At 42.5% G+C, this 144,179-nt stretch overlaps 4 protein-coding genes across 11 annotated transcripts; 1 reads left to right on the top strand and 3 right to left on the bottom strand.

Moving 5' to 3' along the window:
• Positions 1 to 34,291: 34,291 nt before the first annotated feature.
• On the top strand, positions 34,292 to 39,385 carry LOC134505407 (olfactory receptor 10W1-like). The gene is made up of 2 exons (XM_063315126.1): positions 34,292 to 35,209; positions 39,320 to 39,385. Exons 1-2 carry the CDS (start codon positions 34,292 to 34,294, stop codon positions 39,383 to 39,385), a joined length of 984 nt encoding a protein of 327 aa, XP_063171196.1.
• Positions 39,386 to 39,964: 579 nt separating this feature from the next.
• LOC134505318 (olfactory receptor 6Q1-like) lies at positions 39,965 to 40,921 on the bottom strand. The gene has a single exon (XM_063315014.1). It carries the CDS (start codon positions 40,919 to 40,921, stop codon positions 39,965 to 39,967), a length of 957 nt encoding a protein of 318 aa, XP_063171084.1.
• Positions 40,922 to 53,016: 12,095 nt separating this feature from the next.
• On the bottom strand, positions 53,017 to 53,976 carry LOC134505238 (olfactory receptor 11L1-like). The gene has a single exon (XM_063314893.1). It carries the CDS (start codon positions 53,974 to 53,976, stop codon positions 53,017 to 53,019), a length of 960 nt encoding a protein of 319 aa, XP_063170963.1.
• Positions 53,977 to 74,343: 20,367 nt separating this feature from the next.
• CTNND1 (catenin delta 1) lies at positions 74,344 to 136,793 on the bottom strand. 8 transcript variants are annotated; one of them, XM_063289123.1, is made up of 21 exons: positions 129,146 to 129,356; positions 114,607 to 114,720; positions 112,221 to 112,529; positions 110,542 to 110,613; positions 109,533 to 109,691; positions 108,169 to 108,701; positions 94,667 to 95,130; positions 94,383 to 94,566; positions 93,411 to 93,528; positions 91,906 to 92,059; positions 91,516 to 91,533; positions 89,921 to 89,989; positions 84,678 to 84,805; positions 82,205 to 82,355; positions 80,889 to 81,081; positions 80,651 to 80,765; positions 80,001 to 80,088; positions 78,279 to 78,326; positions 77,251 to 77,342; positions 76,587 to 76,643; positions 74,344 to 76,321 (listed from the first exon to the last, which is right to left on the bottom strand). In XM_063289123.1, exons 3-21 carry the CDS (start codon positions 112,413 to 112,415, stop codon positions 76,310 to 76,312), a joined length of 2,850 nt encoding a protein of 949 aa, XP_063145193.1. In that variant the 5' UTR covers positions 112,416 to 112,529; positions 114,607 to 114,720; positions 129,146 to 129,356; the 3' UTR covers positions 74,344 to 76,309. The 8 variants fall into 8 exon arrangements, with proteins under 8 accessions (XP_063145193.1, XP_063145194.1, XP_063145195.1 ...); XM_063289124.1 differs by lacking the exon at positions 114,607 to 114,720; XM_063289125.1 differs by lacking the exon at positions 129,146 to 129,356 and having other exon boundaries at positions 74,344 to 76,318.
• Between the last annotated feature and the right edge of the window lie 7,386 nt (positions 136,794 to 144,179).

Here is a 144,179-nt window from a genome sequence, read left to right as displayed (position 1 = left end):
AAGGCAAGGACTTTGTCTCAAGGAGACTCTGTGCTTCCCCATCCACCACAGAAAAGGTTCCTGCTGTCCTCTTCCATTTTTTTCTCACCTCATTTTAGCTGATGCCACTGATTCCCAACCACTTGCAGATGCCCTCTAGGCCCAGTGCCACAATCTGAGAAAGAACTGTTCAGGATGAGGCACAGGCAAATGCTCCAGAGAACCATCCTGACTGTTTTCCAACTGTATCAAATGCCAAAGCAGGAAAGCAGCTGGGTCTGCTCTTCAGAATACCTGGTATACCTAATGCCTCAGGAAGATGAGCCCTTCTCTGAAGTGAGGCAGAGGGCAAATCCTACAGCAGGAATGCAGCTGGTGAGGGTCTCCATTAGGAGCACCTGTGAAGGGGGGAGGGCTCAAAAAAAGTCAAATAGCAGCCATGACTGTACATTTGAAGCCCTTCCTCCTTTTATGTGCATTGCACGCCCAATACCTAAAAAAGAGGCAGGGTTTTGATCAAGCCATTGTGGCAGCCATCTTGAATCTCCCTTGCCCTTTGATTTCTGCACACGCCTGCCATCCCCAGAATGGCCTGTGAGTTAATGCTTCATTCCAAGGAAATGGCCACCTGAGGAAGGCATCATATGGTAATTCTAGATTGTTCTGCTGGTTGTTTTCTTGCTGAAGCAACTGACATAGGAAGAGAACAGCCAGCATGAAGCTCCAAAGAATCTGTCAGCTCCAAAGCTGAGCCTTTCCTCAGAGCAAGGCACTGTGGGCAAAGTGGCCCAGGAGACCCCTTGTGGCCCAGAGGTCGTTTCTGCAGCCACCTTACCCACAATGCCTTATTCAGATGAAAGACCCTTCAAAACATGGTGTCTGTGGGCAATAGCACCTGAACTGCCACCACTGGGAGATTCCATTATACCCACTTCTCATTAATGATAATTTTATCGTAGCTGATAGCATAGTATGATAGCCTATTTGAGACTCAAGAAAAAACAGTGTTCTCATCACAGATTTTTTTTTAATTGGCAAGAATATATTACTGCTTACCCCTTCTCTCCAAGCAGTGATAAATTCCTGGGACAGAGCTACAGAAACAGCTTCCTTTTGATAGCGCTTTAGAGAGAGAGAGAGAGAGAAAGAAAGAGGAGATTAAATAGTAGTAGTAAATAGGCAATCGTCCCATCTACACTGAAACTGTCACTGAAGTCAGACATCATGCTAAACCATGGTTTGCATAAGAATATTTTGTTGAATAATCCAGATTTGGTTAGGTTTGTGCATCATATTAAAGTCAAAGCATTGGGCAAACAAACTGTTAGATTAAACTATTTTATTTTATTGTAGAGGCTGGTCAAAGACCATAATAAAGATATTCATTCAACTCAAAGCAAGCAAACCCCATTTTAGTTAAGAGCAGCAGTTCCTAAACCTGGCCATACTGTAACCTCCTGAAATGAAAAAATCAATTTGTCCACCCCCTATGTGATTAAAACTAATGATTTCACTGAAGGTAGAGTTAGGCATGAAATACATGTACCATTTTGAATAATTAAATGTTGAAACAGTGATAGAACATTGCAATTTTATAAAATAAATCTGTTTCACTGGAAATAAGCATGTTAGAATTGCATCATTTCTGAAATCTGGGTGCCATTCTGAAGGCATCAACTCTCATTGAAAGAAAAAAAGAAAGAAAGAAAAAGGTGTTTTCTTGCTTCCCTTAAACTGCTCTTAAAATGTTGCAAATTGCAAAATACTGGCAGGCTGTAAATTGCTTTGGGCACTCTTTCAATACAGCTTCACTGAGGTAACAATAACAGCCACCTTCTTTCCTATCTCTCCTTCATAATTTCCTCTGCAGAGTGAGTGTTACGTCAGATAGACCAAAGTAAGGCTTTCTATAAGACTCTCAAGAGAAATATGCAAAAATAAAAGATGGTTAGGTCTGAAATATATCTATTTGGCCTATGTTATTCTGGTGTGGATGATAAACCTTATCAGAAATCTTTTAATTCTGCACAAGTCTTTTAAAATAGTAATTTATAGACATTTAATTCTAACTTCTTGTAACCTGAGGAGGATTTAATTAACAAAGAATGTTAATACCTACTCTTAAATATCACCTGAAAGGCTTCCTGATATGAAATGAACATCAGACTAGCCAATCAGATTTTAGCCTAATATATTGTGTGAACCTAGCTCATGTGGCTAGTTTGTGGCTCAGTTTGTCATGCGAATCCTAGAAAATTGGATGGAAATTAAGTTAACCATGTATAAGCATAGCAAATCACTATGGAGTTTTGACCTGTCAGAGGTTATTTTTTTTAATATTATAAACTCTCACCTTCTCTCATTCATAAAAGAGTGTTATCACAGTTAGATTTGACTCTTCCAGCATTAACTTCGTAGAACAACTCCTTAGCACATTAGCACCATGCCAACTGCTATTTTATAAACTCAGTTGCTGGCAACACCCAGCGTTGCCTAAGCCAAGCCAAAAAAGCAGCAAAATTATTTCCAGTTTATGGGATGATTCCTTGGGAGTAAGGAAATGGCCAACTAAACTGCAGACTTACTGGACAACAATTGCCCTGTCTTGCCTTTTCTCCTTTAGAATGCAAAGGGCAACCTTTACTGTATTTATTTGTTTGCCTGCTTGTTTGTTTGTTTAAACAATTTATATGGCCACCCATCTCACAGCAGTGACTGTGGGTGGCAATGCAACCTTTAGCAATCGAATCACTTAGAAGATACAATTCTAGCTTACAGCCAGATATAAGTTAAGGTTTCTTAAGTGAAAGGTAAAGATAAGATAGTGAAGACAAGCAGACAATTCTGAAAATAATAACATGGACAATTTAAAAAAATAAATCCTATACTAGAAACTGGATCTGTACACCAGAATAATCTAAGAAAATATATTTCTGCACAAGCAGTTTATAGCATCATCCAGTCACTATATCATTAATGTAGACTTTATACCACCACAGCAATGGCTGGATGATGTCATAAATTGCTAAGGTGAAGAAGCTATTAGTCAGTTTTACAAAATCTCATGTAAAGGTTATAGCTGCTCTAGGTTTATCAGCAAGGAAATAAAAATACGGAGCATCAAGGAGCATGCAGAAGAATAACAAATTGTTGGAGGCAAAGCATTTGTATTAATATTTTGGAAAAACAGGAATCTAACCTGAGAAAGATTAGTGAAATAGGTTTACAACTTTAAGAGAAGCTTTTATGTAAGAAAAAAGGTATGTGTTTGGGGTGAGGGGCCAAGCAAAACCTAACATCTAGCTAACTACATCCTGCTAGGAGTAGAATCAGAGAACAAAAATCTCAGTATGGTTAGCCTGGGAGCAAAGGCAGAAGGAAGTGACTCTGAAGACCAAGAGGAGAGAGACTGAAAGCAAAACAGAGAACTTTGAGTAAATTCCTAACTCTCCATCTTTGGGCACTCTTTCAATACAGCTTCACTTCTCAATAGGTTGTGGATTGTAGTCCATGGGAGATATTTCATCCCAAAAGACTCAGAGGTGGAAAAGTTAAAGGAAGATCTAAAGATCACCTGTCAATCAAATCTCACTTGTCAATCTGGTAGTGGGTAGAGACAATCAAAGCCAAAGGAAATAGGAAGAGCTAGCTTGTCTAAGCAGCCTCTCTTCCAGGTGTTAATTGAAAAATGCAAGTCAGTCACAGGACAGCTGCCCAGAGTTAATGGGCAGCCATATAAGTCTCTGAAATAAATAAATAAATAACAGAAAAGGTGTTGTTTTTGTTTGCTTATCAGTGGCCAGGATCCATAAAAAGCCAGGGGTGATGACATACCTTGCAGGTAAACGGGTGCATTTTTCCAATTATGGAGATTTTTTTTTTCTGTTTTAGATTCACTAAGCCTATCTGATCATGTAATGCACCTTTGTTTCCTGATACGAATCAGAAGGAAACCTATCCATCACATCTTGGTCAAGATATATCACTTCACCTTGATCACCTTGATTGACCAGTCTGTTGCCGGACAGAGTCCTGCTGGTTGCAACTCGCTTTCCATTTGTCTCAAATCCTGGCTTTTCTTCTCCAGGTTCAGCCAAAGTCCTTGACTATTGGATCTTCCCATCTCTTTGGAGGTCGGCCAATAGGTCTTTTTACTTCTCTTGGATACCATTCAGCAACTGCTGTTGTCCAACAGCCATCTGACATGCGCACGACATGTCCTGCCCTGTGTAGTTTCCATTTTCAATATTTGACGATGACATCATTTATTCCACTTCGTGGTTGTCATGTTCACTGATTCAATGTAGTTTATACATCGTAACGTTTCACATGCCGTGGCACTGTTTGGGAGGGAGCTGCTGTGAGACCTTGTACCAAACTCTGTATGTGAAATCAGTACAATGGAATGTGTTTGGGTTATCTTCTCTGCTCAAGGACTTTTCCCACAGACCATCAGAAACCATTAGGAGCACCTGGGATTGTGAACTTGAGAAGATTCTACGGGGGGAGGGATTTCATTTGCACCGAGGGGTTTTAGTTTGAATTTGCCACGCTTTCATAATTCTCAGCTTTCTCTGTGATCCTGCATACTATTTAATAAATCAGATATCTTTGAATTCACACTCATGAGTCTGATGGTGTTTTAGAATAGGCAACCATTACATAAAGCTGAGAATCCCCAAAGTTGTACCTTTAGCTCCTACCAAGATCAGTCTCTTGTGAGGGAAAATAGTTAACGATGGCTGAGTCAAAATCCACGACCGGGGGACTTGAGGAGACAGCTAGCTTGATGCCCAAGTCGACAGTCAAGAGTGGAGAACTGAATCTCACCCCAGAACCTTCAGAATCCCGAGACCTGTCAAGGGATAAATCAAATTCCAATTCTGATGCAGAGGAATCTGACAACGGGGAAGAGCCAAAGCAACCGGCACCCAGCAAATTGCTCGCAAAGTTGATCACCTTGGATGAGGTGGGGGAACCCCAACCAGGGATGTTGGGGACGTCTTGGAAGTATCGGTTCCCGCTAACCCCAGACAAAGAATATACTATGGTGCCAACTGAGAGGAAACCGAGTGTGCGAAGGAGAGGGGACTCTTGAACCCCTGAGAGACTAAGAGTGGTGGAAGGCAAAATAGAATTGATGGAGTACATGTTGAAAAACGTGTCTTTGTCACTGGAGGGGCAGGGGAGACGCGGAGGAGATCCCAGCTTCCCGCAACCATCCCCCATCCTCCCATCCAGACCACTGGTGGAGCGGGACCAGAGATGGCTCCGGGATGAATCTCCACCCCGCAGATCCGGCCATCAGTATCCCCAACCCGTAAGGGGAAAGCTACTGTAACCTGGGGCCAAACCACTCAAGTGCCTGCTGGTTCCACTCCGACTGGAGGCGGAGTGAGAGACTTTTCTGTCAAATTTGATGGGGATCCAACAAAGTTATCTTTTTTTTAAACTAATGCTAAAAGTTATATGAGGCAGTTTGGGCCATGCTTCACTTCCAAAGAGGCTAAAATAACTGCCATTGCCACCAAGTTGAAGGGTCGAGCGGCTGACTGGTATGTTCAATTAAGTGATGCTGACTCCCCTGCACTTGATTATTTCAATAATTTCATGTGGGCGTTAAAGCTGCATTTTGAAGATCCTCTGGCCAAGGCAAGAGCTAAGAAGGCACTGAAGGATCTTACCCAGGGCCAAATGTCAGTAGCTGATTACGCCCTAGAGTTTAAAGCTCTGGCTGGGAAAATCACTGACTGGTCTGAGTCCACTCTAATAGAGCGTTTTAAAGAGGGACTCAACTGGGACATCCTACATTGGGCGTTGTGTAGAGATGACCCCGAGTCATTGTACGACTGGATCTGTCTAGCAGAAAAGGCTGAGCATGCTCAGCATACCTTCATGCAAACTAGAAAATCTGAAAAACCACCCGCCACCATGAGAGGACCCCGAAGTGCTGCGACTGCTGCCCAGCCAAGCTATAGAGCCTGGGATGAGGAGAGAGATCGGCACTACGCGAGGGGTCAGTGTCTCCAATGCGGAAAGGAGGGCCATTGAGCAGCTGATTGCCCAAAAGCCAAGGCTGGAGATCAAGCGGGGAAACCGCCAGCCAAATCGCACCCCCCTCGCGGCGAATGACAGCAGCCAAAGGGACAGCCGATGCTGAAGAAGTAATCTACTTCTTGGAAGAGGCCAAAGATGACTCTAAGGAGCCGGCGGGAAATGCCAGCCACCTGCCATGAAGGGCGCCAGCAGGCAGGTGGAAGAGGATGGGCGTGAAGATGTTATGGTGAGTGCTGACTGTCCCACTTTAGCAGTGAAAGTGAAATTGGGTTCCTGCACAAAAACTACAGAGGTATGGGCTTTAGTTGACTCTGGGTGTTCCAGGTGTTTAATTCACCCTGATCTGGTTGCTGCTTTGGAACTGCCTAGTTTCCCCCTCCAGCATCCTTTGATCTTCACACAGTTGGATGGTTCAACAACGGGGGGGGGGAGCGACCCATTTCACTGGAACTGTGGCAATGCAAATGGGCAGCCACCGTGAGACTTTGAAATTCGTTGTAGCACCTGTTGGCAATCCCTTGGTAATCCTGGGGATCCCATGGTTGACCTATTGAAGCCCCTATATAAACTGGGAGCACAGAACTGTGACTTTTACAGATGGATTTTACCAAGCTCCTACAGCGGAGATAGCTGCACGTGCGGGGGTTGGAAGGGCAGCGATCGCCACGCTGTGCCCTGACTTGCCACATTTAGAAGGTTTGCCTGCTCAATACCAAGAATTTGCAGACGTATTTGGGGAGATCAGTTACCCCCCCACCGGAAAACTGACTGTGCAATAGAGTTGGTTCCCAATGCTCAATTGCCCAAGCCAAAAATTTATCCAATGACTCAGAAGGAGCTCGAGGCATTATGGGACTTCATTGACAAAAATCTGTCAAGGGGGTTTATTGAACCTGCTAATTCCCCAGTTGGGGCTCCTGTGTTATTCCAGGAAAAGAAAGATGGCAAGCTTCGACTCTGTATGGACTATTGAGGGTTAAATTCAGTCTCTATTGTCAACAAGTACCCTCTGCCCTTCATGAAGGACATGTTAGCTCATTTGTCAAAGGGCAAGATTTTCTCCAAGCTCGATCTTCGTGAAGCCTACTTCTACATTCGCATAAAAGCTGGGGATGAGTGGAAAACTGCTTTTAATTGCCCACTAGGATCGTTTCAAAACAAAGTCCTTCCTTTTGGGTTGGCAGGGGCACCCGGAGTCTTCATGCAATTGATTAATGAAGTATTACATGATTATTTGTTTAAAGGGGTTCTGGTTTATTTGGATGATGTTCTCATTTACACTGAAACCGAGGAGGAACATGAACACCTCCTCAGACAGGTGTTACACAAGCTTAGAGATGCCAGACTCTATGCCAAACTTTCCAAATGTGAGTTTCACAAAAAACAACTTGACTATCTGGGCTATCGAGTGTCTTACCGGGGTATAGAAATGGACCCTGCAAAAATTCAGGCGATTCTGAGTTGGGAACGTCCCTGCACCCAGAGGCAATTGCAAAGTTCCCTAGGGTTCAGTAATTTCTATCAGCAATTTATCCAGGGGTTCGCTGAGATTGCTCTGCCCCTCACTGATTTACTCCGTACCAAGGGCTTGGGGGAGACATGCAAAGTAAAAAACCCTGGGGCAGTACTGAATTGGACACCTGAATGCAGGCAGCATTTGAGAAATTAAAAACCCTTTTCACTGCTGAGCCTATTCTACAGCACCCTGATCCTGAGCGCCCCTTTGTGGTCCAAGTTGATGCTTCTGACTCCTCTACTGGGGCTATTTTGTTACAAAGAGATTCAGAAAATTGCTTAAAACCCTGCGCTTATCTATCCAGGAAATTTTCTGAAACAGAACGCTGTTGGCATGTTTGGGAAAAGGAGGCGTTTGCTGTAAAAGCAGCTTTAGAAACCTGGCACCATCTCCTTGAAAGCGCTAAATGCCCTTTTGAGATTTGGACCGATCACAGGAATTTAGAAGTCCTCCGCACCCCACGATGTCTCAGCCCTAAACAGATTCGCTGGGCTCAGTTTTTCAGTTGCTTTAACTTCCAGTTAAAATTTATTCCAGGAAAGAAAAACTTTCTGGCCGATGCTTTGTCACGTTTACCTCAGGACCTTGACCAGGTGGCAGATGTGGTTGGGACTGTTCTCACTGAACCCCAACTGGGCTTGGTTGCTGTCACTTGGAGCCAGACCCATACGCAGGCAATCTCGCCCCCAGCACAGTCTGGGAAGCAGAAAGTGCAAGTTCCTTGTCAGTTACAGAAGGACTTTCTCCAGGCACTCAAATCTGACACTTGGTTGCTAGCTAATAGAGACAATGTTTCTTTTGAAAACAGTCTGGCATGGGTGGAACACCACCTTTATGTGCCTGAAACTTTAAGAGCTGATGTTTTGCAGCATTCCCATGATGATAAACTTGCTGGACACTTTGGTTTTGTCAAAACGTTGCATTTGGTTCGCCGTCAATTTTGGTGGTCAACCTTAAGACGTGATGTAAAAGACTGTGTTGCTTCCTGTCCTGTTTGTGCCATGTCAAAACAAAAAGGGGGGAAACCACAGGGGCTTCTACAGCCAGTGGCCAGCCCATCCCACCCCTGGAACGAGATTTCTATGGATTTTATTGTAGACCTACCTCCCAGTCAGAAGAAAACTGTCATTTGGGTTGTAAAGGATTTTTTCTCTAAACAAGCTCATTTCATTCCATGTGCATCCATCCCATCAGCCCCACAATTAGCATGCCTATTTCTCCACCACATCTACTGCCTCCACGGTAGCCGCTCCCGTTTAATTTCTGACTGCAGCACACAGTTTACTTCCCAATTTTGGAAATCATTTTTAAAATTGATTGGCACTAAACAAGCACTTAAGAAGACAGGACACCCTGGAGAAGATGCTGATGCTAGGGAGAGTGGAGGGCAAAAGGAAGAGGGGCCGACCAAGGGCAAGGTGGATGGATGATATTCTAGAGGTGACGGACTCGTCCCTGGGGGAGCTGGGGGTGTTGATGACCGACAGGAAGCTCTGGCGTGGGCTGGTCCATGAAGTCATGAAGAGTCGGAAGCGACTAAATGAATAAACAACAACAAACAAGCACTGTCCACATCGTCCCATCCACAGACTGACGGTTCTACTGAGATTTTAAATTGCACTCTTGAACAGTTTCTTAGAGCATACATTAACTACCATCAAGACAATTGGGTGGAGTTGTTACCTTCTGCTGAAGTTGCTTACAACAATGCATCAAAGTACCGGACAAACCCATTTTCGCGTGGTTTCTGGTCATGACTTTGTTCCCATCCCTGAACTGCCACAGGCCCCTTCCCAAACATGTTCTGCATCTGACTGGGCTGTTAAACTGTCTGATTCCTGGCCAGTAATTCAACAAGCTTTGGCTGATGCCCAGGCTGCTTACAAGTCTCAAGCTGATAAGCATCGTTCTTTACAACACGAATTCAAATTTGGGGATCAGGTGTATCTATCTACTAAATTTATCAAATCACCTCAACCCTCTAAAAAACTTGCTCCCAAATTCATTGGTCCTTTTCCTGTTGTTCATATTGTCAATCCAGTTACTGTTAAATTGGAACTGCCTCACAATTTGAAGTGCTTGCACCCTGTTTTCCACTGCAGCTTGCGTAAGCCTGCGCACCACTCACCGCGTTGGCACCCTCAATCTCCTCCTCCTGCTCCAGTTATGATTGATGGCCAACAACACTTTGAAGTCAAGGACATCGTTGATTCTCGCAAGCTTCAAGGCACCCTGCAGTACCTGGTCTGATGGAAACACTTTCCTCATCCTGAATGGGTGTCTGCCCATCATGTTAATGCTCCCCGTTTAGTTAACTGTTTCCACCTTGGTTATCCTTTGAAGCCTGCTGCTTAATGTATTCTTTGTTTGGGGGGGCAGTATGTCAGGTTCACTGATTCAATGTAGTTTATACATCGTACCCTTTCACATGCCATGGCGCTGACGCGCATTTCTGTTTGGGAGGGAGCTGCTGTGAGACCTTGTACCAAGCTCTGTATGTGAAATCAGTACAATGGAATGTGTTTGGGTTATGTTCTCTGTTCAAGGCCTTTTCCCGCAGACCATCAGAAACTGTTAGGAGCACCTGGGATTGTGAACTTGAGAAGATTCTATGGGGGGAGGGATTTCATTTGCACCGAGGGGTTTTAGTTTGAATTTGCCACGCTTTCATCATTCTCAGCTTTCTCTGTGATCCTGCATACTATTCTTTAATAAATCAGATATCTTTGAATTCACACTCATGAGTCTGATGGTGTTTTAGAATAGGCAACCATTACAGTGGTCTAATCTGGATGTGGTCTCAGAGAGAAACTTTCAGCATGGATCTTTCCATAGCCTTTACTACTCTTGAAAGCAATTCCTCTTCTGCCTTTGTTAGCAACCAAGTTTCACTTCCATATAGCACCACCAATAAGACAGTTGAATTAAAAAGATTAGCACACAGTTTTCTGTCAATCTTCTCATTCTGTAAGACTTCCCTAATGGAGTTGTATCTAGCCCATCCAGCTTTCTTTCTTCTGACCAGTTCTTCTCTTTGATCATTGTTCATTTTGATTAGCCATCCCAGGTAGTCATAGTGGTCAACCTCTTCGGTAAGTTCATTCTGAAGCCTCATTTGGAATTTTGGAAGGTTCCCTGTCTGCATATAGTTTGTTTTAGTGTGATTCATCTTTAGACCCACCTTTCTACTTTTGTCGTCAAGCCGTTGAAGCATTTTTGCAGCTTTTGAGAATCCTTTGCAATCAGTACAACATCGTCCGCAAATCTGAGATGTTTATCTTCTCTCTGTTTATATCAATTCCATCTTCTCAGTTCATTTTGGACATGATATTTTCCAAACAAGCATTGAAAAGTTCAGGTGAGATTGTATCGCCTTGCTTTACACCTTTCTCCACTGGTATTCATATTTCAAAGAGAGTAATATTTGTGAAGCAGTTGGTATTTGCTTCTTTTAGCAGTGCAATATAGTCAGAGTTTATTCCTTGTTCACTGATCACTTGCATTACTGTTGGCAGATTGCTGGGAAAGCCTTTGGCCCAGGAGAGATCAGAAAAGTCACACACACCAGGCATTTCTATAAAAATAATTTATTTACAGGAAGCAAAATGAAAGCAAAACATATTTAAAAGACTTGGGCTCTCAGTGAGAGCAGCTTGACTCTCTACATGTCTCCACAGAGAAAAACTGAAACTAAAACAAGTCTGGGCAAGTTTCTCCCCCCCAGGTGATGCAACCATTAACACGTGAAAAGGAGACAATTAAATTCAACCTCTTCACCCAGCCAAAATGATTAGTTACCATAGCAACCTTAATCTGTAGTAGAAAACATTAACAATTACTGCACTGACTTCAACACTGTCAAATGCTTTTTGATAGTCTACAAATGCGATTGCAAGTGGAAATTTATATTCTCTTGACCGTTCAATGAGCTGAGTAAGGGTGAATATATGATCAGTAATACTGTACTTGCTTCTAAAGCTGGCCTGCTCTCGTGGCTGTTGCTCATCTAAAGTTCTTGTAAGATGGTTTGTAATCACTTTTGTGAACAGCTTATAGACAGTCAATAATAAGCAAATCGGCCTATAATTTTTGAGATCTTTGTGATTTCCCTTCTTGTACAGTAGGATTGTAGTAGACTCCTTCCAGCAGTCAGGAATTTTTTGCATCTCTACGTACCCAATGATGTGCTCCGCCAGTGCTTTCCATAGTTCGTGACCTCCAGCCCTCAGTATTTCCATTGTTATACTGTCTTGTCTTGGAGCTTTCCTCAGTGTCATCTGATGGATGGCATGCCAAACTTCACTTATTAGAACGGGTGGTATATGCTCAGTCATGGCAGTCAATGGCGGCATTGGAATGTCCAAATGGGATGCAAACAAGTCCATGTAGAATTCTTTGCAGATTTGCTTGACGTCTTTTCTTTTCCATTTTTATCTTTTAATGCTGCTATTGTTGTTTTACACAATGCTATTTCCCGTTTGCACTTTCTGATGCTGCTTCACTTATTTGCTGCCTCAAGAAGTTTCTGCTCTTGGAATTTCTCCAGATCTTCTTTCAGTTTCCTCCATATTAATTTGCAGAGGAGAGAGTATTCGACGTAATTCCTAGCAGTTCTAGCCATCTGTCTTCTCTTTTGAAGAAGCATTTTGGTTTCTTCCAAAATTCTTCCTTTTATCTCCTTTGGCTCTGTCATTGTTGCTTCTTTAGCACATTTCATCAGCTTCTCAATGAAGTTGTTATAGTCTTCATTATGAGTTTCTACCATGTTCCAATTCATCTTTGAAATGCTTTCCTTCAGGACATTTTTGTCAAAAGATTTTGGTAACTGCTTTTGATTTGCAAATTGTAGGATTTTCTTCTCGATCTTTTTGTCAAAAATTAGTCTTGCCCTTAGCATCCAGTGGTCACTGCCTGTATTAAATGAAGGCACTACAGAGACATCTTTCAGCAATCTTCTTTTGTCGATCAGAATGTAGTCAATTTCATTCTTCTTCCTTGGTGTCATGTTCACCGTTTCAATGTTCTGAATACATCATAACGTTTCGCATGTCATTTTCATGATCCGGGTTTGCTGGAGGGAAATTTCCAGCCATGCCAGGCTGTAATCTGTTTACTGCACTGTGGAATGTATGTTTGGGTTATTGACTCTGTCCAAGGTTACTTTCTCAGGCCAATGTGGGTAACGGTTGCTAACACCTGGGGAGGAGGTGGTTGCTAAGAGGGAGCGAGGGCGGGACTGGATTTGAAGTGAGGGTTTTTAGTTTGTATTTGGCGCACTTTTGCTCATTCTCAGCTTTCTTTGTATTTGCATACCATTCTTTCAATAAATCAGTTATCCTTAAGCCCTTGCTTGTGAGACAGAGTCTGTTAGAATAGGCAATCATTACATAAAGCTGAGAATCTTAAAATCCTTATTCCGCTAGCCCCTATCCAGTGTCACCTGTGAAGGGGAGCACTAACGAGGAACGAGTCGGGATTGAAAGAGATGGAGAGCGAGGCATCGAACGAGGGGGAACCGAACTCCACGGTGGTCAGAGCGGAGAAGGTACCCTGTAGCAATGCTCCGGAAGGTCAGGCAGAAACCAACCCCAATTCAAAAGAGATGGAGGGACGTCAAAAAGTACCCGAAACAACCAGTACTTCGGCTGGTGACTACCTTACGTGGGATGAGGAATCGGTCACCGGGGCGGCTCAAGCTTTCTGGAAGCAGCGGTACCCACTGTCACCTACGGTGGTCAGAAAAGAGGCACCCGAGGGGTCACCCACTCCTGACCGTATAAAGATGTTAGAGGCAAAATTAGATTTGGTTGAATTCCTGCTGAAAAAACTGTCAATGGGCTCTGGTTCACCCAGAAAAGGAGGGGAAGGATCCCCCCGTAGGCATTCCATCTCCCCGGAGCCCCTACCATCCCCCCGAGGGAGAAGCAGGGTTTGGCATCAAGGAGAGGAGAGGGGCCCAAGGGTGACAATTTCGAGGTCCCCTCCGGCGGAGAGGCGCTCGCTAGGGGCTGTGTCAAGGGCTGAGCAACCAGAAATTGGGAGACCCCCACCATTTACAGTAAAGTTCGACGGGGACCCTACCAAATTGTCCTTCTTCATAACTAATGCTAACAGTTATATGGAGGATTGGGAACAGGGATTCCGGTCAGAACGGGGCAAGATAAATGCCATTGCCACCAAGCTGAAGGGGAGGGCAGCCGATTGGTATGTACAGCTGTGCCAATTGGATGCCCCGGAGCTAGAAGACTTTGAGGAATTCTTATGGGCATCACAGCAGCATTTCGAAGACCCGTTAGCTCAGGAAAGAGCGAAGCGGGCATTGAAGGAACTGTATCAAGGGTCATGATCCATGGCAGATTATGCGCTGGAGTTTAAAGCGCTGGCTGGGAAGGTGGAGGATTGGTCCCAATCCACCCTGGTGGAGATGTTCAAGAATGGGCTGGAAACGGAAGTTCTGAAGTGGGCTCTGGGGCGTGAGGACCCGAAAACCCTGTATGACTGGATTCAGCTAGCGAGCAGCGCCGAGCATGCCTTAGAGACGTTTGCCCACTGTAAATTGATGAGGTATAGGAGAATCAGTAAAGGGTCCCACACCTCGGCTCCTCCAGGGAGATCCAGCCAGTGAGCCTGGGAGGAAGAGAAGGAGCGACGCTATGCAAAAGGTCAATGCCTGCGGTGCGGGAAAGAGGGGCACTGAGCGGCGGCGTGCCCAAAGAGGAAGACCGAAGACTGGGGGGAGAAATCATCTGGGAAATCTCCATCTCTACCAAGAAAGATGAAGGCGGCGTTGGCGGAGGTCGAACCGGAGGAAGGCTCTTTTTGATCAACTGGCGGGAAACGCCAGCCACCTGCTTTAAAGGGCGCCGCTGGGCAGGTGGAAGAGGAAGGGCGCGATCACACTTCGGTGAGTGGAAATTTCCCTACCCTGACAGGGAAGGTGAAATTAGGGTCACGAACAAGAACCGTGGAAGTGTGGGCAATGATTGATTCGGGGTGCTCACGATGTTTAATGCACCCTGATGTAGTAGCTGCCTTGCAGTTGCCCACATTCCCTTTGAAACGACCCATGATCTTCACCCAATTGGATGGATCCACGGCGGGGGGGAAACCGGCAACGCAGTCCACAGGGATGGTGGCATTGCAAATGGGAAGCCACTGGGAAAAGCTGCCTTTTGTGGTAGTGCCTGTGGGGGGTCCGTTGGTCATTTTGGGAATGCCTTGGTTTGTTCAGCAGAACCCACATATAAACTGGGTTCACAGGATGGTGACTTTTGCAGATGGATTTTACAAAGCGCCGGAGGGGGATGAATTGGACAGCGGTGAAGTGGGGAGGGTGGCAGCAACAACCCCGCACTTCCTTGCTGATCCGTTAGAGGGGTTGCCGGAGCAATACCAGGACTTTGCGGATGTATTTGGTGAAAAGGAAGCAGATCAGCTACCGCCGCACCGAAAAACTGACTGTGCCATAGACTTTATTGTAATGGTTGCCTACTCCAAGATACTCAGTCTCACAAGCCCGAGCTTTAAGATAACTGATTTATTAAGGAATAGTATGCAGATACAGACAAAGCTGAGAATAAACCAAAAGCGCGCGAAATACAAATCAAATACTGTTGCTTCAGGCCAACTCCACCCCGTGCCTCCTCGTAGCAACCACCCCATCCCAGATGCCATCCATCGTCATACACCGGCCTGGGAAAGTAACCTTGAATAGAGTCACCAACCCAAACATGCATTCCAGAGATTACAGCCACGCAGGGCTGGAAATTTCCAACAGGGAAACACAGATTAGAAGAGTGACATGTGAAACGTTACGATGTCTACAGGACATTGAAACGGAGAACATGACATACTGCCCCCCTAAAAAAAAAAAATTACGGAGCGGGTTTAGCGGGATAGGCAGCATGAAATCTAGCGATGAGCGTCGGGGAACGCACATCGGGAGCGGCAACCCACTCCGGGTGTGGGAAATGCTTCCATTGGATGAGATATTGCAAAGTAGAGCGCTTGCGACGAGAATCAAGAATGTCCTTAACTTCAAAGTGTTGCTGAGCGTCAATCATAATGGGTGGAGGAGGTGCTTGCTGAGGATGCCAGCGATCCGACAGAACGAGCGGCTTGAGTAAGCTGCAATGAAAAACAGGGTGCAAATGTTTAAGGTTGTGTGGCAAATCCAATTTAAACGTTACAGGATTGATTTGGGCAACAATAGGAAATGGACCAACGAACTTAGGGCCAAGCTTTTTGGAGTGTTGGGCGGATTTGATAAATTTTGTGGAAAGATAGACCTTGTCGCCGACTTGAAATGCGGGTTGGGTGGAACGTCTCACATCAGCATGTTTTTTGTACGAGGCTTGTGAGTGTTGCAATGCCTGTTGAATCTTCGACCAAGAGTCAGCTAAGGTTTGAGTCCAATTGGTGAGAGAGGAAGGGAGAGATTGCGGATTGGGGAGTTCCGGAATCGGGACGAAATCACAGCCGAATACAGTTTTGAAAGGGACTTGGCCAGTACTTTGGTGGACGGCGTTGTTATAAGCCACTTCAGCAAACGGAAGGAGGTCAACCCAATTGTCCTGTTGATAATTGACAAAGGCTCGGAGGTATTGTTCCAAAGTTGAGTTGACAGCTTCAGTAGATCCATCCGTTTCCGGATGCCAAGCCGTAGAAAGGGCCTGTTTGGTGCCAATTAGTTTCAAAAAAGCCCGCCAAAACTGTGACGTAAATTGTGAGCCCCTGTCACTCACCAAACGGGAGGGGCTCCCATGTAGGCGGTACACGTGTACGAGAAACAGCCAGGCCAGCTGTTGCGCGGTGGGAATGGATGCACAGGGGATGAAGTGGGCTTGTTTGGAAAAGAAGTCTTTGACAACCCAAATTACGGTTTTACGTTGACTGGGGGGTAAGTCCACTATAAAATCCATGGAGATCTCCTGCCAAGGGCAGGTTGGGTTAGCCACCGGTTGCAGTAAGCCGTGGGGCTTTCCAACTTTGCGCTTAGTCGCTGCGCAAACAGGGCAGGCAGCGACATAGTCTTTGACGTCCCTGAGGAGCGCTGGCCACCAAAATTGATGTCGGGTGAGATGGAGGGTTTTTAGGTAGCCAAAGTGTCCTGCTAGCTTATCATCGTGGCAGCGCAGGAGGATCGCCTTTCGCAAAGCCGACGGGACATAAAGGCGATTATTCTTCCATGCAAAACCCTCATGAAAAGTAACAGAGTCTAAGTTGGTCTGCAACCATGTATCAGATTTCAGGTGAAGAAGAAACTGTTGTTGCAAGTCTGAGGAAATTGGCAACTGCCCCGGAGCAGGAGAGGGAGGAGCGGCTGGCTGCTGAGTTAGGCGGGCGCATGTCTGACTGCGCGTCACGGCTGCCAATCCCAATTGCTTTTCAGTCCATACTGTGCCTTGGACAGTTGGAGCAGGACCTGAATCTTGGGGCTGGCGGGACAGGGCGTCTGCCAAAAAGTTTTTCCTCCCAGGAATGAACTTGAGGGAGCAATCAAAACGGCTGAAAAATTCAGCCCAGTGAAGTTGCTTAGGGCTGAGTTTGCGACTGGTGGTTAAGGCTTCGAGATTCTTGTGGTCAGTCCAAACTTCAAACGGGTGCGAAGCCCCCTCCAATAAGTGTCGCCAAGTGTCCAAGGCTGCTTTTACAGCAAAAGCCTCTTTCTCCCAGACATGCCATCGCCTCTCTGTCTCAGTAAACTTGCGAGACAAATATGCACAGGGTTTCAAAGTGCCTGACTGGTCACCTTGGAGCAAGAGGGCTCCGATAGAGAAGTCGGAGGCATCGACCTGTACCACAAATGGTTTAGTTGGGTTGGGATGCTTGAGGACGGGTTCAGTTGTGAACAATTGTTTCAGTGCGTCAAAAGCCTGCTGGCAGGCTGGAGTCCATTTAAGGAGCACGCCTGGATTTTTTGATCATCGAGTATCCCCCTGAGCTTTGGTTTTTAATAAGTCAGTGAGGGGGAGGGCGATCTCCGCAAAATTTTGGGCAAATGCCCGATAGAAATTGGCGAAGCCAAGGAAACTTTGTAATTGGCGTCGCGTGCGTGGGGGTTCCCAGGCGACAATGGCTTCCACTTTCGCTGGGTCCATTTCAATCCCCCCTGCTGAAATTCGATAGCCGAGATAATCAATTTGGGACTGATGAAAAGCACATTTGGATAATTTAGCATACAACTCAGCTTTTTGGAGTTTAGCAAGCACTTGACGCACCAGGTAAACATGTTCTGCCATAGTTTCAGTATAAATCAATACATCATCCAAATATACCAACACCCCCTTAAACAGGTGGTCGTGCAAGACCTCATTGATGAGCTGCATAAATACCCCAGGTGCCCCTGCCAACCCAAAAGGTAACACCTTGTATTGAAAAGCACCCAGAGGACAGTTGAAAGCTGTTTTCCACTCGTCCCCTTCCCTTATGCGAATGCAAAAATAGGCCTCCCTCAAATCTAGTTTTGAAAAAATCTTGCCTCTGGCCAGATGTGCTAACATGTCCTTGAGGAGGGGCAAAGGATATTTATTTAATATTGACACTGCATTTAGCCCCCGGAAATCTGTACATAGCCGTAGAGAACCGTCCTTTTTAGGTCTAAATAGGACAGGTGCCCCCACCGGAGAGTTGGCTGGCTCAATAAAACCTCTGGCCAGATTCTTGTCAATGAACTCCCACAATGTGGCCAACTCTTTCGGAGACATGGCATAGATTTTTGGGTTAGGCAACTTTACATTGGGTAACAATTCAATAGCACAATCAGTCTTTCGGTGAGGAGGCAGGCGATCTGCCTCCTTTTCGCCAAACACATCTGCGAAGTCCTGATATTGGGCCGGCAGTCCCTCTAGTGGCTCCAGCGTTTGAACTGTGGTGGTGGCTGCCCACCCCCCTTCATTGTCCTCCAACAAATCCTTTTCTGGCACCTTATAAAATCCATCAGCGAACGTCACAGTTCTATGCAGCCAGTTGATAGCCGGATTTTGCTTGACAAACCAGGGCATCCCCAGGATGACCAATGGGCTCCCCACCGGTGCTATTACAAAGGGTAATTTTTCCCAATGGGTTCCCATTTGCAACACCACTAGTCCGGTGGAGTGGGTTACTGGTTTTCCCCCCGCCATAGTCCCGTCCAGTTGGGTAAAAATCATTGGTCGCTGCAATGGGAACCTGGGAAGCTCTAATGCGTCTGCCAGCTCAGGGTGCATCAGGGATCGCGAGCAGCCCGAATTCAGCATTGCCCACACTTCCACAGTTCGGGTACTGGAGCCCAATTTTACCTTGACCGTCAGGGTAGGAAAATTCCCACTCACCGAATCATGGTCGCGCCCCTCTCCTTCCACCTGCCCTAGGGCACCGTTCAGAGCAGGTGGCTGGCTTTTCCCGCTGGTTGTTCGAAGTACAGCTGTTCCTCCTCTCCTCTGAATTGGTGATCGTCAGGGTCATCCTCCGCCCGGGCAGCTCTCACCTTCCTTGGTACGGAAGGGGACTTGCTGGACGCCTTCCCAGGTTGCTCCTCGGATCTCCTTCTTGGGCACGCCGCTGCACGATGCCCTTCCTTCCCACATCGCAAGCACTGTCCCTTCGCAAAACGGTGCTCTTTCTCCTTCTCCCAACTTTTCGACTTAGGGCGGCTTGGGAATCCCGGGGCGCAGACACTTTTGCTGAACTTTCCCTGTTTCAACTCTTTATTATGGGTGAACGTCTCCAGGGCATCTTCAGCACTGCCGGCCAGTTGAATCCACCCGTACAATGTTTTCGGGTTGTCCCGTCCCAACGCCCATCGGAGGACCTCCGTCTCCAGTCCCTGTTTGAACATTTCCACTAGGGTCGACTGGGACCAGTCCTCCACCTTTCCAGCCAGGGTTTTAAACTCCAAAGTGTAGTCCATGACAGAGAGGGATCCCTGGGAGAGCTTCCTCAACGCCCGCTTCACCCGTTCCTGGGCCAAGGGGTCTTCGAAGTGTTGTTTTAGTGCCCACAGGAACTCCTCACACTCCTCTAGTTCTGTGGCTTCAGCTTGGCATAATTGCACATACCAATCTGCTGCCCTCCCCTTTAGCTTATTGGCGATGGCATTGATTTTGCCCGACTCGGAGCGAAAGCTTCGCCCCCAGTCAGCTATATAATTTCTAGCGTTGGTAAGGAAGAAGGACAGCTTGGTAGGGTCGCCGTCGAACTTCACCACGAAAGGGAGGGGGGCTCTTGCTGCCTCTCTCGGCTCAGCTGGCTCCGCAAAGGCCAACGAACGCCTGGCTGCCGCCTGTGACCCTTCCCTGGTCACTCCCAACTCTCTACCCCTTGCTTGCCAGAACACCCCAGTCCTACTTCTCCCCCTCGGTGGGGATGGGGACCTCGCTCCCGGGTTGGGCCATCGAGGTGGAACTTCCTCCGGACTCTCCTGCCTGGATTCCAACCCCCTGGGGTGGTCTTTTAACAGGGCAACAATAATGTCCATTTTTTCCTCCAGCGCCTTCATACGTGCAGGGGTGACCAGGGCTTCCAATGGACCCGTAGTCACTACCACCGTAGGTGACAGCGGGATCTCCAGTTCCCAGGATGCTTGGGGTGATTCGACCTCGGAGTCTCCCTCCTCCCCGGTTCGGTAGTCATCCCCTGTAGCGCCGCTCACTTCAGACGGTAAACCCCGATCCTCCGTCAGGGCACCCTGCTTATCCCGTCAGGCTGCCCTCTGAGCTCGGGAGCTCGGGACCACAAGCGCTCTTGTGGTGTCTGGTTCTCCTTCACCCTCCTTGCACACTTGCAGTCCGGGTTCTGACATCGCTAGCGTCCCTTTTCACCAAATACTTGGATGGGGCTAGCGGAAAGATTAAAGAAGGATGATTCTCAGCTTTATATAATGGTTGCCTACTCCAAGATACTCAGTCTCACAAGCCCGAGTTTAAGGTAACTGATTTATTAAGGAATAGTATGCAGATACAGACAAAGCTGAGAATAAACCAAAAGCGCGCGAAATACAAATCAAATACTGTTGCTTCAGGCCAACTCCGCCCCATGCCTCCTCGTAGCAACCACCCCATCCCAGATGCCATCCATCGTCATACACCGGCCTGGGAAAGTAACCTTGAATAGAGTCACCAACCCAAACATGCATTCCAGAGATTACAGCCACGCAGGGCTGGAAATTTCCAACAGGGAAACACGGATTAGAAGAGTGACATGTGAAACATTACGATGTCTACAGGACATTGAAATGGAGAACATGACATTTATTCCTGATGCAAAGTTGCCTAAGCCAAAAATTTACGCTATGACCCAGAAAGAACTGGCAACGCTAAGGGAGTTTGTGGACAAAAATCTGGCTAGGGGCTTTATCAAACCGGCCAATTCCCCAGTGGGGGCGCCCGTTCTATTCAGACCAAAGAAGGATGGAACTTTGAGATTATGCACAGATTTCTGTGGTTTGAATGCAGTCTCAATATTAAATAAATATCCTGTCCCGTTAATCAAAGACATGTTATCACACCTGGCAAAGGGGAAAATATTCTCCAAGTTAGATCTGAGGGAGGCATATTTCCGTATCCGTATAAGGGAGGGGGATGAATGGAAAACTGAGTTCAATTGTCCTCTGGGCTCTTTCCAATATAAAGTGTTACCTTTTGGGTTGGCGGGAGTGCCTGGGGTTTTTATGCAATTAATTAATGAGGTCTTGCATGACCATTTGTTCAAAGGTGTCTTGGTATATTTGGATGATGTATTAATTTATACAGAAACAATGAAGGATCATGTAAAGCTGGTCAGACAAGTGCTCAGCAAGCTGAGAAAAGCTGAACTGTATGCTAAATTGTCTAAATGTGCTTTTCATAAATCTCAAATTGACTATTTAGGGTATAGAATTTCAGACAAGGGCATTGAAATGGACCCAGCTAAAATTGAAGCCATTCTGGCATGGGAGGCGCCACGCACACGGAGGCAGCTCCAAAGTTTCCTCGGTTTTGCGAACTATTATTGGTCATTTATCAAGGGGTTCGCGGAAATAGCGTTGCCCCTCACTGAGTTGCTTAAAACTAAGGGGCAAGGCGACACACGGAGATCAAAAAATCCGGGGGCTTTACTGAAATGGACGCCTGCATGCCAGGTGGCTTTTGACAAGCTTAAGAAACTATTCACAGCAGAACCCATTTTGCAGCATCCAGATCCTAACAAACCATTTGTGGTACAAGTGGATGCCTCTGATTTCTCGATTGGAGCACTCCTGCTACAGGCAGATGAATCGGGATGTTTGAAGCCTTGTGCTTATCTCTCCTGTAAATTCTCTGAGACTGAAAGGCGGTGGCACGTTTGGGAGAAAGGGGCTTTTGCTGTTAAAGCTGCTTTAGACACTTGGCTCCATTTGTTGGAGGGGGCTACCCACCCTTTCGAGGTTTGGACTGACCATAAGAACCTCGAAGCACTCAGTGCACCTCGTAAGCTCAACCCAAAGCAAATTAGATGGGCTCAATTCTTCAGCCGTTTTGATTTCAAGTTAAAATTTATCCCGGGAAAGAAAAACTTTCTAGCTGATGCACTGTCCCACAGACCCCAAGATTCCAGTTCTGTGCCTGATATCGTAGGGACGCTATGGATGGAGCCCCAGCTGAGTCTGGCAGCTGTGACCCGCAGCCAGACTCATGCACAGCAACCAGACGCTTCACTTTCACCCCGTCCGGTTTGCCAGTTCCCTCAGACTTGCAACAACAGTTTCTTTCCCAATTGAAATCTGACACTTGGTTGCAAGCAAACTTACACAATGTTACTTTTGACGGTGATTTTGCTTGGAAAAATAATCGTCTCTATGTGCCTGATGCTTTACGCAAAGACATTTTGCTATGTTGCCATGATGACAAACTGGCTGGGCATTTTGGGTTTGTTAAAACACTCCATTTGGTTAGGCGCCAATTCTGGTGGCCAACAATAAGGCGAGATGTTAAAGACTATGTTGCCTCCTGCCCTGTCTGCGCTGGCTCCAAACGGAAGGTTGGGAAGCCCCAAGGGTTGTTGCAACCAGTGGCCAGCCCCTCTCACCCCTGGGAGGAGATCTCTATGGATTTTATCGTGGATTTACCTCCAAGCCAGAGGAAAACGGTGATCTGGGTTGTAAAAGACTTCTTCTCAAAACAAGCCCATTTCATTCCATGTGCTTCCATTCCCTCCGCACAACAACTAGCCCGCCTCTTTTTTGTACACGTGTACAGGGTCCACGGGAGCCCCTCCCGTTTGGTGACTGACAGAGGCACACAATGTACTTCACAATTCTGGCGGGCTTTTATGAAATTGGTGGGCACCAAACAAGCGCTCTCCACTGCGTCGCATCCTGAGACTGACGGATCTACAGAGGCACTTAATTCCACACTGGAGCAATATTTGCGTGCTTTTGTTAACTATCAACAAGATAATTGGGTCGATCTCCTGCCCTTTGCTGAAGTCACCTACAACAATGCAGTGCATCAGAGCACTGGTCAGGTGCCGTTTCGCACTGTCTTTGGGCGCGATTTCGTACCCATTCCTGAGCTTCCTCAACCAACCTCTCCTCCTTCGTCCCCTGCAGATTGGGCAGCACATCTTGGGGACTCCTGGCCGAAAATAAAACAAGCTCTTGCTGATGCCCAAGCCACCTACAAACACTATGCTGACACCAAGCGGGCACCTCAGCCACCTTTTCAAGTTGGGGATAAAGTATACTTCTCCACGAAATTTATTAAATCACCACAACCCTCAAAAAAGTTGGCACCCAAATTCGTGGGCCCATTTCCTATTGTTGCCCAAATTAATCCAGTTACTTTTAAGTTAGACTTGCCTCATAATCTTAAACATTTGCATCCTGTTTTTCATTGCGGCTTACTCAAACCTTTCCATCAATCTGACCGCTGGCATCCACACCCCTCACCACCTGCTCCTATTATGATTGATGGCCAACAACACTTTGAAGTCCAAGAAATTCTAGATTCTCAACGCCTTCGTTCTACATTGCAATACTTGGTCCACTGGAAGCATTTCCCACATCCTGAATGGGTTGCTGCTCAATATGTTCACTCTCCTGTTTTAGTTACTCGTTTTCATGTTGCCTACCCTACTAAACCTGCTCCTTAACTCTCCATTTTCGTTTAAGGGGGGCGATATGTCTTGTTCACCGTTTCAATGTTCTGAATACATCGCAACGTTTCGCATGTCATTTTCATGATCCGGGTTTGCTGGAGGGAAATTTCCAGCCATGCCAGGCTGTAATCTGTTTACTGCACTGTGGAATGTATGTTTGGGTTATTGACTCTGTCCAAGGTTACTTTCTCAGGCCGATGTGGGTAACGGTTGCTAACACCTGGGGAGGGGGTAGTTGCTAAGAGGGAGCGAGGGCGGGACTGGATTTGAAGCGAGGGTTTTTAGTTTGTATTTGGCGCACTTTTGCTCATTCTCAGCTTTCTTTGTATTTGCATACTATTCTTTCAATAAATCAGTTATCCTTAAGCCCTTGCTTGTGAGACTGAGTCTGTTAGAATAGGCAATCATTACACTTGGATTTGGAGTGATCCAGGTCCATCGTCTTTTAATATTCTTCTTAAACCAGGTCTTGCCGACATATAGTTTGCTGGTTTCCACCATTGTCACAAGCTTTTCTCCTCTTTCATTCCTTTCACCAGATCCATACTTCCCAATACATTTTTCCCCTACAGCTTGTTTTCCAATTATTGCATTGAAGTCGCCAATTACCATTGTATATGTCATTTTCTGAGACAGAGCATTTGAGAGATCTTCATAAAAGCTATCCACTTCATCGTCATCACTCTGACTTGTTGGTGCATATACCTGAATGACCTTGAGTGTGCTGCTGGGACTTAGTTTAATAAGAAGGGAGCCGATCCTCGCTGATGAAATATTGCACGATATGATTTTCAAAGACCATTCCTTGTTAACAATGAAGACAATTCCTCCAGTTGTTCATGGGCCATCTCCTTTACCAAGTCTTACTGTGCTTCCATCTTTCCAGGTTGCTTCTAACTCTTTCCTCCATCACATTTCATACAAACCGAGGATGTTGAACCTCAATTTGGCTTTTTCTTCCATGAGATGGTTTAGATGATCATCTCTCGCTAATTTTCGACAGTTGTAGGTACATAGCAAGAGGGCCTTGGTCGATTGGGATGGTGGCCTGCCTCCCAAGATTCTTAGCAGCCTCTGGATGATCGAGCTCTGCACCGCCACCTTAGCACAGTTCGAGGGACCTGCAGGGAACTGAGGCCCATTTTTGCAAATTGTTTTAGCCACAGATTTGAGTCACCCACTGGCTAGGCTGTCAGTGACCTGTGTGCCTCCTCAACTTAGTTAGCCATGACCTAAAGGGTAAAACCCTTTGGCCAACAGCCTGACATCTTCATGGCTTGGTAGAACCTGCCGGAGAATACACTCCACCGTACTTCACTTCCAGACAGCCAGGATCACTGCTGCACCACTATGAGGTGATGAGGTAGGACTTTGCAACACATAAGCATATTTAAAAGTTTTCAGGTTTTCAACAAATATGATAAATTATTTATTTTCGTAATTGGCGGAACCAAAAGCAATTATTTTACATGATCTCAGCCAAGGCAGGTTGCTAATCAGAAAAACGTTTGTCATGTAACATTTCATGGGCTTTGATAGTTTCAGTGTAAATGAAGAGGTAGTTGCTTTCAGAAAGATAGAGTTTGAATAATCATCATCTCTGCTGATGATCTGAATGATCCTCCTGCTGTTACCTCTGGTGGACAGGATCCTCAGGTTGCTCAAAAAAATATGTTTGACTGCAGATACCATAAATAAATTTGTGGTACTACAAAAGAGCTTCAGTTTTCTAGAAAAATTCCATTTAACCCAACCATGTATATGTACTTAACAGATATCTGTTGTTCTTTATATTTAATTATGAAGGGAAAACATGCATATCTCAAGGGATACAAAAAAAAAATATTCAGCTCCTTTAATTCATTCACACTGGGATTTCTTCTCACAATTGTCCTGTGAATTTATTGCAAGATTTCTATACCTTCCTTTCTTGCGTAAAAGGGAAGGCTTGATTTTATTTCTTTTAGAACAGAGCAACTTGTTTTCTTCATCTCTCAATTAAGCAACATGCAGAATGTGGGAATATAGAAGATCCTAGGTTTGCCAGACAAATAGAAAGCAGATGAAAAAGATAATCGTAAGTTGACGGAAGATTCCCTGGATCCTCTCTCTGGGTAAAGTTGGAATCATTTCATCTAATACCAGATCTGGGGAATTAAGTATCTATGGCTGGTTCACACTAACCCACCCCTGGTTTAATTAACCATAGTTTGCTGAATTAGTCCAATGGCTAGGTTCACATAATACAGTGAACCATAAACTAACCATACTGGCTAGATCAGGATTTCTCAACCAGGGTTCCGTGCAACCCTAGGATTCTGTGAGAGGTCACTAGGGGTGCCCTGGGAGATCACGATTTATTTTAAAAATTATTTCAGATTTGGGTAAGTTCACATTAAAGAAGTAAGTTTCATTCTTTACTTTTAGTTTAAGAGCACCATTAATGCATATACAGTATACAGGCCTACACACGAAGTGAATATAATAATTTTGTAACTTCTGGCCTATATTTGAGCCTGAATGTGCAGGGGTTCCCTGAGGCCTGAAAAATATTTCAAGGGTTCCTCCAGGATCACAAAGTTGAGAAAGGCTGGGCTAGATTTAGGCAATATACTGAGCTACAAACTAGTCTTCCACAGCCCAGTATGTTGTACAAATCCGGCTGCTTATCTCCCTTCCACACATCTGATTTGCACTTGTCTGGGGTCAGTAGCTCATTCCTGTATCCCCAGGACCCCATTATTCTTCATCAGTGAAACCGATTGCCTTCAGGCTCAACTCCAGGGCAGGAGGAAATGGTGGGAACACAATTCTCAAGATGAATCCCAGAGCTTGGAGGTAGACAGGTTCCCCTTGGTGGGAATTCCTGCCTTGCTTCACTTGTAGCTCTCCCCATTCACCCACAACTGGGAGGTTCCTATTGTACCCTGATATCCTTGCATCAGGCTTCTTAAAGGGAGCAGAGAACAGCTTTTTTCCTTGCTCAAGGTGGGGATGTGGATGGGGTTCTTGCTGGATACAGATGGTCACACTCCAACATTGGCCAGTTGGAGGCAGTTCTGATCAACTGATGTGGAAAACGCAGATGCTTCTGGGGTTTGGGAGATTTTGGAGATTTTTAAAGAACCAGTAGGCTTCTACGAGGCTGAAGGAAACTGAGCCTCTATAGAAAGAAGGGAAGGGTCACAGGCAGACCTTGCGAGCTTTCCCATAAGTCTGAGACCATTGATGACACAGAAGGTAGTACTGAGGCACAGGATGGTAGCTGAGAACCAATGAATAAGGAAAAAGAGAATTGGCTGTAGAGGAATGGCCTGTTCAGATAGTGGACTTATTGCAGTAAATATTTCAGAAGGGTGGTTTGTGGAATAAAAGAGGGCTCCTGCTATGTGGTTTTAAAAGATCTCCATTTGCATTAAGAATGTGAAGTAAAGAAGAGAGGCTTTTATTCTCTGCCACTTTCCCAAATAGCATCTCTTCTTAGCTGTTACACTGCTATAAAATCCCTTGATTAGAGCTGTCATCTTCTTAACCCTCTATAGCAGTGCTTCTCAACCTTGGCCGCTTTAAGACGTGTGGACTTCAGTTCCCAGAATTCTCCAGCCAGCATGCTGGCTGGGGAATTCTGGGAGTCGAAGTCCACACGTCTTAAAGCGGCCAAGGTTGAGAAGCACTGCTCTATAGCATAGAAGGGAAAGAGGAGGCAAAACTGTTTTTGTACCTTCCCAGCTGGTAAAGCTTCCCTATCCCTTGATCTGACAGCACAAGACTGTTGTTCAGAAGCTATTTCACCTTCCCAGCAGAAGCCTTTGCCTTGAGAGCTGGTGTTATGCTGTAACATAGCTGTGCAAGTCTCGCTTCTGAGATCTACAGGTTGGTTACACATTGGGGAAAGTCATAATATGATTTATTTGATTTTGGATGTATGGATTAGCAAAGTGTGTGACCCAACCACATGTGGCATATTTAACAAAGTATGATCAAATCAAATCATGGCTTGGTCAGCCTGTTAATTCAGAGGGTGTGTCTAAAACTCCTTTTCCCTGTGTATGATAGTAAATAAATTACTAATATTTCATGGCACTTCCCATGCTCTGTCGAGTATGTAAAACACTATCTATCAGTCTACCCTGGAAAACTATTATTTCTAAATTCAAATCTGGGGATAGACAACATCATTCAAATGAAATTAAACTATCATGCTAACACAGGATGATTCCAGTTATAACCCTAACTTGGTGAAGGCATATTATGAGTTGTATAATATGATTTGTAAAATAGTAAAGTCTCCCTCAAGCCAAGTTCCACTCCTGATGGATTCATGCCCGTGGCCATGAGTTTTCCTTCCAATGATGTAGAAATGATTTATCATTGCCTTCCTTCAGGACTTTTTTTTAAATTTCCCTGTCTAGCCTGCAGCCTTGATATTTCTAATGTCTCCCATCCAGTCGTTAACTAGATCTGGTCCTGCTTAGTTTTCCAAGTTCAGTCAGGGGCCCAGCCATTTTGCCACCTAAATATTCCTCCAACAGCATTGTAGGGCAGTAATTCAATGTATGCTTATCTGGGAGTAATCCCCACCAGGGCCGCAACTAGGGTCTGTGTCACCCAGGGCAAACATGGATTCTGTGCCCATTTTGGTGCCCCCCCAGCGCTCATTTTGGCACCCCCCCCAGCGCAGCGCCCAGGGCACATCCCCTGGTTGCCCCCCCCAATAGTTGCAGCCCTGATCCCCACTGTATTTAATTGGGTTTACTCTGGACTGTCTGCTTCAGATTACAGCTTGCCTTTCATCCCCAGAATCTAGATGATGCCCAATGTTGAATCATTTGTATTGGAATTATTTGCCCAGGACATTCTGGGACTTACTGCTTTTCTTTTATCAGAAAGGAGATGTCATGTTCATCATTCCAATGAGTTGCATACATTGTAACGTTTCGCATGTCATGTCTCTGATCCGTGTCTATCACCTGCAGGGTGGGGAATTTCAGCTCTGCCAGGCTGTTATCTTTCTGTTGCACTGGAGGAATGTGTGTTTGAGTTATGACATGTGTTCAAGGTTACTTTCCCAGGCAGATGTGTGACACTTGCCAGGCCTGGGAGGGGGTGGTTGCGATGGTGGGGTGGGGGGGGTGGGATCGGCTTGGAGGCGAGGGTTTTTAGTTTGTATTTGGCGCGCTTTTGCTCATTTTCAGCTTTCTTCGTATTTGCATACTATCCTTTCAATAAATCAGTTTTATTCACTAAACTCTGGTGAGACTGACTTCGTTGGGATAAGGCAATCATTACATAAAGCTGAGAATCATCAAAGAAACTTATCCCGCTAGCCCCTAGCCAGGTTACCTGTGACGGGGAGCGCTAGCGATGTCTCTACTACGGGAAGCCGAGTGGATTGAAGAGGAACCGGACACCACGGTGCGGGTGGCCCGGAGTGCCCGCGCGGAGAGGGCGGCCCGCTGGGAACAGCTGGGGCTACTACCCGGTGAGCAGTTGGTAACGTTGGAAACGACGGGCACGTCAGGGGCCGAATATAGAATGGGGGACAAGGACGAGGACTCCGCTGTAGGGGATGCCCAAAAGGTCCGGAAACCAGGACCTCCGTTGTCTCCTACAGTGGTAGTGGTAACTGGTGCAGCCGAAGAATCGGTCACCCCCGCGCGAATGAAGGCTCTGGAGGAGAAGTTGGAGTCATTGGCGGTGATGCTAAGGGACAGCCGTGGGAAGTCAGGGTCGGCTGAGGGGAGACGAAAGGACGCTAGGGATCAGAGCGTTCACCCGGAGTCACCACCCCCATCTCCGCGGAGAAGAGGTCGGACTCGGTTCCGACAGTCGGCGACAGGGAGAAGGACCCTAGACGTGACTGAAAAAGCCGAATGGCTGGAGGTGGCAAGACCCCCCCCCCTTTCCTGTGAAGTTTGACGGCGACCCTACGAAGCTGTCTTTCTTCATTACCAATGCTAATAGCTACATGAAGGATTGGGAGCAGAGCTTCCGTTCCGAGAGGGGGAAAATCAATGCTGTGGCAAATAGGCTGAAGGGAAGGGTGGTGGATTGGTATGTCCAGCTGTGTCAAGCAGAGGCCCCAGAGCTAGAGGACTTTGAGGAGTTCCTGTGGGCACTAAAGCAACACTTCGAGGACCCTCTAGCACAAGAAAGGGCAAAACGGGCTCTAAAGAACCTGGCACAAGGATTGCTGTCAGTGGCAGACTACGCGTTAGAGTTCAAAGCACTGGCCGGAAAAGTTGAGGATTGGTCCCAGTCCACTTTAGTAGAGATGTTTAAAGTTGGACTGGAAACTGAGGTCCTTCGGTGGGCTCTGGGGCGTGATGACCCAAAGACTTTGTATGGGTGGATTCAACTAGCAGGCAGTGCCGAAAATGCCCTGGAAACCTTCGCACATCATAAGGCAGTGAAGCAAGGCAAAACCATCAAAAGCGCCTGTGCTCCGATCTCTCGGGATGACCCAGCCATCATGCGTGGGAAGAGGAGAGGGAGCGTCGCTTTGCAAAGGGGCAATGTCTGCGCTGCGGGAAGGAAGGGCACCGGGCAGCGGCGTGCCCAAAAAGACGAGCCGAGGATCGCCCAGCTAAACCAGCTGGGAAATCGCCATCCCTACCAAGGAAGATGAAAGCCACTCTGGCTGAGGTGGAACCTGAGGGCATCCCTTTCTTTGGAGATGAGGGGGAACAGGAGACCGATGAGCCGGCGGGAAACGCCAGCCACCTGCTTTAAAGGGCGCCGTGGGGCAGGTGGAAGATGCAGAAGATGGGCGCGACCATGTTTTGGTGAGTGGGGATTTCCCTACCCTGACCATTAGAGTGAAGTTGGGGTCCAGCACCCGAACCATAGAACTGTGGGCCATGGTTGATTCGGGGTGCTCACGGTCCTTGATGCACCCCGACGTGGTTACTGCATTGCGGTTACCCACGTTCTCTTTAAAGCGGCCGATGATCTTTACCCAGTTGGACGGGACCATGGCAGGGGGGAAACCAGTCACCCACTCTACCGGGATGGTTGCCTTGCAAATGGGCAGCCATTGGGAAAAATTACCGTTTGTTGTGGCACTGGTAGGGGGACATTTGGTCATCTTGGGGATGCCCTGGTTTGTACGGCAAAATCCCTCCATAAACAGGGTGCATCGAACGGTGACGTTCGCAGATGGATTTTATAAAGCCCCTGCGAAAGACCAGCTAGACGACAACGAGGTGGGACGGGCAGCAACCACTTCTCTGCAAGTCCTCCAGCCGCTGGAAGGGCTGCCGGAGCAATACCAGGACTTTGCAGATGTGTTTGGTGAAAAAGAGGCGGATCGGCTACTGCCTCATCACAAAACTGACTGTGCAATAGAATTTGTTCCAAATGTGAAATTGCCTAGTCCGAAAATTTATTCTATGACCCAGAAGGAGCTGGCAGCACTACGAGAGTTCATTGACAAAAATCTAGCTAGGGGTTTCATTGAACCCGCCAGCTCTCCAGTAGGTGCACCTGTACTGTTTCGACCAAAGAAAGACGGCACTTTGAGACTGTGTACAGATTTCCGTGGGCTCAATGCAGTATCGATATTAAATAAATATCCTTTGCCCCTGATAAAGGACATGCTAACACATCTGGCAAAGGGGAAAATATTTTCTAAGCTGGACTTGAGGGAGGCATATTTCCGTATTCGCATACGGGAGGAGGATGAATGGAAAACTGCGTTTAATTGTCCTTTGGGTGCTTTTCAATACAAAGTGTTGCCATTTGGGTTGGCGGGGGCACCAGGAGTTTTTATGCAACTTATCAATGAGGTCTTGCATGACCACCTATTTAAAGGGGTATTGGTGTATTTAGATGATGTTTTAATATATACTGAAACGATGGAGGAACATATACATCTAGTCAGACAGGTGCTAAGCAAACTGAAAAAGGCAGAATTGTATGCTAAACTGTCAAAATGTGCATTTCATAAGTCGCAAATTGATTACCTAGGCTATAGGATTTCCGATAAAGGAATTGAAATGGATCCCGCTAAAATTGAAGCCATTTTGGCATGGGAGCCACCACACACACGTAAGCAGCTTCAAAGTCTCCTTGGATTCGCGAATTTTTATCGGCCCTTCATCCAGGGGTTCGCGGAAATTGCGCTACCCCTCACTGAGTTGCTCAAAACTAAAGGTTTGGGGGACACACGGAGGGTGAAAAATCCAGGAGCGCTGCTAAAGTGGACACCCGCATGCCAGAGGGCTTTTCACACCCTTAAACAGCTGTTTACGTCCGAACCCATCCTGCAGCATCCTGATCCTGACAAACCATTTGTGGTACAGGTGGACGCTTCTGATTTCTCAATTGGAGCTCTGTTAATGCAAAGGGACAATTTCGGACAGTTAAAACCATGTGCTTACCTCTCCCGAAAATTTTTGGAGACAGAAAGGAGATGGCACGTTTGGGAGAAAGAGGCTTTTGCTGTTAAAGCTGCTTTGGAGAGCTGGCGTCACTTGTTGGAGGGGGCTACCCACCCGTTCGAAGTTTGGACTGATCATAAAAACCTGGAGGCACTGACTGCCTCTCGTAAACTGAGCCCAAAACAAATTAGGTGGGCTCAATTATTTAGTCATTTTGACTTTAAACTGAAATTTATACCTGGAAAAACCAACTTCCTGGCTGATGCGCTTTCGCGCCAGCCTCAGGATGCAAGTACGGTGCCAGATCTAGTGGGAACTCTCTGGACTGAGCCCCAAATGAGTCTAGCAGCTGTGACTCGCAGCCAAACCCGAGCGCAGCACACAGACGCTTCAGTTTCACCTCGCCTGCCTGTTCCCTCAGACTTGCAACAACAGTTTCTTTCCGAGCTAAAAACTGACACTTGGTCGCAAGCAAACCTCAACGAGGTTACTTTTAAACAAGATTTTGCATGGAAGCATGATCGTCTCTATGTGCCTGAGACGTTGCACAAAACCATTCTGTCACGATCCCATGATGACAGAATGGCTGGGCATTTTGGGTTCGGAAAGACCCTTCATCTGGTTAGACGCCAGTTCTGGTGGCCAACGCTCCGGCGCGACATCAAAGAATACGTCAATTCCTGCCCAGTATGTGCTGCTTCCAAACGGAAACTGGGAAAGCCCCAGGGCTTGTTACAACCAGTGGCTAATCCTTCCCGCCCTTGGGAGGAGATCTCTATGGACTTCATTGTTGATTTACCTCCTAGCCAAAGAAAAACTGTCATTTGGGTGGTGAAAGATTTTTTCTCTAAACAAGCCCATTTCATCCCGTGTACCTCCATCCCGTCTGCCCAGCAGCTAGCCCGCCTTTTCATTGTACACGTGTACAAAATTCACGGATGCCCCGCCCGCTTGGTGACGGACAGAGGAACACAATTCACGTCCAAGTTTTGGCGGGAATTTATGAAATTACTGGGTACTAATCAAGCATTGTCAACTGCGTCGCATCCGGAGACTGACAGAAATACGGAGGCGGTCAATTCTACCCTTGAACAATATCTGCGTGCTTTTGTCAATTATTGGCAAGATGATTGGGTCGACCTCCTCCCATTCGCAGAAGTTGCCTACAACAATGCTGTTCATCAAAGCACTGGCCAGGTGCCATTCCATACCGTTTTTGGCCGTGACTTTGTCCCGATCCCAGAACTTCCTCAGCCAGCCTCCCCCCCCCCGCCCCCCGTCTTCACCTGCTGATTGGGCTACACATCTGGCAGCTGCCTGGCCAACAATACAACAGGCGCTTGCTGATGCTAAAGCCACTTACAAACGACATGCAGATTCCAAACAATCCAACTCGCCACCTTTCCAAGTGGGTGATAAGGTGTATCTTTCCACCAAATTCATCAAGTCTACACAACCTTCAAAAAGTTGGCACCTAAGTTTATTGGTCCTTTTCCTATTATTGCTCAAATTAACCCTGTTACTTTTAAATTAGATTTGCCTGCAAATCTTAAACGCTTACACCCTGTCTTTCATTGCAGCCTGCTTAAGTCTTTCCACGAATCAGCCTGTTGGCATACACAGCCTCCAACCCCTGCACCTATCATGATTGATGGTCAACAACACTTTGAAGTCCGAGAAATCCTGGATTCCCAACGATGTCGTTCTGTCCTACAATACCTAGTTCGCTGGAAACATTTCCCTCATCCTGAGTGGGTTGCCACCCATGATGTTCACTCCCCTATTCTAGTTACCCATTTCCACGCTGCTTATCCCACTAAGCCTGCTCCGTGAGGTCATTTCCTTTATCGAAGGGGGGCGATATGTCATGTTCATCGTTCCAATGAGTTGCATACATCGTAACGTTTCGCATGTCATGTCTCTGATCCGTGTCTATCACCTGCGGGGTGGGGAATTTCAGCTCTGCCAGGCTGTTATCTTTCTGTTGCACTGGAGGAATGTGTGTTTGGGTTATGACATGTGTTCAAGGTTACTTTCCCAGGCAGATGTGTGACGCTTGCCAGGCCTGGGAGGGGGTGGTTGCGATGGTGGGGGGGGGATCAGCTTGGAGGCGAGGGTTTTTAGTTTGTATTTGGCGCGCTTTTGCTCATTCTCAGCTTTCTTCGTATTTGCATACTATCCTTTCAATAAATCAGTTTTATTCACTAAACTCTGGTGAGACTGACTTCGTTGGGATAAGGCAATCATTACAGGAGAGAGCAAGATGATCTTACAAAATCACAGTGCGGTGACTGAATTTGTGTTCCTGGCTTTCCCCAACAGCAGGCTGCTGCAAGGTCTAGTCTTCATAACCATGCTTCTGATATACCTGGCTAACATTTTAGGAAATCTGCTGATCATGGTCACCATCTGGAAAGAGCCTAACTTGCACATCCCCATGTACTACTTCCTATGGTCACTTTCCACTGTTGAGCTATGTTTTACAACATCTGTGGTACCCCAGATGCTAGTGAATGTTTTACAAAGGAAGAAGAGTATCAGCATTGCTGGATGCGGTATCCAGATGTTTTTCTTCATAGCCCTGGGCAGCACAGACAGCTTCCTTCTGATGGCCATGGCTTATGACCGCTATGTTGCCATCTGCCACCCTCTGCATTATGCTCATATTATGACCCAGCACAGATGTGTTTGCCTGGTGGCCGTTTCACTGGTTCTTGGGGGGCTGCTGTCCATGGAAATGGCTGCTCTTATTTTTCACCTTCCTTTTAATGGCTCCAACCAGATCGAAAATTATTTCTGTGATGTGAATCAACTGTTGAAGCTGGCAAATGCCAACACTTACTTTGAGGAGATTGCCCAGTTTGTAGGTAGCGTTCTGATCCTCTCAGTCCCTTTCCTGCTAATTGCCATTTCATACATCTGTATCATCAGGACAATCTTACAGATTCCCTCAACAAAGGGACGGCTCCAAACTTTCAACACTTGCTCCTCCCACCTCATAGTAGTATTGTTACAATATGGCTGTGGTTCTTTGGTGTACCTTCACCCCAAATCCAGGCAATTTGATAAGACAGATCACATGCTTTCACTGGTGTATACCTTTGGCACCCCTATTCTGAACCCTGTTATATATAGTCTGAGAAACAAGGAGCTCAAAGATGCTGTAAGAAAACTCACTGTGATCAGCAGACTAGAAATAGAGACACGTAGTTGCCACTGCCTCTTTCCAACCTCATCTTCAGTGACTGCTCATGTAAGCAATGCATGATGTGATTAACATCATCCTCTGCAACTCATCACCCCTATCGGGTTCCATGGGCTGATGGAAATGGGAAAATACCAAGATTGATGATATCATTACTTACATTATTTGTATTAAATGTCTGTAACAGAGATGTCTGCATAGAGTTCTTTAATAACTTGGATCAGACACACTCTTCCACTGAAGCACAAATTACAGTACCGCTGGCAGCAGAGGCCAACCTAAAATGGGCTGGGCATGCAACTCCTCTTTATAGAATTATGCAGATTAGAATATATGTCATAGGATACAACCACAAAGTGTTGATGAGGTATAGCAGCATATTATGTTGATGAGATAAGGACAGTGAGGTCATGAGAGTGGCACCCTAAGGACAACACTTCTTGAGTTAGGCAAAAGCTGTGTTCTCTGAATAAGAGCTACCAGTGATGTTACTTCCTGTAGGCGTTCTCTCTCAGTGGTTTGCTTCCTAGTGATGGTCCTGTCTCTTAGTATCCTGATCTACATTCTACTGTTTAAATGTTTCTGGGGCCAATTTGACAGTTTATTTTCCCTGGAACTTCAGGTTCTGGGGAGGGGGTGATTTACTTACCCTACCTAATACAATTTTCTTTCTACTTCAGATCACAGGAAAGGGAGAATGAAGCGGTATAGTGGAGTAGCAGCCAGTTGAAATATCTAGCTATAGCTGTCATGAGCGCTGATGGTGAGCAGGAGGGGGCCCCTATCCAGGGGGGAAAACACATGCGTAGTTTAGAGGCTTTGAACTGTCCTTCAAAGAAACCCAGAACAGACCCGCCTTGAGTTTGGGGGTTTATCTGTCTGGGTTTTTCCCACGCTTCTTCAGTCTGTTAGGATTTTCTGTCTAACGTAGCAGTAATAAAACACTAGAGACCTATTCCTCGTCTCAGTGTGGTTCCTGGCTGTTAGGACAATAGCTCTGCAAAGGAGCACATGGCAGTATGAACAAAGCAATTCTTGTTGAATTGTTAAAGCAGTTGTGCCTTTTGCAAGGCTCTCCCAACAAAGCCAAATCGTTATACTTGGCATTAGCCATCTGCAGATAGCCAGGAACAGCTTTGGAAGCAACCATGTGAGCCTGAAAAAAGATGCAGCTGCTTTAAATATTCAAAAAGAGGTGCTTGGTTCATACCGCCATGCATTGCTTTTCCCAATTCTAACATTTAGTTTTGTGAGAGGTGCTTCATTCATGCTCTCACATATTGCAAAGCATGTCTTATGAAGGCTTTGCACAGCTCTAATATATATCTTAGCCTTAGGCTATTCTTGGGAATCTATTCAACAACAACTACTTTACATGAAGTTGGCTCCTCCTGTTGAAGACCAAATTTCCTCAATGTGGAACGGAGTGATGATGATGATGATGGATAGATGATTGATAGATGATAGAGATAGACAGATATAAATGATAGATAGATAGATAGATAGATAGATAGATAGATAGATAGATAGATAGATAGATGATAGGTGGATGGGTGGCTAGATAATTTTTGAAGGAAAAATCTGGCAGTGCCATTCTATTGGTACTTAACCATTTCTGTTTTAGAGGCAAGCCAGAAACGTTTGAAAACCTATGTTTGTTGTGTGCAAATATTATTTAGGGATGATTATCTCCCATCTTTGACACACCAGAAGTAATTTCTGACTAAGTCCTCTGAATGGAGTTACATCATCTGCCCAGCACTTTAAGCATTTTCTAGGTCTTTTAAAGTCGATTGATACCCAGTTGAGGTGCTGGAAAGATGCTGAAGAGGCCTTCATCCTGCAGTGAATTGATCAGGCTGCTGCTGCTGCTGATATCCCATCTGGCTCACTGCCACATATGTATTGTATTCAAAAGGAAACATTCCCTATTCATCAAAGTAATGTGTAATAGGAAAACACAGAGTTCAGTGGGAAAGAGAAATCAGTCCAAAAATCACAAGAGGATTGGACTCAAAATAAGATGAGACAGGAAAGATATTCTTTTACAGTTACAAGAACATGCATGCAAAGGAGTAAAATATTATTATTTATTAAATTTCCATCCTGTTAAAACTTTTAGATTCATGGAGGCTTACAACAGCCCAAAACATATACAGCAATTCACATTGTGCAATACAATTACATATATACATTTTTAAAAAGCAACAGATGCAATACACCACAGCAAATAAGCAAAAGACTAAGAACATACAATTCCAGATGGTGCACAATCATCCTCAAAAGCCTTCCAGAAGAAGAGACCCTAACTGCTGGAAAGCAACCACCAAGAGGACCAGCCTAACTTCTAGAGGGAGGTTGTTTCAGTTTTCATGACTGAAAAATCATGGAACCCTCGCCTCAAAAAATTGGGGTACTACAAGTAGCTTCTTCCAGGAGGATCTCTTCAGTTAACTTCAGCAGTTCTGATAGTACCTAGGTACAACACAGGACTCTATAAATCAAAACTAGCATTTTGAATTGTACCCAGAAACCTGTTGGTAATCAGGCCCTGCAAGGTAGTGTAATGATTGTAGCAACTAGCACCAGTCAATATGTAGACCACTGAGTTTTGGGTGAACTGTAGTTTACTGTGGTCTTCAAATCCAGGTCTACTGTAGGTACAGGGCATTGCAGAAGTTGAATCTCTAAATGACAAAGGCATGAGTCACTATAGCTACAGTGTGCTGATCTAGGAAGAGCTGCACCTGGTGCACCAGCTGATGTTATGCAAAGGGCCTTCTCACTATGCCCTCCACCTGCCCATCCACTTGTAGCTGTAAGTCCAAATTGCAAGCCTGCTCCCACAAAGGCAGAGCCATCCCCTTGAGAGACACCACTTGAACTGACAGAGAACTGTGATGTAGAAACAGTAACTCTGCTTTGCTAGGATTCAATTTCAGGCTGTGTCATCCCATCCAGACCCCAATGTCTCCAGACCCCAGGACAAGACAATATTTCCAGCCGGGCCAGGGTGACAATATAAAGCTTGCTATCACCCAGAACATTGATGATAGTACGCCCCAAAGAGTCAGAAGCAACTGAACGAATAAACAACAACACCCCAAAGTGTGCCTCTCCTAGTAGAAAAGTGGAGTCTTATACTTAAAGATTAGCAAATTTATTATGGGATAATAATATATTATTATTAAAATATAGCAATTTTGGTGGAGCAGAGACCTTTTCATGATGCAGGAGTACACTTTTTTTACTGCAGTCTATGGAATTAAACAACAGTATGCTCTAATAAAAATGTAAAGTGACTGATAAAAATTGCTAAAGATACAAAGCAAAAGGGCTAGCTCAGTGATGGCAAACCTACGACACGCCAGCATTCACCAACACCCAACAACATCTATTCTCCCTGTTTGAGTTACCAAAGAAACTGAACCAACAAAAGGCACTGCAACTCCCCCCCCCACCTATCTCCCCCACCCATCTCTGCCCTTTTGGCTGCCCAAAATGAGATTGTATTTTTTTAAAATAAATGAATATGTAAAGAATTGATTCTCTTTTGTTCTGGGGGTGGGGTGGTGACACACCAGCAGAGTCAAGTTAGGCATTTTCTGAATTTTTGACACACTGAGTCCAAAAACTTTGCCATCACTGGGCTAGCTAAAGGCTTATAACACCCACTTTACTTTTCAATTCCCCTCCCCAAATCAGGCCACTTTGGGGAGTTGAGCATATAGTGACATCACTATTTCACCTAACCCCTAAACTACACATATTAGCTGAATGATTGTTACTTACGTGATATTAAAGAGTATCACCCAGTAATCAAGAAGATACAAATAACGGAATGAGTCTTCCTTTGTGTAAACTTTTACTGATGTCCAACTTCAAGACCAGCTTTCCACAGTAAGTAAGATAATGGGACATGAAAGTTGACTTGCCAAAAGTCCAACAGATTGTTCCTCACAACATGCGCCAAGGTGTCTCTTTGAAAGCCACCATCTTTACTCTCATATCTGAGCAGCTCAAGTCAGACCTAATGTTCTCATTGCCACAACCAGGCCTGGTGCTGTAGCTACATCACATGGCCACTCCTATTATAGCCAGCAGTTGGTGCAGTTTGGTGATTTTGGCTTTGAGCCTAATGGTTTGATTTAGGGAATGGAGTTCATGAAGTGATAAATGTATTACTGCATTTACTTCAAAATACTGTAAGTCTGTCCTGCTGTATGTGGGGTTCCCCTGTTTATTCAGCTGAATGGGGCCCGGCACCTCTGCCCTAAAATTCTGCACTGATGACACTGCTGATCATAAAGCATGCCATTATGTTGATTTGGAATAGCTATTGCTTGCAATGTTTGGTGTATCACTCACACTGGTTTTGACTCTCAACTTTGGAGTAATTTTGTTTTCCTGGTAAAATACTTAGGATTCCTTTTGGAAAGGTAACATAAAGTATATTCCTGCCACTATTCTAATAGTTTCTTATTTGGCCCAGCTATTTTCCTGACAACAATTTTTTAAGATGACAATCCTGTGAAATGTTTCTGCATCTATAAAAATGGCACTCAAGGTTAAAAGAATCTCCAGCTAAACTTAAGCAGTCAATCCCATTCTCTATTTATAATCCCAAGAAATAGAATCAATGAGAGGGGTTTTATTAGTGATACTGAGCTAATCTTCCTTTCTCTTATCCCTTCCCACCCGCAAATGATAATATGAGTGCTTGTTTTATGGCTAATGTCCCATTAAAACTGGCTTTGTCTTGGAAATAATTCTGTATAAAGCAGCCTTCACTTCTGTATTCCGTAAACTGTAGATTAGGGGGTTGAGTACAGGGGTGACTATTGCATAAAAGACTGACACCACTTTGTTGAGGTTGATTGAGGAGGTGACTTTGATACGGACATACATAAAGAAAAGCGTCCCATAGAAAACAGCCACTACCATCAGGTGGGCAGTACAGGTTGAAAAGGCCCGTTGCCGTCCAACCAAGGAGTTAATTTTGAGCACTGTAGTGATAATATGGACATAGGACATTATAATAACCAAGGAGGAGATCAGGAGCACCAAAAGAGAGACCAAGAAATCTATTGATTCCTTCAGTGAAATGTCAGTGCATGAGAGAACGAGGAGTGGTGAAGCATCACAGAAGAAGTGGTCTACCACATTGGGGCCACAAAATGTCAACTGTGCCATGAAATAAACAGGCAGTACTGGGATAAGAAATCCAGCTATCCATGAGCCAATTGCCAGAAGCAGGCAGGTGTCTCGATCTACAATCTCTTGGTACCGCAGAGGGACACAAATAGCCACATAGCGGTCATAGGCCATGGCTGCCAGCAAGAAGCATTCTGTACTGCCCAAGAAAGTGAAGAGGTAAAGTTGAGTCAGGCAGGCAGAGTAAGAGATCATCTGACCTGCTGGGTGTCGAAACCCAGACAGCATTTTGGGCACAGTGAGCGAGGTATACCAAATGTCCAAGAATGAGAGGTGGATGAGAAAAAAGTACATGGGGGTGTGTAAGCGCCTTTCTATTGCCACAACTAAGACCAGGATGCCATTTTCCATCAGGGTTAGCAAGTACATGATTAGGAAGAAGCCAAAGAGAGGCAGCTGTCCCTCCTCGGTGCCTCTGAAGCCTACCAAGACGAACTCTGTCACAAGGGTCCAATTTTCACGTGGAGACTGCATCTAGGAGGGTCAACACAGAATTGTTAGAATAATGGGGCACAGAGACAATAGTGGGAGAATCATTCTACATATTCAGGATTCAGAATAAATGTAATGCATCTTGAGTTTTGCAAGTTGTCTTTTCATTCTAAGGGATCAAAGAAATGCCCCCCAAAAGAAGCCAGTATGTTGCCATTTAACTACACCAAGCATTCTGTTCATACTGACTTCTTTTTGAGTGCATTTAACTGTCATCTCAACCACAAAATACACTGAGTAAATTTTGTACCAAGTGCAGCCTCCCTTACAGGTTGTAGGGAAAAAATGAAAGCAATTCCTGAAAATTCCTTGCAAAAATTGAGACTAGTTTGTTTGTTTTCAAGTGAAGCTCCAGCACTCAAAGTCACGTAGATGCAAGGGCGTCACTTTGTATAGTGCATTTTGGGTCTTTATATATGACTTGAATAAATACAGTGTATATATGTTCTTCCTAGGTAAGCATTCTTTCTGTACTATTTAGACATGGCCAGATCCATTTTAGTTGATTACTAAGAATATATTACCAATACCTGAGTTTATCCGTCAAAGTGAGCCATTGTTTCTTCTGGTTCTTATATTCCAGAATTTTTCTGAAAATATATTTTTATTCAAAAACACTTTGGGGACAGAGAAAGTTATGACTCGTCTCTGCAGCTTAATATTTTGTTGTCTAGGTTTTCCCCTTTGGCCATTAGCAAAAGAGGAACAGGATTCACACACTACTAAGGATTCATTCATTCATTCCTCTTCCCCCACATAAGACATGCACATGTGCCTGTGAGTAGCTGGGCTAAATAGTCCTTTGAGAAGCTGGAACAAGATATTTCTCATATGATTCTGCCACATTTATTTTGCTAGGGGTGTCTGTTAGCCAGTAAAAAGTTTCCATCAGCAAAAATGGGGAAGGCTTAATCATTTTCCCATTTGCTCAGCCACTGCATCCCCACTCAAAATCTGCTCTAGATAGCTGACAACTTGCCAGAAGTGAATTGTTCACCCATGTGGTGGTAAAAGGCACCCCCACCCCCTTTACACATCAGCTGCATTCACTACCAAACCTATGAGATGCGCCCCCCCCCCCCGCTCCAATATACAGTATATGAACTGCTTCAAGTGCACTGGTAAGAAACCATTCACAGCAAGCTGAACTGGCCCTGAGTCGCAACTTTGGGAAGAATAAGTCAGGAACTGGTGGCCCAGTAAACCAAATTGTTTCTGGTCATTGACTGAATCTCAGAGATAGTATGGCTAGCATGCCAACCTAGTAGGAAAGGATAAATAATAATAATGTCACAGAGGTGGGCTTATCTAAAACATTCCAACGTCATGCTGTAATTAACACTGTTGTCTGCCTTTTTTCTGTCTTTGAAATGTAGTAGGCCAAAAGTATATAAGTTCTGGTTCTGCTTTTGCTCAGAGCTGCTCAGCAGAGTGCCAATGCTTTGCTGGGAGCTCGGTGTATGTTGTGTTACTGTTTGCATGCTAATATTATGTTGTGTCTTCAAAGTGATTTGGTTGCTTTAAGAGAGCCAGCTTTTGGCCACAACCCCCAGAAGGCTGCAAGAGGAGGGACATGAAGGAAAATTCAGTTGCCTGAATTTTGCAAACATGAACTTGCACAGTGTTGGGTGTTTCTTAAAGATGCCACAAAACATTGATCTCTACTGCAAGCAACAGACTTATAACACTACACACCACAGAAGACTTTAATCATTGCCAAATAACAAATATCACTGTACTGTACGTCATTTGTATGCAGCAGCATATCACAAAATCTGTATTACCATCACTTCAATATATGGTAAAAACTTCCAGGTGAACTGTTATAAATCGGCTTTTCCCCGGAAGCTGTAATACCAGCACAAGAGGCTAAAACAAAATAGGCATTGACTTTATCCAACCCACTATAATTCCTTAAAGTTAGTCATCCTTTTGTACTAGTCTTCTCTAGCTTGGTAGGCTCCAGAAGTTCCCATTATTGGTTGGAGAAATGTATTCTATGATAGCAATATTCACTACTCACACTTCCAGGAGAGAATTGCTGAGCTCTGCTTCTCTTGCTATTCTCTATAAAATTTCAGGGACACAGCTTGGCATGATTCCTCCTCCTTCAGCCACATCTTTGCCTTTGAGCACAACTAATAGATGATTGTGGACCAAGAAGAGACATAGAACTTGTGTGTGTATTTAAGAAAAAAAATGACAAAAATACATGATTGCTGCAAAGCCTCCCTACAATTCTGATCAGGGAATGGGGTCTCTAAGAGACACCAGGAATTATCTAATGAGTAGCTAGGGAACATCAGGGCACACAAGTGAGTTCAGAGGAGGCGAGCATGCAGGTCCTCACTAGTTAAGCCTATAGATTTTATTTTCAAATAGAGCTCAAAATACAAATCAGCAAATACATAGAGGACATAATTATTAGTGTCAGCCATTAACACTATGCAGAATTTTTCACTACTGTATATAGAAAACTAAACTCAATTTAGTCAATCCTTAACCTCAAAGGATTGACTGAGATGTTGACGTGAGCATAGAAAGCTATATTTTATTTGGTCAGACCATTGATACATTTAAGGCAGGGTGCACAATTGTTTTTTAGGTTGAGAGCCACACCCCTCATCTTAGCCAATAGTCCCTAGGGTGGCAACAACTTTCCAGGACTTCAGTCCAAGATTACTGTTAGCCCCATTTCAGGGTGATCCTTGCTATAAGACAGGAGATGCCAGGAACCAAACTGGGGATCTTTACCATGTAGAAGAGATAAGATGAGCTTGACTTCTGTTGATTACGTAAATAAATCCTGTAATTTTCCTGTCAACAATATAAAAGTGGATTGTCATTGCCTTCTTCTGGGACTTCGTAGTCTAACCTAGAACCTGAGTGATCCTGGTGGCCTCCCACTGAAGTACCATCCAGATCTGATCTTACTTAGCTTTAGTTAAGGTCAGCCAAGACTGTTAGATGCTGTCCTCTACTATAGGAAACATGTTCTTTGTAGAACTGTTTTTTTTTTAAATTAGATATGGCCCAAGATATAGAAAAAAAGAAAAATCCATGAAAATGTTACATTTTTACAACTTTATTTGCAGAGCAACATAACAAATTTTCAGATGGAAAAGTCTGTATACATTAAACACTTGTTAACCTCACCTATTGCAGAGCAGGTAGAGCATCTGAACCCAAATTTCTCAATCTGGTGTCTTCCAGATGTAGAAGGAACCAGATAATCTACTTCTTCAATTGTGATCTGTAGTTGATCCCCCACCTTTTAAGAATCTTCTCTAAAAACGGAAGTTTCAAGACTGGATGATAATTCTCCAAAATTGCTGGTTTTACAGAGACCTCTTGAGGGGGTGTACCACCAATTCCTTTAAGGAGGTGGAGATGCCTCCCCTCCCAAAGTGAGTTTATAATTTCTCAGACCCAGGCCATCACATTCCCTCTGGCAACCTGAAGGTGCCAGCAGGTATATCTTTATATCTATATAATTTTATTAAAAGTTTTAAAAAGGAAGATAATACAAGCTAACACAAAGTAAGAAAAAGAAATCAGAAAGAAAGCTAAAAGTGCAAGAAAGGGAAAAAGAGTAAGAGAAAAATGGAAAAGAAAGAAAAAAGATACAAAGAAGTGGCTTCCAATCTTCTTTATAGTAGTTATAAGTACACTTATAAATTTATCGCTTACTCTATGGTTACAACATAACTCTCTTCTTTCCATAATCTATCCCATCTAATCATCAAAACCATAAATCATAAGTTCGTTTTTTCTGTTTTACACAAAAAGTCCATAAGGGATTTCCAGTCACCAATAAACGCAGACATTGTCTTTTCTCTAGTCAAAGAAGTCAATTTAGCCATCTCAGCAAATTCCATCATCTTCACCAACCATTCCTCCATTGTGGGTAGTGCCGAATCTTTCCATCTTTATGCATTCAATAATCTTGCTGCAGTTATCCTGCACAAAAACAAAGTTCTGTGACATTTTCCCAACTCTTTGTCCATCAATCCCAAAAGAAAAACCTCTGGTTTCCATTGTATATTAATCTTTAGAATCCTCTGAATCACTATCTGTATTTGAATCCAGAATTTTCTAGCTTTTTACACATCCACCAAGCATGATAAAATGTCCCTTCATGTTCACATTTCCAACATAAATTTGAAGTGCCTTTATACATTCTAGACAATTTCTCTGGTGACAAATACCAATGGTACATCATTTTATAAAAATTCTCTTTAAGATTATAACATAGTGTAAATTTCAGTTCTTTCAACCCCATGTTGATACTGGGAATTTATGCCCCAAATGAGGACAAAGCACTGTTTTTATAAAGGACTTATGGACAGATTAATAGGTCTCTCTTATGAAAATTGGTGTTTGATGGGGGATTTGGCAATTCAAGTGAGTATACCTACTTTTCTGAAAGACGTAGATCCTGGATGACTGTAAAAAGAAATTAAAAGAATTCTTTGAAAATAATTTAGGTAGAGGAGCTGATTTAAGAATGGTTTGAGATGCAAGTAAAGTTTTTATTAGAGGTTATTTTATACAACATAATAGTGAACTTAAAAAGAAGAGTCAAGAATCAAGAGAAAACACAAGCTATTTTGGACGAAATAAAGAAGAAGAATTAAAGAAATTAAAGAAATTTCCAGAGAAGTATTTCTCAATTAATCTTTTACAATGACAATCATCTATTGTTGTTGCAAAAGATTCATTTGTTTCATCTATGTTAACAGTAAGAGAAATGGAAATACATGAATTATGTAAAGCAAAAACTTTTTGAGTTTGCAAATAAACCAGGGAAGTGGCTAGCATTTGAATTACAAAAAGAAAAAGAAAAGAAAATGTTATTGAAATTAAAAGAGGGAGATACGTATTAATGGACAATGCAGTCATACAAAAAGCATTTCATCAATAGTATTCCAACTTGTATAAAAGAAGTGACATCTCTCTGGAGAAAATAGGTGAATATCTGAAGAAACAAAATTTATCAAGGATTACAGAGGAACAGAGACAGATTATGAATGGACCTCTAACAATAAGGGAAGTTTCTGAAGCCATACAGAAGCTTAAACTAGGAAAGGTGCCTGGAAATGGAATCTTCTTGTTTTAATCTATCTGTCAAAAAAAAAAGTCTTTTCTCTTATGCAAGATTATAATAGGAATTTCTTAAGAACAATTACGTCTGTATTATCAGTCTTCGGTCTTGTATTAAAATGCTGCAAACCCTGATCTCGTGTCTTCTTCCCGACAAAGTACACCAAGACATCCCTGGAACATTTCTTATTCTTGCAAATCTTGTCTTTATTCTGTATACTTTATTAATTTCTGCCTCTGTACCCTCCTCATTCCAGTCCAGAGAATTTGCTAAAGCTTTACTGACTTTTTCTCTAATATCTTCATCTAAATTCACTCTAAATCTCAAGCAAAATTCCTTCTCTCTCAATTCCAGTAAAGCCAGATTATCTAGTTCTCTTTCCAGCTCTCTGTTGATAACTTCTGTCTTACTCTCCAGAATTCCCACGTTGTCATTAATGTGTTTTACATCTCCAGTCGCATGTTTTACAGAGCTTTCCATCTTAACTTTTTTCATCTCCTCTTTCTTCTTTACAAGTCTTTGAACCATTTTTTTTTCAAAAGCTGTGAATCTAGTGATTCACCTAACTTAACATCACAAATGGCACTCTGTGGTTACAGTTGGCATCACAGTCTGGCTCATATTACCTTTATCTTTCGTTTTGTAAAATTCACCAATTGTCTGCACGCTTTAATAGTAAACAAAAAGCATTCCCATAAAGGTCTGATTCATTTGTCTGTTTTAATTCCAATTTGTTCAAAAGCACTTTCACCAAAAAAAAAATCTTTCAAAATAACTATCCCCTTTATCTGTTTTAAACTTTCTTAGATCCACTCCTTGTTAGGCTTTTTGTCAAAAGTTTTTATATCTTTAGCCCCCTTTTTTTCCTTTGTAATCCAGAAAGAATGTTGACTCACCAAGTGGAATTCTCTTATCCCGCTGCTCAGAAAATCTCTCTTTAGCTGTACATTTTAAAAATGGTTAAGAAATGAGGCCTGTGCGAACCTTGTGTCCATATAGGCTGCATTATGGCTGTGAGCTTGGTTGAAATCCCTCGACTCTCAGCTGCTCAACTCATAAGCCAATCACAAAAGCCTCAGTTCCTGCAGTCTACTCATGAGGAACAGCTGTCCGGAGTGCAAGTGGGCAATTTCACAATCTCTCCTTTATCCAGAAAGACAGCACTGACTAAGTTCACCATCTGGCCATCAATCTCTACCGCAATACCATCCCCACTCCTTCTGCTAGTCCACCATATATCCTCACTGGAAGCCGTGCCAGCAGTTATATGGATTAAGACTCCAGCTGGCAGAGGACATACTAGAGAGCACCCTTTCCCATTTGTCAGAGTTCACAGGCAAGAGGAGTCCCAAATAACATTGCAATTTGTTGCGCATCAGATTCTGCCCATGAGGACTCAAGATTATGGTAAACCTGAGTCACCGTATCAGCAAAATGCACAAGTTGGGTGGGTGGGGGGATAATTTATGTGGTGCTTATTGGATTAACAACTCCTGCACAAATCCATCTTGTGTGCCAATTGTGCCCTTGCCTGGACTGGGGGGCCCCTTCAGACAGTCACTCATGGTTTGGTCGCCTTGCGCATGCACTCTATAATGGGCCGTACATGGGGCTGCCTTTGAAAACCCCTTGAAAGCTGCATCTGGTTCAGAATGTAGTGGCTTGGGCAATTACGGGGGTACCTTGTCAGACCCATGTAGCACCTTTCTCTGTGAGCTTCACTGGTTCCCAGTAGGCTTCCAGGTCCAATTCAAGGTGCTGGTTACTACCTATAAACCCTTCATAGTATAGGGCCTGGTTATCTAAAGGACCATCTGTCTTCTGTAGCTTCTGCTCAGCTTGTAGGTTTAGGCAAAGTTGGCATACTTTAGGTCCCCTCCATTAAGCAGCATTACCTGATGGATCCTCAGAAGCCTGCCTTTTCTGTCATATCACCTACTCTCTGGAACACCATCCCCCCAAGGTACACCTGGCCCCCACACTGGCCAAGTTTAAAGATCCCTGAAAACTTGGCTTTTGCCCCAGGCCTTGGTTTAGCATGGGTGGTGGGTCCTTTGTATTTGATAGTTTTCCAATTGTTTTTTCCTCTGGCATCTGGGTTGTATTTTATTATTGTTTTACTGTTTTACCATACAGTATGCCTTCCAGAACTGTGGTAAAGCTAGGCAGCCTTAGAAATTTCTAAAATAAAATAAAATATGCTAACTAGTCTCAGTGTCTAGCAGGGTATGCACAACCTTAAATAAGCCCACTGACATTATAAGAAAGGACATTTTGTCACTCTTGTTGCTACAGTGCAGGCTCAGACATGAGCTTGTACCAGATTTACTTTTTTGTATTCCTCCACAGGTTCTCCAATACCTTTTGTGCTGCTTCATCTCCTAGGTCTTTTGTAAACCAAGAACCTCCCTAGGATTGGCCAAAAACAAGATGCCTTTGGGAGCAATCATATTAAGTGCTTTGGCTGCTTCCTGATTCCAGGAGTCAACCAGATACCCAACACAGCTGTCTGCCAGATCCTCAAGCATCTTTTGGAATCCATTTGGATCAATTAGGCACCTAGGGTAGACTATCCTAAGAGGCCCATCCACCCTGCAAATGGAATGGGCAGGGACAAGTCTCATCAGGATTAAGAAGTTATCTGACCATAAATGACTTAATGGCCTCCATATCCAGATCACACATCATCTGTTCCAAAGTCTATTTCTTCCAGTTGTTGCTCTGCAAATTCTCTCATGGCTCTATGAACTCACAAAGATTATAGACACAGCTTGAGTAGGCGAGTAGATTAACTATTGCCTGAGTTTGTTCCAGAAGTTATGCTATGGAAACCATCTGGTAGCATTTCCTCTGGAGCTGCAGAATAAGAATTGTCTATTGGTGGAAATTCCTGCCTTGTCCTGCTTCTTGGTTGTAAGGGTCCCCCCTCCATCCCAACCCAAAAATCTGGAATGCCTTGCCACTGTTCCTCTGCCTTCTCCTCCTGCTCACCAATCACTACCAGAAAGTGACTGGTTGCTTTTTAAAAACATTTTCACCTTGCTGAAATAAGCAGACATGGCAAGGAAAAAATAAGGATGGGAAAGCAGCTGGCTGCTGTTTATGACCCCTGCCATTATCCCGACAGAGCGAGTACTAACCAGCAACAATAGTCAGCAGTGGGATATGTCACGGCTGAGGTGTGGGGATGTTGGTTTCTCAGGGTCCAGCCAGCCAAACTCCAGCACACAAGAACTTTCTTCTGAATTGTTTTTCTTTTATTTGTGATATTTCAAGGTAGAAAGCAGTGGATTCTCTTTCAGCCATGCAGGGCTAGTCATGGAAGCAGCATTTTATCTCAAGCAGATATACAGATCTCTCCTACATACATCTGACTTCTGAATCAACCCTGGTATGCAGTAAAAAACAGTAAATCACTTTGTGACATTAATTGCACTTATCATTTAGTGGCTAACTTGTTCTCTCTCTGCAAAATTTCTGTTATTGTGTCAGAGCGTCTATTCTAAAATGTAGCTGAGTGCATAACTTTGCTAAATTCCCTCAGAGTTAATCAAGGGCATTAATTGTGTTTAGTAGCATGTTGATCTTCTTTCTTCCAATATTCTTCTCCTTCTGGACATCAATGCTGAGTAGACACAATCCCTTAAAGTCTGATTCTCCTTCATTTTTGTGATATTCTTCTTGATCCAGGAACCCAGCAGATTTCAGTGCTCTTCCTTCCACTCTGGAACCAGCAAATCTTCAATAGCCAATACTAGCTAAATTCAACTTGGTTTGCTAGCCATCTTTTTTTCCATCTCCCCCAAACTTCAGTGAAAGCTCTCCTGACAGCTCTTATCCATTTCTATTTTATCTCCTCCCAGCATGAGAAATTGTGTGTGTGTGAAAACTATCTGTTTCACCCCAGTTCCTTGTCAGGCTTCAGCTTATCAGCTCCAGGCAGAGTTTCTCTGTCTGGGAGACCACCTGACAAAAATGGTAAGCAATGTATAGCTTCTCTGTACTGTCACAGACCACCCCACATTTGGTGTGAAATTGCAGGAGACTGTGTGAGGAGTGAGGTCTACAGCTGTGTGGAAATGCCTATGATGCTTGTCATCTAAGCCAATAGTCCTATTGGTCAGAGATCATAGAAGCTGCAGCCCTGGATGCCTGAAAATATACCTAATTGAACAAGACTGAATTCTTACTCATACGGGAGTCCTATTCTTTTTATAAGCTTCACTGACTTTGAAAACCACAGCGATGAATAACTGCATTAAAAATATTAATCAACAAGAGAATTATAGAATTGTCTCTTTGTTATGGCTCTAAATTACAAGTCTCTAAAGAGATAGAAAAAGGAACAAATTTATTTGAGTTAACAAATTCCGCCATCTTGCTGCCAAGTAGTAATTCACAGGGGAAAGGAATAGAGAAGACTGCAAGAGAATGTAATGGCATCTTCAGACACTACTTGATAGAAATGTGCATGGCTTAGCCTTTCACCAGTTACCTATGCCAAGTCTTCCTTCATTCCTGGAAGAAATCCTTTGCCATTACTCTACACCAGAGATGTGTGCCAGCCATCCGCTCAAGGGCCACACCAGACCTTGTGCACCGTGTCAAGGATAGGGCCCTTTTTGTGAAAAGGTTTCAGGGACCAAATGAGCACCATAAGCATTTACAAGGTTCCATAATAAAGCTTTGGAGCTCCCATTTTACCCCTTGAGCTTTCCAACACCCCAAAAATGCAAAAAAGGTGGCACAAATTGTATGTGTGTGTGTGTATACACACACACACAATTTGTGCCACCTCTCTGCATTTTTTGGGGTGGTTGGAAAGCTCAAGGGATAAAATATACATATTGGTTTCCTTCTGAGCCACTTTGGCACGAACTACAAAATGGAATCTGTTTTGCCCTAACTTTATTATGGAGGGACTGTTGCTCAGTGAAAGAGCACCTGCTTTCCTTGCAGCCCTCACGCTCAGTCCCTGGCACCAGTTATTGGGGTAGCAATCATTCGCTAAATCCTCTTTGCTACATGACAGAAGAGCATACCGCTCTCCTTCCTTACAGAAGTTAAAAAAGGAAAGGACATGCAGTGTCCCCTGTGATTTGTCCAGGGCTACACTGGGTTTAGAAATCAAAATTCCAAAGCAATTACAGTATATTGTATGTTAATTTCAAATTACCATTTGCCCTGGACATACTAACCATGGCAGCCAAGCACTGCCTGAGCAGAATTTTATCATATCTTCCTTACTTTATAATTGGGAACAGTTTCCTTTATTTGCCCCAAACTGCAGACAGCTACTGATTTACAGGTAGTCCTTGTTTAGCAACTGCCTCAAACAACGACCGTTCAGTTACAACAGTGATGAAAAAGTAATTTTGTGACCAGTTCCTCACATTTATGACCTTTGCAGGTCTGTAAAGCAAAGGAAAGCTGAAGTAAGATAATAAGCACAGTTGCAGTTTCACTTCGTAACCACCTCACTTAACAACCGAGTTGCCAGTCCCAGTTGTGTTCGCTAAACAAGGACTCGTTTTATTTATTTCTTGCCTTTCTATCCCATTTTCCTTCAAGGATTTTGCCTTTCAATTTTATTCCCACAACAGTGCTATGTAATAGGTCAGGCTGAGAAAGAGTAACTAGTCCCAGAGCCAGCCCAGGGAACTTCATGGCAGAAGGGAATTTTAACCCACCTCTCGCCAGTCCTCAGATCAGCCCTTGAATCACCATTCTGTGCTGTTCTTTGCATGTACCTCTCAACTCACTCTTGTCAGGTGCAGTAATACAGCCAAAGGGATCCTGCGTTATTCCTCCCCCAGAATACAGGTTGTGAGAAAAGGCACTAACAAGGTTATATAGCCTTATTTTGCCCACCTCACTCTCTCTTCCTTCTTAACACTTCTTCAGTTAACACCCCTTTCCAAATGCAGCAGTGCTTGCATGCCCACCTTTTTAAAAATGAATACCTAAGCAATCTTTCAAAATTTCAGCTGACCTGCTGAATCCTTCTATCAGAACATTAGCATCCCTCCAATCTATAAAAATATAAACACTTACAGCCATTAACAGCAGGCAAGAATTATTCGACGGACAGTAATGGGTTGGACATTATCTTCCAACAGAGTTTTCAAACCTTTTCAGCTACAGAACCTGTTAGTTAAAAACAAATTTCCCAGACCCCCTGATAGGAGACAAAGCTTTAGTGACAGAAAATTGGTTTTGTTCAGGTAAACTCCCCACCACCGCTGCCACTCCAGTCAAAGAAACCCATCAACTTCTCGTGGAAGTCTGGGATTCTGTGAAACACGGTTTGAAGAACCCTGTTCCAGGGGAGGGCTGCACCACCTTTCGTTGGTGGTGAGCCATCCTTTGCGGTCTGAACAACAACAGTATACCTTAAAAGCTCTTACTATAACCGTCACCAGCATTTGATAAAAGGTCCATCTAGAAACAGCCACAATTATTCTGCTGGGCCGGGGGTGGACACCTACCTCTAAATTCTGCCCAAGGTTCACTACTGTTTACATTACCTGAGTATTTATATGGTTTCAACTTAAAAATTCACTCCATCCTTCTTGGTGTTCCAGAGACTGGACTGTTCTTTGTTGCACCTTTATTATATCCAAGAGAGGTATCAAGCTAATATGGGCTAAGGTTCACTGCTGTACAGATGTATTAGAAAATACCACATATTTTCTCTTCCAAGAAAAGACAGAATCTTTGTTTGGCTTTGAATTTTTGTTAGCTGTTACAACAAAAATAATTCCAACAATAATACAGGTTTAAAGACAATTCTTCTGTGTATGTCATGTGCTACTAATGCACAGCTTAAAATAATATTTTAAAATGACTGCTGTTTACAAGGACTCAACAATGTCACTTTATCGTCAGTTAAAAGCACATGCAACAGTCCTCTGTGCAGAGATGTTTATTTTCAGCAACTTTCCCTCAGTTTGTCAGTTCTGTCTGGTGAGGCTTATGACAAGCCAGTGATTGCTTTCTCTCTCTGCTTGTTCTTTACAAGGTTGAGGATCTTTTCTACAGCTCTTTTCACATCGTTGTTTCTCAGGGTGTAGATAATTGGATTCAACATTGGAGTGACAACAGCATATAGCAGAGAGACAACTTTGTCCATTTCAAAAGTCTGATCGGAATGTGGGCAAAGATATGTGAAGATTACTGTACCATAAAAGATGGTAACCACCATGAGGTGACTGGAACAGGTAGAAAAGGCCTTGTGCCTTCCCGACACAGAAGGAATATGGCAGATGGTTGAAACAATCAGCGCATACGAAGTTAACGTCAGAAGGAAAGATATGAGAACAATCACTGCTGAGACAAGGAATACCATTGTGTCAGCCATGAAAGTATTTCCAGTTGAGAGCTTAATCAAGGGCCCCGTGTCACAGAAGAAGTGGTTGATCTGGTTGCTGCTATTAAAGGGCAGCTGTGAAATGAAGGTTATGGGCAGGAAAGGGGTCAAAAAGCCAGTCAGCCAGGAACCCAAGGTGAGGCAGACACAGGCACGGCTGTCCATGAGCACTGGATATTGCAGTGGGTGACAGATGGCTAAGTACCTATCATAGGCCATGGCAGCCAAGAGAAGGAACTCTGTGGAGCCAAAGAAAAAGAAGAAATACATCTGAGTGAGGCAAGTCCAAAAGGAGATGGCACAGGATGCACTGAGGAGGTTTCCCAGTAGCTGGGGAAGAGTAACTGAGGTATAACACATCTCAAGAAACGAGAAATGGCTCAGGAAGAAGTACATGGGGAGTTGCAGGCTCACATCTATATGGAAGAGGATAATGATTAAGGCATTTCCAAGGAGTATGAAGAGATAGATGGACAGGAAAATGACAAAGGAGAGCAACTGGAACTCCTGAAGCTCAGGAAAGCCCAGCAGCATGAATTTGGGGGCTGAGGTGCCATTCAGCATATTCCTGGTCCAGTCTGCACAGCCAGCATCAAAAAGACATGGAAGAAGTAGGAGGGAAACAAAACGTGCTTGAGAATAGAGATACTGGGGGGGGAAGCATTCGTTCCTCCAATAAACACATTCAAAACATCAGTGCACTGTTTTCAACTTTATTTGATTTGAACAAAGCCACCTGAATTAACTTGGACTTGTATCTGTCTCATGGTACAAGTACAGATGTCATTCACAATATTATATACATATTAAAGTCAGTTTGGGATTTTCCACTCCTTTAGTATGCTGGATAGCTCTTGCTTACATGATGAAATCATAGCTCACTATATTCTGCCCTGTGTTCCAAAGATAGGTTTGAATTGGAGTAGCAACAAGAGCTGTTCAGCAGGACTTCAAGACTAATTGGTTTTATTTATTTATTTAGTAATCAGACTGATATCGCACTGCAATCATAAAGACTCTTAGCACTCACAGTAGTAAACAGAACACAAATACCAAACAAAATATCTTATAAATACATGTAAATTTTTTTAAAAATACATGGCATCAGACCCCAAGCCCAGCCCTCCCCAGAATAGCTGTCGTCTTCTTCTTCTAGAAAGCAGATAATGTTGGACACCAATGAAGGTCCCGGCACAATCAAAATGATTGGGTCAACTCTAATGGGAGACATGATCCTGCAGGTAATCCAGTGCTGAGAAATAAAGGGCTTTATAGGTTAAAGCCTATAAATTGTATGAATTTATGTGAATCAGCTCTAAATCAAGATAGATGGAGGTATCTACATCTCTCTGTGATACAACATAAAACCTTAGAGATTTCAGACAAAGCAAATCCTACTGGTCATCATATAACCCAAACAATTCCTTCCCTGTCTTGACATTTGTTTTTAAGTAACAGCTTTCCTCAACTACTTGGGCATGTAGACTAGTTATCCCCAACCTGATGCTTTTGAGAAGTGTTAGAATTCAGTTCCTACAGTTGGGTGCCTTCCAACCTGAGCAGCTTTGAGATGTGTGGACTTCACACTGGTCAGGAATTCTGAGAGTTGAATTCCATACATCTCAAAGTTGCTCAGCTTGGGAACATAGACCACATTGATGACGGAAGTTAAAATTAAATGCAACTGGTAAGCTCCAGGTTGAAAAATACTGGTAAGTAGACCAGACAAAGAAATAGAACTGCTGTTGCTGCTTTCTAAAGTGTATTATTCTGAGGCTAAAGAAACTATATGATAATCAGTTAACAAAGTTATATGAACTGAAAGAAACATGGATAGAAGGTAGGAAAAATCTGGAAGAACATGTATCTTCAACATTTGTACTAATAAAGGAAATTGAGGGTGGCTACTCAGATCAGCTCCAGATGGTACCCGCATTTTTGTTTATGCTACAATTCAGGAGCTATTTTATGGAATTTTAAAGCAGCCCCATGATTCTGGGAAAAGATGAAACTGCTGGAAAGAGTTGCAGCTTTGAGGGCAAATAAAGGAAGAATGTCAGCTTTGTGGAATGAAGAGCTCCCCGTCCACCTAGTCCTTAGCGTGTACACTGTGAGTCATTTGGTCCTCCAGGCCTTTACGTATTGCCCAAATCTTTTAATGTTTTCCTTAGCAGCCATAAGAATACAAAAATAAGGTAGGTTTATGCAAACATCTCATAACAAGTCAAGAACAGAGAGATAAAAGGATATCCTGTCACATACCTTAAGCAGAGTCAGTTTTCCACTTAGTAAGGTATAACTAGAGCAGAAGTGAAGCACAGTTTCTGATCTATTACAGTAGCTTCAATCCAGTCAATAAAAGATTCAAGTAACTATAATTATCAGCTCATTATCTTTGTGTTGTAGGGAAAGGTTCTGCTTACATCCTTCTTTAACCATTCTTTCTCACTTTATTACATTCAACTTGTGCTGCATGCTGCCCCTGTCAGTGATGCCTATCTGTCCAACCCACTCAAAGCAGCAATCACACAAAGGATGACCACAGCCAAATTCTGCATTCATCAAGTCATGCTTCCATCTGTCTCAGAAGGCAAACTGAACAGGTTAGTAGTTGCAGAGGCAAAAAAACCTCAGAGCTGCTGATATAACCAGCTGGGGGCCTCAGAGAGTTGCAGGATGTTGCCTGAAGATAATAAGCTCACATGGACCAATTTCCCAGTTAGCTTAATTGGAAAGTAGGTCCAGCTGGTGTAAAACTGCAGGGGTGGGGAGATGAAAAGGCTGCTTACAACTTATTGCCCCAATCTGGTGCCCTTGGCCAGAAGTTGTAGTGTTACTCCAATTGCTTTAATAGTTTGCCTGCTGAGTCATCAGCTTGCCTTTGCCTGGAAGGACTTTGATGTCCTACAGTGATATGGGCAAGTTACTTCTCATTCTGTTGCATGCCTCACATGTAGGTACAAAGCAAAATGCAACACAGCCAGTGGCTTCTGTTTCTAATCGGACATGAAATTATGGTCGCTTGCAGCTGTGATGTTACTTAACTTTATTACCTAACTTCTGTTAATAGAAGGTTGTGTGTGTGTGTATATAGAGAGAGACATTAGAAACATTACTTTTTGGGGATACAAACCAAATATCTATTTGTACATTACTATGTATTTACTTGATCTTTACTCTATGAGTACTTCATCTTGTGTCTGCCCTCACTCTTCTGGCCTTCCAGAAGAGCATTAAGACCTCGCCCTGCCAACTAGTTTGGGGATCCAAGAGTGATAGGCAGCCCTGGGGTTGTGGGTGGTTTGAAGATGCTTTCTCCAGTTTTTAGTTTTCCTCTTTTTTACTATTTTTTGTATTTTTATAACAGTTTGTTATGACTTTTTATCTGTAAGCTGCCCAGAGTCACTTTTATAGTGAGATGCGTAGTGTACAAATTAAATAAATAAATATCTCCCCTAGGCATAGCTTTGTAATAATCCATTATTTTAGAATTAGCTAACAAATATGTAAAAGGTTTTAATTTTAAAACAAGCACCTTTTCTGATCTGGCCACATCACACAAATGGCCACAGTAGAAGAAGTAGTGGAGGAAAGGGAAAAGGCCAAACTTTAAATCTCACATGAGACCACTAGATTTTGGTGAAAGTTTAAGACAACTGTATGATTTTTAAACATTTTTATTTATGGGATTGTCACAGATACCATATTACAGATCTCAGCTTTAAAATATTACAGGTGCCTGAAACTGTTTTTGCCCAAACATCTGTACAGGCTACGTAGTTAATATAGAGAATGGCTCTGAAGGACAGTGGGAAAATCTGTTACAAAGGCAACAATCAGATAAATGAGGCTTGAGCCCAGGCCAAGGAAGTAGTTTACAAAAATGCCTCAGACAACACCCCCCCCATCTCCAGTTCACATGAGGATAAAAGATAGAAGGGAAGAAGGGAAGCACATTCAAACTTGCAAGATTCTGTTACTATAACTATTCTAATAAAAGTAGCTTTAGGTCTAGGTGGTGTCTATTTCTTAGTCTGATCTATTTTATAGGACTGACAGCTTATCATCTGAATTCTTGTAGCATCTCATTTTAAAAAGTTATACATAGTTACATCAGTCCTTGCCTTTATTTTGGTTCTGTTCTTACATTCGGAGATGTGGGTATTTTTTTCAGAGTAGTCCAAACTAGGCTTTGTAAAAACAAATGAAAAGAACCTTGGAAGTCATAACTAACTGGCCTGGTCTGTGCACTTTTTTTTTCCTATGGTGGAAACATTGTATTATGTTTGGCTTACTTGCTGTAGAAGAGAGGCTTCTGCATAACTATTGAATATTTGGTCACCCTGATTGCAACAAATGGATTTATTATTATGTTTTCTGCAGTGTTCTGCAATGAATATTCCATGAACAAATGAATATTATTCTTCTCTGATGGCTGAGAATGTGTCTCCAGTTTCCCACAGCTTTTAATTGCATGAAGCCAGCTGGCAGGCTGAACTGAGAAAGACTGAAAGGAAACATTGCAGGCATGGCGATTTCATACTAGAGGTTGCTGGGACTAAAGAATTCTTCAGGTGAGCTGCTCTTTCAGGGAGACAGATGTGGGCTTAGTAGCTGCACTGTGGATGGAGACAGATGGACCTGTTGTCTATTACTTACACCCAGCACAAGTAATGGAAAGAGACATTGGGAGATGTAATCCAAAATATCCAGAGCTAGAGGTAGGAGATGAGGGAAGAGTGGCAATGGTAGCTAAGCCAAAGGTGGCAAAGAAGCTACACATTATTAGAGATGAACTGCAGAAAGGACTTGAGTGTAGTTTGGCCCAGAAGAGAATATGGCGGGTGGATCACATTTGCTGATCTTCATGAACTGAAAATATTTGAAGACCTGCACCAAAGTTATGACCTCTGCTAGAATCACCACCTGAAGTATGGACAGATTCTATTTTTGAGTTATTATGATTAAGAAGCAGGAAGTATAGTCCCTATAAGCCTATGCTTATTTAAAATGGCAGCATACAAACATAAAATTCCAGCTGCCAACTGCAAGAGGCAGTTCTCACACAGCCAGGGAACAACACAGGCTAGCAAACTGGATGGTTACAAAAACAGCTGGAGACAAGCCAGCCTATCTGCCCAAAAGAGGAGACTGAGTCCGTTACATTGGGCAGGAAGGAAAGCAAAACGTAAGAGTATGAACTTTGTGTCTTTATACAGGGCTTGTTCTTGAATCACTGTAGTTGCTGATTTGTTGTTATGGTTTCCTACTTTTTAAAATAAATATTACTACTTTTATTTGGGGATTTCTTGTGAGTTGGCCAATGTGGTTCATTCCTGCCTGTCGGATGAAGCCTGACGCCATTTGCCAGTTATCATTATAGTGAATTAGACAAATCAAACACCACCCTGAAACAAATTGATAGGAACAAAAAGACAGAAACCCAACTGAACTCAGTGCATTGGAGAAGGGAGCTAGAAGCTGATGAAATATGCTGATGAAAGATGAACTGAAAGAACCGAATTTTGCAAATCTTTCAAGGCTCAGCAGAATGAAATGACTAATTGTAGCAGGATGCTCCCTGACAAGCATTTCCTGTGCTATTGGTGTTGAGAAGAAAGGTAGTTGGGGTGTCTCAATTGTGAGTAAGGCAATGGAAGCATCAGCAGCCATTCCACTTATTAACTGCACACCAAATATGGTCTGACAGACTCATGGTTTATCCCTTCCTTCCTGAGTCTGATTTCAGCCATAGATATTAGTTAACAGAACAATTCCTCTCTTGGCTAACAGCAGCATGATAGCAGAATCATCCTTTGGAGAATATGTCTTTGCAAGAAGGCACGAGTGACACCTTATGCACTTCATTCCTATCTTTGTCCCAATTTAAAGAGATGAAATTCTGTACTGTAGAATTGGTCATTCTTTTTAAAAAGTTCATAGGTTGCATTACCAGATTCATCATCAGGCAAAAAAGTTCAGAGGAAAAATTTAAAGAGATATCTCAAAAGCTATTTGTCTCATTGCCAAGAAATGTTTTCTTAAGAACGGAAATGGGGAAAAGTGATTCTACACAGGTGTTTTATCCCATCCCTATGATAATTGCCTCACTTACAGAACACAAGGCCCATGCTCCAGTGCATTCTCCTAGTGCTATTTCCCCACAAATATCCTCTCTTTCTTGCTGGCTGCCTAAAAGACCCATCATGAAAATAGCTGCACTACTAAGTATTTATTCAAAATCTATAGTACTATAAGTCTTAATGACAGTATGCTGCTAGGGGAAGGGCATTCAACACTATTTGTACAACCACGGGAAATCTAGCTAGGAGTTTGCTGTCAGCTTTGTGAAACTAATGAATTACCAAATTATCTAGATTGGGTTCTCTCATTAGATGGTGAAATTGACTACAGAATGGGCCAAGTGCCCTGGGAACAATACAAGGGAGCACTCCCAAACTCTCCTTACACAAGCAATGGGTGGGTAGGATAGGATGATGCCTTTAAAAAATTCTCTATCAGATATGGAGGCCTGAAGGAACAGTGGGGCAACCAGACAAAATATATAAACAATTAAACATGACAGCATCTGGAAACAGGGGAATGGATTACAAAAACATGGGGCCTTTCTTGCCTCTCCTTTCCTCTCCAGTTATGGACTTGCACGTAGTTTTTAATTAGCAGTGGGAATACTTTTTTTCCCCCAGGAATTGTTCTTGTAACCTCAAGGTTCTATCAATACTGCAATGCTTTTTATCTGAACAGGAAGATGCTAACAATTATATATAATATAAAACAATTCTAATAAGTGAGATGGATATAGATAGATAGATAGATAGATAGATAGATCTGATTTCAAGACCTGAGGGCTCCTCTTCTTTGCCCCTGAGGCTGATCCTTACTTCCTGCTTGCTCCAATGTGAGAATGTGCCACCTACATGTTGGGAGGGCAGGAGCGCGTCATATTCTCTTCAGCCAGCCCCTAGGCTGTAGTGACGGTGGTTGCACCTGAGATTTCTGGCCCTGCATTGAAAGTCATGCTTTCCTTCTCCATCAATACCAGCCGGGCACCCCAGTCCACTTGCTGCATGTCACTCAGTCTCACACAAATGCCTCCATTCCAGTTAGCTGGGGTGGACCTCTCAACTCCTCATCCCCATCCCTGCTCTTTGCCTTCAGCAGTCATTATATAGTGCAGGGTTTCTCGACCAGGATTCCGTGGCACCCTTGGGTTCTGCAAGAGGTCACTAGGGGTTCCCTGGGAAATCACGATTTATTTAAAAAATTATTTCAAATTCAGGCAGCTTCATATTAAAGAGGTCGGTTTCATTCTTTAGTTTTAGTTTAAGAACACTTAGTGCATATATACTGGCCTACCCATGAAATGAATATAATAATTGTGTAACCCTTTTAGGGGGAGATGGGCAGTGATATAAATTGGAAAAATAAATAAATAAATAAATAAATAAATAAATAAATAAATGCTTGTGGCCTATATTTGAGCCTGAATGTGCAGAGGTCCTGAGACCTGAAAAACATTTCAAGGGTTCTTCCAGGGTCCAAAAGTTGAGAAAGGCTGATATAGTATGCTGCTAGATTGGAACTTTTTTTTCAGGGTCAGTAGTGGAATGATGAAATTTTGGTCCTTTTTTTCTTTTTCTCCTAAGAGGATGAAATAGGTAAGAGTTCTGCCAGGTTTTCTCCCCTCGCCCAAAGGTAAAAAAGAACTGTCAGACTTGTTTTTATTTTGCTTTCTGCTAGTCCTCAACAGTCCTGCCCACAAAAGGGAAAACAATTGGCACCTGCTGTTCTGGCAGGGGTGGAAAGGGGCAAGAAGCAAGGGAACCCATCAATTAGAGTCCAGGTAGAACAGAAGAACGGCTAGAAACCTGGAAAGGGATCAGTCAAACTGGCCTCATTTCTGGCCAATTTACGCATTAGATACAGACAGCTGGACTTGAAGCCTGCAGTATGGTTAGTTGCTTGCACAATTTTAAGAGTTCATAGTCTGCTTCTTGTCCTTTTTTGCTGTTTTGCTTCATTTTGCAACTTTCCTTCAATTTTGCTTTAGGCTGTTTTACCTTTTGTTTTCTCCCTCCTTTGTCCTTCTTTTTTACTCCATGCCCACTAGTTTTTCAGCTCATGTTCTGCTAGATTCATTCCAAACTCCTTCTAATTTTCACAAATACACCAAAACTCTAGAAGCATTTTACTACCATTTAAGGAAAGATTAATGGCTTTGCTGGATTTTTAAAATGTTCTCCTGCTTCTTGCATGTTTACCTTTCACAAATAATGGTAAAACGTGAAAGCCTTGTTAGCATCTCCTTTGATTGCCAGAGCAAGCAAACATCATCTTTCTTGCCCCGGAGAAAAAGAAATATTCCATACTTCCCTTTCCATATTTTCCCTCCTACTTCACATCAGGCAAACATTTATTAAAAACAAAACAAAACCTCCCTTGGCATTTTAAGGCTGATTCCCAAGAAAACCAGAGAGCCAGTTGGTCTAGTGGTAAAGGTGCTGGGCTAGAAACCAGGAGTCTGTGAGTTCTAGTCCCACCTTAGGCTGGGTGACCTTGGGCCAGTCACTCACTCTCAGCCCAACCCACCTCACAGGGTAGCTGTTGTGGGGAGAGGAGGAGGAGGAGGAGGGAGGAGTATTAGGTATGTTCGCCGCCTTGAGTTACTTATAAAAATAATAAAGGTGGGATAAAAATAAATAACCAAAGGTTGACTCTGGAGAAATGCAAAGATATGCCTTCCTCCCCATCCCCTCAAATCAACACAACAAAGATGAAAGAAAAGGTATTACTCAAAATGTTATATTTTTCTATTGAGTTGCAAGTAAAACAGAAAAGCTCAGTGAACTGAGAAGAAAGATAGATCATTATTTCTGTATAATAATTCTCCTCTGGGTAATACTGCTACTGATCCAGCTTTTATTAACTTCAGAAAAGTGCTGTGAAGAGTGTGAATGTGTGTCAATATGCAGCAGAAGCTTGCAATGATCATAGCAATGTGTGTGTGTATACACACACACACACACGAAGTGGTCTGCATTTTGCAGGATTCTCTTCAAAGATCTACAAAAACATAGGCATCTTATTGTTACAGCTGCAGTTCAGATTAGTAAGATATCTCAGGGATGCCAATATTTATCAGAAAAAGGTTCCCTTGGCAGGAAGTCACTAGAGAGACACAGATTCTTGATCCTTATCAGATTCTTAAAAATAAACTCTCCCTAAAGTTGAGCTTGGTTCCTAATGAGGTTTTCAACACATCCATGCAGGTGGCTTGGCTATGAATGTTTTTTGACTTCTCAGTCTATCACCCTGGAATTTTCTGGTGGTTTCCCATCTAAGTACTAACCAAGTCTGACCTTCTTAATTTCTGAGATCAGCCAAGGACAACTTGGGACACTGCAATAAAATTATGTACATGGAACACGGTCTGCTCTTTGTTCTCTTTAAGATCTAGTTTCAGCACAAAACTTCCTTCTTGATACACAGATCCCCAGGCACCATAGATGGTGAAACAGTCCTGGGGGGGAAATTTTAATCTTATTTAAAATTGTAGATATGCATGGCTTTTTCCAAAAGGACACATCCATGCCCTATGGGGCTTAGGAATTGGTTTGAAGACCATAAAAAGACAGGAAAAGGGGGAAAAGTCCACATATTCATACTGATGAAACTCAGGAACAGCTGTATCAATAACACATGGGGAGGGAATGTGGACTAAACCAGTTTATGTTGTCACTCATGGAATATATTCATGTGAGAGGGGCAATTAGTCAGAATCACCCTTGATGTATTAAATTACAAGTCTGAACTATCACCTCAAAGGATCATCACCTTCTTTATCTGATGCCAAACTATAAATTCCCATTGAGCCTAATGATTCCATGGAAATTATTCTGAAGGAGAACTGCATGTAGTAACTCTTAAGATCTTTGGAGCCTTAATTTCTGAGGAACTCCTTAGAGAATCAAAGATGCTTTACAAAACACAGAAATGCTTATTAAAAGAATCTATTCAAAAAGTATTCCAGCTACATTCTGTGGTGTCAATCCGTGTCAGTACACTGCATGAATCTCGGAGCTGGAGAATGCAGTCAATAGCACATTGACTTGCAAGGTAACCTCTAAATTAGAAGTCTTAGTTTGCAATAGAAGAACATAAGTATGCTTGGGATAAATGTTGGTTGCACTTGTGCCATACCAGCCAACTGGGTCAAAATAGATTTTAAAAAATCATTTCAGCAGAACAGTATGATTTTACATGTTTCTTTGATGTTGCAACTGTTTAATAAGAGTAAAAAAATTTGTCTGCATACATTTTTCTTGTCAACAGTAAATTCAATTGGAAAGTCAAAATGCAATTCTGCCAAAAGTAGTTAATTTACACTTACTTCTTCACAATCTGTCTTGCTAGTGTGGTGGGATTGTTAATTTTCTTCAAACAAAAGAAAATACAAGTTTGAGTTTATTCAAGAACATTTGCAAGAGTTCAGTTTTAGAAAAATCCTTCTAAGACAGAATCTTAGAAGGAATATACAAAGTAATAGATAAGAGGTGCTTTTCTTGTAGAAGCAAGAACCATTCCATGAAGCATTAATGAAAAAGACAAATGCCAAAGGAATGAGTCATCTGCAAACAGGTCTATCTTTTGGGGAAGGGCAGGGTGAAGTGGGGAGAGACCAAGCTATGCATTGCCAGATAATGCAGAGTAAATTCCAATAAAATCCAGTAGAATCAGGATGTAGTAATTTATGGAGCCTATTATGCACCATATTTAGAGAAAAATCTCCTAAATGTAAGAACAGCCATAAGGTGGGGGTATAAGATTATTTCCAAAGAAAACTACTGCTTGATTTATCAAGATGAAAAAATGATCAGGAAGGGATCTTTGGAACAAGATTGTCTTTACCAAGTTTCACACTTAACACAGGAATTGAACAACATGAAAGAATACTTTCATAAAGACTGCTTAAATTTTGGCATAGGGGGTTTGGGCACGGAAGTAGTTCAGAATTAATGAAAGGAACTTTGTCTGAGGAATTATTAATTAATCCACATGTGCCTGTAATTAAATTCAACTTGAGCCATCTAATGTCTGTCTAAGGAAAAATGGTGAAAAGCTGCTCTGGAATTAATCCATTCAGATGTATGTAGGCCTTTTAAAATAAAACCCTCCAAAAAACAGGTCTACATCCTCTAAAAATTATTGATGATTCTTCAGAGTATTTTTCACCCACCTTCTAAAATGGAAGAGTGACGTATTCAAAGCTCAAAGAGCATATTTCACAAGTGTGAAATCCCCTTGGAAGAAAAGCTAACGCTCTGGGCACTAATAATGGAGCAAATATACAGAAAAGGGAGCAGTATCTGAGAACAGGGAATCAGACGTACCGTAAGAAAACAATTCCTTTTATCCCGGAACAAAATTGTGAGTAGCAGGCAATAATAAAAAGCTATTGCAAATGATTAGAAACATCCTTCAATAAGCTTGACTGCCGAAGCAATACTGGGGAATTGGGAGCAATTCTTGCAATACTGGGGAGAAGCAGTCAACACTGTAACTTATTTACAGAACAGACTGCCCATAAAAGGCAAAGAGGCAAAGCTATTTGAAATTGAATATAAAGCATAATAAAGTGTGCAGATCAAAGACATGTCCTTATGTACCAAAAGTGAAAAGAAGCAAACTAAATTGCAGACGTGAAGAGGAAAGTTTCACTGGGTATGACATAGGTTGCAAAGGATACAGAATTCTTGATCCTGTGGGAAGTTTAAATATGGCAGGGAGTTGCCAGACTTGAATCTTCCCAGCCAGTCAGAACATCTCATGAAGGTCTGTGAAGAGTCCCCCTCTCTCTGATGTGAGGGGGATATGGGCAAAATGACAGACCTTTACTGTTATGGCCTACACATTTTGGAACTCCTTACCCCCTCACAGTTTTTAGAAGATCTGGAAGGACAGGGTTTTTTCCTCTAGACTTTCAACCTAGCTAAGTTTTATTAGCATCCATCTTAGGGTGTCTATTGCAATTGATTTATTGGAACTGTTGTTTGTATAATGTTGATCTATTTTATTGCTGCTTATTGTTTTAACTTGTAAACACAGCGTCTTCTGAGGTGGGCCAGCAATTAAAATGTATGTCTATATATGTGTGTATACAAGATAAACCTCTACAAGGTGAACCTCTATAAGGTAACAGTCAGTATGGGACAAGCAAGTGGTAAGTTCCTGCATACAGTATATAAACAGAGACAAAGCCAAATATTGCATCAGCAGTAGGGTTAGTGTGCAGGAAGGTAAATACAGAGTGGAAGAACAGTTTTTCTTGCTTGCATTTTATCTTTTACACAATCTTAACTCTGATTCTCTAAAATATTAATCTCTATATCATCATCATCATCATCATCATCATCATCATCATCATCATCATCATGGCTTTTGACTAAAGTCTTTACACCAAAGACTAAAATCTTTTTGTGTGTGTGAGATCTAGAAACCTACCAGAGGAAAGTATGTGAGTTACATGCTATCAAGAAAGTTGCATGTATAATAAACTTTCCTCAGTTTTCTGCTCCAGCTTATGCAGCTTGCATTTTCTGAATTAGAGTGGAAGCCCCCTCCTTTGGCTGAAAGAACTCTGCATAAAATGCAGAGAAGGACAAAGCTCAATCATTGAAACAATGCTTCTTGGGAGAGAAGCTCATGTTCAATCCTTAGCATTTCCAATTAAACTGAATGTGGTTGTCAGCAGGGCCTGGAAACATCTCTGCCTGGGATCTGGCTGAATTATTGCCAATTACAGCAGTGCTTATCTGGCTAGATAAGTATTCAGATTCTGCATACTATGTACTGAAGATTTGCTTCAGTAAGTTAATCTTCATAGCAAATAAAAATACCCCTCTCCAGTTCATCCTTAAAATATATTCATATACTGTACATATACTGTACCAAGGGATTGGCTGCCCTAGACAAGCACATTAAACCTGCTGGGATCCACACTTCTCCGTTTGGAATCTTCACAATGCAGTCGCAACGGCTGCCTAGCAGGTGAGAAGTGCAAATCAAGACTTGCCTGAGGAAGCAAAGGCAAGATGGATCTCAGATATTACTTCATAAATGCAATGAAGCTACAGGGGAAATTCCATAGACACAAAGCAAACACATCCTATTCCCAGTGTCCTAGGCAACAGCAAAGCTATTATAGCCTGGTAGGTTTATAAAAGGTATGAGCACGAGCCCCCAAACCCCCAAATATCAGGACTTGTATAATTACACATAATTACACATTGCCATCCATATGAACCTCTATCCCAGGCACAAGCAATCAACCTGGTGATCTACAGATGTTTTGAATTTTGACTCCTTAAACTCCAACCAAGAGATTGGTGGAGTTGATGTCTGAGCATCTGGGCAGGCACTGAGTTGCTTAACTCAGTTGTTAGATCTGTTGATTGTGTTCTCTGCCATTGAAGCAACAAATCTCAAGCTCTGGATGGGGGTGCAGGGGAAAGTTGTTGAGAGTGAGAAGAAATCCAAGGTCGTGCCAGCCAGCCAGGAGTGGAATGCCGGACTGTTAATGGAAAAGTGGGGGAGTGTGGAGGAGGTTTTGACATGCCTATGTGTCTTTGAGAAGACAGGACACCCTGGAGAAGATGCTGATGCTAGGGAGAGTGGAAGGCAAAAGGAAGAGGGGCCGACCAAAGGCAAGATGGATGGATGATATTCTAGAGGTGACGGACTTGTCCCTGGGGGAGCTGGGGGTGTCGACGACCGACAGGAAGCTCTGGCGTGGGCTGGTCCATGAAGTCACGAAGAGTCGGAAGCGACTAAACGAATGAACAACAACGTGTCTTTTATCAGGTAGCTGTGTGAGAACTTTTTTAGTCGTGGCTTTTTAACATCTGTACACATCAATAAATCTGAAATCTGTATTTCATCTGGATGCATGAGTCAGAATTTTATTGAGTCAACTGTGTCAGAACTTTGCAACCTTACCATAAGGAGGAACTTACACCATCATTGGATATACATAAGGACCAATATTTGTTTGTTTGTTTATAAGATGCTAAGGCCAGAGGTGTGCAAGTTATAGCCTACAGGAATTGGTGACTGCAGTATGTTGATTGTGGTGTTGAGGAGATTTGTGGTGCCCACTTCAGCACTATCAGAGTCTTCCGAGAAGCCTTTAGGTGATTGTGGAAGAATACAAAGCAGATGCTGGACTATGCTGGAGTCCACCCAGTTGCCTGGAGAGGTGGCAGAGTTGCTTCACTGACTGCGGCAGCTCAGCCACGTGCTGTTTTGGGCTTGGTGGTGTGGCATGAGAGCAGGGAAGGACTTGCTACTGTTTGGGGACCAGGCAGTATTTCAGATCAAGAGGCAGCTGTGGGATCTTTGGTGGCTGCAGATTTCCCAGTGAGTGATGGTGGGGATGGTGAGCCAGGGATGCCCAACCTTGGCATTCCAGAGGTTGTGGGCACCCAGAGGTCATTGCCCAGCAGTGTTGGGAGCTGGAGCAGGCCAGTAGGTATGTTACTGGGCTGGCCTGAATCCTGCAGATGCTGCAGGACTTGTCACATAGAAGCAATCTTGCCACATGACAATTGGACTTGGAGGGGACAGAACAGGTGTCACAGGCATCCCTCATTGGAAAGATGCTCTTGGAGTTTTTTAATCTCTACAACCCAAAGGCCTGGTGTGTGGACAGAGCAGATTACTTTGGATCGAACTGAGAGAAACAGTTGAAGTGATGCTTTTTGCTCTGCCTTTGGATGAGAGTCAGAGGGGAGCAGTGGCTCCCCTCAGTTTTTCTCAGGTTATGAAGGCTTGGGGAGGTTTGTACCTCCTGCTGCCCATGAGAGCAGGTAGGATTTGGAGGGGTGGGATATGTGTGTGAATTGCTGGCATGGGGGAAGGGGACTGTTCTGGCCCTGGGTTTGTAATGATTGCCTACTCTAATAGACTCAGACTCACAAGCAGGAACTTAATGATATCTGATTTATTAAAGAATAGTATGCAAATACAGAGAAAGCTGAGAATGAGCAAAAGCGCGCCAAATACAAACTAAAAACCCTCGGCTCAAACGTAATCCCTCCCCTCGCCCTGCCGTTGCAAATTCCCCACCGCAGGTGCTGTAACAGTTTCTGCTGATGTCCTGGGAAGAAAACCTTGAACAGACTAGATAACCCAAACACATTCCAATCCTGCTGAATACAGATAACAAACCCAGGAGAAGAATCCTCCTCCCCTCCCAACCGAAACACACATCAGCAAGTTGACATGCGAAACGTTACGATGTACAATGCATATTGAAGCGGGGAACATGACAGGGTTGCTGGTTTAGAATTGACCCAGAGAACTGGACTAATTCTTTGGTGAGTTGGCTGTGCAACTGGTGCATGAGATGGGGCCCTCTGAACTGGGGGAAGGTTGACAGGGGTTGGGGGAGATTATAGCCTCAGGGCAGAGGGAAATATGGGAGGAGACAGAGGAGGGCTCATTCTTGGGCAACGACAGTCTCATTGTCTCCTACTGATTCCTGATTCCAGCCATACCCATCATCAGAACTTCAGAGGCTCAGGTTTTTGGTGGCTGTGGCTGAACATATCAGCTCGACCTGTTTCAAGGCCTCTTTCATCCAGGATTTAGTAACAGATGAGAGGGCTGACTTGGTGTAAAATTATCAAGATCTGCATTGGCACAGGGAGGAGACTCCCTTCTTGGAAATGTGCCTGTCTGGACTTCTGGTGCAGCCTCAGCAAGACCCCAGGGCAGGGGTGGTGGAATGGCTAGAGTCATCTAGGATATTCTGTTTTCAGAGGTTCTGCTCCGAAGATCACTGAATGTGAGTTCCTGTTTGTAAAGTTGTTACAGTATCAGCCTTCCAGCTGTGTAGCAACTTCCCTGCCTTGACTAGGTGGACAGGTTGGCAGCAGAATACCTCAGGTTTATGATCTCGGGTGTCACGGCTCAAGGAACAGGCCCTGAGGCATGGATAGATGGAGGCCTGCCGGTCACTACAGAACCCTCCACCTCCTTAGAGACAGCTGTGCCAGGCCCCTCCAACACAGAAATCTCCCTAACCAACCCAGGTGCCAAGAGGCAGGGGAGACTTCCCAGGCCATGACATGTAGGCTCTGCATTTCACCAAAGTGATTGCCTGGTGAGCAAGTGGGAAGCCAGTGAATCTGTGCAGCAGCTGTGCAAGAGAAGCTGCAGCTGCACATTCTCGACAAGAAGCGATTTAAGTCATGCTGTGGCCGCCTTTCAGTTGCCAGCATCTGGCCCTTTGCTTCTCGTTCCATGCATCTCGTTCCTGACTCCTGCTACATTCATGACCTTGTCATGTTCCTGACCAAGATTCTGGCTTTCTTTTTGGCACACCCCCAAAACCCATACAGCTCCTACCCTGCTTGCTTTTTGCAAAGTATTAACACATCAGGCATTGGGCCAGGATGCCAAGGGAGCTTCTTAAAAGTGTTTTTATGTTTGTTGGAGCTGGGTTCTAGGCCTCAAGCACAATTTATATTTGTACAAATTTCTACTGTTTATTTGTGGTTTATTGTGGTTCTCTAATCCCAAATTAGCCACCTGGAGTTGCAAGTGCAAGTTGGGCGGCCTTATAAACTAGAATAAATAATCTGAGCACTGAAAGCCTCAGGACTAATGAAACATATTAAAAACCTGGAAACCTCCTTGCAATTGTCTACCCAATCCAAAATGGAGCAGTGGCTGTTTGCTTTCACAGCCCAGGAACAAGAGGCCAGTTTAAATGAGCCATTTGGCAGCTTTCCAAGTGAGGATAAGAGCCCCGTTTCTAGAATTTCTCACACTTTTATGGGTAGCCTGGCACAGCTCTTTTCCTTATCAACAATTCAGTAAAAGAACCTTGGAAAAAACATTCCAGAGCCACAATCGCCATCTGCACAAACTCTCTCTGCTGCATATTTGGCCAAGATAACTCACCGTGTAAGAGGACAGCAGGTTTGGCTTTGTGCTGGGGACAGGATTTATTGCTATATTTGGAGCCAGAAAGGAATTCCTTCCTCCCCTTATCAGTTGTGCTGTTGACTAAGAAATTCTGTGCCTTTTGCTCACCATGAATGACTTGGCTGGTTTGTTGACTGGGTTGCTCTGTTGCACAATAGCGCCTGAATCAAACAAGCAGGGGCGCAGGGCAGCCTCCCCCTATCCTAGAACCTGGTGGACGGGTCGAGACTACAACTCCGAGAACTGACAGCCACCCATCTGTGCAGCGCCAGATGTGGAACGGCTGCTGCAGGGAGTGAACAGTTCAGAACAGATACGTATGTCATTGGAGAGCAAATTAGAGTAAGACAATGAGAGAATTTTATTATTCTGCCAGCCAAGCCACTTCAGCTCTTTTCTATACTGAAAAGTCCATGTTCACTCTGTGCCATGCAGACCGCCACCTCATTGACCCATTTCATCCTGTGGTGATTCACAGATCAACCTGCTGTTTGGGATCTTATTGATCTATACCACCACCTTGAGAGGTAACCTGGTCATTACTACCTTGACTGGGGCTGACTTTCACCTTCATGCTCCTTTGTATTTCTTCCTTGGTGTCCTCTCTTTCACCAATGCCTGCTATTCCTCAATGGTTACCCCTGGGCTGCTTGTTGAGCACCTCAATAGAAAAGCCCATCTCCTGAGATATTTTGCCCAGATGGCTTTTCTGATCTTCATGGAATACATGTTGCTGCTATCATAGCCTAGGATCAGTATATTCATCCCCTCTTCCACCACAAACTCACATCCAAGAATGTGGGTGTGAAATTGGTAGCCACCTCATAAGTCTTGAAAGTTATAACAATGCACAAAATCATCTGACTACCCCACTGTGGTCCCAATGTTATCAGTCATCACTTCTGTGACATGCCTGTAGTGCTGTGGTGTGCCTGTCCCAACTTTAGTCAAGTTAGAAAACACTTCTATATATTCTTTGTCTGGCCATAGTCCACACATTTTCTGGTGTTGTGATCTCATGTACTTCCATTCTGATTACTCTTAACTCAAATGAATAGAAACCCTTTTCTTCTTCTGCTTCCTCTTTGATGGCCATCACTTTCTTCTATGGTACGGTTGTCTTCATGGACATTAAGGGGAATACTAGCAATTCAGGGATATGGATAGTTTCTGTATTCTATTCCATCATCATACCCTATGTAACCCTACTCAAGCAGCATGGAAGAGAAGGGATCCAAGGAAAGAGATTTGCACACTAAAGCAAACTGGGACCAATACAATACATGATCCTTTCTAAATTAAAATTCAGGTTCAGTCTGGGAAACTGAGGAATTAATCTGAAAAATACATATGAAGGGAAATATAAGGGACAAATGGAAAGCTAATTCTGATTTCTCAAGATTTTGCTAGGTTGTGGAACCTGTGTATGTGCGTGCGTGCAGGCACGCATGTGTGTGTGGACTTAAGGACTGCACTTGAACTGGATTGCTAGTGCCCACGCTCCAAAAAGGAGAGACCAAGACAAATATGTGACCTGATCAAGACTATCATTGACTTCAAAGAATCATATGATTGGAAGAGACCTGGAGGTCTTCTAATCCTACCCCATGCCCAGGGCAGGAATCCTCATACCATTCCAAAAAAAACCCCAACACTGTACCACCTTTGCTTGAAAATTTCCAGTGGAGCAGCATCCATAACTCCAGGAGGCAGGCTAGGCTGTTCCATTGCTTAATAGCTCTCATTGGAAGAAATTCCTCATTTCAGATTTGAATCTGTCTCTGCAAAGCTTCCACCTGTAGGTTCTTGCCCTACCCTTGGGCACAATGGAGAATAAATCCCCACCCTCTTCCCTCTGCCAGCACAAGTATCTCAAGACTGCTCATCATGATCATGCCTTCCCTTGGCCTTTTCTTCTTTAGGCCAAACATTCTCAGGTCTTTTAACTGTTCAAGCCTCCAAGCCCCATCACCATCTGTATTGGTCTTCTCTGCCTTCTTTCCAATTCCTCAGCATCCTTGTGGCAACCAGAACTGGACAAGGTCTGCAGTCTGACTGGTACAGCATAGAGCAGAACTCTCTCTTCTCCTGATCTCGATGCAGTCTCTCTGCTAATGCAGACCAATCAGCTCTTTTGGCAGCTGCAGCACACTGACTTAATCAGTGTTTAATTAAAGTTAACTACATGCAACAAATGCAGTACATATTAATCCTCATGTGTAACATGATGCTGTATCACAATAAAAACTACAACTGAGAACTTTAGAAAGGGTTGCATGTAGGCTCTGGCCTCAAGTGACCCCTGGCTTGTACCCTTATCTATTAATAAAGAACTGAACATCCACCTTAACCTTCCATGGCATTCCCCATATTACATAAACATGCAATATGGAGCTCAACGGTGAACAAGTGCCAGCTAGATACTCCTGATAAATTGGAACCATGAAGCTGATGTTTGAAAAGAGCTTTTCCTGGTATTTCCCTAGAAGACTACATTACAAACTTTTGCCTCATGCTGAAACTGGGTTACTAGCACTTGCTTGTTGCACTATTCAGATCTTGAAGATAAATACTGTTGTTCTTCTGTACAAAAACTACCAGCTCAGAAAAATATTGTTGGTTCACTGTATTTTCTCCTATTTCATTGGTGTCCCAGGACAGAAACATGATCAGGAATTTGGTGGAAGCTCACCATCACCATTCTTCCTGTGCCTAGCCCTCATTTAAAAAAGCTCTTTTGACATCAGGTATAGCGGAGCCCTTTAAAAAAAGGTGTGGGGGGAAGAGAACTTTGTTACTGGAAGTCTGAAGCAAAACTTTGGGTGGATTGCTAGCATACAGCCTAATCAGAACTGAGGAAAGCAGATTTCCAGAGTTGATTCCTGCTCTAATGAGGGAGGATTGGAATTGTAGTCATCTAGATCACCAAGGTTGCCAGGTGTGCAGTACCCAGACACGTCCTGGACTACTCACATACTTACAGGTTGATACAGCCAATTAGTAACAACGCAGCTTAAGTTTGTAAAAGTTTGCAAATGATGAGTGACAGATGCCGTGTTTTCTTTCTCAAATCCTGAAATCAGTATTTGCATTCCGTTTTCTTGCTTCTTCTAAAGAGTAAAGGTTCATTTCCATCATAAAAAACTTCAATATCAGTGGTCTCAGGAGACAACTGGCGTTTAAGAAAGAGCAGGCACAAACAGCATTTCTCCTTGTCTGTCATGTCTGAAGTGGAAGGGCGTAGGGTGTTGGGGCACAGGAGGAGACCAATCAGCAAGGGAGGGTTACATCTTCTGTCCATGATGGGATCCTTCTACACACTCAGCATCAGGATGACCTACCTTTTGAGAAGGTGCTTCCCTTTTCTGCTCTGAGCCAAGGTCACCCAAGCTTCCAAATGAAGTTTGTCACAATAGAAATGCATTCTGCAAATAGTTTGTGTTAGCACCACCCATTCCTGTTTACGATCCCACTCTACTGGTATGAGCAAAATCCAAGCTGATGAAGCCATTAAGAACTGTGTCAAATCCTTATTTGGCAGAGCTGCTTATTTTAGAAGAGGGGTACACACACACATACCCAAGAGGGAGGGAGGGGCAAGGTTTGCACTTGCTTTGGAGATGCCGGAGAAATTGAAAAAGTGTGATCTCAATGTGGCCCACTTTAAATGATTCATATATGCTTAGTATTACTCTTCACGTGTTTAGTCCCCGGTCACACCAAAATTATCCTTTGGAGATGACCGTGGAGCCCCATCCTGCCTCAGGCCGTGCACTCCTACTTCACTCCTCCAGATTTCACTGAGCAGCAGCGTAAGGCTGACCCTTCCCAAGTGTGGCCCGGGAAAATTAATCCACCTGAAGCAAGCAAAACTTACTTGTAGGGTGCAAGGGTTCATCACAAAAGACAAACTCAGCAAGATTTGGATTAGTCGATTCCATTTTAACAAATACACACTTTAAAACTTTATTTATATAAAAATCATTTCATTTTAAAAGCATTGCAGAATAAGCACAGGACTCAAAGGACAGCAGAATGCCCCCTTCCCCAGGGGTGCAGAGGAAAAGCAAAAACAAGAGTCAGTGAGTTATTAGTTTCTTCTACAGCATTGAATTGGTCAGTGGGGAAGGGTAGTTCTGGTTCATCTGGATTAAAAAAGGAAATAGTGTTTTATACTAGAAAATGTTGCGCAACCCCCTTGGAGGGTGTTGATTTACATCTTTCATCCCTCCCACTCCCGCAAAAGGTAAGAAGAACTGGGCTGGAGCAAAGCAGAGGCAATAAGACTCTTCTACTGTGGACCTTCCCTCTTGTGCAACGGGAGGAGAGAGGCCAAGAGCAACCGAGTTCCTTCCAGCTGCTGGGCAGAGGCAGAGCTGGGAGGGAGGGAGGGAGAGGCTGCCGTCCAACGTCACCAATATGGTGCCCAGAGCAATTGTTATTGCCCATTTTACCGCTACTTTGCAGGTTAAAGGCAAAGATCTGTAAGCAGACCCTAAATTCCTCTTATTCCCTGAAGAAGCAACCCCTTGAGGTGCACACTGTAATCCTCACCCCGCAGTCCTTTCTCTCCTTCCTCCCACCCGTGAGCCTTTAGTGGCTGACAGGTTAGTTCCTGCTCTCCCCCACACAGCTGCCTGCATCACCCCTTCCCCATCTTGTGACTCCACCCAGGGCAAGAGCAGGATCCTGATCTCAATGCAAGGAACAGAGAGAGGGAGAGCAGGAGGGAACTCTGTGCCAAAATCTCTGTGGTCTAGGGGCTGACCCTCTGCGCCCAAACCTAGCCAGAGCACCAAGCTATTTCACAGTGGCAAAGAAAAGGCACATGTAAATAGTTTCATCGTTTCATTCCCTTGCCTGCATGGGAGGATTTGGGCAGTATTTACAAATGGCCTTCCCTCCCTCCCACTTCCCGCGCCACCAAGCTTTCTACCTGGTCAGCGAACTCTGCAATTTGTTGCCCAATCTGGGCACTCGCCACTTAAGTCAGCAACCCAAAACTAGATGCATCACACTGCCCTCTCTACTGAGAGCCAAAATGGACACTTCTAGGAATGGAGACTCTGGCCCCTTCCACCAACTTTCATTTAACATGCTCCATCCTCTTTCCCTCCCTTAAACAGTTATGCCCCAAGCATCTCTTCTCCCACAAATAAATAGCTCCCTAAACTCTGAGTTGATCCACCACAGACAGGCCATCAAGAAGCAACTAAGAAAAGGGAGAAGGAAAAGAGAGAGAGAAATCTTCTACTTGTCCTCGGCCTACGAGGATACAGAAGGTACTGTCTCGAAGAGGCGCTCGCTGAAGGGCAGATCACCCAAATGGAATCACTCACAAGCTGACTCTCCTTTCTCACCTTGCCCCCACCACCACCTCTCCCCAACTAGGAATGTTCCAGTATTCCCAGCATCCTTTGTTGCAAACATCAGTGACACACAAAAATATATTCTATAGGCTAAGAGAAGAGGGAGATGGGTTCTCTCTGTTTTTTGAAGAAGAGAGTCAACATCTCCTTAATAAAAACGAGTTCCAGTATGATTGAGTTCAGCTGAGATTCATTTGCACCGATTGCTTCCATCAGCTTCTGTGAATTGCATCATAAATGTATATTTTTAAGCGTCTGCCTTCGTTGTGTAATAAGATCCATCAAAAGTATTTGGTCTTTAGGAATTACTTTTTTTTTTTGAAGAAAAAACGAAAATACAATGTCCAGAAGTTGGAGGTACAACCATCTACAGGGAGATGTGAGACCCTGTGGGCTCAGGGAGCCTGTCATTTGGCTAGGTGGCCACAAGATTAAAAAAAAGCTCAGTCCATTTCACCACAAAGAGTTATATAAAATATGTTATGAACCCAAAACTGAGAAGGCAGATGGTGGCAGCTCTAGATCTTCTGCTGTGGAGAAACACAAACAAGTTAACATTAGCTGCAGTGAAAAACAGCACGGGGCACCTTTATACATGGCAATCTAAACACACAGAATCATCAATCAATCAAAACCCTGGTAATTTTGGTGTTGCCCATCTCCAAAAGCAAAACAGGAAAGAATTACGCAAGATTTGACCCTAGGAAAGTATGATTGGGGAAAATAATGATTCAGCACCCCCCACCTTCTTAAAACACAGAAGCAGAGGGTTATTATCAGAAAGCAAAGACATACCATAGGAGGATAAAGCAACTGGTCAATTTCCTCAAGGGATTCCTGCCCTTCCTCCTGCTGTAGACATACGTATGGTTAGTAAGAACAGCATACTGGGTAAGAGAGGGAGGGAGAGAGGGGGGGAGAGAGAGGGGGGGACAAAAAGTCTAACTAAAAGTTCACTCAGAAAAGTAAAGGAGAGAGAAAAGCCAACAGGGCAGGGTTAGTCATTCAGCAAAATAATAATAATAATAATAATAATAATAATAATAATAATAATAATAATAATAATAATACTGTTAGCATCCCTTCAAAAGGAGGAGGGAGGGAACAAATGATTATTACTTGCATTTTTCTCAAGACATTATGTTCTTATAGAAATCTGGCTGTTCAAGTTTGTTTAGAAGTAATTTCATAAAATTCCTTTTTTTACTATCCCAGATATACACTATTTTTCTGCTTCTTCCACACCTCCTCTGTGCATCAACAATTTTCTCCAAATGACTGCCCTCCAGTTGTTTTACATTATAACTCTTATAGCCATAGTTCCAGGGAAATATGGGAGTGTGGATCAAAACATGAGGAGGCCATCAGGCTGGGCAAGGCTGGCCTAGCATCTCCTCCCACTAAATAACCAAGAAGGCTTCTCTAAAAATCTCTATCAATTGAAATCCCAAATATTTACCACCAGTGGTGCTCCCTTCATAGGTTCCATTTCTTCTCCAGACCGGTCCAATGTCCTATTGTGGTCCCGTTCATTCATTGTAGAGTAGTTGTCTGAAATCAAAAGAAATACTGACGCAAGGGAACTTCTCACAGGCCTAAGGCTGGTGAAGCTGGCAAAGATAATTGCTCCCTTCCTCTTCCACAATCACATTATTGCTTACCAACCAACCAGCAAACAAGCATCAGCTTTTATTTCCCTGCACCACACTAATCTGAACCCTTTGCACTCTTTCCCCTTCTTGTCACCAATAATTCTACCTGTAAGCTAGGCCCTATGGAACTGGCACACAGAAGCCACCATGAGGCCACTCAACATGGAATACAAATAGTTCATGTGAACTATATTTAATTTTAATTACAATTCAGGGCAAATGAAATCAAACTTAGCTTTTGTCCTGATCCTTCCCATCCCTTTTTCAGGGTAGTTCCTGGCACACTGCTTAAAGTTCAAGTATGATCAGTAAGCTCAGGAGATGCTTCCCTGCTCTGCAGTGTAACAAAGCTTCTTTTGATTTCAAAGACTAAAGTATACCAGCCATAATTCCTGGAAGAGTTTGATCAATCTGAGAATTAGGGTTGTGTGTGCAGGAACTGTAGACCCGTGAAAAAGAGCAATGAGCTGCAATAAAAATCCATGTAGTCTGGTCCCATTCTGGTAAAGCTAAAGATTTCTATATTGTCCAGCAAAACCCCTTAATGCCACTATTTGCTGTAACAAGCGATGAAGGCAACATAGCTACTAAGTGATAAAGATAACATTTCAGAAGATTAACCACCTCAGTGACTGAAGGGGTCTATTCAAAGCAAGTACCTAACTGAAGCATTTACACCTCTACAATGAAATGGACTGTGGCCATGCACAATGAGTAATGGGAGTGCATGCGCTCTGGCACACTTTTGAAGCTACACAGGTGATGGCTTTATCCAGTAACAGCTGCTCTGGATTGGTCAAAACGCTTTTCGTCCATAACACTGAAACTTCCATACCTGGTGCCAAGTTTCCCATTTGAATCTCTTCCCGAGAGGATTTCTTGTCTAAACAGAAAATAAAAATAGTTAGATTATAGAAATTCTCTTGAACTGCAGATATAGGATTTCTTTAAAATGTTTAAGTACTGTAGTGTATTTAAAGTATTAAATAGAAGTAGTGCAAGATTCTGGCTCATTTAGAATCCTCCTTGTAAATTTCTGCACTGTAGATCTGGGGAGGGACATATATAATACCCATAATATTAGATCTGGCTATTGTTTCCACTCTTTTGTACTTTTAGTAATACTTGAGTAGGACTTAAGAAGTTCTTATCTACCTGTGTTAAAACTTTTAGATGAACTCCTAAGGTAAATACATTATCTTCAGCGGGCTGCATATAATTTTCCACAGTCCCCTTTTCACCATACTAAAAATGCTGTACTACAATTAGAAGGCAATGATCTTCTTTGATTATGATTCCCAGCCTTACAATATGACTTATCTGTCATGTCTGCAATATAAACTGCCTTGATTCTTTAAAAAAAATAATCATTCATTCCTTAGATATGTAATTTACTCAAAAATAATCATTCATTCCATAGATATGTAATTGACCAGTGAATCCTTCATCTCAACTCCTTGTAATACAGTAACTTTAAAAAAAAACTACACACTATACAATTTAAAAGCATTAATCAGGAAACTCTAACACTCCTGAAGAAGGGTGGAAAATTAAGTTTATCTGAGAGAAGAGGTCTAAAGGAATAATCTTTTCCGGACATTTTAAAAAATTAAACTTTGAATATAAATGCATATTGTAAGAATCCACACACAAACAGTTCCTATTCTCTTTAAGATCCTAGATCTATCTGTTATAGCTTGATAGATTACAGAACGGGCAAAAGGCTCAGGTGACTGAATTACAAAGCATTTGCAACTGCCTTCTTCCTCATGCCATCTAATCCTATTCTCTTAAAACCCACTGCCCCTGAAGGGCTCCAAAACAATCTGTTGCCAGAATATAACCTAACGGGCCACAAACTGCAGTGATCCTCATGGCCCTAGCCGGGGAGCAAGGAGGAAGAGCCTTACGTCTCAGAATTCCACCAAAGGAGGGAGGATGAATGGCACAGACAGAGCTCATGCAGAAAGCCTAATTGTTCCAGCGGGCTGGCCACAATTCTTATCTCTATCAGCACAGCAAGATAACGTTACTTCTGGTGCTGCTCCTCAGGTAAAACAGTAAATGCATCCAAGAGTAGTACTTTCCCTTTCAGTTGAGGGTGTGCTCACGTCCACTTAATTTGGCCATTTTGCACACCGATATTTAGAGCCGACAGGAGTTTTCATCTGAAAAAGGAACCAAATACCCACACTTCCCACTGTTTTCTAAAAGATACTGAGACAGAATTGCCCACAAGTATATAATGCGGTGAAAGCCCCACCAACACAAGTGGAGCGGTTCTGTGGGGCCCAACAGTGGGTGTGATAGCACAACACACACTGGAGTACAAGAAAACTTGGTTCAGCGCCTGGATTCTCTTAGCCTGCAAGAGACGGATCTGATCAATCCAGTGCTACCAATTAATGCCCTACGCTGAGCTAAAAATGGAACATCACACATTTTACTTCTCTCCCCTGCATGAAAGCCCCCCAAGAACATCCAAACCTGGACTTTTTTCTTAGTGTGCATGAATACGTATATTCACACACACAGAATGCCACATTTCAGTTCTTACCTCCTTTTTGATTTTTATCAATGAGGGGCAAGGTGCTGTCATCAAAAGAGTTGCCTCCGTGGCTTCTAGAGGTGTTATTCAAATTTACCTGAAGGGAAAAAGTGGAATTATTCAATACATTTATAATGTCATGAAAAACTATCGCTTTCCTCTGTGCTTGGCATGTATGCTGCCAACCAGTTCTTGGAAATTCCATCACTATCTGTATGCGTCTGCGTGCATGTGTGTGTACACAAACACTAAATTACATGTTATGGACAAAACGATGTATGTTGCATGAATACAACACTTTTCACCTTCCTTCTTTTGAACTCTACAATAATCAGAGGGCGAGACTGGACTGGGAAGATCCAGGTTCATTCAGCAAGGACCATTAGTGGATCTCAATCTAGCCAACTCACAGAAGTCATCTTAAGGATAAGAGATAGGAACATACTGTGGATGCTGCTGCCTTAGGTAGGACAGAACAGTAATAAATGTCTTGAACCGGGTAAGCCATCAGGCATCTTACATAGCATGCTGAAGCTATATATACATTTATGTTATTAAACCCAAAAGATGGTGCAACTTGGGCCCCAGAAGCAGCTTTCAGAGACATCGTGGTCCCCATCTCCCAGTCTTTCCATAACCCCGTTTCAGACCCCAGATACCTGGAAGTCAGATTTCTTCCACCCTTCTTTCTCCAGGGGTTTCCGCAACTCTTTGTACCCCCAGATGGTCTGCAGCACAAGAGCCGCGGCTCTGACTTCTCTTTCAGATCGGTTCCTGGCCAAAAAAAGAGCAAAATGTATTATAAAAATCTAAAATGCTCAAATCAGAGATAGACCCTTCTACAAAGAGAAGCGCAAGCCTCTTCCACCTCTCCCCCTGCCCCAGGACTCTACCCACCCTGATTTGTTGATGAGCACCAGTTTCTCAACGCCTTGGGTCTCCCGCAGTTTCTTGGCTGCTTCCAGATTGTCGGCAATGACTTCATTGATGGTATTCAGAACAGAGATCACTGTGTCTTCAGAGAGGTTCTTTGCCAGCGTCTGCTGTCCTCCTGGAAGGTTTTTCACTAAACTGGGGATGGCATGTTTACCTACAAGTGGGAGTACATCAGAGCCACAATGAGGAGAAAGAAAATCACAAGCAACAGCGGGCAGACAGAGACACCATTAAGTGGCTGCATCCTGCAGCTTGGGCTTTGGGCTTGAGGACTTCAAGGGCTCAAAGTGAGATATTAGAAGCGCTGCAGATAGTAACACATGATCAGGATAATGGCTTACAATGATAAGAGAAACAGATGGCAGCCAAGACTTAAATTACACTAGGAAAGGAGAAGAGCAACAAAATGTAATTGCACATGAATCTCTCACAATAAATAAAACTGCTAAATGTGGCATAGAGAAGGAATTGCTGTTCTACAGTTACCAAAAAGCTACAGAAAATGGAAGGCTTTCTCATTGCACTCCAGAGGGAATGGACCATAAGAAGGTTAATGCTGCTCCTCCAGAATCTGAACTACCATTTTGTGTTTCAAACTCTTCTACACATCTCATAGTTTCAAGTTTCTCCAAAAGCCACAGTGTTTTTAATCCAGGATGGCATAGAGCAAGTAAAAGAATCAAACCCACATTTTCAAAAGCTATTTCGGGGGTGAGGTAGGAAGAGAAATCAAAGAGCTACAACTCCAAAGTATATCAAGCAAAGACACTATTTAATTTAGAGGGACTTTAGGCCAGGGATCGGAATCCAGTAATCTTCCAGATATTTCTCAACTACAAATTCCAGCAGCCCCATTAAAATTCAACAATATCGGGGAGGGCCACCAATTCCCCACCCTTCCTTTCAACTTAACATTCCGGTGATTTGTGATAAACAAGTTCCTTCTCTTTAAAGGACAAAATATCCACCCTCCTAAATGAGGTCAGGAAACTCTGCACTTCTTTTCAGAGCAGAATCAAAGACTGAGGGCATTCCTGGGGGGGGGGGTTGTGAAGGAGAGGTCAGCTTTGTACTGGCCCTGCCTTGTTGAGGAAGAGGAGTCACTCATTTCTGTCTGCTCTGCTCTGATGCTGACTGGGAAGCAGCACAAAGCCTTTGATTTGGCAACTGGTAGTCTGGTATGACGGAGTAAGAATGCATCGTGGCGGCTGTGGGATTTTCCTTAAACAATACATGCCCTACAGTACAGAGCTTCTCTTTCTTTCCTTTCCCCTCACCAATCAGCTCCTTGTTACGGGAATCCACTGCCAGGTTGCGCAGGGCTCCGGATGCAGCTTTCACCACACGCTCGCTGTCGTGGGTCAGATGGTCAGCAATGGCAGAGAGGCCTTTTTCCTGGCGCAGTGCAGAGCGAATGTATCTCCCATACTGCAAGGAAGAACAGCAACATTCAGCTCAGAGTATGAGCTACAATATATGCAATTAGCTGCTGATGTTATTCAAACTTCTTCCCAACCCTGTGCCCATTGTCTGGAACTAGAATTCAGTCATGGATTCCAGTTTCTACCAACCCAAGCCAGCACAGCCCTTGATCACACTGTCTAGAAACCAGGACAGCTGTTGTCCACAGTATTTGGAGGGTCATAGGTTGGTGAAGGCTGTTCTCAAGCACCATATTTCCCAGTGTCACATCTACATCAATCAGTGACAGTCTTCCTACAAAATGAGGTTAACTCTTTCAAGAGCTCCTATCACCAAAGCCCACTGTCAACTCAAATACTGCAAATGAATATATTCCTTATGATCAGCTTATCTGTCTTGATAAACATAGAGCTTTTTGTCACAATGCTAACTTCACTATTCTGCACTAGAAATTCCTCATCATCATAAGCTAGAACCCATACATGCAACTTCTGTAGTCTCCAACTGAACTCTCAAAGAGCTTTGGATGATACATTTCTGCAGCAGTGAAAATAGCAGGGTTAATTTCCGACTTCCTCCAGGCTGCCACCCTTAAAATTGGACCAGCTAACCAAGAGAACAAAACTGCATATGTGCTGTCCCAATTTGGGAAGGGGGGTTACCACAAGCATGCTCGCTGGATTTTTTGCAAGCTAGAATCTCTAATCTAGAGACTATCTTGCAAGTCAACATACTATTGCCTGCATCCCACCAACTTGGAGGTACATGCAGCGCAGTGACATACACTCAGAATGCCACATCAGATAGTCTTTTATACTTAAGAGCTACAGTACATGAAAGAAGAGTAAGAACAAAATGTATATTGAGGGGTGGAGAAGGGGGGGACAACTGGTTCATTTCTCTGCTCCCTCTTAATCTTCCCATAGTTCCTTTTCTTCCATAATGGCCTTACAGAAAGGGAATCCTCCTTCCACTGCCTCCTCAAAGGCTCCTATTTTCAGAAGGCTTACAAGCCGGGCTTTAAACATTGACCACAGTTCACCATGAAACTCAGGAACTTTAGAGAAGCTGCAGGCACAAATGCTGGACTACGTCTAGTCTCTTTCTGCCAGACAATTCTTTAGAGCGAATGGTGAGAGGGAAATTGACTATTTACTACTGCCAAATCTTTAATCACGCTGAAAGGGTCTCAGTAGGTAGAGTACATGAAGCAGAGTCCCTGATTATAATAATAATTACTACTACTACTACTATTATTGTATCCATATTTATTTGGTCAACTCAAGGCAGCAAAGATACTCAACCTCCTATTTTCTACTATTACTACTTATTTGTAATACTTATTTGTATTTTTGTAATACAAAAATATTCGTATTGTACTGTATTTGTATTGTTCTGTTCTAACAAAGCAGCAACTTGTGAAGCTCACGTAAGAACTCCTGAGTGTTTCTAGACGTTTATTTGGAGGGGAAAGGCACTCTCATATGCATGATGATAATAACAATAGCAACATACCACAAACTTTATAGCATTGCTGGTGGAAGAGTGTTTTAACTTTTGTTTTGTTTTCTCAGGAGTGGAGCCCCAGGGATAGAGAGATACAAAATGAGCAGCCTATCTGTGGCTGCAAACACTACAGGAGGGGAGGAGACAGACACTTCTGTTTTAATTTACTTAAACTGAGAGGCAAATTTAATGGAACCAGCCAACCTGAACTTAAAATGCTTGTAATGTTTATACCACAAGGTCAAGTCAACCGGCTGGACAAGAGTAAATATAAAGCTGGGTTGCATGACATCAACTATTATGGTTGCACACAATGACTAAGACGGGTCTGTTTCTGGCTTTGGTAAATCAGACACCTTGATTGGGTTTACCTAGTTCGTTGTCCAACAGCACCTGTGGCTTAATTTAATGTGACTTTGGGAAAGCATGGTCTGCTTGTGGTTGTTTTGGCTAGTTTTGTGCCCCCAAATATCTAACTAATCCATGCAGATGCAAAAGCAGCTTCACCATACCAGGAAGTGGCAAACAAGCCTTGGTTATTTTGGGAGTTCGCAAGTTTGAGGCCTGGTCCTTATTAATCTCTATGGTTGCGTGTCTATTTCTGGCTTGATGTGATTTATGGCTTGGCTCTTTATGCAAGGGAAGCCACAGTGGCTTGTTCAATAGCTATAGTTAAGAACACCTTGACTTAAAAGATTTGTGAACCCAGCCAGAAAGGCTCTCCTTCTGCTGTCTTAATGGTAGTTCTTTTGTTGGAGTTACTAATTTTAAGGGGAATGGATTTAACCTACAGTACCACTTCTCTTTTGTGTGATTACTCACCGTCCAACGGCCAGCACACAGATTCTGGATGGCTCCTGCTGAGGCTTCTAAGATAGCCGGGGTTTTGCTCTCCTTTAACAACGAAATGTAAATGCGGACAATTTCCGGCTGGAATAGGAGTTCGTAGCCTAGCAAAGGAAAAAGAACCAATCACCCATAAAGCCAATCAAGCTTTATGCCCTCCTATGTCCTCCATGGAGACATCCACAAAGAGAACCATCTCAGTCATGGCATTTCCCAGCCAGCCTTCCTAGGGGTACTGCCTGGTGCCAACACTTCTTCTTTCTAAGTTAGAAAAAATGGTTTTCTTCCTCCTGGCCATTTAATTTGTTTCTGCAACTTTTCATGTGCTGCTTACTCATACTTTACTTTGTTTTTGTAAATCATTTGGGGAGCTCTGCTGAAAGGCAGCAGGGAATTCTTTTAAATAAATAAGCACATGGAGAAAGGAAGACTTTGACAAAAGGGACCCAATTCAGGAGGACGCTTTCTAGCACTTAATCCACTTCCACTCTCCAGAAGAGAATCTGACACCACCACCACCACTTTCTCAAGGGTTCCCCACCATGTTTACCCATTGCTCAAAACTGAACTGTTCCTTAGGATATCCAGTTTGTGCTGCACAGAGAAGAATACTTTCTATTTCCAACTGTAGCAGACCACAAGTTATCCCCAACCAATTTTCCATTCTGCTCTGCAATTTATGTTGCAGTGCATACAAATCAGCAGCTGGATTTATCATGGAATAACTTTCTGGTTACCAAAAAGTGAGCTCCATCTCTTTGAGCTCAGAGTCAGAACTTAAGGTCTCTTCCTATCTTGCAGAAAAAAACTCCCTTCCCTTTAGTTATACAGGAGGGACTGACTTCAGGTGAATATGGCTCAACTCCTTTATTATACTGTATACACCACTATAATAACAAACCTGTAACTATTAAGTTATGTGGCAATGAAAGAACAATCAATGATCCTTTTCACAGTGCAGTAAAGTAATTCACATTTGAAACCCTGGGCCACCTGAATACTTTTGGTCTACTTCCCCTCCTAAATAAGGTGGGACTGTTGGGTCTATCTTCTAATGACCAGGCAAGTACTGTATGGTAAGACCAAGTATTATTCTCAGTCCCTGGAGATGGATCTGATAAAGGAATATACTACTGTTATATATGTATACTAACCACCCAGAGTCTCTCCTTGTGGCGGGACATGAGCAGTGATAAAAAATTGATAGATAGATAAAATACTGTACAGCAGTATTCCTGGGATGGGCCAGTGTAACAATTCAGAATACTTTATGTGACGTAGTGGGCCAAAGTCCATGTCTGAAGAGACAAACCTATCTATTTTATAATGTTTTATAAAGGTAGGTGGCTCTGCTCCAAAGTCACACTACAAATCTCTATTCGTGGTACTCCTATCATGAAGGCTGCCACCATAAGTAAGCTTGTTACAAAGAATGCTGTGAAGCAGGAAGCAGCACCCTGCCAATGCCAGGGCAATGCAGTCCCTTGTCTTTTAATTGTCAAGTGAGAAGCTCATATCCCTGCTACTCTGTTTGTAGGAGACAAAGTAATGGCCCTTTTCCCCTCTACCTAGATCCCTGAGCCAGGTGGGTTGGGTGGATCTGGGCAGGCATTCAGAAACAGAATTTCTTGTACCTGACAGCATTTGGCAACTGACTCACAGCATGAAATAGGATCTAGCCTAGAACTATCTTGTACTGTAGAAATTTTTTCTCTAGTCTCAACTATATGAATCCCAATAGTTCAGGGATCCCTGTTGCTGGTGCCAAATGTTTCTGTCTTTTCCACCACTGCCAGTGATGTGCCAAGTCAGCTAGGCCAGGATGGTTACTGCTGAACCCTGAAGAACCATATTCATGGATTAATCCATCCAATTTCCAAGTGCACAGTAATAGCTATTCTGAGTCTGTTTGTATTACTGGACCTTGAGACAGGAAAGACAAGTGTTCTTGTTGGTTCTTCATTTCCACAGACTGACAGAAGGGTATCACCATCTTAATGAACTTTTATTTGTTGATTGGCAATACTGACTCATGATGTTCCATACTTGTTCCATACTCTAACTTGTTTTGGAAGTGATCTCCTCACCCTGTTAGGCTAAGAATGCTCGTAAGACATGAACAGCTTCCTTTCTTCTGTTTTGATGGTGGCCCCAGGGAAAAAAACCACTTCAGTCATGCCAGCATGTTACTGGCTAGATTTACCACAACGGCCTGTTCTGAAGACATCTAAGTGTTGAGCTGAGATAGTTCATAATTTTTCTAGTGGAGGGTTCTTTCACACACAGATTATCTAGGCAGACATTAATGTGGACCATATATGTTCTTAAATCCACAACAGCTGCCCTCACATTGATGAATATGTGTGTGCTGATGCTAGACCAAAAGGAAACACTCTGAATGGAAGCAGATTGCTTCTGGGTGCAAACTTGAGGAATTTCCTAATAGGGGCTCTGCCTGGGATGTATAACCAAGCCTCTGATAAATCCATCAAGCCTAGAAAGTTGTCCATTAGGATGGCATCTGTTGTCATCTCAATCCTCAATTTTTGTCTGAATTAATCCTGAAGCCAAGGTTTAACTTTCCAATCTCCAATTTTCAACCACCGAAAAGACTGGCGAAAAAATGGTGCAGAAGACCTCTTCTGAGGTACGCGATCTCTCATGACTACGTCCTATTATTGGCTCCTTTGTGAGAAATCCTGATATTTCTCTTTATTGTTGGAGGGAACATCATGACTACGTCCTATTATTGGCTCCTTTGTGAGAAATCCTGATATTTCTCTTTATTGTTGGAGGGAACATATGGCAACACCTGGTCTTTTACCTTTCTTGTGACTTCTAGTTCATTGTAGTGCATATCCCTACCAGGACATCTTGCCAGCATCCATTTATTCTGGCAGGTGTTTCTAAGTATGCCAGAATTTCTGCAGGCATGTTTTCTTTGGCTTTTACCTGAACTGCAGCTATTTCATGGGTACTTTGACGGTTGAGGTTTGGAGACGCAAAGAGGGGTATCCCCATGTGCTTCCTTGCTGTTTTCAGTATGAAAGATGGGGGTTTAGTCTTTGGTATAAAAATATGATGCAGGACTTCTCTTGCATCTGCTTTTCTTCTTCCTTGGGGCTGTACACAAAGGTTTCCTCTTAACTGATTTGTCTGCCCAAGGGCTTTGCTGCGAGGCTGTCTTTTAATTGGTAGTTGGTCTCCCAATGCCTGAGGCACAGGTCTGCTGTGCCATCACTTCTTACGACATACATCTGGCTCAAACTATGGGCAGTCCTTGGAGATATCTGCATAAATTCTGAGCTCTGGCCTACTAGGAGATAGGCTTCTTCCAACTCTTCTGGAAGGAGATCACTAGTACTAGCCTATACCCCAAAGCAATGGTGATGATGGTTGCAGCCCTTCTTCCCAGAATGGATGCCTTATGAGTTGCTTTTTCCTCCTTAAGATCTATAACCATCTCTTCTCCTTTCAGAACCATTGATTTTTATTGTTAGGTTCATCAATCAGACCACTGACTTTGATAGTTAGGTATACCGGCTGTTTTATAGTTCCCTTAGGTAGGATATACAACTCGTTTGCTACTAGTGGAGATGTCTTGAGTACCAACCACTCCTCTTGGCTATTCTGGTGAGGGAGTCAGGGAATGGGGCTTGAAGATCGGTGGACAATAGAGAAAAACTCCCCGATTTCTATGCATCCTGCAGAGACGCTGACATTGTTGGCCCAGCCCCAAGGCTTTGGCCTTTGTTGATGTATTAAGCATCACTGAAAAAAAGTCAGTATTGACATTTTCTGGTGGGGAGGTACAAATTGCTGGAAATCTTATCCTTTCCCTAATTGAACCCATTGAGGAACAACTCTTAAGCATAGCTTATGCCTTATTCCTTGATCTTCTCAGTTGCTTTGGGTGTCTGAGACTGAAACCCTGAAAGTGAGGTCATAGTCCTGGGGCCATCAACCTTGTCATCCCATCTTAGGCATCTTTCTTGCCCTCTCTGTTGGCAAGAGCCCCATAATCAGCCCCAGCCCTCCAGCTGGCCAGTCAGATTCTCCCTTAGTGCTCCTTCACAATGATACATACACAAGCATGTGTGTCTTCAGGCTGCTGCAAGACGGGTGCCAGTTGATGCCTAGTCCATTAAGGTGGACAAGAAGGTTTGTGTACAACCTTCATTCAGCCCTGCTGCATTTGGGGCTGTTCAAACTGGCACTGCTACTTGCATTTTCTGTGTTCCCACACCTTTGGAGGCCATGCAGTTCTCTCAGCTGCAACCTCTTGCTGGCAGGTGACTGCAGGAAGTGCTTTTGGATAGTAAAGAGAGCACTGGTTTTCATCTACTCTTTTTTCTTTAATATTCTTAGCTCCCAAGATGGAGCCGATGAAAAGCCACTGTTCTCTAGAAGTCAGAGAACAGACTAAAGAGAAGCAGTTTTCTCATGAGACAGGAAGATGCTTTAAGCCCAGTCTTCTAACCTGAAGAAGCGGAGTTAACCCTTTCCTATTAGCTCCATCTCCAGTGACCAAAAATATATGTGCTCTGCTTTATGCCCAGACATAGCCATGGTCACAGAAGTATGGCCATTGACTTTTCAACTATTTTAGTCAGCCTATAACTGGGTAATTTCCTACCACACCTATCAGCCACACCTTTGTTAGATTTGGGGTTGTTTATTAAGGTTGTGGGGGGGATTGTATTTTCACCCAAGCCTCCAATAAAACATTTCTCAATAGTATATGACTCACCACCTTTGCCTTCCTGAAGCCAAAGTGTAAGAACAAATGCATGCAATAAAAACCATATAGGAGATGTAGTTAAAAAAGAACAAGTCAGCTCCTCCAAGGAAAGGAGGAAGTTGAAAAAAAAAATATTCTCGAAATACAGGAATCTGTTTTACATCACAACGTAACTGCCCTTCAAATTCAATTTTCTACAGCCAGAAATCTTCCAGATGTGCTGCCACTTGAATTAAAAGAATTCCCAGATAACATTGCTATAAATGCTGTGGCAGGCATTTTGAAGGTACAAGGTTGGACAAGGCTGATGTAACCGGATACTGTCCCGACTGGCAATGGCTCACCAGATCTTGGACAAAGAGCTTTTATCTTCATCAGCTGTCTTATCTTAGGAAGGATCAAATTCAGGACCTTGTGGAGACAAAGCATGTCTGCTTCCACTGAGCTACTGTTCTTCCAACAGCAAGAGAAGCCATACCTTTTGCAGGGGTTGGTCTTTTGGGGAAGTCAACTATATCAGTAGAAGGATCCTCTGTCTGTTTTTTACCTTGGAAAGAAAAAAGAAGAAACATAGCAAAAAGAAATCCTAAGATACAGTCCCCACTAACATTGCCTACCACCAGACACAGGAAATATGGTTGCAAACGTTGGTTTCTTTTGCTTAAGGAAACAGGTACAAATGAAGGAGAGACTCACACCTACTGAACTGTAATTAGGATGCACAAAAAAGATCTGCCTTCACCAAAGCCAGGCTAATGAACCATCTCCCTTTGCACCATCTATTACAGCGTTTCTCAACCGTGACAACTTTAAGACTTCAACTCCCAGAATTCCCCAGCCAGCCAAGGTTGAGAAACACTGATCTACTATAACTGTCAGTAACTCTCCCAAATATCACACACAAAAAATCTCTCCTAACATTTTGATCACACAGCATTTTACTGGAGATGTCAAGAGTACGTTTGGAACTCCATACATACCAAGCATTTGATCTGAATGTTATCCTTCTCCATTTAATTTAAACCTTCAAGATCAAATGTGCTCTTAAAACCAGCAGCTAACAGGCTTAACATGTTGGGTAAAATCAGAGCCTGAAGGTATATGGACTTCCAACTTTCAAAAGTCTCATCAATTACCATGCTGGCTGGGAAACTCTGGAAGCAGAAATCCACCTATCTGGAGGTACTTAGATGGAAAAGGCTGTACTAAGCCACCATGAGCCATCTGTTTCTTAGTATGATGCCTGAAGCCAGCCAATGATTTGTAAACCATGGCTTATAGCTTGATTTACAATGGCCATCTGCGGCTTTTTGAGCAAATTATAGAGTACCATGATGTGCAAATCCAATCATTATTTGCTTCTTTCATACTAACTTACAGTCAAAGGACTGTAAATTAAGGACTTGATGCTACCTCACTCAAATTCAGAGAATGAGTTCTCTGCTTTCTCCTGCTGCTTATTTGGGTTCAAAACATGATAGCATGCCAAATTATTGCATTTATCCAAAAGCATCTAAAATGAAGTTGGCAGAAACACCTGTATGAAGATAGCATGGAGAAAAAGTCAGGTGATAAAACTTAATCCACAGAAGTCAGGAAGATTACAAAATGGTTATTTAGTAGTTTTCACGGGCACTGTTCTCTCCTACAAAGACATTTCACAGATTCCCTGTAGACAACCTGAGGATACACTCAGAACACAGCAGCCAGGTAAGCTCTGCTATTGTATGTGAATGTTTATTTCCAAGCATGTTTTCAGTAATCCCAATTGAAATGTCTTAGTGGGGAAGTGGCTTTCATGCTAGTCTTCACCAAATTCATCACTGTCCCATTTCTTTTTGGTGGTCTGATGACTCTCCCCAAATGCAGTGCAAGCAGAAGAACAGAAAGAGGGCATCCTTTCTCCACGAGACAAGCAGGGAGCCTCACAACATTCAACTTCACCTTTGCTTATGCTTCTGATTGGGTTCAATCACACTGATGAGAGGAGGAGGAAAAACTGGAAGTGGTTTCTGGTATCACAGGGGTCACAAAAACAGGCATGCCAAAAAGAAATCAAAAAGCCCAACTCACCTCTAGCGAACCACTCATCTTTTGGCGCAGAGAAGGACAGGGAAGAAGGGAGGCAAGAGAGAAGAGATGCCAGCAGGATCACAGCCATTTGGGGAAAAAAATAAAGCAAAGAGAAGGGGAAATAGGCCACAAATTAATTGAAGAACCATCCATCACCTGAATTGAAGCACCAAACAAAAATGCTACTGTCACAGCCCTTAGGCCTCATGAGATAAAGAGCAGGACAGCCAGAAAGGGACCCCAAGGTACTTCTATGGAAAGCAACAGCTTGTCTTATGAAGCCAAGGAGGATTAGAAGCATTTCAAAGCCAACATTCTCTCCCTCCTGAGTTCTACCCTCCCTTCTCTCCAGCTACATAAGACAGGAGCAGTTACTCAAGAGTTACATACCTTTGCCTTTTTTGGCACCAAAGCAACTGGCTGCATGGGGGCCAGTGTTGTTGGCAGCATTGATGGGGGCTTCCTGATAGCGCTCAGCATGTGGGATCTCACGATGCACCTGATAGGACAGGTTCCTCAGTAGGCAGACACAGTTTTCCACAAGCTGGGGAAGACAATTCCTCAGGTGAGACAGGGAAGCCACAGAAGCACAAATGCTTCATCGCATGGATATAAAAAAGAGCAGGAAGACAGAGCAGAAGACCAGAAGGATTCTGCACCTCTGCTCAGGGACTCCTATAGACATTTTCTCCTGCTCAAGGATGAGAAGCCACAATAGGTGTTACCACTGACGGGAACAGATATCCATGCAGACCAGGACAACGGATATATAGGCCTTTACTGGCCTTTAGCTCTAAATGGCTTAGGGTCTGAGTATTTGGGGGACTGCTTATCACAGTGTCAACCTCTCTGGGCATGAAGATGACCAGGAGAGACCCTCTTAAAGAAGTCCTCAGTTTCCAAGGTCTGTCTGTCAGGCACATGGCAGACAGTCTTCTCCCATGTTGTTCCCAAGCGATGGAATGTTCTCCCTTGGAAGTTATGCTCAGTCCCCCACTTTTTTGCTTAGGAAAGAAGCCCAAACTTTCCTCTTTAGCCAGGCCTTTTCAGTCTTAATTATTTAATAGTGATTTTAATTATTTTTATTAGATTTTATTTTTTTTAAAACTGTTAACTAGGTTGAGTGCCCTCTGGGCAGAAAGCTGAAATAAAACTCTTATGAAGAGATACAAAACTAGGTTACAGAATGTTGTGGGAATGTGGGAGTGTTTATACATTCCCTGCTTAAAAGAATACTGTCAAAAGTACAAATCTAGGCACTGAGTAAGAGGAAACACATGCACAGAAGGAGAGAGGTGGCAACTTCTGTCATCGGGAAGAATGTCCTAACAAGAAGAACCATTTGGTCCTTCCGTACCATCTTCACTCTGGATTAATCTGAAGATTAAGGATGACATAGTCAGATTCCCTAGAACAGGAATTCTTTCAAATATTTTAGACTATGTTATTGTTATTTTAATGTTTTTAATGCCACCCTTCAAAACAGTTTTCTCAGGGGGGTTACAACCACCTCCATAATTTCTGATCATGAGCCACATGGCTGGGGTATACAGATATCGTACTTTGACATTAGAATACTAACACCCAAACTATAAGCAACACAGTTGCCTGCTATATAATAAGTCACTGACACAAATGGAGGTTAGTCTTATTAAACTGGACATCCCTGAGGAGTCTTAGGAAGTAGCAGGAGGAACAGGTATTATGCCCTGCTTTGCACATAATGGATCTGGGATAGAAAAGGGGAAGAAAGAAAATATATGCATGTTGATGGGAAATGATGCTCTAACTTCTGTTTCTAAATCACCAATCCAAAGATGAAATTCTTCTTCAAGCCCTGTAAGATTACACTTCAGATCTCTAGCTATTTATGCGCTTTCCCCCCTCCTCTTTACCTTGCTGTCTAAATCTTTCTGGCCAATTTCTGCTTGGACAATATATAAAAGTGCATCCACTAGCCCATCACACTCCCGCAGCTTCCGACGGGCTTCGCTCCTCTCTGAGCTGACATTCCTACAAAACAAGAAAAGCCTTTAGAAGGATGGAGGTATCAGCAGGTTACAGCTTTTAAAAATGTCAGTTTTAAGCCAATTTAATCCGATTTCTACTCTTACACTGTGGTTAGGTTCACACAATACATTGCCACATAATTTGTCCAACCCCACCGTGATTGATTTCACACAGCATGCCAAGCATTGAACTCTGGTTTACAAATCACAATGCCTGGATTCACACTATGTGGTAAGACAAATCACACTCAAGTTTAGCACAATCTATGAATCTAATCTATGTGGGAGTTTGGGTGGAGAATTTCAAGTTTCCAGTGTGAACTTCTAAACTAGGTACAGAAGGATTCTTCAGTCTCCTGCAATCTTTAACATACCCTCTATTAGACCTTAAGATTTCAGCCAATGCTGCCTTCCTAGTCATAACTGGACAAAGTTCAGACATGTGCCATCTGTTTGATTGTTGCTTTTGCCAATTTTTTAATAAAAAATTATACTGAAACTATTAGCTGCTCCATTCTACTCATTCTCGCAGCCCATCTCTTATTCCCAGTTTGGATTATGTGGACAGCCACCATGATTTAATGTCCAGAGTTATAAAGCCAACCCAAGGTTATTGCATATCAGGCATGTCAGGAGGCCAAGTCACTGACAATCCTCTTTCCTGGCCAATCCTGTATCTCTTTCCTAACCAGACTATTCTAAGGAACAACACCTGGCACCAAATGGCCTTTCCCCAAGAAGCAGGCAAGTCCCCAAGCTCCAACATCACCGACTGATTTTTTGCAGTTTGGAGGCTGCTTTTCAAAGCCAGGATGAGAACTATCAAGTCCTTGTAGCAGCAGCACAGATCCAGCTCACCTAAGGCAGCCAATGGTATTGGTGAGCACTGATTCCCATTGCATGTGGCGGGGCTTGGAGTCTTCGCTGGGCTCTCTTTCCCATCCAGAGTGTGGGATGATAACCTCATCTGTGAGGGCATGTAAGGCATTATCCACAATGGCCATCTTTATTGAGTCATGAGAGGATAGGTTCCAGAGTGTCCCTGTGGTGGAGAATATAATGTTATTCAAAAATGTATCTGTGCACCAGAATAGCCCTTCCATCTCTAGCCATTCTCTTTGGGGACTGCCAGCAATGGTTACCTGTAATGACTTCAGTGAGGTCCATATCACGTGCCTTTCGCAACAGCCGCACCAGAGCAGGGACACCATCACAGTTCTTGATGGCGATCTTGTTGTCCTGGTCCCTGCCATAGGAGATGTTCTTGAGGGCCCCACATGCCCCATAGTGCACCTCTTTCTTGGGGTGGTCCAGCAGCCCCACGAGTACAGGAATGCCCTTTAGCTTGCGCACCTCCGTTTTCACCTTGTCATTTCGGTAGCACAAGTGCTGCAGGTAGGCTGCAGCATTGGACTTGACAGCATCCAAACGGAACCCCAGCATGGCAATCACCTCGGGGAGCTCAGGCTGGCGCCAGGTGGCTGGAAGTGGGCCTCCTTTTCGCAGGCTGTCCAAACTGGCTAGGCTGCCTCTGTCATGTTGTGCCACTGGGGACCAGTAATACTGGTCTCTACCCACGTCATCCACAAGCATGTCTTCATAACTCCTGCAAACAAAGTAAGGGGCCAGGTAACCAATCTCTTATCAGACCAAGATACAATGCCACAGAGAGGAGCTATACTAACTCTCTAATGGGGAGACCTTTGTGATCAGGATTAGAAAAAGTTCACTCCCTGGTAAGCCTCAGGCACCATCATCTCATCACTAGAGATGAGCAGTATTTAGATCCAAAGTGGGTAAAGATGCTTTGGATCTGATGTGGCCACCTTTGTTGTAACTGTTAATACCTGCACCTCTTCCAGAATGCCCACATGGCCTCAGGAAAATACTAATCAGCATTTAAGGGGTGATGACAGGGCACTGTGAAGTCAAATTCCTGTTTTCCTAAGCCTGCAAGTCTACTGTATGAGCCAAGAAAAAGGTATGATTCCTTTAGTGGGCTGCTGTCAGGTACAGCGAAGATGATGTGCACCCATAGCACTTTTGCCTGCTTTGGATCCAAATAGTGCACACCTCTACTCATTACTAATCCTGCTAACTCAGCCACCCTAAAGTCAAGAGCATTCCTAAAAGATTATGCTCTGACAGCTAATTCTCCAGCAGCATCTCTCATGCTTGGACTATATGGCATCAAAGAAAGCCATCATGACTCAGTCCTGGCAGAATACAGGAGAGTAGGCACGTGTCCTTCAACCTGCCTTATTGCCCAGTAAGAGGCAGAGGAAGCTGGCCTAGAAGCTGGCTTGACTGCACAGGTAGCCTAGCTGAGCCTAGGAAGAAAATTAAAAATTAACCAAAATAAATTTTCTATCAGAGGTTTTCTTCTGAACAAATGCCATTCTAATTTGACCACTAGAGGGCAAGTTAGTGTCACCTATGCCTAACCGCAGTACTTTCTACATCTTCCAGTCTATCCATCCACTGCCCCAGTTATACCAGCGTTATTCACAATGCCTTTGTCATCCAGGCCTTCTACACTGCAATACTTCTTTGTTTTGCAATTAAGTCAGGTAAGTGAAAATAGGTGACATTTCAATGACACCAGATTCTTACATGACACACTTGGAATGCAAATAATAATGTATCAGAACATTTTAGAAGCACACCAGCAGACTTTACTTAAGAGCTTTAAAAATTTGTTAAATGCCTCTCAGACCTAATAGACTGCATGTCTCACATTTAATATTGGGGAATAAGGCAGGGCAATGACAACACTACCAGAACAGCTGTGCCTTCAGGATAGTAAGAATGACTCAGTGTGTATTTAATAATTTTCTTCTTTGCCTCTATATTGTAATTTATAGAGGGACTGTGCAGGCTGTAGTATTTAAGGCTTTGTTCACCCTGCTTTAGGGAATGATTGCAAGAAAGAGTGAACCCCAGAAAATGCTACTGAAATAATGCAGAAGTGAGGGCGGAGGGAAGGGAAGAAGTGACGCGGCAAAAGGATCTCACTTTTAAAAGAGCTTCATGGAAAGGGAAAGTTCCTCTCATTGCAACGACAGAATGTCAGTAGATATTTCAGCTCCTTTAAAGGGAACTCTCCCGAGCAATTTTCTGTACACATTTCCAAGTCAGTCTTTTCATACAAGCTACCATTTAAGTCAAGGACCCAAGATTTGATACTGAGCACAATTCAGCAGGTTATGAAAAAAGTTTACATATATGTTATTAGTATTGACCAACAAGACTCATTAGAAAAAGAAATGGGATTGGAAAGAGCTTTCAAGAGACTAGACCCACACTTTTAAATGCTCCTGGGTTTTTTATTTCAAGTACTGTACTGTTGGGAACAAAGCTACACACAGCAGAGCTTTTAAGATGTTGGCCTTTTAGAACAGATTTATGTGTTTCAAGTCAGCTATGTTCTCTCTCTTCTGATTAGTAAGCATGAACAGTCAGTCCCCCTCCCTCTTGCTCAAACACAGAAGTTGATCAGTGTACATAGCAGCATTTAGTCCCTAGTGCCTTATCTTTATCTGATTACTACACATTCTTTTAAAGTTAGCTGGGAAGCTGTTACTATGCACGTATGTACGGAGAAAGCCATGCCGACATGTTGGAAGAAAGGACTGCCAAATTCATTCTGACTTTTAACAGAACGGACATCTACCTGCCCTGTAACTGAACAGAAGAGTCATTTAACTTCTGCCCAAGTGACAAATGACTGTATCAGGTCTACGTTATTTCACATGGTGGTTCAGAGTCCAACAATTCTTCAGCCTACTGCCTGTTATTCCTGCCATTTGGGCCCATGCAGAGGCAGCACCAAGGAAATTTGCTAAAGCCTCCTCCGCTCACCATCAGGTTCAGAACTCGTAAACGTTGGGCTGATAGGCGGAGTCCCTTTTTTTACAGGTTACTCTTTGACATGGTTTGAGCTCAGGAGGAGAGCTGTGTATTATGCCAGTGGTCTAGAGGAGGACTGGGAAGTCCCTGATCAAACAAAGCAACCTATTTTGTTGGCTGAATCTTGGTATTTCACACAGATAATGAAAAGTCTCAAGTACAGACTTGGCAGAAGGGGAGGGGAGGGGAGGGGAGGAACACAAAATTGGATTAAAAACCTACCAATATTTTCATCATCAAGTTCTAGATATTGAACGCTACAGCCTTGAAATGGTGAAATTCCTACCTCCCGCCTAGTGATTCATACCTGCAAGTTAATTTTGTCATTATGTGCCATAAAACACTCTTGCTTTTCTTTCATCATTAACCACTTTACTAAAATGACAGTGACTAGAAAGGTTTTTAAATGGACATTTCATTAAAATGGATATATTTCATTAGAAGAAATATATTAGTTCATCACTTTTTATAAACTTTAATTAGTACTATGATGAGCTTTTATGTAAGTGGCATTTCACTATTCTGATTTTTTAAAAAAATAGCCAAATAACTTTTTAAATATATGCTGTTTATTTATTTCATTAAGTACATACATAGCTTTATAAACTTATATCCAACTCCTATTACTTTTACAGATAAATTTAATAACTGTAATTATAAATAAAACCTTAAAGGTGCACCCCACCCCCAGGACCAGTATTTTGCTTAATCATTCCTCTTTCCAGAAATGTAGTAATTCCCAAATAACTTTTTAATATTACTTAAGACATTGCAAAACTGAAACGAATGACATTATAAAATTATGAAATGATAACGCACCACAAATGTGTGATAACCAAAGCTGTTCCTCTTAAAAACTCAGAAGTAACACCAAGGCCATTTACACCAATGGGCTTATTACACAGTACATTATTCTTCAGCATTTTTCAGAAAAGTTGCACTTTCTTTGGTAAGACGTCCCCTGATGTTTAGGGAGAATATGAGAGGATTCCAAATGGATGATGTCATGTGAACTTTTTTTTTAAAAAAAATGTGAGTAAGCCAAGGCAATTCAACAATAAATTGTCTGGAATCAGTTTGCCTCTTGAACTTTGGCTGAAAAATGTTCAAGACAGAGCACCTTGTCATAAGATAAAGAGAACAAATAACTTTGTTCTACCGTGCCTAATTTTTCCTGACAGCCCAGGAAGCTGCCTCATACTAAGTCCAACCACAGGCCTGTCTAGTTCCAGTATAGCAGCCTCTGGCCTGTAGATGCCCTTTGGGGGGCTCTAAAGAATTGCTTCCAAATAGAAGCTTCCAATTATGTTTCTGAAATGTCCTCTACCGACATCTGATGACAGAGGATTTTCTAGAAAGTATCACTTTCTTTGTGGTTCATAACTGCAGAAGAGCTTTGTGCCTGTCCAAGGTACACTTGGTTTATTTGGGGAAGCAACAGAATTTAAGCGCTCTGACTCACAGCCCGACTGAAGAGAGAATGTTCTCCGATATCCCCCTCAGACAAGTCAGTATGAAAAGTGGTCCCTGAAGGAAGGAAGCTCAAAGACCTCTGATCCAGACTGCAAGTTTCCCAGGTGCCTTGCAGAGACAGACAATGACGGTTAATAATTATTTTCCATCTTGCAGACTTGTCCATACAAGACACCCAAACAGTTCTGGGTTATTTTTGAAGTCCTGCACCCCACACACACACACACACACACACACAGAGTTCCTTGCTCATCCTAATCTCTTGATCACAGAGCATAAGCATAGGGCACTCTGCTCCCTGCAACAAATGCAAGTTGGGGAGGGGGAACTGCTTTTAAGCCTAGCGTGAAGCAAAACTCTTGGACCTGGCAGCTGTTCTGGGGAATCGTTTCAAAGCAATCTTGCCCTCTTCAGGATGTGGAAGTGAGAGCAAGAGGGAATTAATCCTCCCCAGTGACTTACTGTCGGAGCACGTGATCTCCCAACGTCTTGTGTATCCTTAAGAATATGCTGGCAGAATTCTCAAAAGGAGGGTCTCCAACATTCATGGCAAATGAAAACTAGAGGACACTATACGTTAAGAGAGATTGTGAAGTCCTCTCTTCTGTAAGGGAGACTACCAAAGCACAATAGTTTTAAATGTTTCTTGCTCCAAATAAACGAGTTAAGGTGCTATCAGACTAGTCACGTTCCTTAAATTCAGAAGAAAAAAAAGTATGCAAGCACACACAGACGGACGTCCATACAAAACTCCAGTCTGGACAATAACGGAGAAGCCAGAGACAAAGAGCCAGCTGCAAGAAATACTCAGATTCCAAAGATCTCTGTGATCTTTATCAGTCCGCACATAGCATAGTGGTTTCACAACTGGGTGGCTAGAGGTCAAAATCCACACAGGTAGATCCTATTGGAGCAATTTTTATGCCCGTGTCACAGGTAACAACTAACACTTGTACAGAGTTCGTTCCTACCCAGAGTTTTGAGGCACCTTTAATCTGTTAGGTTATATCCCACATTTTCAACAAATGGTGCTGAATGCAGATATTCATAAAATGCAACATGCAATTTTAAGAACAAAAAGCAGATGGGAAAAGAAAACCCCCAAAGAGTAAGTTTGAAAAATAGCAAGTTCAAGTGCCTATAATGAAATGAGACAATATTGTACCCTCGTCTAAGCAAACATGCATCTGCTTTTTTATAAAATGTCATCAGGAAAGAAGCCAAAGGAGACCATCGATTAAGGAGTTCCATACGCTGAAAGCATGATCAAAAATGTCATGGGAAAGGAAAGGAAAGAAGACCTCCTTCAACAAAATCTAGGCTAATGTGATGGGAGAGCAGGGTCTTTTAGATAGATGGCTCCCACAGCACATAGGACTTTACAGGTCATAACCAGCTGTTCAAGTTATTGTGATGAAGTCACATGCTTCCTTTAATGTTCAGCAGTTTGGTTGGGGCATCCTCCACCAGCTGAAGATCTGAACACGCTTCAGTGACAGACTCAAGCAGAGCAACTTGCAGTTGTTCAAACAAGATGCAATTGAAGGTTTGGGGTTATAATGCTCATGCAACATCTCCAGGAAAGGGTGCAGATTATGCATTAGCTGAAGTGCAAAAGCACTCTTCCTGACCCCTCAATTAAACAAATATCCATGGCAAAAGTCTGAATCTAGGGTTTACTTAAACTGCCAACCTTAAGTTTTTAAGGAATGCAATGCCACCCAAGACAGGCTGAGCCCCAGTCCCCGTTTCTATTGAATACAAGCAGTATATTAGATAAAGATTTAATTTGCCAGCTGTTGTTGTTGTTGTTCTTATTTTATTCTGCTTCTATTTTTTTAATTTGGTCAACTCAAGGCAGCCAACATACCTCCTGCCTCTTATTTTCCTCAAAACAACAATATGGTCTCATCCAGGCTATTACTCCCTACAATTTTTGTAAATTTAGATGGAAAGGGGGAGGCAAGTGATAGTCAATCAGAATAGTCCAGTGAACTGTAATTGTCTGTTGACATTCTGGGATCACAATAAAGCCAAGATGTTCAACACCATCCACCTCCACAGCACCATCTCTTAGAATCTCCCCAACAAATCCATTTTGGCAAGCATGCAGTATTAAAAGTTGCAAAGAAGTCTAACAGAGCTATTCATGATTCAATAATCGGATACTAGGAGTGTGTCCATATCACATTCCCACAGATCATGGCTCATGCCATGGCACAAGGAAAAGGAGATGCCAATTTAAGACAAAAAGAATGAAGTGAAGCACAGTGGTGGGATTATTTTGTCATCATCTTATGAAACTAGGAGTTTGCCTCTAACATTTCTAAAATGGAGCACAAACCTTTGCTAGACGTGGTTCTTATGCTAACTATACCCACTGAAGTGATGGGGGGAACCAAAGAGCACCACACTGTAAGTATTCTCAAGATATCAAGACCACCATTAATCACAAAAGAAATAATTAAGGATGAGTGTTCTCAAAGTGCCGCTGAGGTTGGACTCTTGTTACGTAAAAGGTTGCCTTCACAACATGACTTTCAGGCTTTGAAACACATGGGAATGACAGGACCCTAGAGGTAATTTCAATGGCCAACTAATGGAAATTGCTCATCTTTATTCTGTCAGTATCAAGAAGTATATGATGATAGCAGCAATAACCCTTCCCCTGGACTCCATCAGAAACCAGCTGCTGCACGGTCTCTGGTAGCTGGCTATTTTTGGATCGTATCCACTCAATCAAAGCCAGAGGTTCCAGATTCCTTGTGGAGGGCTTTGCAGGGTGGCTGGTGCTGCTCTCCCTTGCCCAGTTAGTGATTGGGAAATTCAGGACCATCTTGGCTACTGTAATCTCTTCACAGCTGCGTATATTCTTTGGCAACTGCTTTAATGGCTGATACCAACCATCAGTTAAAGAAAGGAAGAGCGTGAAGTTTTTCTACAGAACATCAGGGCTAAAATGGATGTGATTTGGGATATCTATGCTTTGGATTAACCACATAAGCTTAAAAAGAAAGTCAGATGCAGGAGGACTCTAAATTCAGACCAGGGTTACAGTAATGAAAGGAAGGAAGAATAAAGCCTTTTTCACCCTTCTCTGTCCTCCCAATTCATACCCTGACTTTTCAGAGCTGTTCATTGCCATTTTAATCTAGAATACTATTGGGCAACAAGGCTTCATCCTCTCCTCACCTCAAGCACAGTGGCCCAATTGGATATGGGAAAGAAAACCTGCCAGTAACACAGCTAGGAACTTTTATCCTCTGCACTCAAAGACCTGTCTGTTTGCTGCCTCCTCCTCCCAACCCCACCTTGAAAAAAATAATTAAGCCCTCCTTGCTGCCTTGGGGGAGTCCTTCTGTTTACTGTTTTAGAAGGTTTTGCAGGTTTTCAATCTCTACCCTGCTTTTTTTAAAGTCTGGTTTTGTTACTGGTTGAAGAATCGTTCCCAATTTGAAGCTTCCCAGATGTCTTAGGCTACATAATTCTAAGCCAGCATGCTCAGATTAGGGAAAACTACTCCAACACTTAACTGGCTTTGAATACTGTATCAGGCAACTGTAGCAATGGAGGCTAATGGATAAATGGCAAGCAGACAACAATACAATTTCATCTACTCCAGGCTTCAGCTCAGGCAACTAAGCTTTGTTCTGCTATGCAAGATGCATGCATACCTTAGGAGGTGAAATGCTTCCTCTCAAATGGCAGCAAGTCAAACAGCGAAAAATATTATAGAAGACCATCAATTTGCAAGCCTTACATTTACACAATTTTTGTAGCTGAGGACCATAAAGTGAAAGGAGTGGACAGACTACACTGTGTGCACAATTATTAGGCAAGTGAGTATTTTGACCATATCATCATTTTTTATGCATATTTTCCACCTCCAAGCTGTATAAACCTGAATGCTTATTGGATATAAGCCTATCAGGTGATGTGTATTTGTGTAATGAGGGAGGGTGTGGCCTAAGGAGATCAACACCCTATATCAAGGTGTGCATAATTATTAGGCAGCTTCTTTTCCTCAGGCAAAATGTGCCAAAAAAGAGTTAACTGACTCTGAAAAGTCAAAAATTTTAAGAAGTCTTTCAGAGGGATGCAGCACTCTTGAAACTGCTAAGATACTGGGGCGTGACCACAGAACCATCAAACGTTTTGTTGCAAATAGTCAACAGGGTTGCAAGAAACGTGTTGAGGAAAAAAAGACGCAAATTAACTGCCAAAGATTTGAGAAGAATCAAACGTGAAGCTACCATGAACCTGTTATCCTCCAGTGCTGTCATATTCCAGAACTGCAACCTACCTGGAGTGCCCAGAAGTACAAGGTGTTCAGTGCTCAGAGACATGGCCAAGGTAAGGAAGGCTGAAACTCGACCACCACTGAACAAGACACATAAGTTGAAACGGCAAGACTGGGCCAAGAAATATCTGAAGACAGCTTTTTCAAAGGTTTTATGGACTGATGAGATGAGAGGGACGGACCAGATGGATGGGCCCGTGGCTGGATCGGTAATGGGCACAGAGCTCCGCTTTGACTCAGACGCCAGCAAGGTGGAGGTGGGGTACTGGTATGGGCTGGTATTATTAAAGGTGAGCTAGTTGGACCTTTTTGGGTTGAAGATGGACTCAAAATCAACTCCCGAGCCTACTGCCAGTTTTTAGAAGACACTTTCTTCAAGCAATGGTACAGGAAAAAGTCTGCATCTTTCAAGAAGACCATGATGTTTATGCAGGACAATGCTCCATCGCATGCATCGAAGTACTCCACTGCGTGGCTAGCCAGTAAAGGCCTCAAAGATGAAAGAATAATGACATGGCCCCCTTCCTCACCTGACCTAAACCCTATTGAGAACTTGTGGGCCCTTCTCAAACGGGAGATTTACGGTGAAGGAAAACAGTACACTCTCTGAACAGTGTCTGGGAGGCTGTGGTTGCTGCTGCACATAAGTTGATCGTCAACAGAGCAAGAAACTGACAGACTCCATGAATGGAAGGCTTATGACTGTTATTACAAAGAAGGGTGGCTATATTGGTCACTGATTTTTTGTTTGAAATGTCAGAAATGTTTATTTGTAAATTTTGAGTTGTTTGTTTATTATTCTCACTTTAACAGATGAAAATAAACGAGTGAGATGGGGGAATTTTTGTTTTTCATTTAATTGCATAATAATTCTGCACACTAACAGTTGCCCAGTAATTGTGCACACATAGATATGCTCCTAAGAAAGCCAAAACCTCACTTTTACTTTCTTAAATATTCAGGTTTGAGGTTTATTAACATTTTGGATTGACCGAGAGCACTGTAGTTGTTCAATAATGAAATTCATCCTCAAAAATACAACTTGCCTAATAATTGTGCACGCAGTATCATGGATCAAGAATAGATTAGGAAAATTTAGGACCGTACTTGTGAAAGACAGGCAGGCAAGCAAGGGACATAAACTTGCACGGAGAAAGGAATGGCAGCTTTAATACACAGGAGAAATGGAAGCTGCACTACATAACTACCATCGCCTTGCCCCATTTCAGTGGAAACCACAACCACATCCTCTTTTTTGGAATGTTAGGTGGAACAATTTATGCCTCTGCAATGGATGAAGCTAGCAAGTCAGGATGGTGTTTAGTTCATTTTTTAAATGGAAGTTCATATTCCTAGGATCCTACAGCAGCTATCAGACTAGTTAAGAATCTAAGTTAAGCAATCTTAGCCCAGAGGGCAAACAGATTTCTCATACCGAACGCAGATATCAGGATCATTCCATTCCTTAGAAAAGAAAAAGACACATAATAGCCTGTGAACGAATCACACCCATCTTCATGTAGCAGGTCCACACTGGCATAGCAGCAACCCACTGCCAAGCCGTCACAAGAATACCCTTCTCTTGCTACAACCCACCCCGGAACACAGCAGACTTTATCGTAAGAATAGTAGTCACATTATCGTTACCAGATGTACTGCCATATTATTTATATAGCCATTTAGAATACTTCCTGCGTACACTTGTAATTCTTACAACTCCACAAAGCAAACTACTCTTATCCTCAGATGAGGGAGGGGAGAGTGGGTGGGTCTTGGGTAAGTGCAGAGCTGAGGTCTCAAATAGAGACTTTCTATCCAAGATTTAGCTACAATCCAGCAAAAAAGCGTTTCAAGCATAGGAAAGGGACACGTTCAACCACCTCATTCAGCATGGTCTAGTATTTCCAGCTTTATATGTCTGGATACATCTGGTGGAATGTGTGAACACACAAAGGATTGTGTCTTACATTATTATTTAACTGGCAATTCACTGGATAGGATGCATTTTCTCTTGAATAATGTTAAGGCCTCATATTTAGTGGTAAAGATGAAAATTTTGAAGTCACAGAAAAACATTTCATTTTTGTTGGAAAATAACAGAAATCTGGTGAAAAAAATTAAATACATGCCATATTCATTTTTACCACCCTTTCCTGATCTAGGCTCATTTTGTTATTTTAAGAACAAACAGTGCAAAATGTTTATCTTGGTTCATTCATACAATTCATATTTGGTAAATTTATTAAAGTATAGTTTAGTCAGAAAATAATTACACTTACTAGTTGAATTTACAATAAGATGTTCTAATTTTTCCTGCAGATGGGACTATAAACTGCAGAACTCTAGAAAACTCTTAATTTTGTCAGTTTGACAAGTTAGAAAAACAAAGTTGAAGTCTAAAGAAACTGTCAATATGATAATAAAACAGATCTGTATAGTCTGACCCTAGACTATGTCCCCATTTGCATCTAAGCACAGGACAAACATGTCCTGACAACCAATGTTTTCTGCCATAACCCATGATTCATCTTGTCTCCAATACATATGTGAAGCACCTCAAGTCAGCTGTTTTGGTGTTAAAATTGTGTTTTTCTCTTTAAGCTGACAGCAAACTGCAGCAGTTTCAACCTGTGCTAATCTCACACAGTTTGCTGCCAGCACAGTGCCTCCTGGCCCCACTTCAGGCTGGTTTGTGAATGCCCATACCCAAGTCTGCTTCCCAGGCACTCTCCTCCAGGACCATTTTGTTTTGGGGAGCCAGAGTCCAGCACTTCAAACAAGGCTCTCCTGCTTCACCCACCGTCTCCCAGATCAGCTGTCTGATGGGCGGAGGTGGGCTTGGAAGAGCTGGACTTTCCCGCTATATCCACAACCTCCTGGAGGCTGTAGTTCAATTGCTAAATCCACACCCAAACAAGGCTAAGATCAGCTGCTTTGCAGGCTTATTTTGAATATGAGTTTTAAAGTGGTAAGATGGGACAGCTAACTCTCCCCCCTCACTGCACGTGGGAGAAGCCTGTCAAATAGCAGATCGGGGGCTTCTTTTGAGGGGGGGCTTAGTGCTCTTTCAAGAGTGCTCTTTGAGGCCTAGTCAAGAGTAGATCCACTGACCCTTAGATAATAGTCAGCAACAGAGAAGCCTACTACAAGAAAGTCAGGCACTGAATTCGCCTTCCTCTGACTGTGCTGCTTGTCCTCAGGTGCAGGAACTCCAGCGCTTGATCCTAGAGCAGCAATTCTCAAAGTGTGGTCTGGGGACCCCGGGGGTCCTTGAGACCCTTTCAGGGGTCCATGAAGTCAAATAAATAAATATTTTAAAATTTCTCAGTTTTAAACCAAAGCTCTTTGGGATCCTCAATCATTTTTAAGAATGCAAAGGGGTCCCAAGACCAAAATGTTTGAGAACCGCTGCTCTAGAATAAAGTCTTCCTATTACAAACCAATAGAAAAAAATCGAGGGCAGGAATAAAAGACAAATATACCAGCACCTGGTCTTATTGCATTCCTTATTCTAAAAGAAAACAATTCATTGGGTTGGGGGGTGTTAACTGTTTCCAAAGCTTTAATTTTTTTCAGGGAAAAAGGGCTGAGGAAAACCAGAAAAAGGGTTCCCCCAAAATCTTGTACTCACTGAGATAGTAAAACAAAGTTTGAGCTGTACTGTTTAAGACTGCAAATAGGAGTGCAGAAGGCGGGGATTTCTTTGATGGGGCAGCATTTGATACAGAGGCATATTAGGAGGCAGACTAGACAGCTCCTTAAAGTACAAAATTGGAGCTGGAGGTTTGCATACTTTTTGCTACCTGAACCTTGTCTGTTATTGGAGTCCTCTCTTCCCCACCTGCAATTTCACATAGCTGGCCTAGACTACAATTTATCACATCAGTGGGAAAGAGACTGTCACACAGATCTGTGCCACTAGAGCAATTATCCAGCTCAGCATCTCTGTGATGTAGTCCTTCCCGACATGCAAACTTACAAAAGAGAAGAAGCAAGCATATGCCCCTAAAGAATTTTTCACGCACAAATAGGGTCTGGTTAAGAGCCTTCCATCCTCCAACTTCTCCAGAAGGAGAAACTAAGAGAAAAGGAAGAGTGGTGAGGAACAAAACCGTTTGAAACAAGAAAGGAGTATTTGGTTCAAAATCTTAAACTGAAAGACAAAAACAAACGATCAGTTATAGAAATCATTCTGTTCAGGAAGACAGGCTAAGATTGGAGAAATGTTTAAGGTAAAGGCTGCTTTTATCCTTTGGTTTAAAAAATGGTTGAAGGCTACAAACTGAGGTGAACAGGGCAAAGGTCAGAAGTTGAAAGAGCAAAATCCTTTACCTCTGCACTACCCCTCTTCTTCCTCTTATTCACACACTCATCAAGATTGTGGGATGAGATTCAGGCACCCCCAACTCTTACTCACAGGACCAACAAGGGGGACAAGTCAAATGAGGCCACTAGTTTTCAACCCTGACAGAATTACAGTAACTGGGTTTGTCCTTGGAGAATCAGCAGGCATGTAAAAAATGGAAGACATGAAAGAGAAATGGAAATGGAAGAAGGAAATAGAAGAAGTGAAATGGAAATTATTGCTGAACTGAATTATTGATAGTAGAAACTGGGAGAGAAAGGGAAGAGAAAATGAAAAAAAATTATCTCCTTCGTTGGCTTCAGTGTTTATTTTTTCAAAAGAAGTTCAAAATGATGATGATGATGATGATGATGATGATGATGGTGATGATGATGATGGAGGAACTAATTAGATGAGCAGAGCTCTCTAGAAATAGCCTGCTCATCCCTAAATTCCAAAAGCAAATTTATCCCAGAACTCTCCTAGTTGCTTTAGAGATGTCACTGTTACTCAATACCACAATTGCTTTTCAAGGGTAGTTATTCTTCTCTACAGCATGGGAGAAACATCAAAACATTGCCAAGGCTGGCTATAATACGTTAAACTTATCCTCCTACCTGAGTCTCTGGCGGGGATCAGAAGGTGTCCCAGTCCGTCTTCCTGTTCCATAGTCTGGCACTGCGCCATAATCCAGGTCATCATAAGCCATGCTGCGTTGGTCCTCCTCCAGCCCATATGGCTCTGTGTGGAAGCGGTTCAGGTCCATGTTGCTTCCCCCTACACGCACCTGTGGTTGAGGCCCATAGACATCCTGCCTGCTGGGGGCCCTGTAGCCATCCACGGAGGGTCGGTAGCGCTCATCGATCCGGGTCACTCGGGAGAGGCTACCATAGCCGTGTTCACTGCCATGGTAGCCATCTTCATATGGCCGGCCATAACTATCTGAGTAGTGATAATTTCTTGGAAGGGTAGCTGTGCCTGGCTGGTTCATGTAGGCACCAGGGCCACCATTCGTGTTCTTCCTGAAGTTCCTATCTATGGTCTGGATGTAGTTGTTGGTGACTGGAGAACCATCCATAGGTAACCCATCTGGGCCAACGGGAACTTGCTGCACTGTACGTGTGGTCATGGTCTTCACAACTTTTTTCACCTACAGAATAGTAAGAATGGGCTATCAGGCATCTCCTTGTCACCTCACAGTAATTCTTAGGGCAGAGCTTGTATCACTGCTCATGTGCTGCAGTGCATTTCCTCATTAATTCTACAGGGCACTCCTCTCCATTTTCTCAAGTCAGATCTTCAGCTTCAAATATTAACTGGTTCTGGAGCATTTCCTAGATAGCTTTTTGATCCCTGAAACTCCTGGGCTATAGGAAAATTAAATCCAACACTTGTTCACTTGTTAACAAGAGCACCTGCAGAGCTGTAACCGTGGTTGACAGAATCCCACCATGCATCAGCACAATGCACAACTGCCAAATGCATATGCAGTCAAGAGCTGTTGGCAGGATCACATGCACTTTTCCTCATGACAAGTCAAAACCAACTCCAGGATTTCAGATCTGCTGCTAATGCTAATGCTAATGCTAATAATGCTAATGCTAGCCTCATACTGATATCAACATCATGTCAATACAATAGTTAACTCCAGCCAGACTGAGAACGCATAATTGATACACCAGAAAGCAACTACCTTGCAGCTTTCTCTGTTACTGAATTAACTTTCTATGTTATGTCTGCATTGACCATTTGGGATAATAAGTGGAATAAATCATCAGGTGAAAACTACTTTAGATCACTACATAAAGACAGCTGCCAGTGATAAAAATAGAAAAGCACCACTTGTGTTATCTGCTTTTAATTTGTTCCTAGAGGTTACTCAGTGCTATGCATGTGGCAATCATAAGCATAACCTCTTCCTTATAGAGCCCCTCCCAGAAAGATTCCATAACACACTTGCCATTTCTCCCCAGATTCTCACCGTGGTTTCTGTACGACGGGTTGTCCCATCATCGGAGGTCTCTACTGAAACAACTGACATGGCACCTTCTGGGTCCTCCTCCATGGTGTATGACTCTTCCACAATTTGTCCTGGATCCTGCATCCTGGGGATGGTGTTGTATATGAGGTGACTGTGATCCTAGGAAAGTGAGGGGACAGCCTATCAACCTATTTCTGCAGAGACAATACTATAAGAACACATTTCTTACAAGTCAGACTCTATTTGAAAATGTCCTTTACACTCAAGCCTCTATCTGACAGCAACCAATTATTTCCTAATGTTTGTTTGCAGCCACTCTAATGTAAAAAACTCATGCAAAAAACTATCATAAACTCAATGACACATGCTAAAACTCTCTTGGATTAAGACTTTAGAATCCTGCTTATAATTTACACTTACATTAATTACTAAAAAAGGTATCAGTCAAGTAGTAACCACTGAACAAGAATGGAAGAACATGGATTTCCTTTTCACATATTTAGTCACCAAAGTGTTCCTTCACATCTTGTATCCATATAAGAGTTCCTCAAGCTTTATAAAAAAAAACTTTAGATCTTGCTAAGGTATTTATTGATTGATTGTTCACATTTATATGACCGCCTATCTCATAGAAGGCAACTCTGGGCAGCATACAACAATGAATACAGAAGAACAATCATTATAAAAAGTAAAATGATTTAAAAATATTATCACAAAATTATAAAATCACTATAAAATATACCAACCCCACAGAGAGAGCAAGAATGTCAGTTATAGTGGAGCCATCTAAGAATGTCTCCCATTCCCACAGGCCTGACAACATAACCAGGTCTTGAGGGGCTTCCTAAACGATAGCAGGGAAGGAACAAGCCTAACTTGGAGGGGGGGGGGGGATGTTCCACAAGGAGGGAGTCAACCAATTCCAACCAATTGTGTTAGATCTTCTCCAAACAGCTTCACAGCCTTCTGTAAGCTTCATCAAAAAGAAGTTTTTAGTTCCTTTCCCTACCTGTGGCCCGTTGAGCTTTAATTCTGAGAATTTCTGCCTCTCCAAGTCAGCATTGCCCAAGAAACGGCCGTTCTGCAAGAGATAATAGTGATGAATTTGTGACCAAGCACCAGGAAACAAGAAGGAATTTTTTTTTGCAGCGTGGGGTGGGGGGGAGAGATAGAGAAAGGCATGTGTGACAACTGAGCACCTGAGGCTGACTGTTACACTGAATCCCACATAAGGCTACAATGCCAAATATTTAGAAATGAGGCTGCTGTGATTTGAAAGTGACAAGATAACACTAGCAATACAATGTAGGTAGTATGTTATAAGTTTACATTTCTCCATAAGAGTAAAGAAACAAGTATACATTATCCTATCCATCTGTTAAAATCTAAAAGATATGCAGGTTGAAAATGGTACATTCCAAAATAACTAAATACTGAGCCCATGCTGCCCCAGTCCTATAGGCCTCGAAAGCCCAAAAAAGTATATGGAAGCACCCTGAGAAATAGTTCAGAAAAGCAACCCATTGATAAGACCTCAACCCTGTCTCCATCATCTAGTTCTAGACTTACGGACACTGTCCTTCACCACCCAGAATGAAAAAGAAAATGCATGTAAGATTTTTTACAGTAGAGCACTCCTGTTTATCTTCTTTACAATTACAGTCTTCCTGAATGCATCCAAGACAGTTTCTACCCACTGTAGACAGGAACTCTACCCTACTGAGTACGAGAGATTAAGTGGCATATTTATTCTAAGCACAAGTTTAACACAGGTATTCATATCATCTGATATTGGCTATTTTGGTCATCTGTACACTTTTAAGGTAAGAGGACAGAACTTGAATAGCCAGTAGAAGCCAAAACCCAAGGGGAAAAGCAAGACAAAGCTTGGTGCAAAAGCTTAATCGAATTCATTTGATGCTTCTCTCATGGCTGGCTGGCAGGCAGACATGTTTCCTTAGCCCTGTTTCATGCTTCTATGACAGCAGTTTCAAGATCTGATGGTCGCATTTGAGGACATTTTATTATCAACATCTTATACAACTATTGTCACTAAGAGCAAGGAGAATTTTGTTTACTGTCTGGCATTCCTTAGTCAGTAAACCTGCTTATCATTCTTTTTATCTGTTTCATCTGTTTAGGGTCTCTTTTCACAAAAACCATCAAGCTACTGTTTGAGAATACACAGGAGCTTGCATCAGACGTGGGAAGCAGCTACTAAAAAACTTTAGGAAAGTGTGTATATAGGTATAATATACAGGATGTTCCCCAAAGAGCAAAGGACTCCAATCCAGTGGCTGACTGCTAGCATCTCCACTGTTGTACTGTGCATCCACCAAAGAAAGAGTGAACCTGCATTCTCAGCTGTCACTGCAAGTGCACATGTAATCAGTACAATGAATTTAAACATTAGCCAGACACTGTGAAATCGGTAAGACCACTATTAGTTAACCACTACACTGGATAGCCTTCAACAACACAGCTCCATGGGATCTACTCATAAATGAATACTGGCCAATACACTCATCAAATTCTTAGCTATTCAGAGAGCAGAAACCTGAAGCTCTTGGACCAAGCTGCTCCGGAAAGTATTTCCAAGAGAAACCAAACTACCAAGGTCGCCCCCAGCAGGAACCACTTAATCAGAAGGAGACAAGCATCCCGCTTGAGCACTTCACTAGATGTTACCTGGTGCCGGCGGGTGAGGGTGCCGTTGGCCATTGTTTGGCTGGCATCCTGGGGGGAGACACGGACGCGCTCCAGCTGGGCAGAGACATGGCGCCGTTCTTCCTCCAGCGCCCGTGTCAGCTTCTCAAACTGTGCCTCCTGCTCTTTGACGGAGGCAAGTATACTGGCAGTCGACTCCACTTCCGAGTCATCCATGGTTTTGAAGGCCCCACACAGGGGGAGAGTGGGTGCAAGGCAGGGAGATGCCACGGGGGATGTGAAAATTGACGTCACACAGAAAAGGGGTTGGAGGGGAGAAGGATCCCCTCACTTCAAAGAACACGTTTGGGAGACAAGTAAGGAGAAAGAGAGAAAGATTGATCTTAGATCTGGGGAGAGATTAAAAACACTTGAAAGAGGCCAAGTTCCACCTAATTCATCCTCCCCCAAATCAGCTGAGTGAGAAAAAATGAACACCAACAACCTCTCAAGGCAACAACTACACTTTAGCTGGCTCAGGAATACAAATCTGTGTGTGAAAGGAAATCCTATTCACAAGGGTGCTCCTTTAATAATGAAATGGGCAGTCCATCCCTCCAGAGTTTTCTCAATCGCAAACCAGACACTGGATAGGATACAGGTAGGCTAACGGCATCATGTAACATTAATTTTTGGATAGCTTTGATGCCTTGCTTTACATTTTAGGATTTCTTTCTATCAGAATATCAAACATCATTTTAGAAAGACTATGGATCCTTCTATTTCTTCTGCAGCTTAGCACACTTATTTTGATAAATTTACTAAGAATTTGCTCAAGTTTTTTATTTATTTAATTTTTATCCCACCTTTATTATTTTTATAAATAACTCAAGGCTGCAATGTACCTAATACCCCTTCCTCCTATTTTCCCCACAACGGCAACCCTTTGAGGCTAGTTGGACTGAGAGAGAGGGACTGGCCCAAGGTCACCCAGCCGGCTTTCATGCCTAAGGCGGGACTAGACCTCACAGTCTCCTGGTTTCTAGCCCAGCACCTTAACCACTAGACCAAACTGGCTCTCGAATTAAGTTAAGTGGCTCTTACTTGCTGCCTTCACAGATTAGTTTTTAGGACAGTTAAATGCATGGGGAGGCTGTCTTAAAAAGAAGTTGTAGCCCAAGAATTCCTTCTATGAAGGAGACTAGTCAACATAATATTTGGTTCTAAGGGAAAGAATGATTCTTGATTATTTCACCTCATTACACTATTTCTGTTAAAGAGGCCTTCAGAGAAAGTCATCTCAACTTTAAAATTGGATCTTTGGGAATTGCAGCCAGTTTGAACAAAGCATACAGATTCTACTGTAGCAGCATTTTCCTATCTGCCGGCCTGCCTAGGTCCAGGTCATTGTCCGTTGAACAGGAAATTGCATGTCACTTTAGGTTTATGCATTCCTGTCAAGACTAACTTCTACCATTTTAAAAACACAGTCCTTGGGAATCAGAAGTTAGCTGACCTACCAACTAATTAAACAGGCTATGGCCAGTTGTATTGAGCAACATGATAAGCTTGTGCCAGAAGGGGAGAGGCTACAGGTAGGAGTGATTCTTAAGAAGCTCCAGTGTTTTCTTTCAAGCATACATATATACGGTGAGAAGCTGCAAGTTTTGTTACATGTTCCCACAAAGTATTTACCATATGAAATGGTTCAAATGCTTTTCACCACTATCCATGTAGTGGTTACCACATGGAAACAACAATCCTAGGGCTTCTCCAATTTAAACTTCCCAAATTGTTCACTGGCTGTTTGTACACTTGTGTACGGAATTACATTGGTTTGCTTTTATATGTGTTTTTATTTCTTGACTGAAAACTCTGGTCATGGAAAGACTGAAAGATGTAATACATAAAGTAATTTTTGGGTTAAGGACTGGGAAATGCCCAGACTTATTTTACAGTATAAGATTCTTTTCTCAAGCCAGTTCTCTTCAAGACACTTTTTATCAATCCAAAACCATAGGTGTTAAGCTATAAACCTTAATATGGTTGTCAGCAATCATAACAGGGCTAACAAGACAAGCAAGGAGAACAAGCCATTTTGCGTATCATATACCCAAACCTAGAGCTGGTGCCAAAGTGCTCCAAGACAAAACATTAGCATATGTCCATCAGAAATATCTTCAGCCACAGCCTATTTATGAATTAATAAAAACAATTTTTAATGGGCCCCACATACAAAAGGCTGGTGGATTTGTAAATATGGAAGGAAGGCAGACTGTATATTTCTTCCATTCTAGAACTCTTGTTCTCCTTACCACAAGAGGCTCCCCAGACTTTAAAGAAAGCCAGCCTGGAAGAAAGAAAACCCACCACTCATCCCGACACAAAATATTATAACATTAAGACTGATTTTCCATACCATACACACCTGTGAAGGAAGGCCGGTCTGAACTGATTGGCTAAGGCACAGCTTGGTCTAAGTGCAGAAAATCATGGGAGAAGCAGCCCAGCCACCAACAGCAAGGAAGCAGGAGAAAAAAGGCTGCAGAGACAGCAGGAAGGGGATAAAAAAAATAGAAGTGTAAATTTAAAAAGGGAAGGAAGCAAAGGGGTCCAGGAAGGATGGATTTAAGATCAAACCAGTATTTATACATTAAAAAACAAACAAACCCAAACCCAACTGTTTTCCCTGAAAGGGATTTAAAACAACTTTCAACAAATTAATTTAAAAAATGGATTCATTAAGCAATAGTGGGGTAGTAGAAATGTGGCAGACTGGATCATGGAACTTGAAGCACAATGAATCCTTTCCCATTATGACTACAACTGTGGTGAAGAAAAAGCTCCACCAAGCAGAGAATCCACACACAAACGCTCCTGAGGTTGGCAGGAAAAAAGACCTTGACTTCACATCAGTTCTGAACCTTTCCATTATCACACATGAATAAGTTTACAGTTATAGAGCAAGCATTCCTATAGGGCAGGGATCTTCAAAATGTATGATTTGTTCAGTGATTTATATGTAGTCACCTCCTAAGATTGTAGGTCTACAGGTAGTCCTTGCTTAACAACCATTCATTTAGTGACAGTTCAGACTTATGATGAAGTTGGGAAAACCGACTTATGAATGGTCCTCTCACTTACGGCCGTCTCAGCGTCCCCCCAGTCACGTGATCATGATTTGGGCACAAGGCAACATGTTCGCATTTATTACTGTTGCAACGTCATGTTGTTACATGATTGCCATTTTCAACCTTCCTGGCCAGCTTCTGCCAAGCAAAATCAATGAGGAACCATGTGATTCATTTAACGACCACATGGTTCGCTTAACACCTGTGGTGATTCACTTAACAACCACTGCAAAAAAAGAAAGGTCATAAAATCAGGTTGGATTTGCTTAATGACCACTTTGCTTAGCAAACCGAAATTCCGGTCTCAATTATGGTCATTAAGCGAGGACTACCTGTACTTTTTCATAAGGTAAAGATCAGATACAACAACAAAACTAACATTACAGTGAACAAAATAAACCCCAGATTTTGGGTGGCCTTGGAACTAAATATAAACTCCTTCCTGATAAAACTGATGAGTCTGTCCTTAATAGTACTGAGCATGCCAGCCATCAGTTTAGAATCAAAGAAGTTCCTTTGAATATAGAGAAAAAGGAACCACTTATTGTCATGCCAATTTAAAGGGAATACATCACTTCCCTTTTTTAATTCTGTTTTAATTCTTAACCTTTAGTATTTTTTTTAAAAAATCCCTTCTTTCCAGTGGTGGGAAAAAAGTAACATTATTTCCAAGGAAGAAGAGGGGAGTGTTGGATCTTGTGGATACACAGCCTTTCAAAGTTGCCTCCTTTTTGATCGACCCAACACTGAAGAAGCTACAGGTCACCCTCTGATAACAGATCTAAAAACCCAGCCCCCCAAGATGCCCTTCCAAGACAGGCAGGACTGTATCTTAAGCACAATATCCCAGTTTTTAAAAAACAATTTTTAATAAACCAGTATCACTATTAGTTTTAATAAAAGCCTTTGCTTACAACATTTCCTCCAAAAGAATACTAAAATAAACATAGGGAAAATACAGAATTCCTGCATGTGCTTGATGTTACCAACTCAGTGAGCTAAAAATACTTTGATTATTCTGTGGATGATGGAAGGTAGTATTTGCCAGAAACTCGTTCCCTCTAACACCTATATCCCCCTCAAGACTGCCTTGTCCAAGCATGCTAAGTGTTTTTTTCCTTTTAATTCAAATTCCCCCTCCCCCCAAAATCAAAGCAGGAACAACATGTTTGGGCTAGTCTAACCTCCAAGACAGATACTGCCTCAATCCATTTTCCCACGGTGCTGGTGACATACCAGCCCCTACAACTGGCTTAATACATATGGGCATAACAGTTTGAAAAAAAGAGGTTTCTTTGAAGAACACACTCAAAAGATGATTTGAAAGTAGCAGAACCTTGTGACTTTTCCTTGGAACAGACTTAATTCCTCAGAGGGCTTTCAGTCAGCAATCACAGCTGAGTTTATTGATACAGAAAACCAATATAAAATTAAAGAGATAGCTTCAGGGGAAAAATGGTCTATAGCAGCAAAGTCTGTTGTACATTATTGAAACTCATGTCTCCCTCTACTGGGTCATTTCTTCTTCTTTTGCAGGCTTGCTTGAATTATAGCAGTGTTAAACTTATGTCTCACAACAAGAGATACAAATATTAGAGACACTTTTGTTCTATTAACTGAATTAAGGAGGAAGCATACAATACACACACATACCACCATCAATTACTTAGTGGTAGCAACTAGCCAATGTGGCTTGCTTGAACACAGAATCTCTGAGAGTGTGATCCACCCTTAATCTTTAGGTAATTTTGCTTCCATCTGTTGCATATGCAGATGTTACACTTCGCCAGCAAGTTTGATACAAGTAATTTTGAAAGATTGGAATATGTGTTGCAATTCTGGATTATAATAGTTAACATACGTTAGAGTCATATTTTTAGTCACATGATAAAAGAACTTCATTTAACTTTTTTTCACTTCAGTTCAGACACATTGGCACCAAAAGGGCTTTGACCTCGAAGAGATTGTTAGTTTGTTTCAGACAATCTTGCTCTTTGCCATCTGATGACCTCCACCCTGTAATCTTCTCTCTGCCAAAAGCCAATGCAGAACTTCAATAAGGATGGACCTAGACTGGAATAGACCAAGGCATGCTGTCTCTATACCCCAATATGTGCCCTTTCAAGAGTTATACAGGATGACCTCCTGGGCTTCATCATCAGCTTCAGGTCCACCACCCAGGATTAAAGTGCATAAGGCACACAGATGACATCACAAGGAACAATGCTGTGTCGCAATCATAGAGTCATAATTCTTCCACCAGCCCAGGCACGTATCAGTTTACAAGCCAACGATTTACTACAGAGTAGAAGACAAAGCTATGAAATGTGTACATGTAGGACTGAAGTATCTGGATTCATTGTCCAAGCAATAGGCTGAACAGCAGCTTCCCCTTTCAGCATGAGAAACTATCAGTAGTGTGGAGGGTGCACAAGAATGCTCAGGCCGCATGTCACATGTGGTCTCCAAACAATATGCCAAGGGCTAACTTCAAGCAATAAACAGAACCAGTTTAGAGATCGCCTGACTCCCAACGATTATGGATGACCTACACTTTAAAAGCAAGAAATAAAATAAAGGTACAGGCACATGTGTGTCCAGAAGAAAAACCATACAAACAAAAAAATCCTAAAGGGCTTGACCACCACTCTATTCCAAGGCCTGGGAATAAAGCGGTGGTCAAGCCAGGTTTTCAAAGACTTCCTGAACATCATCAGTGTGGAAACTATGCAGATGGGGGAGGGGGAATTCCAGAGGGCCGGCACCATGACAGAGAAGGCACACTTCCTAGGTCCGAATAGAAGGCACTGTATAATTGAGGGGATCTGGAGTGCACACACTCTACCCAATCTTACTCGATAGGCAGAACCTATTAGAGATAGCCCCTCCAATAACCAAGCCCCATGACACAAAGAGCTTTATAGGTGGTAACTAGCACCTTGGAGTCAACTGGCAACTGGTGCAACTCATGGAGCAATGTTGTCACATGGGCATACTGTGACACGCACATTACTGTCCATACCATTGCATTCTGTACCTGATGTAGCTTCCAAGGTATCTTGAAGGGTAGCCCCATGTAGAGTGCATTGCAATAGTCCATATGGTTTAATGTATTTAATAATTCAGTCAGAAGAAGCTCTAGGAATTCTACTCAAGGCTTTGGGGGCACAGGTTATGTATTCTTGTTCTAAAACTAAGCAGTAGATACACTCTGCAAACAAAATTCTCAACTGATAAAACAGCTAGAAATGCAGGAGCCTGAGCAGTTTTTTTCACAACACAGGTAGATTATATGAAACTTCAAACTTTTCTATGCACTCTGTAATGTGACCTGGGTGCCAAGAGAATAACTAGCACCAAAGTTCTGTAGAAGTCTGGAAACTGAAACACAGTGTGCAGAAGACTGATCTATTACAACTCAGCTATTACCTTCTATTCCAAAACAAAATTTTAGTCAAGGCTCCCTCATGTGACAACATATGTTAAAAGGAGGGAAGGAGGGAAATATGGGAGGGAGGGGAGACAGTATCTATGGACAGTATCACTTCAAAAAACTTTCAGTCCCATCTGACTAACTGTGGGTGCTTATTTGGGGTTATATGACATTTAATTGACAGGGTTTCTTGAAGAAGGAACCCATCAGCTTTATGTCTTACTCTGTCCAACTCCTGGCAATTTTCATATGACATTATCTCCAAAGTTTGTTTACTTACATACATACATAAAGCCAAGTATTGTTATTCTGCATATCTGCTAAGAGCACAGAGGGCACTAAATCTTAAAAATTCGCTTTCCAAAAAATGAGGTTTTGGAGATATTTTTGCATGCCTTCTTCAACAGCCTCAGGACAATACAGTCTCCTCACTTTCAATGGCAAACTGAAAGAGTGGGACTAACACCATCCAAGGAATTCATTGCTCAGAACTGAAAGGGAGAATATCTCATATATTATTCCCTGCTACCTATTCTCCACACAACAAAGGAAGAATAATATCATTATTTAGCTTACAAACCATGTCCTTTAAAAGCTCCACTACTGGTTGATAAGGATCAAACTATTTGAGAACCACAGCTCATGCTGGGATGGCTAAAGTTTAAAATAACCCCCATAGCTCTTTAGCCATAGTTCCCTACAAAAGCACTCCAAAGGAAAAAAATCTTTATTACTCAGTTTAAGAAAGGAAACAAAGTTCTTCCTTACTTGCTCCTTCCAGAGTTTTGCTTAATTAAAAAACTCATATCCAGCTTACATTACCAAAAAGCAACACAATCTTTACCTAAGTTATCTTGCTGCATCAGCCCAGATTCTACTATTTCAGTATTACAGCTGTTAAATAACAACCAGCTGTAAACCATGGTTTAGTTTTGGTGTAAGAGGTTATGTGAACCCCGCTATACTACTAGTGCAAAGTGCAAATTCCACACCATATTTCTTGGATCTTTCTTGTATATTCATGACTTTTACTTTTATCTACCAAATAACAGCACTGTTTGTAATGCTATAAACCCTATTGTACCTGGACCTAATTTCTAGACTGCTGAAGTCAGAAGGCAACATTTTCACTTTTGGAGGAAAGGGTTGAGAATAAGCAGATGCGCCTTGAGAAATCTTGAAACTACAAAAGTTGAAATTGACTGATCTAACAGCAACCTCAAGCTAGTAGCTGGTTGTAGTTTCAAAAGGACAAAACAAGTATGCTTTCAAGAGGAAGGTCTTCTCCCACAGTGCCTAACCACTTGTCACAAACAGCTAAGTTAGGCATCTGACTGTATAAATGTCAGAAAAGGCAAGCATTCCTTGAAGGAAGAAGCTTCACATCAGATACAACATTAATAATTTAGAACCGTAAGTTACAACATCTTTTGTATTTGGCTTTATTTGGCTAGCCTGGCTCCATAACATCTGAGGAACATAAAAGATTTCATCTGCTACCAAGGGTCATTGCAAATATTAAGCTAAACTATCATGTTCTAATCTGTTTAAAATCAAGATGATAGCATATTTTCAGACTAACAGGTGCCAGTCAATACTTCTGAAGAAGTTAGCCATAATTCACAAAGGCTTATGCCCATGGATTAAGCCTACCAGGAGATGTAAGGTGCCATCTTTAATCATCATATATATGAGAAAGCCATGACCTTGACAATACATATCTATGTGGTCAGCATGATGTTTCTGCACTTTACTATTTTGTCTAGATATGTCACATTATTTTTCTGGGGTAGCAGATGTCTCTTTATTTCGTGGCTACTGTCACCACTCTTACAAATTTTTTGTCTACAAAAATCATCTGCATTCAATTGCCACTGCCTGTTAACATCAGCTTATTTTTTTTTAACATTGATCAGCAAACCAACTTTTGCACTTTCTTCTTTTACCCATTAAGAGATTCTTAAAGGCTTCCTCATTTCCAACCATCAGAGTCTGAGGTTGCTGATGTTTCTCCCTGCAATTTCTTTTAGAAATTAGATGAAACATAAATGGCTGTTGATGCAGCCTCATTATGGAGACTGATGTCAATATCTGGCAAGCAAGTGCAACCACCTGTGAACTTTATATGGCAACTACATTAAGCCTTCAAGGAGTGCTTTGGAATTATATATGCTTGCAGGAGAACTGGAAGAGATAATTTCTACAACATACAGGAATGACAACTAAATTACAAAAGTTATGCTAGAAATGAAAATTAAAATACCTTCCCTATTTCCAATACAACGATGAACAATCACTCAGATCCCTGGACTCTGCCAAGCCAGGAAGCAAAACATTAACCAATATTTACTTACTCCAGCCCTAAGAATGAGATATTATATTATCAGTACCAGTTTCCAAGCACAGCCTAGACTAAAAAAAATAACCTCGCCTCCTGTTTTCAGATCTCAAAAGGTGCTTTTCTCCAACATTTCTTCACAGAAGCAAAAAAATCACTTTCATACTTAAAACTGAGTGCCTGTTTGGTATAGAGGTTATGGGGCTGGACTAGAAACTAGGAGACTGGGAATTCTAGGGGACTGGTGATTTTCAGCCAGTCATTTTCTCTCAGCCCAACCCATGTCACAGGGCTGATGTGAGGAAAATAAGAGAAGGGAGCATTAGGTCTACCGCCGTGAGTTGTACAAAGTAAAAAGTGGGATAGAAGTCAATAAATAAACCCTTTATTCATATTCTAGTAGTTCATGCAACTATAAAAATAACAGCCCAGAATTAATCTGCAACTAGTAATTCTTACTGTTTAGAAACTGAAGGAATTGCAGATAGAAAACCATTTGTTTAAACCAGAGATATTTCAGCTTTCCTCTCAATTCTCAGTGTTCGACAACTGTAGAGAAAACAGAGCATCAGGTGATTTGATTGCCAAAATTTTCTGATTAATAATAGCCACAACTCTCCTTCTGGGTACAGGGGGAAGTTTGTCAGGAGATAGAAAGGATCAAACCTGAGACCTTCTGAATGCCGAGTGGATGGTCAGCCATTCAACTATGGTTCTTTCCCTGAAAACTTCGCCTGCCAGGGGAAATATGACTGTGTAAACTCATTTAACAAGCATAGCTGGTCACCTCAGCCATCATTTTCTCTTCATGTCTTCAATTATCCACCCTGTAAGGCCTACTTGTATTTTTTTTCCATTAAAAAGTAGCCTTTATACGGTCACATGCTTTTTTATAGATACATAAACTGGGAGGTCATTCACTGGTTTCACTGCCACAAACTGAAATTGCCTTTATATCTCTGAGAGTTTTCCATTTTTTCTGATGAGACACATCATCTCAGAAGAGCCACTCCTGTCAGCCCTTTATAGTTTGCAGACTTGTAGCAACTTTCATCCTCCCCTGCTAGTTTTCAACTCTTCCATTCCTATAGTTCTTCACTCTTCCTTGGCCTTTCAGCCTGCAACTTCTTGTCACGTCAGAGAATCAAAGGGAGAAAATGGGGCAGAAGTCCTTGTAAGATCATTAGTCCCATTTAATGGACTCCTGGGTATTTTCTACCATGTTTCTACTGAAGAATTACAAACATGATTTGAGGACCATCTAGAAGAGCCAAATTCAGTATTACATTGTTGAGTACCACATCTGGGTGAATCGTAACTTGGATGTGATGGGTCTGTGTTATATTCTGTGACCAGGCAGTTAAAAGATTCCTGGAGAGTGGATGGCATCTTCAATCAGCATTTTAGAAAGTCCAGACAGAGAAGATACAGGTATAAGTTACACATCACTTTAAGCCATATATAATATAGTTAATTTTAATTTAGTACGTTGTGCAAAACAACTATTTGTGGTTAAGTAAACTATGATTCAGCAGGTGTGAATCCAGCCACAGTTGGCACACATGCAGTACTCTTAACAAACTCTTAATTAACAGAAGTCAAAGTTGTATGCCATGCAGAGTTCCCATGCACTTAGTTACTGTGTTTCATACTTCAGGATGCAGAATACATCTTTTTGGTGTAAAATATGTATGTGTTTGTGTGTGTTTATTGTGCATTTGAGAGCTGCATAACTTGAGAGACTGGTTACAAGTAATGGCAGCTTTGGTTCAGTTTCGTAAGCAGTCTACAGGCCAGAATGCATTTCCTCTCACTTGTAACACAATATTCAACAAGAGAGGGTAGAAAGACTGAAGATCTGAGCTTTCAAAGTGCTAAGCTGAACTTTTTCAAACCACCAGAGAGGAGGGTACATGCTTGGGTTCCATTCACCTGTTTCTCATCCTGAGGTTTATTTCCAGGGACCCACACTGATTTCTGCCTTTACTAGACAGGAAGATGAGAAAGAGGAAAAAAAGAACCCATGTGATAGCTTTGTTTGCTACTCTGGACTTTGAACACTGCCACTCCCTATACAAGCAAGCTCCTGTTCATGCAATAATGATAAGGGGAGCACAGATCCTAGCAGGCAGCCACAGTCCCTTCCAACGACTTTTTTTTAAAAAAAAAATAACTTGGTAGACAGCCAGACTTCAGAACAAACTTGGGCTGCATGCAGGGCGTGTTCCCCATTGACTAGAACTGGCCCAAGGCAGAAAAGTAAAGCTTCGCCCTAACCTGTGTCACAGGCAGAAGACTGGTTTAACTAGTTGATCTGATCACTGCAAGAGACTCACCTGTCTCCCTATCCTACACGCAGCTACCCTGCACCCTTAAGGGATGAAAATTACACACCGACCAGGAAGAACTCTTGCAGGTTACTAGTGTCCTGGGTTATTCCAATGAAAAGCTCACTTTGCCATATAAGGCGAAATTCAAGCAGCTAGGAGAAACTGATACAAAAGCTGGGATCTGTGAGGATGGGGAAAGAAAAGGCCGACATGTACAGAGATTGTTTGAGAGAATGAACTGGAGACATGAGATCAAAGGGCAGGGAAGTGCGAAGATCAATGCAACCAAGACCTCAGCAAGTCTCAAGGAAGTTCAACACAATCCCATAATTACCTCTTTTTTTGGTCCAACTACTAGTGGAAAGTACTAAAGAAAGCTGCTATTTCTGAAGTCAGTGTGGATGCAAAGTTAAAATCTAGTGGCAGCTTTAACGGACACACCTCCCCGTCTTTGAGTATTTAGGTGGCCAGCTAGCACTAGCCCATATCCTGCAGGGAATTCAGTTATCCTTTAACTCAGAAAAATGTGCACGGTCAGTGGCAAAACAGCTTTGAGGTCAGAACAGCGGCCCTTGGGCTCCCAAGGCAAGGCAAGGTCCATGGGGAAATAGGAGCCCCGCCCGGCAGGCAGCTTGGTCCAGCCTTTCAGGAAGGGAGCAGCAGTGGGGGGGAGGGGCTGCAGCGCGCGCATGTGTGCGCGCGCACACACACACACACACAGGAAAGGAAACCGAGCAGAGGGAAAGGATTGTTCCACTGGTATGCCAGTAATCTGGCTGCAGGGCAGCTGTCCTCTGGGCAGTCAAAGGAGAGTTTGTGTGTGCGTGTTGGAGGGCTGCCCTGCTAGGAGACTTTAGCTCAGTTACTTAAGCCCGAAGACGGCCATCCTCTCCCATTCTTGGGGCCCAAAGACAGGAAAAGTGATGGCTAAGTGAGCAAAGTCAAGATAATACTACAGACTCAGATGGCCAAGAGACCACCCTCACCCCACATTCTACACCCCAGCTTCCCTCACTTTAGGTGAATTTGTATTAGACAATTCATCACCTTTGTCCAAGAATCTGCTTTATGTGGAAAACAAAAAAATTGTTATCATGCGACAGATGCCAGCACAGTCAATTTGCACCCAAGGTCTGCAAACACACCAAAACTTCTTCCCACCAAAACCACTTCAACATTTTCCTACCAAAACCCCTTTCCACCCTCACTCATGCTTTTACCATTGTGTTGCATGGTTGTTCTAGATGTGCATCTTGTCTTCCGCTTACTCTGTATCTGCAATAGTTACCACTGTTTTTAAGGGGTCAAAACTACCCTCAATGTCTTGCCCAGCCCCCTTACCCAAAATGAAAAGGAAAAGGACCGCTTTAACCCTAAAAACACAGTTGGCCGTGTTGCATTCTGCCAAAGCTGATGAAGGGCCCTCGGCCCCAGGACAAGCTTTTAACCTGAGCAAATCTACTGCGCGCAACACAGGAAAGAATGCTAATAAAATTCGTAAGACCCTTATGCATTCTACCTCTTTCTCTGAAATGATAATCATGCACATTAGAAATCCAGCTATAGAAAAGATGAAAGAAGTGTTTACACTGTACATATAATATGAGACAAAGAAGAAAACATGTTTGAGTAAGTAGCGCTTATGAATAAGGCTCTAAAATGAGCACATTTGTTAATGCACTTGGGGTACAAAATTTGACACCATACCCTACAATCCCCCTTTTCCCACTGTTTTATTGTCTCCTTTATACAAATTTGCTTTATTGGAAATTTTTGAGAGGCATAAAGCAAGGGAAGCAAGCCTGTATACCCAACAGATAACTGTGACTACTACTTTCAAAACGGGGTAATATGGCCTCAGTAAACTTGAACTGCAAGAGAACCAGAAAGTCATCCATCTTGAAAGGCAGTTAATGTGTTTAAACCATTAAACAAAGAAATAAAAAAAACAGAAGGTTGTCTTCGAGGAGCATGGATATTACAAGAAAAATGTAATGACAAGAGGACATCTGACATCAAACATCTCTCTTAATCTTCCATCTGAAGACAGCAGTCTTTTAGTATTATGTTGAAACAGTAGCTTTGAAAAATGCCCACTAAGAGTGCACAATCAGGCCCTACACTTGTCATCAAGACAATTATGTTTGACTGGGGACAGAATTCCTATAACTCAGGGATAAACAGTTCGGAGCTCAAGGGCACTAATGCACTGGAAGACACTTCCCCTGGGCGCTGCAGGATGCACACCCACCTGATTTTAAAAAAATATTTAATTAAGAAAATATTTAACGGAAAGCTATGCTGCAAAGCAAGATGCCAGCTCTAGTGTGATCTTTATTAACGTAAACATCTCTAAGCTCCATATTAGCATTCTTGGAGAATTAAAATAGCAGATTCCTTGGAAAGGCCTTCCTTGGAAATATGCCCACCTGCCAAGAAAAATACAAAGGTAACGGGAGGGAAGGGAGAAAAGGATAGTAAAGAGCATCCTCACTAACTGTTTTCTGATCAATTGATTATTTTGTTATTGTCATACCTACCATAACTGTCATTTGTGGAACCATCCACACAACATGCCCATGAGAAAGGCCCCAGGAATCTTTGACCACCATTTGGGTTATACTCTTGTTAGTATCTGTAAGTTCAGTAGAAGGATCCTCTATGAAACATGCATACATATACCACTAGTGATTAAATATCCTATGTACCCTGCAGAGCACCAGGAGCTCTCCAAGTTTAGTTTGTACATACGCAACTACAGGAAAAAATACACTGCGCATCATACAAGTTCTCAGCTTTTGTGCCCTCAGGAGAGATCAGAATCTCTACCTGAAACGTGGGGCAAGACACCTGGATTCATGTGCCCAACGTCTAAACTCGGGAACCTGCACAAGTTGGAAATCCTTTCACAACACAAAGGTCACTCTTTTCTCTGTGGGAATTTGCAGCTGAAGTCAGGGGACAAAGAGATTGCACAGGCGCACATATAGACGGCTCCCTTCTCTCGCCCCCCTTTGCCTTCCCATTTCCTGTCACAGTAGCACTAGATCTTAAGCTCAGAAACAAACAAACACAGAGTACTGGATTCTGGGAAATGGGCCAGAGCATTCCAGGGCAGCCCGGCCACCAATCAGCAGCAAGAGCTCCCACTCTATCCTGCACAACTCCTTATCTTACTAGAGGAAAAACAACCCTTATAACCCCACCAACAACCGGGGCTTGAAGGGGAGGTCTGTGTCAAGGATGTGGGCCACGGAGGGAACTGGAGAAGAAAAGGGAAAGAAGTTGTTTTGCAGCCATTTTGCTACACAAACATTGCAACAGGAATTCTGTGCCAGAGGAACAAAGAACGATAAATACCCATCAATAATATACATTCTCAACTGATAAACCATCCCACATTTTTTGAAGTTCACATGGAAGCTTTTGAGGGACATCAATTCATTCCCTTAACATACAAAGGTACTTAACTCATTGCCGCACGCTTCTTTCCATTGTCCTTCCTCAAAAGGGGTTAGCTATCTTTCCACCATAACCTTACTGCAAATACAAACTTGGCATTCTTTATGCTATCAGCCACACAGGTTCCGAGTCCTTTGCAGCTCTCATCACGAGAGTCACAACCTGCCCTGGATACCGTTCACCAGAAGCAGCCTCTAGAGGTCCATTCTATGGCCAAAACCTAGCTGACTTTTATTCAGTATATTGTTTTCCAAGGCTGTACAACACTTCAGAAAAAAGTAAGAAAAGATGCTTCAGAGAGCCAAAGAAACACCAGCCAGAAGCTCCTTAAAACAGCTGCATCTGTGGGCAACGGCCCTCTGCAACATGGACCCAGGAAAAAATGGGGCTACTTGAAAGAGTTGCTGTCAAGTACTTTGTTCATATTCTGAAGCACCTTTTTGGGACTGAACCCAAAACAGTGCACAGCCCTTTTCTACTCATGTTGAGGATATATGTAGAACCAGCACATCACTTTGTTTTGTCTAGTTTAAAGGTATGAGAAGGTAAGAATTAGATCTACGATAAGGATTCCTGACTCCTAGTTACTTAAAATACCAGCAAGAAAATGACTTCCCATTCTCTAAATATACTTAAGTGACAAAACTAAGAGGAAAAGAGCAAATTCTGTGATTTGCATTTATTACAAATACTAGGACCAATCACAGTTCAGACCCTCCACACAAGAGTTTAGAAAAATACTGAACTCTTAACTGTCCTGCATCAGGTATTTGGTGATTCTCTAGTTCTAGTACTGCCAAATAGATATTGAAGGCCTGAAGTCTGCCAGGTAAGAAAACAAATCTCTTCCCTTTGCCTTTGAACTTAAATTCACTCTTCAGCTTAGTCACATCTAGTGTGACTCAAACTCAAGGCAGTACATCTGATTATACAAAAAAATCACCCACAAAGCCAGAATCAACTTAGAACTTCTGAAGTCCAGCAACCCATAATTTCTCTCGGCATCCCACTACCAGAATCGTGAACTTCTGAAAACTGAAAAAATATTTATTTACTAAATGTATATGGTTGCCCACCCAACCAAGAAACTCTGGGCAGCTGACACATCTGCGTAACAGCAGATAAACTAGTGCTGAAATAGCAAAGTTTGTATGGCTGTCCTCTAGGAAATTGAAGTACCTCCGACTTTATATACATAATATCAATTCACTTTTGTGGCCACCAACATTCACTGCAATTTTTAACAGCCATTATTTTGTACCGTCTGCATTATTGATAATGTGCCATCAAGTTGCTGTTGACTCCTAGCAATCACATAGGCAGGTCTTTCTGCATTACAACACAAAAAACTGGCATTACTGGTATTCTTAACTCCTGGTCAGAGAGAAAATGATATTGTGTTCAGAAACTTGCAGGAAAGAGAAGACAAATTTCCTACTGGATGCTAGATTTTGGTTTGCCTGGACAGAGAAAGGATGCAGGATGAAGTCAAGGAATATAATCCATTCTTTTTTTTCAGATTGTATCTTTTAACAATTCCACCCTCTGTCCAACTCTTAATTCCTGACATATTTTCAAGTTAGCATTCAAGTATAAAACCAGGCAATGTCTGCTACTTAATTGGGGGGGGGGCGATATTTCATATCTCCTAGTTCTTAACAATCAAATTATTTGAGTAACCTATTATGCACCTGCCATGGCCCTCCACAATTGCAGGATGTTATTCGTTTTATATTCTGAGTGTCTCAGAATCCCAAAAAGCTAGCAATTTTCTAGATCTCACTACCAGGTTGTAAACCAACAATATAGCTTATAAAAGCTCAGAAGCCAGAAAAGGAGAGATAGGAAGGGGAAGCTCCCAATGTACCCAGGCTACTGTTTGCTCTTCAAAAATCCTTCCAAAATAACTGCACTGTTACTTGTCTCTGCTGAAAACTTCAGTCTTGCAAAATTACAGTGTTAAAACTTCAGACAGAGCCCTCTCCAAAAGCAGAATATTGCCTTCTAAACACAATCTCAATATTATATTCTACAACAGTGTACAGAAGACATTTTGTGTCAATAAGAACTTTCTTTAAAGAAATATAGATACCAATACTTATTTATAAATATATTTAAACCCAAGAGGTAAGCTAAAAAGGGCATTAGTTATGATTTGAAATGTCATAAAGCAAAGTTGCTGCCCAGAATTGTCCTATTCTTATCCCAAGGGGTATTGTGTGACACAGAGGCACAGCTTTATTTGGCCATCTTGCCCAGTATTTTTACTTTACCTGACAGGAGACAGCATCTTATCTGCTGGAGCTATGCAATCTTTTTAACTGAGCTGGAAAGGCTCAAGATTGAATCTGACACCTTCTGCAGTCAAACGAACAACTGTACCGCTGAGCTTCAGCCCTTTTACCCCACTTGGTCCAAGACAGGACAAACATGTCATGAAAGAGTTGCGCTTTCTCCAGTAAATCAGAATAGCACGGCAGTCAGTCCTCCATTCATCACGCGCCTAACTCTAATGCCAAAGTCCAAAGTCCCCATGAAATTATTGTATGGTCCAGACCATTTCCTCCTCCTCCTCTGTGTATACAAGATCAAAGAAGAGCACAAACAAACCCTGCAAACAACTTGGTATGTTCTTCCGGCAAACAGGAATAGCACGACACAGTCTGGAACAACAAGTGCTACAAGTCTATTGTGTGAGGTATACTAAAAGTTTTGCACTAGAACAAGATCAAGCATTGCCTGATGCGGAGCTGCTGTGGGCGAGGTTCCAGACGACTTCCTCCTCAGGCACTCAGAACTTCAGAATTAGAGCTAGAATTCAGTTCATCAGCAAGTCTTCACAGAGCATTCAGCCCCATCTGACTCTTCTTTTGTGTGTTTGGAAAGGGAAGAGGAGGAGGAGCATAAAACTCACAATGATACCTCCTAAGTGGCTGACTGGCCACATATGGTATTACTGAGTGGAAATACTCATTTCTCACAACAGCTTTTTTTTCTGGAGCAGGTAAAAGATAATTATTTCTAATAATTAAGGTAACAGTTGTTCTAATCCACACCTCACTTTAACTAGAGCTCTTTAACTCTTCAAAAGAGTTGAAATCCATGATTAAAATTTATTCTTGAGGGTTTATAATAAACTGCCCAGGAAATGCCTTCTAATTTACTCTTAAGAAGTCCCATTTAAAGAAATCCAGCTACTGTAAGTAACTTAAATCAAAGGCAAGATCTAGGCACACTTAACAGGATCCTTACTGCCCAGCAGATGAAATAATTCAAATTGCAATTCATCAAGCAAAAATACTTAACACACTTTATGAAAGTAAATGTTAGGATGTTTTAGGGAGGTACTCAATACAGCAAAGGTAGAACTGAGGTATTCCTTCTCAGTTCTATACAACCTTTGGGGGGGATGGGAGGTGGCAAAATTTGATAGATAAATAAATAAATAATAAAACACTCTGTTTGCAGGAAGTATGAAAGTAATGCATTAAATACTTAGAAATATCTACGTTCTACCTCCATATCCCATGCTTTGTTTCAAGCTGTTTCATGCAGCATATGCTTTAAGATTCCTCTCAAACAAGTTTAACAAAACAAAAGAGACCTGGATAGGAACAATATCCAATGGTCAAGAAAACGTCAACCAGCGGCGATAACATTTATCAGATACTATAACATTCACTGTGTGATGTAATGATAGACCACACAAGTTCTCTTCTCCATTTTTCTTATCCAGGAAGCACATTTCAGAATCCAAACAGCCATACCTGCTTAAAAGCCACACCCAAGTACCAACCCAACTTTAAAAAAAAAAGGTTTTACAAAGAGCTACTCAATGCAAGATGAGATGCAATTAAAACTTTACAACTCAGCAGCTTAAGTAAATGGTTTCATAGAATCTTGTCATTCAGCTGGGAGAAGGAAATATTATAATCCAAACAGCTTTTAAAATTCTTTGTTGTTCATGCAGAAAGGAAGGAAGCATGCATTTCCTGGTCAGACAGGAAATGATATTGTGTTTAGAAACTTGCAGGAAAGAGAAGATAAATTTCCTACTGGATGCTAGATTTTGGTTTGCCTGGACAGAGAAAGGATGCAGGATGAAGTCAAGGAATATAATCCATTCTTCTTTTTTTCAGATTGTATCTTTTAACAATTCCACCCTCTGTCCAACTCCCCACAAACCTCGCTCACAGCTTGGGCTTCTATTTTCCAATGTTTCCTCTTGCACACTCCCTTTCACTGAAACTTAAGAATGCTGTCATCCCAGAACACAGGCATACCTCAGTCCCCACCGCCCCCACCCCAAAGAAATCCATTTTATCAGGGCACTATATATACAATCATGCAATCTAGTGCAGAGATGGACTATCTTAGCTCTAGGGTGCAAGCAGTCCCAGAATTCTCCTTCTGTAGCCCTCTGACTATATTTATGGAAAATAGAGTACCCAAATTCCCACTATTTTGAGGTGGGGGGCCAAAGAAAACTGCAGTTTAAGCCCTAAAAGGAATATCTCAGTTAGGCAGTCAAGACACTCTCCCTCCTTCCCCCCCACCTCATCCCCCATGTAGGACCTTCTCCAAGCTGATACTCTCTAGCTACATGCTGGATTCAGACAGCATGGTTCTGGCATGCTTGCTGAAAATTATGGAAAGTATAGTCCCAGTCCATCTGAAGGAAACCAAGTTGAAGAAGGCTAACCCTTGCCTACCACACATTCCCAACTATTATTTATTTATTTCTCAAATTTCGCCGCCACCCATCTCCCCCAAAAGAGAGCATTTGTGGAATACTGACCTCCTCCTTTCCTCCACCAACTCTGGTTGTAAAATAAAATGTGAAGCCTAAAATTGCTGCCTTATAATATGTCATTATGACAAATCAGCCGTCCTCTATTTAAAGAGTTGTAAATTAGTCAGGAAACATTTTCTCACAGACTTATTGCTCAATTGGGAAGAATTCTGACTGAACTGGGATGACATCCCATGTGTCAGGGATGGAGATGACCACTCAAGGAGAATGTAATTAGGCAGTAACTTGTAAAAGAGAAAAAGGGGGCAATCAAATCAGCAGAAAGTATCCAAATCACTCCTTTTCAGTCTCCACTGAGGGAGTGGCTTTAGCGAGACATTTAAGCCAAAAAGAAGCAAGTATTGCAGGCTTCTGCCTCACCAAGACAAAACCAGCCTGCCTGATTTGTAAGCAAGGCTGGGGCAGCAACAGTACATGCAAAAACACGTTCAGAAGTATGTGTGGCCTATTCCAAAAAGAAGGGAAAGGCATGTGTGCTATCACAGAGAGGACTGTGCCGGACGATGAGACAAGTTTGACTTGAGTTATTTTAACCAGAGCAGGGAGCAGAAGTTTGGGGAGCGAAGAGAGAAATCCATGTTCAGCATTCACTGAAGTAATGACACGCCTGGTCACCAGTTTTTGTTCACCAACTTCATTTTCCTCAGACAATTGGAAGGACAGAGGGGGAGAGAGAGAGATCCTGTTCAGTCTATCTCACTGACACTGGCCAATAAAATGTGCTTGTAAAAGAGACATTCACCCCACCCTTGCCATATTAATGTCTTTTTCTTGGCAGAAAACAGTTGATTTTCTCAGAAATGGATGCTGTTGTTTTTTTCTGTCCCCCTTGCCCCAGGCTGCCCCACGTTTTCCCCACCTGAAAGGGAGTTGCTGCTTCAATCCCATGCCTTATTAGCATTTCTGTAAGATGCTAAACGGTTTTAGAGGTTGGTTTACCTCACACGTTACAGTTTTACATGCAGATCAACTTTCAATCAATAAAGGTGGAATAACTTTCAGCCAGTTAATCACAGAGATCTAACCGTCAGCCATTCACACAGGATATTTAATAAAAGAGCAGAAGTATGTTATGTGGATTTTTTTGCTTGAAAAGATTGCAAGAACTGTATTAAACGAACTGTTTGGCAAGCCCCATTTCACATCTGACTTTGTTTGGAGGTTGTGGGTGCTGGCAGTAACTCTAAGATGAAGAGCCACAGAAGGGTGTGTCACAGGACTTGCTCTCACGTAGCCACAAAAGCAGGGGAGGCTGCTGCTGAGAAAGGCCTTTCCAATGGCAAAGAATACTATTGGCAGCACTTCACTCAATTATGACAAAGTCAGTTTGGGCAAGCCAGCTTTCACAACTCTTAACTATACTTTTCCTATATTTACCACCTGCAAAGCATGGAAATGCCCACCAGATGGTTTGCACTAAAACCCCCATAATCCTCACCTAGTGCCTATACAGGTGGTGAACATGGCAGCTGTAGCCCAAAACATCTGGAAAGTGCCAGCTTGCTTAACTCTGTTTGAGAGGTGACAAGAAGGAGAGTTCTCCCTACAATTATTCTGGCCATCTTTGCTCCCAAGATATCCCTGGGTGAATATCCAACAACTAGAGAAATGAAAGCGAAGATACATTGATTAGTACATGCTGGAAATGCTACATTAAATACACTTCCATCCCCATTTCTAAACTTTCCAAAATCCAAGTTAACTGCAAATTAGCTACTGATTAATTTGAAAGATTGTCCTCTTTCTCCAAAGCAGTTCAGGAATTGTGAATTCAGAATTGGGTGAATGCATGCATGTTCTTTTCCATCACTCAGAAGAATCTTAATCTTCTTTATCAGTTCTTTCTGACTTCTCCTGTCTACTTCCTCTTTCTTCAGTTCTTGTGGTTGCATAAAGGCCACAAAATAGGAACCTATACTACTGAGAAAAGCCACCATAGTTTATATTTCTTTATGAAGCCAACCCTAGTCCATGCTTCAGTGACTCAGATGATGGTAAGTAGTAAGTCTACCCCCTCCCTGTCTCCATGCTGTACTCAGAATAGTTCAGAAATCCCTTGATTGACCAATATCTCAGCAGGTCCTGTACTACGTTTCAAGAATGAATGTGTTAAATAAGTCATCAGTAGTAATGTTGTCACTCCTAACAGTGGCAACCCCAATAACCCTAGTGACATTAAGAGACATTCCAGTCCAGATCTTTAGTTTTAGCGGATTCATTTCTAAACAGAAACAATTTAAGCTGCCATTTTGAAAAATGCTACATAGTGTTCCATTTCTTATAATGCCACAACTGTTAACTATGACTATCAGAAAAAACACCTGCAAAAACCCACCCCCTGCTATTTCTACCTCTTTTACCTAACGTAGCTTCTAGAACATGGTCTCCCAACACTTTCAGCCAACTTGTGTTAAATTCACTTTCTCCAGCCTGGCACCCTCCAAAGACATCAACTCTCATTGTTCTCAGATGTACAGCCAATAATTTCAAGTACTGCAACTTGTGTAATTAAGTTAGCTATGACTACATTAAGCCTTACTGATTTCACTTAGTCTATTTTACATATAACTAAGCCTGGATTCAACCCACTGTTTTCAGCTATGTGGAAGCCACTACATCATCTTATAAAATTTTATAATATGACTAGAAGCAGTCTAGTTTACTGAGTTCACATTACAGAATCATAATCTATTCACTTGATTATCTATTGCTCCTGCTACCAATAATGTTGTAATTTATTAAACATATCTGACTTTCCAATTATTAATATCAGCATCTGTCCTGATGCTCTTTTAATTCATGTGGGAAAAGAAGTGATTTTAACCTAGAGAGTCAAAAAACAGAATACTTTGTAACCGAAAATAAAACTAGCCAAAGTTTACAGGGCATGCTTCTAAGCCTGACTCCCAGAATATCCAAATGCACTAAAAAGAGTTGGGTTTACTTCCCAGCTTCACATACAAGAGTGATAAATACACAGAAGACTCTTTAGCTCACTGGCCCTCCAGCCCAAACATACTGGCCACTAAGCACACCACACAGCATTTGGGTGACTGAGTTTTTCTTCTCAATATGCAATTTGGTGCATATAAAAAGAATAAGCAAACTACCGTTCTCCAGTTTTCATCATCTTCGTCAAACTTGGCCCAATATTTTTAAAATATACAGAACAACAGCTTCTCTACCGTTTACTTAACTGCTGCCCTTCAAGAAGCTGTGACTCTCTTTAAAATGGAGGTAAACTGCCCCACCCCAAAGCCTAAGCCAGTAATTCAACATTCGGATAATCTGCTGAACTTTGCTTCCTGAAAAGCTCTCATACATTTTAGGTATTCACATGTCCTTAATTGCTACTTTCCTTAGTGCTGTAGTGTTGAGCTCCCATCACATCGTAACGTTTATCAGAAATACAGCCCAGTTCGGCATGAAAAAAGAGTCACCTTACTAATGATTTCTTGCACATTCCCCGTTTAGATAAAATGAAGCTTTAACTCCTCTCTCAGAATGGTTCCTTTCTGGCACAAAAATACCATCACCAGAAATACAGGAGTTTGTTTAGAATCGGTCTTCTTTGCCATAGGAAAACCTGTACTCAGCTCAAGCATTTCGTTTTCCAGAGTTTGAAATTCTGGACCAAAGGATCAGAGGTTTCTCACCACTGCTCCCTCTCCAGCAAGTGCAATCTAAGTGTCATAATTATATAATAAAAGGAGAGAACAAATAGGTGCTTGACGCTGCTGGAGTGAACCCTAAGCCACTCGCCCCCATATCATTATAATGTTTAGCTACAGGTCTCAAAGGAAGCAGAGGGAAAGTGCCTACGTCCTGGCCAATCTGACGCTTCCTTTGTGTTTGGGGAGAAGAACGTTATTTCCTTTTACCTGCATGTGTTTACACTGGGAGAAAACCAGGATTTTCAGCATTTCAGATAAATTATTATCCTGTTTTGCAACTACTAAACCCACAAGCTACTGTGTTGGTTTAAACCCAAAGGAAGAAAGCTCCTCCCTGTCTTTTGAAGTGCCTTTGTGTTCTGCCTTCTCAGAGAAAAAGCTCTTTCTTAGGGATTTTTTGGTGGCTAAGCAAGGTTTCTAGTGTAATTTCACACAATTATCAAGACCTGGAGAGGAACAGCAAAATGGCAAGAATGCAGTCGCAAGAACAGGCAATAGGGGAATGCTACCTCTTCTCCAATGGCCAAATTTTAACTGTCCCCTTTTCAGTGTGTTATCCCTGTAAGGTACAATGTGCTATAAAAAATGTTTTACACTATTGTTACCATCTTTGTTTAGTAACCAGATTTCCACCAGACCCCAAACCAGCTTTCTTTAGCAGCTTTAAATAGGAAGTCCCACAACAGGAATCACAAGCATATCCAGTGAAAATGATAGCCACACCCTGTGAATCTACATGACAATTAGCAGTCACCAAAACCTGGTCTTTGCCCCAAGGAATTCACATTCTAAAAATGAGACTCAGGGAGAGGGGCAAGACAAAAGTAAGTTTGGAAGGCAAAGGCAGAGAAGGGCTAGGTGGGATGAATAGGAGGAAATGCAGTTAAATTACTTATAACTTCAACAATTCAAGTAGATAAGATTCCTCATGTCTTGGTGCTTCCAACTGTAGAAGACCCACCCCTGCAGAATTCAGGACTAGTAACAGAAAAAGACGCTACAACCCAGCATTGGTTACTTTCCAAAGCATTCGTGCTTTTAAAGAAAATCTTTGTCTAAGTTAACTGAAGTAAAATAGACATTTAAGAACTCCGTTCTGGAGTTTACACATTTGCAAGGTTCACAAATTAAGCAGAAGAACTTCTCCAGAGTTTTTAACAGAAGCGCAACTCTTTAACCACCCCCACCCCGTAGTGTTGCTTTAAGACAACCCGACGCAGATCCAAGTCTTTACAGCCCACAGTTACCTCCTAATGCTTGATGATAGGCCCACTCCCCTCCCACCACCACCCTTTAAAGAGGAATTTATCTTGCTTCCACCCAAAAGGAAAGTTTTGCTGGTCCGATATGGAGTCTACTTTGAAGTAGGAAAGCAACTCGGAAAGCAGGAGAGGCCCCCACCCAAAGGCACCTGGGAGAAGCGAAATGGGATCCACCCCGCGCTGTGCCCTTCGCAGCAGGACGGCGCCGTCGATACAATCTTTTCTCTCTCGCCTCGTTCCTTCGCGCCCTTCTTTTTCAAGCAGTTCTCCGAGGATCCAAGTCGATCCGCTTCCCGAGAACTCCTTCGCGTCCCTCCCCCTCAGCACCCCAAGAAGGAGAGGGGGAGGGGTCACCCGGGAGGGCAGCCAAGAGAGGAGACCCCGAAGTAGGGGATCTTCCGTGCCCAATCAAAAGTCAGGCGAGAAAGGGGCGGCCGGGCAGTCAGATGTAATTATTACAAAATCGCCTTACCTTGGCCTTTTCCCCCCCCCCTCGCGTTTCTCTCCGGGAATCAAACGGTCGCTTTCGCGGCTGCTTCAGGAAGCAAGTTTGCTTCACCCTCTTGAAGGTTTAAAACAAAATCGGGACGAGGGGGAAGGCGGCGACGGAGAAGAAAAAAAAGCACTTTTTCTTTTGGAGAGTGCCACAGTCCCAACTGTTCCGCTATGTCTTTCCTAATCATTCGAGTTGACAACTTTGCATAGTCTACTGGACTAGGCGCCTTTTTGTCCTTCTGCAAATGCAAAGGAGGAGAAGAAAAAAAAAGATAAGCGTGCGGTTTCCTAACAAAGCGCTAAAGAATCTAAGGATAAAATCTCTGTCAACGAGAGCTTTAAAACCTCACGGACAAAAGACGGAGGAAAGCAGAGTAACGATGTCGTGATGCTTTCCTCCTCCTCCTCCCTCCCTCTTTCTCTTTTTTTTTCCTGCGGGATCTTTCGCTGCTCCCCCCACCCACCCCCCTTGCTCAGCTCCAACACCTAAAATGGAAGTTGCACCCAGCCAAAGGCAGAGCAGGCGGGTGGTGACACACTGTGCGTCCTGCCCAGCCCCTCTTTCCCTAAGTGATGTCAGCTCCTGCACAGCTCCAATGGGAGGCAGGCATCAATCAGGGAGCTCAGGCTATCCAATAGGAAACTTCATTGTAGATTTTTTTTTTGAGTAAAAAAAAGGGCAGACAAAAAGAAAATAGAAAAAAAAAACATGACAGGAGAAATGTGCAAAGAACTTTTAAAATCATAAAGAGGAGGCTTCCACTAAAAAGACAGAAGCACGGTCCTTTATTCCAGCACGCCGAAGATTCTTCTCAAAAAGGAAAAATTCCACCGGGAAGAGTCAGGGTCTAACGAGTTTCACTTACTTATTTCTGTTTCCTGTCTTCTCTTCGCCAGATTTTTAGATACTTTTATTATCACTTTTACCGTTCAACCCTTTAATTATTATTCTGCGATCAACCCCGCGAAATTCAGCGAGACTTCTCCCGCACGACGCATCCAGAGGCTTACAGCTGACTTGCGCAATCCTAAAGTTAGTCAGAAACCAGTCCATTGTACGGGTTTCATTGGCTCTATTGTTCCTCTTCCTCTGCGTACAAACGCCCCGTTTCACCCGGAGGAGAGGCGTGTAACAAAAACGTGCGATTTCAGAACTTGATTATATTAGGATTCCCCTAACAAAAAGGCCAGGTTATTTTGCTTGCAGTCAAATTTCGAAGAGGGGATTTGGGAGCATTGTGATCATCAAGTGAAAGATTTCATTTGGCGTGTAATTAAATCGGTAGTGACTTAATTGACTAAAGTGACTAAGGATTTTTTCTTTCTTCCCTGTCTCACACCCTTTTTCAAAATACAGACAATTTGTTTTCTTTCTCTTTGATTAGGCAGTGCTCTTACTCAATATTTAATTTGCATTTTTGATTGTGGATCAGGATTGCTGTGCAGTCCTAATTCAGGTGCATGGAGCTTGATTCTATATTTGAAGAGCTCTATATTTAAGTCTTGTTTCTTTTCTTTTTGCCAGTCTGAGCACTACAACAAAGAGCTCAAACTGACAAAAAAAGAGAAAAAAAGTAGTGGAATGTCACTGCTTAAAAATGGTGCTTACTCCCAAGGAATATCATAGCATTGTATCTCTATTTAGAATTGGTTTATTGAAATGAATAGGACAATTTTCACTAAGAAAAGACATTTTGTAGGACAATAGGAAAAATAAATTGGAAACAAAAATAGCTTCATTCAAGATAGAAACTTAGGCTGCAATCCTAAACTCAATGGGACTGTCTTCTGAGTAAATGTACATTTTGTCTCATACTCTTTTGCATATTGAATGTAAGCACCATGAGCCTTCTGAAGTATAAAAGTAGCAAGGGTCCAAGTTGATCGTTCTCATGTTTTATGAACAAAAATACTCATGCATAAGTGTGTGTGTCCCACATAATATAAAAGAATGGGTGCTTTATAAATGATTAACTAATAAACAGATATTAAGAGGTAAAGTCCTCTACAGTATTCCCTCCCCTCAAAATAAACATTGCAGCTGCTCCACACTTTCAGAGTAATACTTGGGATTAAGGTTAGTAGGGGATCACTCATGTACAATCTGATAAATCAAATTATTTTACAAAATCGAAGAAGTTCTTCCAACTTAATTTTCCATCATTCTTGCTATCAGGTATATTACAGCAAACATTTTAGTGCAAATTCATTATTATTTAATACAACTTTTGTTCCAATTATTACCAGGATGCTTGCCAGGCCACAATTTCCCAAGCAGAATATCAAGATGGCAGATGCAGATAGTAATTCTTGCAATGCAGTAGGAATATATGTGCTGGGATTTCTTAATTTGTCTATGCAATCAGGCCCTATGGAGACCTGCCTTTCGGTAAATGGAGCAGGACTAGCCTAGCAGGGCTGCAAAAATTCTGATGACAGTTCCCCTCCATTTACACCACTTTCCTTAATTATTAATTTAATTAAAAAGCTTACGTTCCCTCTGTGTGATGTAATTACAGGGAGGGATCAGAGAACAGTGGCAAAGCACCTGCAGAATTTTCCTAGCCCCCCCAGGAAGGCAGGAAAAACTGGTCTTTGCAGAATTAACCACTGGTTGCTCAAAAAATGGCTAGAAAACCTCCTTCCTGGACTGGGCCAATGGTTTCTTAGTGTAAAGTCACCTTCTGTACCTGGGTTCACACAGTGCACCAAGCATAAATTTATTTTCTTTCCTTTTGGCTTTGTATGAACCAAGCCTCTGTGGGTGGACCCTTCAAGTTGAGCTTGACTCCTGGTGTTACCGAGTACTGTCACTGAAATTGCATTAGGGCCACATATTATGGAGGTGTGGAGGTAAGGAACAATGCTGAACAATACTATAGAGAAGGGTTTCTCAACCAGGGTTCTGTGGAACCCTAGGGGTCCATGAGAGGTCACTAGGGGTTCCCCAGAAGATCACGATTTATTTTAAAAAATATTTCAAATTCAGGCAACTTTACATTAAAGAGGTAGGTTTCATTCTTTGTTTTTAGTTTAAGAACACTGTAAATGCATATATACAGGCATGAAACCAATCAAATAATTTTGTATCTTCTGGCCTATATTTGAGCCTGAATGTGCAGGGGTTCCGTGAGGCCTGAAAAATATTTCAAGGGTTCCTCCAGGGTCAAAAGGTTGAGAAAGGCTGCTATAGAGGCTTAATCTGTTGTACGAATACAGTCACTAGTTGTTTCATCCCATCCCTGTCTACCCAGAAACATGATATTCATTTAACAAATTAGCCTAAGAAGCCACTTTAGTTAGTAATATCAGCCACTAAAGGTTAAATTGATTCCATTTTATCAGTAGTATGAAATAAGTGCAAACTAAGAAGCTGCAGATTAAAAAGCCATAATGCAATATTTTAATTAAGTAGCTGCCCAGAGCAACTGTAATATTTTTTCAGGGATAATTGCTTGACCAAATTCCCCAGCCAGTGACAATTTGCATATAGACACAACACTATTTGCATAGGAAATATAAGTAATTATGTGGCAATTATTCCTCTTTATGCAAAGGAAACATATTAAAAGGATGTCAAGTGACATACTTGTGATATTTGGCTTCCTTGTCAAAGTAAATCCAGAAGCACAGTTTACCCCATAAAGTTTCTCTAAGTTAATTGTAAGACATGTTCATTTGGTTTTATAATTTTCTGTGCAAATTACAGATTTTATTATGAGTGATTGAAAACCTTATGTATGGTAATTGCACTGGACGGTAGCCATGATGCAGAAGAACCATTCTCCATTTGAACCTCAAGAATAATTGGGTGCACACATCACAGTGTTATAATTTGCTTAACCATTTTATATTAACTAAGCCATGATAATTTAGTTTATTCAATACTGTCTGCTAAACAAAAACTGAACAAACCATAACACAAGGATACTGCATGTGGAGAAAGACCTTCAAGTTATGATCACTGTCAGATTTCAAGCTGCCATCTTTCAAGCATCTTCTCATGGACAAACATAATATAATAATAAACCCAGAATAGTAGCACTAAAAGAAAAAATCAAAGTAGGATTATTATTATTATTACTATTATTATTAGCCATTTATCTGCTACCTGTCAGTTTTCTGCTTTCCCTCCTTTTTATACATTCCTTCTTTTCAAGCTTCAGCTGAGGGATTTCCCCAAGATTCCTATCATAATTGCTTTTCCAAAATAGGCATGCATGTTTCTAGTATCAGTTTCATATATATTCCTACATCATAGTCATTGCAGTCTTGTAAGCCACTTTAAAAGATAAATATCTACAATACTAAATGTTTAAGTTAATATACCAAGGCAAAAGAAGGCCAATGAAGTTTGGTGCCAATTACCCAGTAATCTAATATCTCAGGATGAGAAAATGACAAACTTATTCAAAACATTGTTTGCATTTTTTTCAACTGGTCACATTCATATATAAGGCATGAGACAGAAATCACAATTCTGCAGTGTACAAATAGAAAATGTCACATTGTGTTACAGCCTGAATTCATTCTTAAGCAAAAGTATTCACATATAATAAATGAGCCTATAAATCATAGCTGTTACAACAAAACAGGTGTTGACACCTGCAATATATTAATATATTTTAGCATTCATATATTTTAACGTCTTCAGCAAAGGATTGTTACCTTGTTGTGGTGCTGGAGCTTGAGCACTTCAGTGATGCCATGAGCTAAACCATGAAGGGCCACCCAAGACAGGAAGGTCATGACAGAGAGGTCAGACTAAATGCGATCCCTGGGGAAGGTAATGGCAACCCACCCCAGTATTCTTGCCGTGAAAACTAAATGGATCAGTACAACCAGAGATACTGTATGTCGGTATACCATTGGAAGATGAGACTCCCAGGTCGGAAGATGGTCAAAACGCTACTGGGGAGGAACAGAGGATGAGTTCAACTAGCCCCAGACGTGATGGCGCAGCTAGCTCAAAGCCAAAAGGATGGCTAGCAGCCGACGGTGCTGGTGGTGAATGGCAAATCCGATGTTCTAAGGATCAACACACCATTGGAACCTGGAATGTAAGATCTATGAGCCAGGGCAAATTGGATGTAGTTATTGGTGAGATGTCAAGATTAAAGATAGACATTTTGGATGTCAGTGAACTGAAATGGACTGGAATGGGCCACCTCACATCAAATGACTACCAGATCTACTAAGGGCAAGTTGGATAGATGATATTCTAGAGGTGACGGATTCATCCCTGGGAGAGCTGGGGGTGTTGACGACCGACAGGAAGCTCTGGCGTGGGCTGGTCCATGAAGTCATGAAGAGCCGGAAGCAACTGAACAAATAAACAACAACAAAATATTTTAACATTACTACTGTGTTGGATTTTAACTGCTATCAACAGGCATTTGCCAAATGGGAAAAAAGTAATTACAATTTCTTTTTACTGTTGCAATTCGTTCTCCAATCAGCCCACTTCCTAAGAGAACTCTTTTACTGTACTGTGGGTAAAAAAAAATGGCTTTTATTGTGGGAGAGAGCTCCACTTACATTCCTTGATTAAATAACACATTTATGAAGGTCACAGTCTGGCAAAAAGTGCTTTATGTCAGCCTTCCCCAACCTGGTACTTTGCAAACTTGTGAGTAGTAGCAGCAGCAGCAGCAGCAGCAACAGAAGCAAACCAAACTCCTGGGACAGTCAAGTCCAAAACTAGGGGATGTTAGGGTAGGAAAAGCTGACATAAGTTAACAGATTCCACCTTACCCTCTAGCTGTAGCAGAAGATCACACAAGACATATTCCTGGGTAAGATCTATCTGACCTTGACATCTGTAATAAGTATTACTGTGGAAGAGTCAATACACAGTAAAATCTCCATTGTGTTGAGCTCAACTCCTGATGTGTCATAAATACATCTATGCAGATTTCTTGGCAACATGAAAACAGTTTGTTCTTGTTTTTTTCTGGGTATTTTTTCTAACTTCCTTTCTATTAGCCTCTAGCCCTGGGATTCCCTTGTAGTAGTCTTCCATCCAGGTATTAATCAGACCCAACTCTTGTCTAAGCACAAATGATGTCAGCCAGATGCTGCCACCTTCTAAGAAGCGTGAGTGTGTGTGTGTGTGTGTGTGTTTACCAAGCACACATAAATGCTAGTATTAAGTAGACCATACAGTATAAATAAAGTATGATAGAGGGTTAGGTATACCAAACCTAAAACATTTGATGCTTTTTTCATTTGATGTTTTTTCAATTAAAAGAATTAACTTGCATTCTTTGGAACTTAAAAGTTTTTCAGTGGGTACAAGTTAGAGCTAGATTCTCAATCTATTAGGAAAATAGTATTCTTCCATAATATTAAGACATAAATATTTGCTAACACAAATTTAAACTTACCTTAGACATTTAGAAATGCTGAAAAAAGTAAAAAAAAAAACGTCTGACCCTTTTCTTCTCATGAATCTCCTTGATCAGCCAAGTTTTAAATAAATGGATAATACAATCAGGTCAAGGAATAGAAAGAAAAACAATCTGAGAGGATTAAAGACTATTTCTGCTGAACATACTTTGTAAAGGAATTGGTCACAAGTTCCAACTTGGTTCCACATGAAATAAATGCAATTATTGTTCAAGTCAAGAACATTTACAATGTTTGAAGAATGGTTTCAAGCTCTCTTTAAAATATTTCTAAAGGATGGGAAGATTTAGGATGTTAATGAGTCAGCTTGGAACTCTTAGATGATATAAAATTTCTTTTCAATATAGTATGTTTCAACAAGTTATCAGGAACTGATCATAAACTAATTAATAAATTATACCATACTACATTCCCTTCAAATTGCATTGTATTAATCAAGGTGTTCCTAGGTATATATCACTTTCTGTTGTTATAGTGCCCATTGAGTTTCTTACTTTGACTGAAAGTTTTTGAAGAAACTGGAAACATGCACTCCTGTCTTTAATAATTAATGCTAGTATAGCTTTGTTGTAAAGCCGGCTGGGTGACCCTGGGCCAGTCCCTCCCTCTCAGCCCAACTCCCCTCATACCGTTGCTGTTGTGAGGAAAATAGGAG

Source organism: Candoia aspera, chromosome 1 (genome assembly GCF_035149785.1).
Source record: "Candoia aspera isolate rCanAsp1 chromosome 1, rCanAsp1.hap2, whole genome shotgun sequence".
NCBI lineage: Eukaryota > Metazoa > Chordata > Lepidosauria > Squamata > Boidae > Candoia > Candoia aspera.
This window is presented reverse-complemented; position numbering and strand designations above follow the sequence as displayed.

Coding starts and splice junctions, on each gene's coding strand:
- CTNND1 (XM_063289123.1), bottom strand. CDS start 112,415: ATGGATGACTCGGAAGTGGAGTCGACTGCCAGTATACTTGCCTCCGTC. Junction 93,529..94,382: donor AATACCATTGGCTGCCTTAG/GTGAGCTGGATC, acceptor CTTGTTTTGTAG/GAATGTCAGCTCAGAGAGGA. Junction 81,082..82,204: donor CCGTAACAAGGAGCTGATTG/GTGAGGGGAAAG, acceptor TCCCACTTGTAG/GTAAACATGCCATCCCCAGT.
- LOC134505318 (XM_063315014.1), bottom strand. CDS start 40,921: ATGCAGTCTCCACGTGAAAATTGGACCCTTGTGACAGAGTTCGTCTTG.
- LOC134505238 (XM_063314893.1), bottom strand. CDS start 53,976: ATGCTGAATGGCACCTCAGCCCCCAAATTCATGCTGCTGGGCTTTCCT.
- LOC134505407 (XM_063315126.1), top strand. CDS start 34,292: ATGATCTTACAAAATCACAGTGCGGTGACTGAATTTGTGTTCCTGGCT. Junction 35,210..39,319: donor CTGTAAGAAAACTCACTGTG/ATCAGCAGACTA, acceptor TCACATGGCCAC/TCCTATTATAGCCAGCAGTT.